The sequence below is a fragment of the Lepidochelys olivacea genome, assembly GCF_965140295.1.
Source record: "Lepidochelys olivacea isolate rLepOli2 genome assembly, chromosome: 24".
Classification (NCBI taxonomy): Eukaryota; Metazoa; Chordata; order Testudines; family Cheloniidae; genus Lepidochelys; species Lepidochelys olivacea.
In genome coordinates this window covers 3,993,777-4,120,040 of record NC_140434.1, presented here as the reverse complement: position 1 = coordinate 4,120,040, position 126,264 = coordinate 3,993,777, and the positions used below count along the sequence as shown (strand labels likewise).

The following is a 126,264-nucleotide window of genomic DNA, read 5'->3' as shown; positions in this document are numbered from 1 at the left end:
AACCTAGGCAAAAGCTGCCTACAGCACAAATTTTTAACCTATCCGCCTATCTCTATAACGCCTAGTTCCTGCTGAGGCACCAACTCTGGTTTAAATGTTAACTCCACCCACCTGGCTGGAAAAGGGAGGCAATGTCTTGACTTAAACTTGTTTCACAGAACACTTGAAAAATGAGTTTCTTCATTTCACTTAAGATGGTGGACTTCCCAGAGGCAGAGACGGGCATGTCTGCAAATAGTACACAGGCTAGCTATTCAGATATGTGTGTATCTGTTCATTCTTGCTGGCCTCACTTCCTAGTTCATTGTTTGCTGCTGAACTCTTATGATGCTGAAGCAAGGAGCGAGTCGGTCCAGTTCTTTAAGTTACATTCCCGACATCAAAGGTTTTATTTGTTGTACCACAACTAAAGCAGTTAATTGCGGCAATTCCATTGAGGAAAACGCCAAAAGGCACCTTGCTCCCGTCTACCCTGTTCCCCCCCCCCTCCAAAGAAAAGGACGTGGTAAATGAAGTCTGACAGTATTTTAAAATCAGATTTATAGGTTAGTTCCCTGGATGTTTTAGTACTTTGCAAAGCCCGTTTTGAGTGTTCCAATGACCAGAATAAAGTTACTGTTGAGTAATTTATTCCTATCTTATCTGTACAGTGAAATCCTCTGAAAAGAGATTTGATAAAGGAATAAAACTTTTAAACGAACCAAACCACCCCTCTGGTTGCCTCTCCAGGGGATGGGATTGTTCACACCCTCTTGTCATTCTCAGGAACTGGACTGGCACAGGAGTGATTAGATCTTACCAGTTTTAATACTGAACCCACAGGGCCTGACTCCTGTGCACCAAGGCCCGGTTGCACCCTACTGGCATGGAGCTTTACAATGGATACCGCTGTAACTTACACCCACTTTAAAGCCCCTTTCCTCTGCCAGAGCTGTGAAAAAGGACCCTTGAGGCTTGTCTACACATACAGTGCTATCATGGCACTGCCGTAATGCCTCGTGAAGATGCTACCTACACCGACAGGAGAGAGCGTCTCCTGTTGCGGTAGGTACTCCACCTCCCCGAGAGGTTTGGCTGTGTTGACGAGAGAAGCCCTCCTGTTGACATCGTGCTGTGTACAGCCGGAGTTCCGTCGGTATACCTGCGGCACTGGGGTGTAGACTTCCTACATGCCTGAGTGATGCAGTTGTACTGATGTAAGTCTATAGTGTAGACCCAGCCTTAGTCTTAATGGGAATCAAGGCCAGGACCCTGAACAGCTGGGACTACTCTAAACATATACACATATACACAGGCGACAGTTTCCACGATATGCATCTGAGGAAGTGAGCTGTAGCTCACGAAAGCTTATGCTCTAATAAATTGGTTAGTCTCTAAGGTGCCACAAGTACTCCTTTTCTTTTTGCGAATACAGACTAACACGGCTGTTACTCTGAAACAGGCGACTTTGTGCCTGAGTCTTGGCAGTCTTTCTACATCGGAGAATAGGTGACCTTGCTGGGCAAAAGGTGGAAACCAAAACTGTTCCCCCCTCCCCTGGAATTGAACAGCTGGGGTAGTCACAGGTCAGTGAGGGGCTGAAGAGGTGACTGCCTCTCAAAGTGCCAGTTGCTCAGGCCTTTCTCCTGCAGGTGATGTGTGAAGGGACAGCCAGAGTTTAAAGGGAGACTTCAGGGCTAGGGAACATTCAAATGGCTTCTTCCGGTGGAGCTGAATCATGCAGGGGCCTATTGGCCCAGATGCTGACTCATGAGCCTGGCAGTTGCTTTTATGCTGGTCTGTTTGGTGGTGGGGTTTGTGGCTGCCCTTCCCACAAAGAAGTGGTAGGTCTTGGGGTGGAGAAGGGGGAAGAATTAGGCAGACACCAGAAGCTCTCTGGCTGCCTGCTGCTTAGTAACCATGTTGCCAGGTGCACACTTTTGAGTCAGGTTACCTCCAGGAGAGGGGGCTGTGTTGGGGAAGAGGTGTTGGGGGTCTTAGGGACCTTTCACATGTTTAGGATTTCTGGTAAGTTTCACCTTCACTCTGAATTTATTTTTTTGTTCCTAACTGCAGCGTTCCCTAGGCCTTTCCTCCGTATGTTACCTAGTGGAACCCTCAGTCGTTCTCCCCAGGCGATGAGACTTCTTGCAAACCATCCTTGTAGCGTGCAGCATTTCCAGCCTACCACCTTCCACAATCCATCTGTTTCGTTGCCCTGCCACTCTCTTCCCACATCCCCCAGTACCTCCACCCTCTGTGCCCCTTCCCGCTGCCACGTGCTGCTCCTAACTGGCAGCTGTTCCTTGCAGCAGCGATGACACGAGGGGGCGGGGAATCCTGTCTCTGCTACTGGGCCTGAGCCTAAAGACCATCCTTCCTCTCTGAACATGCTGCCTTCGAACCTGCCTGGCGACCCATCGGGGGGGGGGGGGGGAGGGAATTATCGCTGTGCTTGGGCCGAGCAGCATCCAGATCAAATACTTCTCCTTCTATTTGTTTTCTCTGAGGATGCTAAGACACCATAAGGGCAGTTCATGGCTCACTGAAGGCCCATCACTTTTATTTACAGACAGCACGTGGCAGTGATAAATTCTTGCCCTGAGAAGTGGGAACGAAAAACAGCCCATCGTGGTTACAGATCAAGCAGCAGAGGGTCCATAGGACTTAACATGGAATTTAAACCCTGAAGCTGCCCCTTATGTAAACAGGATTTAAATGCCACCCGCCCTGCATGCAAGTCGATTTCATCCCATTTGCTTCTGTTTATTCCCCTGATTTAAAAATAAAAATCCTTCTTATCTGAACAGCTCTGCGGTGTCAAGTCAGTGGGTATCTCCGTCGACGCCAGAGGGTGTTTGTCATCCCATTTGGGCTTGGTAGTTCCACCCCATGAAGCAGCTTCTATGACTGCCCAATGACACCAAGAAGCAAAGACCCCCTCCGGGTTGGGGGGAAGGAGATAACATCAAGGGTCCAAAAAAGCCATGAGTCTTGAGTATCAAGCAACTGAGAGCAGGAGGGATGGGAAAACCGACAAAGCTGGTGTCGTAGCTGTGAGGAAGAGACTTTGTGAGCCAAAGACCTCACTGGGTTTTTTATTGGCGTTGGATCTCATTGTCCTTTCCATGGAAAGATCTTCCCTGCTTCCTGAAACTCCCACCCTTGGAAGGGGGGGAGAGCATGTGATCCTTGAATTCACGGAGGAGGCTGCTCCATGCGCAAACGTGAGAGAGGTGGTCAGAGCAGCAGTGTCTTGAGGGCTTATGTCTGCAGCAACTCTGTGTCCTAGCCCTGGTCTACACTAGTGTAGACATATCCTTAGAGAGCAGCTGATGGGGAAGAAGTCTTTTCCGGCAGCTCTCAAGCCCAGGAACCCTTGGCAGGGGGTGTCCTGCCGGCTTGCCTTGAATGCGGGAGGGCTCTGAAAAGAGTGAAAATGCTTGTGTCAAGCCTCCCAAAGGGTCGGGTGTTTGCCATTTTCCTCTTCCCAGCTCAGGGAAGGGTGGGGAAGGTAGGCACTGCAGGAGCTGGGCGTCAGGGCTCGCTTGGGGGATATGAGGGACTGCAGGCAGCTTTTGTTGGCGGGTGTAATGACACAAGTTATGGAGCATATGACTTCTTGCTATTTAGGTGGCAGAAAACTTAAATCCCTTTGAGAAAATCTAGCAACTTCCTAAGAGGTTAAGGCCCCCCCCCCCCCCCCCGTGTCCCTTCCATCTCATAGTTCTCTGTCTCTTCTCTTTCTTCACTCTGTTGAGGGTGGCTGTGGCTGGCTATTTTCACTGCACCAATGTTAATTTTGTGCCACTTGCTTACAGATAAACTAACTAGCAAACAGGCCGGGCCAGTGTCTTTTAAGAATTATAGAATTTAGATACTGCAATGACTATAAAGATGCAGCTCTATGGGCCTGGTTCTCAGTAACTCTGACCTACAGATGCTGGCCTGGAGTGCAAAGGGGCCGCAGAGCGGATGGAAATGGCTGGCTGAAGATCCCCTAGCTCTCTGGGTAGTGTGGAGCTGGTGAAAGGAACCTGCTCCCATCTGTTGGGGTAGGAGGTGAATTGAGGGCATGACCAGAGAACCATAGAGGGTCCAGCACCTGCTTATGGGGAGTGCAAAGATGGGTGAAAATCCATCCCAGCCCCAAGCCTAGTAACGGGGCAACTGGTAATATATCACCCTCCGGCTCTTATCCGCCGTCCATCTCAACGAGGGTAAATATCATTATCTCCATTTGACTGATGGGGAAACTGAGGCACAGAGTGGCAAAGTGACTTGTACAACAGCAGGCTAGTGGCAGAGTTGCGCACAGAGCTGATGTTCCTTGACTCTGTCCTATGTACTAGCCCCTAGACCAAACTGCCTCCCTTTTGTGTTCAAGTCGGTGTTAAAATTTTAACCCGCCTTTGAAGGGAGGCTCCTGTCAGTTTAGCCTACAAATGGGGTTTGTTTGTTTTTTAATTAAAAAGCAAATTTTCCCCTCAAAAGGCTACTACAAGAAATGCCTTTCCCCCTTCTTCGAGATTAATTCAATCCTGTCCTGTCCTCCCCAACTTCAATCCCTTGAGGGTTTGTGAGCCGGAGCAGGGCTGCAGGCTGGAGTGTGAGAACCTGAAAGTGATACTCGCCCAGGGGTAGGTTCCGCACTGCAGTGGTGCATGGGCCTCGTGCTCTGTCTCTCTCTGTACAGTGGGAAATTTCAGCCACTGATGGCCTGATCCTACCCCTGATGAAATCCAGGCTCATTGCAATGGAGACTGGATCTGATCCATGGGCCCGAGTCCCCCTGCGCTTTGCGGTGTCATTTGTCCCAGTGGGTGTGAACACTAGCTGTGGGCTGACATGATGCATAAGGGCTGACTTTCCCCTTCTGCCTACGTAATTTCTTCTGGATTTTCCCTAATACCTACCTATGAGTTACTGCTCCCCGATGCGTGCGGGCTAGGATGGTCTCCAGAAATCAGCTCGTAAATGTTTTCTAGACCTTCCTGTCCCCTGGTGGCCGTCGGTCTGGTCAGGGTGGCTGCCTTCCTGCCGTAAACCGGGTCGTCAAACTCCAGCGGGTTCTGAGGGGAAGGAGAGAGGGAGAAAGTGAAAGGAACGCAGAATTGCTCTGCGCCATTCCTATTCACGCCGTGTGGTGCTGGGGAGAGGCATGGGACGGGCAGCACGGGGGACAGGGATTCCTGGTGCACCCCCAGAGCAAGAACAGCATAAATCACGGCCCCCCACTCCATGCATCATCCCCCACCGATATGCCTCAGCCCTAACTTCAGCGGCAGCGTGGGTCTGTGGGTAGGGCACTGACATGTGACTCAGGGAAGCTGTGTTCTGTTCCTAGCTCTGCCACTGCTCCACTGGGTGAGCTTGGTCATGTCCTGCTCTGTGCCTCAGTTCCCCCTCCCACCCTCTGTCTTTGCTGCATAGATTGTAAGACAGAGACAGGCTTTTGCTATGTATCTGCATCACCCAGCACAATGGGGCTCTGATCTCAGGTGCAGCCTCTAGGCATTACCATAATACTTCAGAATAGTGGAAGGTTTAGGGGAAATCAGTCTCCTTGGCCCATTAAGTCCGCGGTCTCTTTACCAGCAGAGGTGGAAAATAGCATTGGTGGGTTCTGTGGGAGAGACCTCCACCCACTAGGATTGGGACTGAGCCCCACCAAACTCATTGCACACAGGCCCCCAAACAGCCAGCAAGCGTGAATAACCAGTGGGATGTGAACCGGCGCCCCGAGTGTGTTTCAGGGCCCATCAGACTCAACTTATCCTGCCCCCTTGTGGCCATTTAAAGTGCTGCTCCCCACTTGTCCTTCCACGTGGCACCCACCTCCGAGGATTGCCCAGATGGCCTCCCCTGGGCCCCCTTGATGGCGAGAGCTGCAGGCAACCGCCTCCTCCGGGACCCCTGCCCCGACGTGCTCCGGAGGAGCCTGCGGTGTCCTGGGGACGGCTCGGCGGGAGGTCTGGATGAGCCCCGAGGCAAGGTGGACGCCGTGTCCTGCAGCACTCTGGGTAGAGCCTGGGGCCGGGACCGGCACGCCAGCTCTACCTCCGCGTAGATGTTCTCGGGGTCGGGGCTGGGCAGCGAGCCTCGTCCCATGGCGTAGAAGGGGATGGGCTCGTCGGGTTCACAGTAGATGCGGCGTTCAGGGGGCGGGAAGCCCTCGCAGGGCTCGGCGTAGGTGTGGAAGCGCATTAGCTGCTGGTACTTGGCCTCTGCGGGCTGGGCCGGTGTGGGCTGCTCAGCGGGGACGGGCGCTTTGCTGATGTGGGCGTAGGGCTCCACAGAGGCCCCTGCCTCTTGCACAGGGCTGCTCGGCCTCGGAGTGGGGCCAGCCTTGGCGGGGAGCAGGGGAATGGCACAGGGAGCCTAAGGGAGGAATGAAATGAAGTCAGCTTCCGTCTAAGCAGCCCTGCTCCTCCCCTCTTTGTCTGTGTCCACGTTTACCTCCTTGGAAGGGCTTCCCTCGTTCCTTTGCTCTGCAGCCAGCGGGCAGGGATGGCTCTGTTGGCCGGGGGCCTGGGGCTGTCTGAGAACCAGGCTGTATGCTTGGCCGCCTGCTGCTGGGGGGACATTTGCTGGCTCGAGTGGGGCACCAGACCCTGCTTCAGCTCCAGCCGGGATCCCACCACTCTCTCGGCTCTTGTCGCCCTGTGGCAAAGGGAAAAGCTCCTGAGCGATAGACGTGGCATTAGGTCTGGGGTTCCATGACTGGGACTCCTAGGTGCTACGGCAATAAAAATTACAAACTGCAACAGAGCACAGGGCTGGGTGTCAGGACACCTGGGTTCTCTTCCTAGGATGCAGGGCGTAATGGGGACAACAGAGCACAGGGTAGCTGGACTCCCAGCTTCTATGTCACTGATTCACTGTGCCACCTGGACCAACTTGCCTTTCAATTGCCTCATGGTGGGGAAATACTCCCAGTGCACCGGGGATAGTTCTGCACTGCTGCATGTCTGGGGCGAGGGGGGGACAATTCATTCAGGTGCTAATTACTGTAACATCTGTGACTGCCTCGCATTCCACGGCTGTCATGGTGCTGACCTCAGCCCCTCCTGTTGCACAAGCCCAGACCCATGCTGCTTGGCCTGGGGAATCCCCATCAACAGTACAGGGCCTATGACACACAGCGGAACAATTCTGATCCCCTCCAGCAGAGGGCAGTGGTGACACCAGCCAGCCAGCACATCCCCATGCCTTTCTTATGACGGCAGTTGCGGCATTCCAGCGATCCCTGGGCGCGCAGTGGGATGTCAGGCGCTCTGGGCGAGTCGCTCTCTTACCCTGGGGCATGGTGCTGTCAGGAACTCATCGTAGGGGGTGACGGGGGCGGTGGTGTAGTGCAGAAGCAGACCCTGAAGCTCGATGTGGGCGCTGTTCTCTCCTAGGATCACGTAGCACTCGTCTTCCAGCTGATCTAGGATGAAGTGCCGGCAGCGATCTCTGCCCCTGGAGCCCGGAGAGAAATCAACACAGGGGGTGAAATTCCATCCACACCGGAGTGACTGGGAATTGCGCTACTTCCACCCAGTGGCTCTGGCTCGGTGGCGTCCAGGTCTTCAAGGAACCGGGGAGGCCAGCGGGGTTGGAAGAGGCGCTCCCACGTTCACGATACCCACAACACCAGCATTGTGTGGCTCCTTGTCCCCCACCACCCCCCAGGCAGCTGGGCCATGTAACAACAACGATCCCCAGCTCTGAGAGACCGACTGGCCCTACACAGCGCGGCGCTCAGCAACCAGCATCGATGGGGGCCTGGCGAAGCACAGAGAGCAGCGAGTGGGGCTGGGGCAGCTTGGAGATCTCACCTGCGGGGCTGGCTTAGGAGCAAGGGGCGGCCAGGTGACCTCACCTGTACGACAAGACAAATCCCACGGTGCTTTCACTGAAGCGAATCAGGAAAGAGCCCAGCGGCTTCTCCTGCAGCAGCTGCTCCGTGTCCCTGTGTGGGAAGGACAAACGAGGTCAGAAATAATCCAGGTGGGAAGCCAAGCGAGGGGGCAGCAGCTCCTGGGTAAGAGATGTGGCTTGGTAGGGCTGGGGTAGGAGCTGCTGGTAGTTCGGGAACAATATCTCAGCCCCCCCCAGCCCCCCGCCAGGCTTGGAAAGGGGCAGTCTAGGCATGGGGACTCCTGCAGGCTCGCAGCCTCCTGTGTTCTGGCATGCAGCGAGTGGGGGCAAATCCAGCTTGTTAGGAGAGGAGCTGGGGAAAGAACCCAGGAGTCCTGGCTCCCTGGCCTTCCCCACTGCCGCTCCCTTCATTTAGGTAGGAGGGTGAAACTCCTTCCTTAGCCCTATTTGTGGCAGCAGGGCGTGGCGCTGCCTGTGGGAACAGCCCCAGGGTCCAGGGGATGCTGCTGTGGGGCCGAGCCACGTACCTCCCACCGCCGGCGCCGGGTACCTGCCAGGCGCCCCCAGCCCCTCACCTCCTGCTGATGAAGCCGTGAAACCAGGGCGGCAGCTGCCCCTGCTGGCAGATCCGGCTCGCCTGCGTGCGCTCGAACCATGCCCGGGTCCGGGCCTGCAGCGCCGACGGGGCCTCGGGAGGGTCCAGCCTGGGCCCCAGCCTCGCCTGCGTCTCTGCTCCCTGCACGGGGTCCCTGAGAAGAGACCAGCTCAGCTTGGCACTGGCCGCCGGCCATGAGCTGAGAGGGTCCTAAGGGAGGGAGAGCAACAGAGGCCTAGATGGGGGGTGGTGGTGGAGATGGGGGCCATGTCCTTCCACACACCCCCCTTAGTGCCAAGCTGGGGCAAGCAGTGACTGAGGGGAGCCCCCCCCCCAACCCTGCCGTATGGTGGATGTGACAGGCGGCACACCGAGCCCTAAGCCTAGGCCGAGCGAGGGCAGGAGGGGCCTCGCACCCTTTGCCAAGGCCCTTCTTTCTGGCAGTCCCTTGGGGTTCCCTTTGGGCTGACACCTCTGGGGAGCTAATCTCTGGCTTATCAAGTAGAGGCTTCTGCTTCCAGAGACCTGGAGAGGATCCTCTGGGGGTTTCTGTCCTTCTAGAACCAAAGGCCCTGGCCTCTCTGATAAGGACCTGAGCGAGATGCCATGAGCGGGCCACTGGGCCAGGCAGGTGTCCCAGGCCGATTAAAAATACTCCCCCTCCAGGAGCCAGGACGGACGGACGGATGGAAAGATACTGTAGGGTTCTCGGGTGAATAGACTAGTGGATGGATGGATAGATACAGGAGGGGGGAGACAGAAGGATGGACGGATGGATGAGTACTATAGAGTGGACAGATGGATGAATGGATACTCTAGAGTGGATTGATGATGGACAGATACTGTAGGGTTGTTGGATGGATAGACAGGGTAGGATGGATGGATGGATGGATGGATAGACTGATGGACAGATACTGTAAAGGTGGATGGATGGACAACTAGTGAAGGATGGATGGATGGATTGACGGACAGATCCTGTACAGTGAATAGACATATGGACTGGTGGACAGAAGGTGGATGGTTGGACAGATACGGTAGAGCAGACAGACAGACGAATGAATGGACGGGTAGACGGGCAGTACGGAGTAGACGGATGGATACTGTGGAGTGGGTGGGTGAGTGGATGGATGCTGTAGGGTGAGTGCCTCGTTACAGATGGGTGGCTGGACAGACGGCTGGACAGAAAAGTGGGCTGAATACAGTACCCGATGCATTTCCCCCCCAGCACACACTTTTGTTCCATTATTTAACCCGCTCTAGCAGACAGGCACCCAGGGCACCCTCCCCCAGCTCCCCTCATTCTGCACCCGCCAGACGCTCCCCCCACACCGCAGAGCCCTGCACAGTCCCGAGCAACTGGAGAATGGCCAGTCCGACACCTCTCGGGACTGTGGTGCCGTGACCCGGAGCCGCAAGGTGCTGGATCGAGAGCTGCTGATTCCTACCCTGGTATAGGTGCCCTGGTCCCTCTGAGAGCCAGGAGGCTGCTTCTCTTTCTGGGCCCCGGCTGGCGCCCTGCTGAGCCCAGCACTGGTACCATCCAGCTGGGCCAGCTCGTCCGCGTTGTTGTCTTTGCTGAGACCGTTGGGTTTAAATGTGCTGAAGAGGAGGGGTCCCTGATTATCCCAGACGTCAGCCCCTGGGGATGGAAACAAACAGGGCTCGATCCTCCAGCAAGGCCCCCCTGTAGGCTCAGAAACCTTCCCATCCCCCTGCACTCCTGCGGGTGCAAGAGTCTTCTCTGCAGCTCTCGTCCCCATCCCGGGTCTCTTTCCTGCCTGGCCTTTGGCCCCATTATGCAAGCCCCCTCAGGGGACTGCACTGAGCGGGGAAAAGGAGGTGGAGCTGGCCTGCAATGTAGATCGGCATCCACTGCCCTGCTTCCCATAGACCTTCCGAGCCATAAGAATATCTGTTGATGGGGAAACTGAGGCACAGAGCAGGGATGTACCTTGCCACACCTAGCAAGCCAGAGCTAGGATTAGAACCAAGATCTCCAGCCAGCCCTGTTCCATTAGCCTGGCCTTGTTACACCTGACCCCAGAGGTGGAGAGCCCAGCAGCTGGTGCTGATTGCGGCTGCTTTGTTCTGTTCCTATGGAGGTGAGGTGGGGCTAGCCTGAGCCCTTGCAGATGGGAACAGCCTGGCAGGAAAGAAGTTTGTTTTGGGCTCTGGTCAGCCTAAGTCTAAAGGATGCTGTTACTCCAGAAGAGGTTGAACTCATTACCTGCCGAGTCCAATCTGCAGCTGGAGCAGGCTGGGGAAACTGAGCCAGGGTGGCTGCAATGCTGTGCTCTGCTGCAAGGGGGCACTCTGATGTCTTGCACCCTTCCGTAAAGCCTTGCGGTGCTGGATTCTCCACGCATCTGCCAATGCTTGGGCCTTTATCGCTACTCTCATGATACGGGTTGTTTTTCACCAAGCCGCAGCTCCTGGAGTCCTGTGATGAGGTGAGACTCCCAGCTCCCTCTCTCTTTGTTAAAATACATTTCTAGCTTGGGATGTGTGTATATTTTTTTTCAAAATATGAGCCCTGGTTTAATCCTAAAGGCCCAGAAAACTAGAAGGCAAATAAAAAGCTCCCCAAATGTCTTATTGTTTTAAACAAAATCTCATGATTTTCTGGGCTCTGAATCACGACTTTTGAATTCTTGGAGTAGGCAGAAGTGCACCCTGCAGGTAGCCCTTGGTGCCTGCTTTCCCCAGGTGCCCATGATGCCGTGGGGGTTGAGGGGGAGAGAATTAATCCCCCAGGGTGCAGTTTCCAAATGCAGCCACCTTGCTCTAGAGGCGTGAGGAAGGGTAGAAAGAACATGGAGCATCTTCCTCGCCCTAGCAAAAAGATGCAAAATAAATGCCCCTGCTTTGCTGAATCTTCGCTGAGGAAGCAATAAGACAGCTGCTATGCCGGGATTGCAGCTAGGTCAGCTCAGCCACCCTCTCCTCTGTGTCCTTGCTCTGGATGGCACCGGGAGCAAAGCCTAAAGCTGCGCGGGGCGCGCTTTCCCTTCTAACATGCTGGTTGGGGTTGCTTTTAAACTTTGCCCAACTTCCACTGTTCGGCTGATGTTTCCCATGCTGGGTATCTGAATTTTGGGGGAAAGTTGCTGCTAAAAACTTTCCGCTGTTTCAGAGAAAGAGGGTAGGGAAAAATCCGTCCTTCTGCCCATGCAGAAAAAATGCTTCCTATCCCGTATGGGACTGTGCAATCAAAGACTGCCCCAGAATTCAGCCCCCTTGCAGCAAGATTCACAGGAAGCCTTAACTGGGCACTTCTTACCTTTGGAGGGTTTGGTTTTTTACTAGCTTAATGTTCTTTTAATGGGTTTAACATAATCACAACCTCTTCGGGGGCAGGGACTCTCTCCCAGTGTGTATATCTAGCACCTTGTGGCCCTAATCTTCGATTGAGACCTTGAAGGCTACTGTAATAATCCCAGGAAATACAATTGTTCTGTTGTGTTCTAATCCTGATGTAATTACAGGGGACCTCTCAATAGTGTTTCATAAGGGTTAATTAAAACAGGAAGTAATTATTTAAATCGGTTGATCCATCCCACCTTCTTAGCATCCCGGAGATGTCTGCCAGCGATTGCCATGGCACGTTTCGGAGTCCTATTAATAATAGCCCATCTCCTGCCACTCAAATGGAGAGCAGGGTTTCAAGGCCCCAATCCTGCAATGTGATCAATATTTGTTTGTGCCCACAAGGACATCAGTTGATCTCCTTGGAGCTCTGCCCAGGGACAGGGTTGCATGCTCAGGGATCTGACTCTGGGATCAGGGCCTACCCTTGTGCAAAGGAGAGACACCTCTCTCGAAAGTGACCTAACTGTCTTTTCCTGTTGCTGCAGCCGAGTTTGTCCCAGGATATCAGAGAGACGAGGTGGGGGAGGCAATATCTCCTCTTGGACTTTTGACTTCTGTTGGCGAAAGAGACAAGCTTTCGAGCTACACAGAGCTCTTCTTCGGGGCCCGGAAATGTCTCTCTTTTACCAGCCGTATTGGTTCCCATAAAAGAGATCCCCTCCCGCTCTTGTCTCTCATTTCCCCTCCCTTTTGTTCCTTTAAGAAAGAAAAGGCACCAAGTCATGCCCTCAGCCCCCCCAGTCAGCATGAGCACCGTGGGAGTGCGGGCTGCTGCCCATTCCGCTCAGGCAGCGTTTGACATCTGCTTTGCACTGGGGCAAACAGCCAGCCCGAGGCTCAGGGTGCAGGAGTATTGGGCCTCCGCCTTCGAAAGCGTTTAGGCTAGGAAAGATGCCATGCGCTCACCGCTCCCCTCGGAGAATGCATTGCAGGGGTGGCTCTGGAGCAGGGCATAACTGGCCCATCAAACCGTCTGGCCCAGGTCAGCAGCTTAGGGCATGGATGTCGTCTGGAGGCTGGCATGAAACGAGCTGTGTGGGTCTCGGTGCGACCTCTGCCAGGAAGGGCTCTGCATTCCCCCAACCCAGCCCCCACAGCTGGGCAACCTCCGTAATGAGCTCCGCTCCAAGCTTGGCTCGTGGGAGGGGACCCGGGGCTCCATTGCCCGAGGGGACATGCCCTCCGGGTCACACCCGGGTCTGAACAGCTGCAGGACTCATGCACTGGATCAACCCAATGCTTGGTGGGCAGTTGCCCCTCTGTGGCATGGGGCGTAGATTCCCCACTCCTGCCTGCAGGACTCCGATCTCCCTGGCTCTCGCCCACGTCCCTCTTCACTGGACTCCCCTTAAGGGAACAGATCTGATCCTGTGAAGAGCGGTCGAGGTTGCTCCCGTCTCCCCCCGAGCCCCAGCGGCTCCTACCTGTCCTAAGGCTCTCCTTGACCTGGGAGTCCATGCCCTGCAGCAGCCCCTGCGGGGAGCTGCACTCCGAGGCCCTGGCAGCGATGTCTGCTGGAGGCAGGGGAACTTGCAAGTCCTCCTCGTGTGCTCTCTGCATGCAAAGGGCAGGAAGCAGCTACCGAAGCCACAAGATGCTGCTTGTTCACGGGCGAGCAAAGGAGCGCCGCCGGCGACGTCATGGAAAAGGAAAGTGCCGTGGCAGAGTTCTGGGGCTAGGTGCTGGGGCTGGAGATGAGGGGGTGGGGTCACCGCAGCGCTGGGCAGGACAGGGCCTGTGCCTAGGCTAAATCCCTCTGTGCCAGTCTGGGGGGCTGAAAAACCAGCCAGCTCGCGGCAGCTGGAGCTGGTCAGAAAGGCCTGCTGAGTACTAGCCCATGAGACCTGGGTTCGAGTCCAGACGCTGCCCTAGCCTCCCTGAGTGACCTTAGACAAATCACTTGAACTCAGTTTCCCCCTTGTATAACGGAGAATCATCTTTCCTTCGTCTCGTTAGACTATCACTGAGCCCCCCGAGGGAACTGTCCGTGGCTCTGGGTCTGTGAAGGGCCTGGTGCAAGGGGGCCCTGATCTCAGTTGGGGTGTCTGGGTGCTGATGCTAGACAAACAAGTACTGTTAAACATGAGACCCCCTCGGTATTATCCTGCCAGGGTGTTTGAGATAAGGTGCTTTTGCTATTTGGAGGCCTGACCTGGGCGAGATCACCGGGGAAGCTGTCTGGGGCCAGGCTAGTCCTTGGACGGGGGACCTCGAAAGCGTTCCAGGGCGCAGTGGGGAGAGCAGCGTACCCTCTGCTGCAGGGGTGTGGGGTGGGTGACCCAGCAGGGGGCGCTCTCCTACCAGGCGGGGCTGCCCCAGGGTAGCAGGGCTGTGCCACTGAGCGGGTGACCTAATTCTCTTCCCGAGTAAGGAGGAGGCAGTGCTGAGGCAGGGCCATGGGTTCGAGGCTTCGAGCTTCCGCCACCGTTCTGTGTGCCCAGAGTCTGTCCCAGATTTCCCAAGGGACTGGGTATTTTGTGATCCCGGCGGAAGGCTTGTCAATTAAACAATTAATGTTTGAACAGGGCTTTGGAAACTTAAAGAGCTCTAAAAGAGCCGGGTCTTGTTTATCGGACCCAGCCAACAGATGGGCAAGGGATTCCTAGATCCCAAGACTAGCGGGACCACTGTGATCACCTAGTCTGACCTCCAGGCCAGAGAACGGCCCCAGAACAATCCCTAGAGCAGAGCTTCTAGCAAAACATCTCATCTTGATTTTAAAATGATCAGAGATGGGTGATTTTAAAATGATCAGAGATGGGTTAAGGAAGCGACTTGGGAGCCAGGACTCCTGGGTTCCTTTCCATGCTCTGACAGGGGAGACCTTAGTGGTTAGAGCAGAAGGCTGGCAGGCAGGATTCCTGGGTTTAAACCCCTCTGCCAGTGATCCTGGGTGAGTGTCTTCCCTTCTCTGTGCCTGATTCCCCTCAGCAAAATGGGGTAAAATATTTGTCCCCCTAGGCTGTGAGTAGAAACTCCCTCTCTCAGTGGAGTTGGGGGGAAGCTAAATTTAGAAGAGCACCTAAAGCCGGTGGGGGGGTTGGTCAAAGGTTATGGCCCCACCCACCAGCTGATCTTCATACAAATATTCTCCCTCCCCCACACCCAGGCCAATCCAACCGGGTGTTTTACTATGATCCTGTCTGTGAAAAGTCGTCTTCAATCAGTCCAGCCAGGAGGGAAGAACAGTCCCCTGGGGTGGGGGAGGCCGCCAATCACACTTCGCCAGTGGCTCCCATAAGCTGGAAACTTTGTCTAAACAGCTCATACTTGGCAGGAAAAGGGGGTTGAGTCGCAAGCCACCGGGAAGCAGAAAAAGGGCAAAATCCTGTAATTTACTTATAAGGAAAAATATAGCCAACTCGCTGCAGGCAACTGCACTCGCTCCCTCTAGTGGGCCAAAGTCTCCCTGCAGCCTCATTAGTCCCTGTGTGTTGCAAATTTAACATTAGCGCCATGGGAGGATGGTAAGGATGATGATTGATGATTGATGATTGATTACAGCCGCTACTAAAGCGCCAGCTGAGATCAGGGTGCTGCTGTGGTGGGCGCTGCACAGAGTAGGAGACAGGCCCTGCAGAGAGCTTGTCGGTCTCAGTATACAAGAGACAAAGGTACTTTTGTAGCCCCAGGAGGATCAGGGAAGAGTTCCGCGCTGTGTGAATCTGCAGTGAGATTCAGGGGTGGCTGGGCCCGGAAAGCAGTCGCAGAGCGAGTGTTTGGGACGGCCGGGATTCGTGCTCCCTGGCTGGCTATAATGCGAAGAGAAAGAGCTCTTACTTGCATCTCTCGGGCCTGTGGTAACGAAGGGCACATCAAGTATAGTTGTTTAAACAGATCAGCCATGGCAGCTGAGACTAGGACACCTGCCCATTGGCTTCAGGCATCAACTGGCTCGGGGTGATTCCAGGTGCTTCCGTGGATGCATTACTGTTTATAGGGCAATTGTTCCCCGAGATCTGGGTTCTAATCCCAGGCACTTTGCTTCGCTCTCAGTTTCCCCTCTGTGAAATGGGGGTAATGCTACTGACCTTCCTTTGTGAAGCCCTACAAGTTCTATGAATCTGGACAGCCAGGCTGGGTATCTGGGGTAACACAAGCTTAATTTCTTTTTTGTTTTTTTCCCGTTTCCCTGACTTGCTGCGGTTACCCAGCTGGGCATTTCAGGGCCCCTCTGCACAGAAATGCTTTCGTTAAATCTGTCCAGTGAAATCAGTGGAAGCCCTGTGTTGATTACTTTGGTATAACACCTTGTCGACATGAGAAAATTTGACCAGTTACCCCAGCGTAACCCCTCATGTGCACACACTGTTTCACCTACCAAAGTATTTGTGTGTGTTTAGTTTAAACCTCTTCTTAAGCAACACAAATTAATCTGGGGAAAAAATAATAATAGCCCCTGGCTCTTATAACCCATTGCTCTCAGCCTGCTTTACAAAGGATCTCCGTGTCGGTATTGCCATTGTACAGGTGGGGAAACTGAGGCACCGAGAGGCAAGGTGACTTGCTCAAGGCCATCCAGCAGCAGAGCCAGGAATAGAATGCTGTTCACCTGAGTCCCGGTCCAGTGTGCTATCCACTAGGCCACACTACCTCCCCCTGCCAGATACCCTTATCCCAGAATCAGGGTGGCTTATACCAGTGTTACAATTTCAGTTTAAATTCTCTCTGTTGGTTAACTGGGTGCAATCATCGCAGGTGGACAAGACTGCAAGCTCTGTCCCTCATCAATGCCTGGACAGCACCTAGCACTTCATGGATGGGCCTGCAAATGCACAATCACGCTGTTGTGGCATGTCTGTGTTGGTGGAATCCCTGCAGTTCCAATGTCCTTTAACCGGCTGGGGTTAAAATCCCCCCACATGTGACATGCAGTTTTATTCTACCTTAAGAGATCTGTTCCTCCTCTTTCTTTTCACACCTCAGCAGCCTCCCAGCCTTACCCTGGTTCCCCTCTGGGCATTTTGGTTAGAATGTTTTTATCTGTCAAACAGGTTTCCTGTTTGCAATCCCCCAGCTTCTGAGCCACAGAGCAAAGCAGAGAAAGGGGAAGAGAAGTCTTTTTTTACAGCTGATTTGCCCTGCTCTCTGAGTTCAGCGAGGGCTAAGCAGAAGGCAGGAGATCCTGTGGTTCTGGGAACTGCTGGACTCAAATACCCTTGGATTTACTGTTCCAACTCTGGGAGAAATCAAGGCACCGGGCAATGCTGCTTCGAGTGACCTTAAGAAACCTGTCCTAGCTTCTGTTTGCTGTTGGCCATGATTTTTGGGAAGGCCTATCTCAGGGCTTTCTCAAGAGAACTTGATGGAAGGATCATATTTTTTTAACAGGTTTTCTCAGGGTCTTGCTCATTTCAGCGTTTGCTGCCTTTTTTTTTTTTTTAAATCCCATAAAAATCTAGGGACTCTGAGTCACTTTATTTGGAGCCTGCTTTGCTGAGTCTGGGGGTGGTAGTTAAATAAAGAGGAGGAGGAGGAACGAAACAGCTGGGATTGGTCAATATCAGAGGAAACTGGCCAGAATTCCCCACCAGGAGAGGTGTCATAGACGATCTGAGCTCTTTCATATATCGCCTCTCAACAGAAAACTAACCAGAGCTGGTTCATCTGAGCTGCCTACACGCTGGGGAGACCAGACGTCTTGCTGTCCAGGAAAATTCTGGAGTGACTCTCCTGTATTGGTTCTGTGTGCGGTGGGATTTCTGGAAAGGAAGCAGTCACAAGCCACCAGGAGGCTAGTTCCAAAGAAACACAAGAGGAGCACAATTACTGTGAGCCGAGAACTTGGTGAGTAAGGATGGATGCAACACAGAGTTTGTTCTCATCCACCCAAAGCAAACAGGTGGTTGTCTTTGTAATCAGCAGACCCCAGCCGGTGTAATTCAGCGGGGCTGCAGCCAAGTCAGTGGAGTGATGCGAACTTACAGGAGCGGGGGATCTGGCCTTGCATGGTTTTGCTGCAGTGGGGAAGATCTCAGGGGATGTTCTGGTCAGTGATAAGGTGTGGGAGGTGACCTACCATCTTGTTGTGATCCTTTTAATCTGGCAAGTTTCAGAACAGGGTCTGCAAAATAGTCATAGAAATAAAATCAGGGAAATACAGGGCTGGACGGACCCCAAGAGGTCCATATCTTCCCCGGCTGAGGCACGAGCATTTACCATTCCATGTACCGAAACTATTTGTCCATTCCAGAGAAAAAACAAAGGATGTTTTTACTTGCCTGAATGGAGCAGAATTTTGCAAAGCTGTTGTTTGTTCTCACTCATGGGCTGCTTTCCCTGCTGTTTGCTAGTGGGACGGGGGAGAGAGGCATGTCTGTATCAAAGGGTTGAGTCATCTCTTTCTCCACGGCTCCTATCAGTTTTGTCAGTCCCCCTCATTCCCCCCCATTTGGACACCGAGGTATTTTGAAAGTGAGATTCCATATTTGGAAATTTACATGGCAAATCTGGCCGGCTTATTTTCCTCTTTATTGAATGATGCAAATAATATTTATTTTGGGCAGCTGCTTAGTGGAGATGAGGCTGACTTCAGTAAACAGCTCCTGTGGGCAACAGCAGGGTGTGCTGATTTATTTTTGGATCAGGTACCAGAAGGGGATTCTTATCAATGGGAGCAGATAGGTAGCTGTCACTGGGAACAGTGGCAGATGCTGCAGAAACCTCCTGAGCTTTGCTGGTGGGGTCTGTCTGGAGCAGACCGCTTTGATTGCTAGCACTGTTGAGTTAAATTCACAATTCCCTGGCTTGACAGTGATGTGGGTTTTACCCAGCTGAAAACAACGCAGCCCCGGGTGGTGACTGGTTTTAAATCCCGTTTGAAGCCTTCTGGAAATCAATGTCTGTGTAGGTTATGGAGCCTTTTCCCTTGTAGGTTGCTGTTACTGTTATAGCTCAGTGGTTTGAGCATTGGCCTGCTAAACCCAGGGTTGTGAGTTCAATCCTTGAGGGGGCCATTTAGGGATCTGGGGCAAAAATTGGGGATTGGTCCTGCTTTGAGCAGGGGGTTGGACTAGATGACCTCCTGAGGTCCCTTCCAACCCTGATATTCTATGATTCTACTGTTATACCAGGATATGTTAATGGCCAACAAGCAGGCCTTTAATCTAAGACAAAGCTAAGCAGCCTTCTTCCAGGCTAAAGGGAAGGAGTAACTAAGCTCCTTTTACACAGTGAGAGCTGGAAACAATAGAAGCCACCGCCCAAGGCAACGATTGACGTCTAAGTTGTGTGGGCTGAAGGGTTCCCTGACTGCAAAGGCTGGGGCAAGGTGAGTGTTAGACAAGCTGGGTGTGTGAACAAGAGAAGCAGTGCTGCGAATGGCACTGAGAGAGAGCAGAGACAGAGCTTCTTGGGCACAGAACGCACTGGAGGGTCAGGCGTGGGGATTACTGAACAAGGAAATTGACGGCTGTTGTTTGTTCCTACTGTGTTCAGGGACACGAGACTTTGTGCTCATTCTTTGTAAATAAACAGGATTGCCTCGTATCATCGGTTTCTGAATGACCCAGCAAGGCCCTGAATATTGGATAAATGCTTGGGATGAAAGAGCAACAGAACCACCTAACATATGTCCAGTGCCTTCTCTGAAATGGGTCAGTCTCAGACTGCGTTCCAGCAGGCCAGGTGCCAACGTGGCACATAACTGACCGGCTCTGGCTGGTGATCTTCTTGGGTCACGGAGACCAAACTCCCCGTTAGCCCTTCGAGGGGATCCCAACAAGGACAGAGCTGAGGAACATTGGCTGCACAGCTGAAGACCTGGCCCTGCAGGTTTTCAAAGTCTCCTGCTGCTCCAGTGATAGCTAAGAAGCGGTGTAGTGGGCTTCCGGATAGCTGACCTGGCTCTGAAATTGCATCAGATCTGGGTGCTTCCTATTTGGTGGACAGTGCACTGGACTGGGATTCTGTTCTTGGCCCTGCTGCTGGCCTGCTGGATAACCGTGGGCAAGTCACATCTCCTCTCAGTGCTTCAGTTTCCCCATCTGGAAAATGGGGATAAAGATCGTGACTTCCTTGGAAAGCACTTTGAGATCTGCTGACAAACCCTGCCCGATGAGGAGTAGGTGGTCAGGATGATGATGCTGTTAAATGTACTTGGCTCTGGATGGGTTGGAAGGTCTGTTTGTATTTTTTGCTCCTGGGTAACAGCTGCACTATCTCAAGCTTAACGGTGGGCTCAGGCTCTTAGTCACTTAGCATGCCTCCCCTCCCTTCTGACTGGTTCCCGAATGGAATTCCTGTGGATTGTAACAGCAACACCGCACGCCATCCGCAAAACACTGTCAGCCCAGGCAGTGAAAAAACTGCCAGCTCCCTCCCCTCCTCCTTCTGCAAGCATCATGAACCCACTGCAGTTATCTGGAGCTTGCCCCTGGATCATAAGAATGGCCATGCTTGGTCAGACCAAAGGTCCATCTAGCCCAGTGTCCTGTCTTCTGACAGTGCAGATGCTTCCAAGGGAATGAACGGAACAGGGCAATTAGCGAGTGATCCATCCCCTGTCGTCCAGTCCCACCTTCTGACAGTCAGAGGCTTAGGGCTACCCAGAGCATGGGGTTGCGTCCCTGACTGTCTTGTTCCTCAGTTTCCCTAACGTTAGCATGGGGACAGTAACACTCCCCTAGCTCTGTCATTTAATTCATGCTCCATTCTAGAGCAGGTTGAAGGTGCAGGGACAGAGTGGAGGCTGGGATGAATGAGGGTAGATATTTATGATTAAAGGCAGCAAGGCTGTGCCAGATTTGGTGATCTGGTTTCGGGGGGGAGAAGAGAGGAGAACCCCTTTGGTTTTAGGTTCAAAGCTCCCACTCGTGCCTCAGAAACAAGCCTGCTGAAAGTTCACATTCAAGTGGCGCAGGTTTCCTTTCTGCCTCGATACCTTGCCAGCCCCTATGGCTGTGGTCTCTGAGCCCCCATTCATGCCCTGAACCCCCCCAGGAGTGTTATTAACCCCCTTTTATATATGGGGAAACTGAGCCCAGAGAGGGCAAGTGACTTGGTCCGGGTCAAACGGAGCCAGGAATAGAACCCAGATGTCTTGACTCCCAGTCCAGTCCAGCTCTGCTCCGACCCTGAGCTGAGACTATAACCCAGAAGTCTGCCAGTCCCCTGCTCTAACCACTGGAGGACATGCCCCTCCTCCCACAGTCGAGTTTAGGAATCAGCATGCCTGGGTTCTGATCTGTTGCCCTAACCATATTGTCTCCCTTCTGGGCAGGACACCAACACCAGTCTGGGGCCAGTCAGGGAACTGGACAGTGCCGCATGTCCTATGCCAACCAGTCGGGATAAAAGCGCCTAGCCTGATGTCAGATAACTGGAGTATATTATCTGTTTCCATTTGGCCCCTGGCAGAGGGAGCAGCAGCCTGGCCCACTGTTGCCAAGATCTTCCCATCAAAGTTTCATCCCACTTAGAACACAAACAATGTCTGGAATTTAGCAACTGCAACATATGTTCATGTCCGTAAATATAGCCTAGGGCCACCTCCCCACTCCCTTAATCAAGGGACTGTCCATTGTGTTCATATTTAAAGGGACAGTTCTGAAAAATCTGGATGCTTTCAGCAGCTCTGCTAATGCTTCTCAATGCTGATCCGCAGCCCCCTGCTAGCCCACCCTAGGCTCCCCTCCACCACTCTGCCCATGCCCCTCAGTCCTGACTCCCAGCTGCTATTCCAGGCTTCTCCTGGCCAGCCTGCGCCCCCTCATTCCTGCATCCCCTGCTTTGGGAGAATCAGGTCCCGGGATCAAAGCTCTCCTCATTCTGTCATATCTGCTTCTGCTAAGCCCCCTGCGGCAGAATGAGCATCTTCTCTTTAGTCTTTCGTTCCGCTCTGGGCAGGGGCTGGGAGCCTGGGCTGGGGGATGCAGCTGATCAGAGAATGGAGGAAACATGGCCCACTGGCCCGATTTGCGACCTTGGGCAAGTCCCTTCCCTGCTCTGTGCCTCGGTTTCTCCCTTCTGGAAAAATGAGGCTGGACCCCAAAAGGACTTGGTGTTTGGGAAACCCTGCGAGAGTCACAGGGCAAAGCAGCATTTGCGATAGCAACCAGCAGCTCCTGCTGCTAAAGCCCTGGGATTTTGGCTGCCTCTAGCACCTAGTCCTTTGTCAGAGACCTGTTTTCCCTCCCCGTTGAGTTTCTGGCATGTTTCCTCCTCCCTGCACCCAAAGATTCCCCTTTTCATCTCTTCTTCCTCCAGCCACTTGAGTCATGGGGCTGGATCCCCAGCTAGTGCAAATAACGCAGCTCCTCAAGCCCTGATTCTGATTTGCACTGGGGCCCCTTTGCCCCTCTCTGGCAGAGCAAGGTGGTCTTGAAGTGAGTGTCCCTGGAATTCATGCCGCCAGCTGACAAATGAACGTACAGATGAGAATCGGGCCCTTTGACGTCAATAGAGCGATGCTGATTTGCGCCAGTTGTGGATTCGGGCCACCGTGTCCTTTTCACTTGAGATAAAACTAGCCATCAATCCTGCCTGGAGGAAAGGCCAGGGCTGCGTTCTTAGCATTTAGCAGCTCAGCGCCTCCCAACAAGGGCCGCGTGCTACCCAGGCTCTCGGGGCTTTTGCTGAGCTCCATGCGCTGGGAATTCTGTGGGCAATCAGCCAGGTGTTTTTTTTCCTGTTGGGGGAAGACCCTGCCCTTGAACAGGCAGCTGAACTAGCTTGAACTTGCTGTTTACGCAGGGCCTTGTGTGTGCTCAGCAGGGCAGGGGTGTTTAGCAGCGTGGCCTAGGGGACAGAGCCCTGGGTGAGCTCTCTAGGTGCTTCTGGGACAGAAACAATCGTTTTGGCCCAGGGGCATACAGCAACTCGGGGGTAGGGCCGGGAACAGACCCCAGGAATCGTCTGCTCTACCCACTAGCCCATGCTGTCTCATGTAGACAAGAGCCAGACCCAGCAGAATGGCGGGGGAAGGAGACACTTTAAAAAAGATCATTCTCCATTTTCCTTTTGTGGGTGAAATCTTTCCTCTTTTCTTTCGGAGCTCGGGAGGAACCAAGAATGGAGGCGGGGGAAAGTTGGATCGAATGTGGTAAATAGTTTCGGCTGGGGGATGGGGTGGGAAATGAGCAAGGTCGACATGGGTTCACTTTGTGTCAGAAAGACAGTTAGGAATTTACCTTCGCTTTGATTTTAAAAACCATTAAACCTATTAAAAAAAAAACAATAACCCCTCCCCTAAAGTAAACAAAAATTATTCTGTTTGGGTGGTTCAAAATCAGGCTTTTCCGAATTGGCCACTGAACTGAAGACTTGATGATCACCTGGCCCCAGCCAAGCATCAGAAATGGTTGTGGGGGTGGTGAGATGGAGCCTGATGCTCTGTTATCTCGGAGTCTCTCGTAGTAACTTGCTAGTCGTTGGTTCTTGCCTTGTTGTTTCCCTGAGCCTCAGATACGTCCCCTAGACTGCACGTGTGTTGCTCGTTGCAGAACAGGGCAGTCCAAACTAAAAACCTGCTGCAGTCCCTGGCTGGGTCAGTAGGGGGTGTGTATGCCGGAGGGGGTATTACAGGCAGCTGGCTGCATTAGGGTTACTCCAAATTGCCCTAATCTAATCTCAAACCGGTTTTGCAGCCTCCCCCCCATGCCACGGGAGCCAGGCAAGGGAAGGGCGAGCAGGAACCAATTACGCGAGAATACAGAAGTCCCGCCGGTCACCTCCAGCCCTCGGAAGGGGAAGTGAGCGCTGCGGCCCGGGTGGGGGAGCTGTGCTGGGACGTTCGTCAGGCTACTGTGTACAGAGAAGGCTAAGGCTGCCGGGGCCCCTGCTAGCGTCTCGCCCCTGCCTCTGAGAGAGGGCCCTAAATCGGCATCCAGACCCTCCATCTGTAACATGGACCTCGGCCTAAGCACCTCACCCCTCGAACTCAGCTCTCCCTGCAGGACCTCTGACCCTGGCCCGAGTTCCCTCTCCCTTCATCAGCCCCGGCCTTTCTCCAGTCGTCGGGTGCTCCCCGCTCCCCAGAAGCTTTGGACAGGATCCTGATCAATGCAAGGGCCCTGCCTCTTGTCCACTCCCCCTGCAAGGTGGGGGCCTCTCTCCATAGGGGGCTGGCAGCCAGCAGGCCAGACAGCTGCCCCATGGATCCCAAAGCGTCTGTGTTTGTCTTGTGGAGGGCTGACCCCAGGTGTGGTGAGGGACGTTGTTGAGGAGGGGAGTTGGGGATGGTGGGGTTGTGTAAGGGAGAGCAGGTAGGGATCCAGGGAGGTTTTTGGGGGTCTCCTGCTCTTCCCATCTTCCCCCCTGCCATGGTTGAACAGCTGGGCCATGATCCAGCATCGGGGCTCCCTGCCCTCCTGGGACCAGTTCCTGGAGAGGGCAGAGGATCAGAGCAACCCCAAGCTGCCCACAATCCCTGGCTTTAAATAACTCTCCACTCCCACCAGCCCCCTCCCCAAGCTCTTAGAGCTGGGCCTCGAGGCTTCTCTCCAACCAGCCCCCAAGGCCCAGTGGGTTTCAGGAGTGGGGTGGGGTTGGGGGGAATCTCCTGGTTGCGGTCAAATTATCCCCCCCCCCATCTTCCCCACACTGGTCATTTCCTGCTTTAAGCCTCCAGGTGAAATCCTCTCTTCCTTTTCCCACAAGCAGGAGCTGTTCCCCCCCACCCCAGAGTGAGGCAGTGGGGCTGCCCCATGGTGCAAGCAGTCGGCTGTCACTGGCTCTGCAGTGGTCCTAGGAGAGGGGTCTGCTTTGTAGCTTGGGGAGTGGGGCGAAAGAATCTTAAGGGCTCTTCCTGCCCCAGTCCAGCCCCCACCCAAATTTAACCCTAACTTCACTCTCCCCTCCCCCCAACGGGCGCTAGGTGCTGTACAAACACAGAACAGACAAGCAGCTTCCAGGCTGAGCCCTCTTTGGGCATGCTGTGCTTGGAACTGGGGTTGGGGAGGATCTGAGAGTCATTCCCATTTCTGGCCCTGGGTCACAGTAAGGGAGAGGTAGTGGGGACTAGTGGCTAGGGTCCCCCTCCCCCCATGACCCTCAGGAGAGCTGGAGTGACCTGACCTTGGGGCTGTACCTTCCCCTGAGTTTACCCCTCCCACGTGTTCTCTGTCAGTCTTGCCTGGAAGCTCTTGGGGCCAGGAGTGTGTCACCCCAACTGTCCGTACAGCCCCAAGCACAGCAGGGCTGCCATGGTGTGTGTGTGTGTGTGTGTGTGTGTGTGTCTGGTTGCTATTGTACTAGGACTGGAACCTACCCAGCATCAGCCCTTCCCTCCAGCCGCAGCCAGTCCTGGGCAGATCAGCTGCCTCACTGATCATTTTTTAAAAATCCTGTTTTAAAAACCAGGGGCACAATTTACCCTCCCAGTGGCCAGCCGGCCTCCTTCCCCCCGGGGCCAATGGGCACTGGCTGAGGCCCTGGCAGCAGGGCCAGGGGGTGTGAGCTCCCCTAGAAGTGTGGGTGTGGGGGTGTCCCCCGGGGGCAGGCCGAGGGGGGGGGCTGCCCTTGTGCAGCGGGGGCAGGCCAGCCAGAGCCCCACCACCCTCCCGGGCAGGATTTTCACCCTCCAGGCTGGGAGTTAAAATTTTCAGAGGATCCCTCGCTGCGGCCCCACCTCCCTCTTTGGGACTTTACTCCCCCGCAAGGCGGCAGGTGAGCGGCAGCCTGGGGCTGCAGGTGCGTTGGGACCCGGGGAGGGAGGGGGCAGCCAACCAACCCTCCCCCCCCCGGGGGAGTTTTACGCCTCGTTGCGCGGGGAGCACTTTCTCCAGGCTCCCTGCCCGGCCATGGCATGGCTTTAAGGGGGCCCCTCTGGGGTCCTGCCCCGGACAGGTGGGTGGGGGGCCCCAGTGCCTGGCTGGGACGACGGGGGTCCTGGCTCTGGAGCAGCCAGGCTGTGGGGGCGGCTCAGTGGGTCCTGCAAATGTCTGTCTGTCTGTCTGTCGGTCTGTCCGTCCGATCCAGCCGCAGGCGCGCAAAGGGGCGGAGTGTGTGTGTGGGTCGGTTGCAGCGTAGCCCGTGTTGCGTAAATGTGTGTGTCCGTCCCCGCGCCCTGCACAATGTGTGTAGCGCGGGGTCCTGAGAGCCATGGACCCAAACTGCAAACCCTGCCTAGGATGGAAACCACCTCTAGCCAGGGGGGTGGCAGCTCCCCCCTGCGCCCCTACTTCCAGCAGCTGTGTACGTGTGTCTGTGTTGTGCAGCGCTGCAGTGGTGTGTGCTGCGATTCGCAGTGGGGCGCGCGGGGGCACAGTGGCAGGGGTGTGTAGATGGAAGGGTTTGTAGCGTTGTGTGTTGGAGGGTGGTGTGCATGATGCGGAAGGGGGTGTGTGTGAGATCTTTGCAGCGTTGTGTGCATGATGCGGAAGGGGGAGGGGGTGTTGTTGTTGTTGTGTCTATAGAATTGGCCGGGGTGGGCGCATGCTGGGAAGCGGGTTGTATATAATCTATGGTGTTGTGTGTTTGCTGGGGAAGGGGGTGTGTGTTGTGTTGTGTGTATATGAGCTTACGGCGTGTGTGAGTGTGTGCTCGGAAAGGGTGGGTGTATGTAACCCTTTGTGCTGTTGTGCGCAGGGAGCGTTGTGTGTTGCCTGGGAAAGTTGTCTCCAATCTTTGCAGCGGCCTGGAGGTGCAGGGGAAGGAGGAGTGTGTGTTGCACAGGGGCACACGCAGAGGTGGGGCGGGGGGGTGGCTTGGGGAAAGTGTGTATATAGATCAGCGCTGGGTTGTGTATGATCCAGTGATACTGGGTGTGTGTGTGTGTGTGTGTTACGGGGGTGGGGATGTCAGAGGATTCCACAATTCGTTCAAGTCCATTGATCCAAGACCCTGCCACCCCGTGCCCCCTTTAACCACAGCTCTGCTGTCCGACAGATTCCCCATGCAGAAGTATCCCTGCTTGGCATCTTCCCGCTGAAGCATCACCCTGTGCTGTTCCCACCCCGCAGTGCTGGGGTACAGGGCAGTTGCACATGGTCCCATTGGGTAGGAAGAGAAGCTCTGAGTGAGGCAGCAGAAGGGGGGGCTCCAGGGAGCAGGGTCTAAAGCCACGCCAGACTGGGAATCTCCCACCCCTTGGAGCTGTGACATAACTGATCCCAGGGCATCCGTTTTTGGGCGAGGCACCTCCCCAGTGCAAGGACAGAGCCGGGCTGAGAGGCAGAGCAAAGCAGAGGAATTATGGCCTAGCGGTTAGTGTGTGTGTGTGGGCTGGGGCTTTGGCATTAGAGGGTCAATTTCCACCTCTGCCACAGACTCTGTGTGCGACCTGGGACATGTCACTTAGCTTCTCAGTGCCTTGGTTTCCCTGTCTGTGACATGGCCCTGCCTTGCAGCAGTGCTGGGGGGATAGATATGCTAACGATTGTTTTTTGTTTTTGTCAAAAAACTGAGCAAATGTTTGTTTTTTCAACAATTGTAAAATTTCCGCCCATAATCCACCATTTTTGTGGGTTTGGCTGGAAATTATATTGGTTTTTCAACTAACCTGTGCACTCGGGATGCTCGGATGTGCTGCCTAGCCTTGTGTCTCCTCTCCAGAAGTGAGTGGGTGCCCCAGGGGCAGGTGTAACTCTCTGCAGATGGTGCGAGATTGTGCAGTGCTGTGTTGTAAAAATAGAGATTTCTTCCTGACCTCACCTGGTGGCTCATGCCCCGAAGCATCTGTATTGTTGAGATCTGGTGGTTCTTTTTAATATGAAACAAAACTCTGCTGGGTTGTCCCTTTATAATGCTGCTAGCAGTGATCCGGAGTGCTGGCCTCTTGGCTTTTGTCACTTTTCACCATGACCTCAGAGAGGGTCCATCTATACCCTAGGTGCAACAGTGCCAGGAGAACTAATTTTGTTTTGCAGTGTAGATTGGCTCTTGCCGTGTCATATAAATTGCATTAAGACCTTGGACTCCTCCCCTCCCGTGCCAGGTGGAGACCTCTGTTTTATGCTGCAAGGTCAGTCTTTGTTCCAAGTCCTCTGGGTTTGTAATGTACACAGGGCAGCAGTGAGATGTTGGCATAGTTACCCAGCCACTCGCTGCCTGGAGCCATCCATAACTGCGTGGTCACCCCGTCCCACTGGTGATTATAGAACTTTTCTGCAGCCCCTAGAGCAATTGCCAGCCTAAGTATTGAACATAAAATAACTTGGGCACTTTTGAATGTTGCTTAGAAGGTGGAGACAAGGACAAAGAACTGAAACTGGCTTCCCCTGGGTCACACACTGGCCTGGACTCGGGAGGCTTGAGCTTTATCCCAGCTCTGCCACTGGTCTGCTGGATGACCAGTCGCTTGCCTGCTCTGTGCCTCAGTTTCCCCATCTATAAACTGGGGATAGTTGATGCTGCCGTCCTTTGTAAAGCGCTGTGAGATCTGCTGATGAGGAATGCTGGCGTAAGAGCTGGATATTATGATGATTGTTCTTTGACTAGGCTCCTAGAAAGCATTTGGGCAATCCTCCGTAGGAAAAACCTGACACCGCCTGTCCCCAGAGAGGAAGCAGGCAGATGCCAATTAAGCAGAGGCTGCAGAACAGACAAATGTGTCACCCTCTCAGAGCATTTGCGCAACGTGCAGCTGTGTGTGAGAGCCAAGGGGACTGGCACTACACAATGGAGATGCTGATCTGCCAGCACAGGGTAGCACCTTTTGTTCTTGCATCTGTCCTGTCTCTGGATGTGGTCATCTCAGGACTATCAAGCTAAGCAGGTGCTGGCTGGCGAGGTCTTGGATGGAGACTGCTGTGAATATCACCACGTGGTATATGTGCATTCTCCCCTCTGAATCAGTGCTAGAGGGTGCCATGGAGTGGGGTGGGTGACCCCCTCTGAGCTACTATTGAGCTTTCTGCCCTCTACTGGATGGCATCTGAACTGCTCAGCGGCGTGTCATAAGCACTATACAGCTAGCAGGGATCCTCCTTTAATGCTGTGTCCCATGCTTTTGGATCAGGAGGATCCAAGTTCTGTCCGCAGCATTACCAGGAAGCTCTGGTGGACAACAGTGGATGGAATCACATATATGACAGATGCAGGGATTATTTTCTCCATAAATCATTGGGGTCTTTTGTCCATTATTCTTTCCATGATGTCATAGGTGCCTATCCATCTGCTGAAGTAGATTTAGGAGGCAGATGCTGCTGTTGGTGATGCCGATAAGGCCTGAACTTATCAGACCCAGGAGAACAATGAGAATCTAACCTTTTCATTTCACTCTGCCTGGCCAGCACCGGTCAGTTTCACTTCCTCTGTAGTCATTTTCACTTTCTGGATTGGCCAATGCTAGCCACAAAGCACTTGTGTTCCAGGGTTATGAGAATTATAACCTTTTGATATCACATGCTTTTTTTGGTGGTGCGGGGGTGGGCTCTCTGTCGGGGAACCCCCTTGCTCAAACGACACCACGTTTGGGCCACTGATCCTTCCCCAGACCCCTATGAGGTACAGTGATGTTGAAGACCATTCAAGTCAGTATGTGAATTTAAGAGCACTTAGAAAAACCGACCGTCGACTGGTAACTGATTCTCAGCCTTACCTACAGCAGAGCTGCTCCTCCGCTATTGTCAGGAAGGTTCTCGCTGCTTGGGTCCGAACACTTTTGAGTAACTGGGCCCAGGTTTGGATAGGAGACCCGGTGGACGATCGGCGTCTGGTGCCAAAAAGCTTTTGCAGCTAGGCTGAGGCTTGGCTAGAACCTGCCCTTCCTCACGCTGTCTTAACCCCAGTTAATTTCAGGGGAACTAATCCTGGTTTACCCCCGTATAAGAAAAGGGATGCTCCAATCCAAGTGCCTGGGGTTGCTGAACAAGCAGCTGAACTGCTGCAGTGGGTAGAGAACATTTGGCTCTGTATAGCAGCTTTGTTTGCATAGATCTCCAAAGCACCAAGCTGGTCTCGTCACCCTGTTCTCCAGATCGGGGGGAACAAGGCACAGAGATGGCAAGTGACTTGCCTGAGGTCACCCAGGAGGTCAGTGTCAGAGATGAGTCCCAGCCTATTGTCCACTCCACTGGATGAAGGGGAGGGCACCCTTGGGTTTGCTCAGCGGTATTTCATTGTTCCCGTCCTCCAGGGGTGGTGGGAGGGGGTGTTGGAAAGAGTCCATAGCTGCCAGACTTGGCTGTGAGGCTGTCTGTTGTCTGGTTCCTGATTGGGGCCTGGGAAACACAGACACTGGTGAGGTGTTTGGAGAAGCAGAAGTAAATGAAACCTTCGGGCGGTTTGACGGGTCACTGGGAGGGTTGTGTCACCAGTGTCAATGGAGTGAGGGCTGGGTGTGCGGCCGCAGGGCTCAGCTGACTGACGGTGTTGTTGACACACCAGATTTATGGGCCTGTCACCAGAGCGCCCAAGCCCTGTTAACATCAGTGAGCTTAGCTTCACAACCCCTTATAGAGATGGGGAAACTGAGCAAGGAGGGAAAGGGACTCCCCCCAAATTGTCACCAGTAGAGTTGGGAATAAAACCTAGGAGTCCTGACTCCCAGCCCCCGCCCATCTCTAACTGCTAGACCTCACTCCCCTTCCAGAGCTGGGAATGGAATCCAGGAGTCCTATCTGTTGCCTTAGGCACTTTGCCATTCCCGAGAGAAAGGTTGGCCATCAGCTGGTTAGAGGTCCCAATACCAGGCGGTAGCAGGTCACGTGGGAAAGGTGCCTGAGTGGCCTGGATGTGGGGGCTGTAATTAGCATGAGGGGCATGTGGGGGGGTGGCAGGACATTGTAGCATTGTGATCTCTGGGGCATGGGCAAGCAGGCCGTTGTCTGTTTCCTCCCAAACATCCCTGGTTCCCTGTGTCTCTGTCCTATCTCCCTGGTTCTGGGATTCAGGATGCATTAGGGATGGGATCCTCTGGCAGGCCCCGCTGAGGAGTGGAGCTTGGATACTTGGCAGGCTGTGGTCTCTGGTGTTTGGTTCGAGTTTATTGTCCAGCTGATCTGGAAGATCTTTGAAGCCTGCTGGCTTGTAATTTCAGGGGAAGAAATCTATTTAAAAATCAATCCAGAGCCAATGGCTCGTCCCATTTCCAAACCTTTCCCCCCAGGCCCTCCCCCAGCAGGAGCCGTGATTCACCTCACATGGGGCCCTTCGCCAGAGGGATTCAAAACAAGAGGGTAATTGCTGTCGCAAAAACTGCACAGGGGGTGACTTCTCTGGGGTCGGTGCTGCAGGTACCCTGGGCAGGGGGTGAGCAGGGGGTGGGGATTAAGGACTTAGTGCTCTCTGTAGTCTCAGACTATGTGGGCCCTTCCCAGTTCCTGGGGCCATTTAGCGCAGCCTCAGGGCTGCTCTAGCTTATGCCCTGTTCTGTATGGGTCCTGGGAAGCATAGGATACCCATAGTGCAGTGCAGTGGGGCTGGGAGCAGCATCCTTCAGCCAGCTCCCTGCTGCCTGGGGAGCCCCTGCACAGGAGGATTCTCAGTCCCCCTTCTGCTGCCTGGGGGGAGCCTTGGTGAAACTGAGGCTCAGGCCCTAGGGGTGTAGCGATGAAGGCCGATCCTGCAAGCTGATCCGCAAAGCCCCACTGATGTCGTTTGGGCCTTTGTCCAGGCTGCATGGACCAGCTAAGGGCCAAAAAGTGGCTGTGTGCTACCCCCTTCTCCCCCTGCCCCCTCCCCGCCCTGCCCGATGAACCTTAGCAGCTCCAACACACCTTGGGTTGATTCCTTCCCCTACGTCAGCGCCCCCATTCAGTCAGGCCCCTCCAGCAGCTTCACTGGGCCTTAAAGCTGGTGACTTCACCTCCGGGAAGTTGTAAAAGGGGTTTTAATGCAACTGAGACTCCGGCCCCACTGAGCTCAGAGCAGCGATCAGTCAGAGGAGAAGTGGTCCCATTGGAAGATCCGAGGGTGGACAAATGGAGCTGCCCCCCCTGCCCCCCAGGGATTTTAATTCCTTCTCCCCCACTGACTAAATTCCTCAGCAGCTCAGCTGTGACCCGACAGAGTAATCTCCCTTGTAATCGCTCTCCAGAGTCTCCCGGGCTTTGCTTTCCGGCCGTCTTGTTGCGCATCGAGTCTCTGTCTCATCTCCACTTCTGATTTCGTTTCACGCGGGCCCCCTCCATAGCCTGGGGGGCTGGAGAGGAGCAGGGGGAGCGAAGGGTTAAAGGGCACCCGGCCCTCTGGAGTGGGAGTGAAGGTCACCGGCGAAATGAGTTTCCGTGGCCTCGGCTGGAGATGTGGATGCAGGCGGCAGGTTATTTGGTGGTGTGTGTTCAGGGCTGGGATCGCAGGGTTGGGATTGAGGGGCATCAGCAGAGGGGTGTGTGTGTGTGTGTGTGTTCAGAGTTTGGATAGAAGAGGGGGCTGCAGGTTGGGATTAAGGGGCATTAGAAAAGCTGGGGGGACCTCAGGGCTGAATGGGCGGGGGGGGGTGCTGTGAGTCAGGCTTGAGGGGTATTCGCATCCCCACGTTCTGCTTTTCTCTGGCAGGTGACCCTAAGCGCCACTGCTCACAGCCAGGCTCAGTCCATGCCGGCAGGGCTGGGCCCCGCCCTCAGCACCACGTCTCTTCCCAGCTAAGCCGTGCCCTTCGTTTGTCTTTGCAGCTGATGGCTGAGGATGGCGGGGTCGTGGGCCTTGCCAATGGGGGGGCCGGGAGCCCCTTTGACACCATCAAGGTGAGAGTTGACCCTGGTGATTGGTGGCTGGGATCTGCTCTCTCCTTGGGTTATTGAGGGGCCGGGGGTCCTTGCTTGGGTGCATGATGCTCCGCAAACCTGTTCTGGCTGTTCCAGCTGAGCTTTCTCCCCCTCTGTTTTCGCATCTGGGGATGGCAGGGTAGTGGTGGGGTCTCTTTTGTTCTCACCTCCTGAAACAGCCCCCTTCCAGAAACCATTCAGTCCTGCAGAGCTCTGGGACCCAGTAATCTCCTGTGGCAGCAAGTTCCACCAGTTAATTTTGCATTTTTTAAAAAGTTTACTTTTAAATGTATCTGACGTGCTTATCTGGGCCCTATTACTGCAGCATCTGAGCAGCTCCCAATCATTAATGTATATAGTCTTGAGGCAGAGCAACTATACCCAGTGTATAGGTGGGGAAACTGAGGCCCAGCAGCTAAGTGACTCAGCCAAGGTCACACACAGAGTCTGTGGCAGAGTAAGGAGTTGAACCCAGGTCTCCCAAGCCCCTGCTTAGTTGCCTAGCCACTGGACTAACCTCTTGGCTGCCTTTCGCCTCTATCAACTTTTCTTCAGTCCCTGCAGCCCAGCTCCCGGCTCACCCCTCTGTGGACCAGCTCGTTGGCTCTAATGAGGCTCACCAGGGAGGCTGCTAAGGGGCAGGGTCTGGTGAATAGTGCTGCGCTGTTCTATAAACAGGGATTAACGGTGCATGGCTTTGTATCCAGGTGAGAGCTGGGTGGTCCAGAGCCTTGAACCCAGGCAGGGGAGAAGGCAGCTGGTAGCAGAAGGTTCTCTTATCTGCCAGGTGGTGGCAGAACAAGTGGCTGGAAATTGACCCAAAGTGGAAGTAAGGGGCAAGTTTCTAATGCTGGTTCAGGCTCCTCCCGGACGTGGCGGGTTCTCCGTCATGAGGAGTCGGTGGCTTCCAAGCCTTGCCCATCTGAGGGCAGCAGGGTGGCCTGGGCTGCTCTTCTCTGCGCGGTGGCGCCCCATGCAATGGGCAGGAGCTCACTGGCTCCTGGCTGGCAGCCTCGACAGAAGTACCCCAGAAGTAGCTGCACTGCAAACATCCCATATACTGGTTACCGCTGAAGAGCTGATATTTGCCAGTAGAGACCACAGTGCTGCCCTATCCTAAGTCCTGGGGGGAGCGTAGCATGGAGGTACCCGTGTGGGCTAACTGTCAGCGCTCTCCAACGTCAGTCACTGTCTGAGGAATTCTTCCAGCTCCTCAGAGCTCTCCGTCTTTGAGGCCCCGTTTGGATGGAAGACGCTGCATAGCGGCAGCCTGCTAGAGTGGACAGAGGCCTGCCGGCTGAGGATGGCGTGTGGGAATGCGGGCCTGCCAGAGGAGTCTCCCCTCGGGGATCCCAGCTGGGTCCCTCTCCCCAGCTCTGTTAGTCCCCAGGCGTGACCCGTGTGATGAAGTGACCCCTCCTGTGAACCTGTTGTGTTACTGTAGCAATGCAGGGCGGGAAACCCCTGCTGTTCCTCAGTGTACCTTAAAGGTGCGGCACCCCCAGGGTGACTGTGGCAGGGCTGATGTTAATCTCGGTAATGGAGGCTTTGCCCCCTCTCATCCAAGGGTCCCAAAGAGCTCTACAAACGTTCACTCGGTTTCAGCCAGGAGACCACCCCCCCCCCCCGCTGCCAGTATCCCCCTCCCCATGGGGAAGTGGGGTAGGGAAGTGATTTGCCCAGTGGCATGCAGGGAGTCAGTAGCAGAGCCAGGAAAGAACCCAGGAGTCCTGGCTCCTGGTTCTGAGCCTGTTCAGCCTTAAACACACAGCCAGGGTAAGAGAGCTGCCCCTGGGGTCTCCTGCTGAATTTCTGTACCCACTTGTGGCTGGCTCAGCGTGGATTGAACCGGTGACCTTCTGCAGCAAGGACAGGGCTCTCTGAGCTAAAGGAAGGGCTCCTCCTGCAGTGAGCAGCTGCCTCAGCCACCCCCAGGGGAGCCATGGTCCTGCTGGCTAAGCCGGGGTGCTGGGGGGGGGTTGCATTCAGCCTCTTCTCTGCTGCCTTCTGCAGGAGACCAGCTGGCCAGAGGACGATGAGGTCTTTGTGCCGGAGCTGCTGAGCCCCACCGTCATGGCCACGTTCAGGCCTGGCAGCGTGGAGGAGCTGTACGAGCTGCTGGAGAAGCTGGGCAGGTGAGGCTCCGCAGGCCAGGCCGTCCCGGGGGAGGGCGTCACCAGGGTGGCTGCGTTGCATCCATGCCGGTTCCTGGTCCGGCACCCTTTGCACACGCGCCCTGTTGCGGGGTGGTGGGAGGTGCCGCCGGAAACCTGGACGGGGCTCTGCGGGTGAGGGGGGAGAGCTCGGGTCGCTCCGGCTTCCTTCCTGCGGACGTGTCTCTCGCGTGCACGCAGACTGAGGGTGCTAAGGACGGGGTCTCTCCCCCCAGCTTGGAGCGGAACCACCACAGCAGGAAACTCCCCTCCCGCCCTTGTCAGATCCGCCCCCACAGGAAAGCCGCCCCCCCCTCCCCCCCAGCCCCCCCCTCCCCCCCAGCTCAGGGCCTGTTGGCTCCCAGGCTCAGACTTTCCCTTCGGACCTTCTCCAGACAGGTTCCTCTGTGACCCGAGCAGCTAAAAGGGTCAAATGGCCTCACAAGGGTTTGCTCGAGTTGAGCCAGCATCAGCGATTGCCTAAAGCACCTTCTCTAGCCACTAGGCTCTCCTTCCGTCCCACGGCTGCAAGTAGAACCCAGGAGTCCTGGCCCCTTCCCTTCCCTCACTGGGGATAGATCCCAGGAGTCTCATAGACTTTAAGGTCAGAAGGGACCATTATGATCATCTAGTCTGACCTCCTGCACAACGCAGGCCACAGAATCTCACCCACCCACTCCTGTAACAAACTCCTGACCTATGTCTGATCAATTGAAGTCCTCAAATCGTGGTTTAAAGACTTCGAGGTGCAGAGAATCCTCCAGCAAGTGACCCGTGCCCCATGCTACAGAGGAAGGCGAAAACCCCCCAGGGCCTCTTCCAATCTGCCCTGGAGGAAAATTCCTTCCCGACCCCAAATATGGCGATCAGCTAAACCCTGAGCATGTGGGCAAGAGTCCTGGCTCCTCCCCTTCCCTCCCCTCCCTGGGAATAGAACCCAGGAGTCCTGGCTCCCACTTCTCTGTGCTAGACCCACTGCACTCCCGCCTAAAGCTGCGGGGGAGGGGAAAAAATCCCAGGAGGTCTGCCTTCCCCGCACCACTCCTTTCCCTAACTGGGACTAGAACCCAGGAGTTCTGCCACCCGTTCCTGGGTGTGGGTCACGCTACCTCCGATAGACCATGTCAGAGCTTGCATGTGGCTCCCCCCGACACCTGGATGGCATTAGCGTGCGGCAGGGAGCGCGTGTCGTTGGCCAAGCCCCGGAGGAATTGTTAGCATGGCTGGTGCAGCGAAGGGAAATGTAGCGATGTGATACACCAGGACGGCCGGGGGTTTATGGAGCTGTATGTTTCCCAGTTTGCTGTGTGCGCGGCCATGCTCGGGGCAGGCCAGTGCTCTCCGGACGCTGAACGTACATTCCACTCGGGAGGGAGTTTTATGGCTCACGCCTTGCAGAGGTCCCATGCCACGGAGCCGGAGCCAGATCTCGCCCCCGGCATGGCTGTGCAGGGCGTCAGCCGGTGTCCGGACTGGCCCCTGCTCTGTCAGGCCAGGCTGTTCCCATCACACACTCTGATTTGGCTTCTTCCCCCTTGCGATGTTTTTCCATCACTAAGGACACTTTCGTGAAAACACGATCGCTGACATCTCAATAGTTCATTGGCTGCTGCTTCTGAGAGAGTGGGGTCTAGGAGTTAGAACAAGGGACTGGGGATCAGGACTCCTGGGTTCTGCTCCCAGCTCTGAGGGGAGTGGGGTCTGGTGGCTGCGGGGAGGGGGCTAGGAGTCAGGACTCTTGGGTTCTGTTCCCAGCTCTGGGAAGGGAGTGGGGGGAGGGGGCACTGCTTACCCATTCTGATGTCCACTGCCCAACTCCTGCCCCCCACACCCCACTCTGACTGCTCCAGCCCCCCCACCAGGGTGTCTCTTCACCTTGTCCCTGCAGCGGGCACTTCGGGGTGGTGAAGCGCTGCCGGAAGCGGAGCTCGGGGACTTTATACGCCGCCAAGTTCGTGAAGATGCGCAAGTGCAAGGGCAGCCGGCTGGGGCTGGACCGCGAGTGGGTGGAGCGGGAGGTCAGCATCCTGCAGCAGCTGGAGCACCCCAACATCCTGCGTTTGTACGACCTCTTCGCCAGCAAGGCCGAGATGGTGCTGATCCTGGAGCTGTGAGTGGGTGGGGTGGGGGACAGGGCACGGGGGCTCCCTCTCACCCTACTGTAATAACGCTCCGTGTTTATAGCGTGCCTCGCCCGCTCCCTGCTGGGGGATCGTCCCCATTGCACCCATGGGGAAACTGAGGCACAGAGACACTGACAAGACTTTCACCGAGGTCATTCAGTGACACAACTGGGAAAGAACCCAGGAGTCCTGGCTGCCAGTCCCCACTGCTCTAACCACCAGCTCTCACTCTTTGCCTGCCTGGAAACAGCTGCTTCAGGCTTCAGGCTTGACAAAGCCCTGGCTGGGATGATTTAACTGGGAATTGGTCCTGCTTTGAGCAGGGGGTTGGACTAGATGACCTTCTGGGGTCCCTTCCAACCCTGATATTCTATGATTCTATGCTCCAGTCCCCAAGCGTGTCGTACCTGGGCTCTGAGCTCTGTGCCAGCTCCCCGTGGGTGAGTCAAGGTGTCTGTGATGAGTTTCGAAGCCACAGATGGCACGAGATTGCCTTGATCCGCCCTGCACGCAGCAGCTACAGTCCCCTGGCACGGTGGAGCCATGGGTTCCTGGCCGTGAGTGCTCTGGGATGGGCAGCTGAGGGTTTGAAATCCTGAGCTCTCCCCTGTGGATGGCACCTCTCTGGTGTGAGGACCATGGATTTGGCTTCGGGTCTGCTTAGCGCTTTGAGCTTGGGTGGATGAAATATATATTTTTTTCATCCAGGCAAATCTCGTTTAGATCCTGCAGTTAATGGGCCTGATTCTCCACTGGCCTGCACCTTGTGCTGGCAAAGTGGGTGCCATGGTAACCTTTCACCATCCTCCTCCCCCCGTAACTGCACAAGGCAACCAGTACCCTACGTGATCTATGCTTGTATATGTGTCTGTACGCCCACCTCTGTCTGCCTCGTGCGTATGAGATGATGATCTGTCTGGATAGTGCCTCCTGTCTATAGGCTTCTACACGATGGCTGTACAGGGGGTCGCTTTCCTGCCCTCACTGAAATGCAGCCACTTCTTAGGTGGAACACTGCAGCTGATTAACAGCAGCATTGAGCAGGGAGCACACGTCCCGCTCTGAAACTCAGCCACCTCTGAGGAGGAATGTGGTGGCTGTAATGGACAGGAACTGCAGAATGGAATTGGGGCAGAGTGGTCAAGTGGGTCGCGCACAGGTCTGTAAGTCAGAACTCCTGGGTTCTAGTCCCCACACTGCCCTATCCTGCTCTGTGACTCCAGGACAAATCACTCCCCCCTTTGTGCCTCAGTTTCCCGAGGGGGGATGTGGTACTGACCCCACCGATGCCAGGGTCCAATGGAGTGCCAGGTATTTACACCACACCTGTTCTAGCATGAGCTTGCTGCTGTCCCTGCCCCTCAGTACAGCGTGGCTCCGGCCACTCCCCAGGCCCTGCCAAAAATGGGAGCAGGATTGGGCTCTCTGATGTCTCTCTGCCTCACCCGCTCTCCCTCTCTGCTCTCAGGATCCGCGGTGGGGAGCTCTTTGACTTCATTGCCGAGAAGGAGATGCTGATGGAGGCGGAGGCCATCGAGTTCCTGCAGCAGATCCTGCAGGCTGTTGCCTACATGCATGGGCGGCACATTGCCCACTTCGACCTCAAGGTGCCCAGCCCCCTCCCTTCCCAGCACAGGAACTGCCTTTGGCCCCTTAGCTGTTGATTCTCAGTCCCTCCTGGCTCTTGCCCTGCATGTGGGAGCGGGTTGGAGACGGGCAGGAGGGGGCTAAATGCCCTTTGTAGCTTTGCAAGGCCTTGCCTGGTTCTCAATGTAAATCAGAGCAGCCTCAAGGCTGCTCTAACTCACACTCTCCTCCCTACGGAGCAGCGAATTCCCATAATGCAGCTTGCTCCAGCCATGCCTCCAATCCAACCCCATTCTGGGGACTGGGCCAGTGCAGGGCCCGTTACACCAGCTCCACCCCAGCCAGGGAAGCCCCGTTCATGGGGGCGGGGAGGGGTTGTCAGGGGGCTACTTCCACCCACTTCAAGGCCTCAGAGCAGCCTCAGAGACCCAGGCCCATGGTGCACAGCCTGTGGCTTTTCCCATCTCCAAGGGGGTCCGGGATGGAGCCACGCATGTGGGTTGGACCCATTGCAGAGCCCGCTCTCCTCTCAGGCTGCCTCCTGCCCGTCCCATCTCCTCTCCCCTCTCTCCGCTCTCTTCTCACCGAACTCCTAGCACGGCCACTGAGGTTACACTGACACCTGCTGGCCAGCAGTAACTCTGCAGGCTCAGCACAGTTTCTTACACCTGCCGTCCCGTTCCCCCCCCAGCTGGAAAGCAGCTGTAGAAATTAGATAACCCCTATGCTCCGGGGCAGGGAGATGGGGCCAGGGCTGTGGGCTAAAATGCAGCCCAGACAGTGGGGCTGTTCTCCCTGGCTGCATGGATCTCCCACTTCCATGCTCGGATCTCAGCCTCGCCTGGCGGGAGTCTCGGAAAGAACTCACCTAGGAAACCCTGCGGCCTTCTGCGTTCCCATCTTGATCCCTGCTGGCTCCCCTCCAGTCACAAGCCTCCAATCACCACACAACTATTCCAACCTCCCCTACCGCCGCAACCCAGCAGTGGGCAAGGGGGAGGCCGTGGGGCATGAGGCCTGCTGTGCAAGTCGACCCTGTAAGCCCCGATGCCCCTTATGTCTGTCTGCACCAGTGCAAAGTGGGTGTGAGATGCTGCCCATCCCGATCTGATCGTGTTCCCGCGCTTGTTTTGCACTGGTGTCAGTGACCACGTGGGGTGAGGGAGAACTGGGCTCATGGTGTCTCCCACCCCTCCCCCACAGCCGGAGAATATCATGCTGCTGGAGAAAGATGTCCCCAACCCGAAAATCAAGATAATCGATTTTGGTCTGGCCCAAAAGCTGGAAGACGGAGTAACCTTCAAAAGCCTTTGTGGGACTCCGCAGTACGTAGGTAAACAGCTGAACATGAATGGTCTGCTGGGACAGTTGCCAGGAGCCTGTGGGACTCCTTGGCATAGTAGTCTATTGGGGTTAACCTGTGGAACTCTCTGCCACAGGATATTGTTGAGTCTCATGGTGAGGGCCCTACCAAATTCACAGTTCATTATGGTCAATTTCATGGTTATAGGATTTTTAAAAAATCCGAAATTTCATGATTTCAGCTATTTAAATCTGAAATTTCATGGTGTTGTAATTGTAGGGGTCCTGACCCAAAAAGGAGTTGTGGGGGGGGTCACAAGCTTATTGTAGGTGGGGGGGGGAGGTTGTGTTACTGCTACCCTTACTTCTGCGTGGCATCTGTCTTCGGAGCGGGGCAGCTGAAGAGTGGCGGCTGCAGGCCGGGAGCCCAGCTCTGAAGGCAGCCCCATCGCCAGCCGCAGCGCAGAAGTAAGATGGCTTGGTAGGGCATTGCCCCCCTTCCTTCAGTGCTGCTGCTGGCGGGGTACTGCCTTCAGAGCTGGGTGTCCAGGCAACGGTCGCTGCTCTTCGGCTACCCAGCTCTGAAGGCAGAGCAGAAGTAAACCTGGCAATACCACGACCCCCTCCCCCGGAAATAGCCTTGCGACCCTCTTGCAACTCCCTTTTGGGTCAGGACCCCCAGTTTGAGAAACGCTGGTCTCCCCCCGTGAAATCTGTATAGTCTAGGGTAAAAGCACACAAAAGACCAGATTTCATGGGGGGGGGGGGGAACCAGATTTCACGGTGCGTGACGCATTTTTCATGGCTGTGAATTTGGTAGGGCCCTACGCATTCTGTAGCAAGATTCCTGAAAGCCTGAGGTGGGGACCTGAAGAATAATCTCGTGTGTTTCTGCAGCGCCTTTCATCCCCAAGCGCTTGGGAATACTCGATAGCAAGGAATTGCCCCCGCATCTAAAATGGAGCCACCTCTGGGGCAGAACACAGTAGCTACTTCGAGGAACGTACAGACACTTTAGGACGGGAAGTGAAGGAGACTGTTGTTTCCTGCCAACCTGCGGGGGGGGGGGGTGGACTGTAAGGAGGCAGAAGGCAGTAACCAGAGTTTTGGGGGCAGGGGAGATGTGGCTCTGAATGGCCCTTCCCTCCCCAAAGAACCAGGGGATCTTAATGACCGCCCATGGCTTGGACTCTGGGTTCCTGGCCTGTCTGAAAGAGCAGCCCAGTACCCCTAGCACCACTCAGAAGCAGTGGGAATGGCTGGATTTTAGAGATGGAAACTCAGCGGGGTGAGGGTCGTCCAGGCTGACCCTGCGGTTGTATATAGAGAGGTCATTTCTGCTTTGACTTGCTGTACATCTCGTGTCCCATGGGGGCGAAAGGAGTCGAGCAGTGGACACAAAGTGACTATTCTGTATTTCTATTTTTTTTTCTCCTCCAAGCTCCCGAAGTGATTAACTATGAGCCCCTGAGCTCGGCGACAGACATGTGGTAAGGACGGGGAGCCTGCGTGGTGCCCCTCATTAAAGTCGTGGCTCGGGCTCCGGGTATAACGTGAGCTGTGGTCAGCTCGGCCAAGTTCTCAGCCTCACCCAGGCAGTATTCCAGGGTCCGTTGGCTTTGTTTTGAACACGCCGCGTGCCGCTGGGGGACGATTCCCCGGCCTCTTGCATCCGACTGAAGAGCCACAAAAATGATCTGACCGTGAGCGTCTTAAGGAGCTCAGTCCGCTCAGCTCTTCAGAGCGATGATTGCGAGGTGACTGGTGTTTGAAGTACCGTCGGGGGGAGAAAACACCAGCACCTCTTTGCTTTCTGACTTTCCTCCCATTTGTCGTCCTGCTTAAGAAAGAGTTTCTGTTGTCCTGTCCAGGAGCACGTGGGCCATGCAATCCGGGGTGCCAGGAATAGTGGAAGCGAGCAATGGGCTAACACGTCATAGAGTGGAAAACTGCTCAGTGAAAGGGAGGGAGTGACGCTGGATCAGCAGGATTTGGGATAAGGGTCGAGAGCAGAAAAAGGGTGAAATTTACCCCGCTCTGCTATTTATTACCAGGATCCCCTCCTTGATTTCTACAAATGTAACCTGTGCGTACTGATTGTCCGCAGGCCTCGGGCCAGCTAACCTAGAACGTGTCTTTGTTTATTTCAGGAGCATCGGCGTTATTACCTATATCTTGTAAGTACCCGATGTCTTGGGTGTCTCTTCTTGTCCGACCCTCCTGTCTTTAGCCCTTGCTTTGGGTTTTTAATCCAGAGACCACCCCCAAGTGCATCACTGGAGGTCAATATCATTGTACAGAATGGGGAAACTGAGGCACAGAGCAGGGTCACAGCTTCCCCAGGGGCTCTGCAGCAGGGCCAGGAAGAGAACCCAGGTTTCCGAAGAGCCAGGCCTGCACCCTAACCACTGGACCCTACTACCTGCCCCACAATTGCTCACAACACAGCAAGCTGAGCTCCAATCGTGGGAGCACGCCCCTTCTCTGAGTGATGGGATTGGGATGCTCAGCTGCTCAGCACTTGGATACCTCTGCCTGGGACGTGTACTTAGGTTAATTGGGCTTGACTCTTGTTGACATTACGGCCCCTTTACACCGCGCTGGCCTGGAAGTGACAGTAACTACCTCCCCCCCGCTTTCAAAGTACTTCACCTGCTGCCATGGTGCAAAGGAAAATCAGGCCCTTGGATTACAAACACCTTTGGGACATGGAGCATGTCTGCCTCTGTTTGTGCAGCACCTTGCACGCAGGGGCCCTGATCCTGGCCAGGGCTGGCTCCGGTCCTTGGCTGGTATCAGTCTGGGTCAGAGGACAGGTAGAAGGGGCCCTAAGCCAACCATTTGGGCAAGAACTCAGCAGTGAGGAGTGGACTGTAGGGGTGGGGAGGGTTTCATACCAGCTGAGGAGCGGGCTGGCTGTATGGTCCCTGTTGCCTGGCTCTCAATGTCCTCTGGCTGCAGTAGTCCATGCTCTCTGGACAAAGAGGCCGGGCTCCCGGCAGATGGGTGGACGTCACGGCCTTTGTAGGATGGGTGGGTCTCTCACCCTTCTCTGGCATGCCTCCGTGCATCAGAAAGGTCACATTGGGAGCCTGGAGCTGTCCCTGGTGGCTCCCCGTGGGGGTCAGGGGCCCATTGGACTCAGCGAGCTCTCAACGGATCCTTGTCTTCTGCAGGCTGAGCGGGATGTCCCCGTTCCAGGGCGAGACGGATGCCGAGACCCTCTCCAACGTCGTTGCTGGCAACTACGAGTTTGAGGAAAAATACTTCAGCGAGACCACCGATATGGCTAAGGACTTTATCCAGCAGCTGCTGGTGAAGGAGCCCGGGTAATGCCTGGCACCCGTCGCAGCCCGCTGGGCAGCAAGACCCTGAGGCTGGCACCTGCCAACCGTGGGCAGGGGGTTACCCTGGCAGAGTAGCTCAGAAAGCAGGAGCCCCTTAATCCCTCTGCTGGAGCAGGCCATGCAGGGGTGACATTAACCTCTGGGTACAGCCAGCATAAAGCACCTGGCAGAGGGCTCAGGTGGGGGCCTCGTTCTGTCACATGGCACAGGGTGATTTCCACCCCTAAGGATCTAGGCAAGGTGTGATCCCAGCTGCGGGGGGAGGTTTGTTCAAGCCAATGTACCCCCATAACTCCAGCTGGAAAGGCTGGCACAGAGGGTGCAGGCTGGCCTGTGATTGGGTCCGTCCTGCATGGCACAGGCCAGCCGGACCGCGGCAGGACCACAACCTGTTAGCCACTGGGGGCCGGTCTGATAATCTGGGTGCCCTGGTGGCCCCAGAGAGGGGCTGGCATGCAAAGAGGGGACGATTGAATCCTTTGCACTGCATGGGACATGGGTGGGCTGGGGAGATGGCTCTGGGGGGCGGGGAGCAGATTCCTGACATAGGAGGTTCTCGGCAGGGCAGGGAGCACTTAGCGGGTAAGCACCAGGAGGGGAAAGGGCCCGGGTTTCCCGGAGAGAAGGAGTGGGGAAAGGTTTTTCTTTTCTGGTGGGAAAGCAGCAAACGGGTCCCGTTCTCCCCGCTGCAGGAGTCGCATGAGCGCGGCCGAGAGCCTCGTCCACCCATGGATCAAGGTGAGGGGGCTGCTTGCGTTTCCAGATGGACCCAGGGGTGCGTGGGGAGGCGGGGACCGCCAGGCTAGCAAGCAGGGGGATGCCCACGGCGGCGTCCGGTGGGTCCTGCTGCAGCCTTGGGGGTCAGGGCAGCCACTCCTGGTAGCTTCGTTCTTCCCTGAGGGCCCAGGCTGGGGGGACGGCATGGAGCCTGGTGCAAAGCCAAAGACCGAGGGCAGGCTGCAGAGGCAACAGGCAGGTGCCTGGCAGGTGGAGAATTGCCCCTGGGCCATCGAATACGGGATGAGCCCTTAGTGGCAGGGAAGCCTTTGGACAGGGCTGTTTTCTGCACCATCAGGAGTCAGATCCCTGCGGGAAACGGGCTCCTATAGACGAATAATGACCTTCCAGGGCAGCTGGTGAAGAGAGAAGCTCCCTCTTTCCTCCCAGGCCCCTGCAGCTGCCAGGAGACCCCAGGGGTATGGGGAACCCTGGGCTCAGTTCCCTAGAGGAGCAGGAGGTGGCGACTGAGCTGAGCAGTGGAGCCCAGGGCCGGTTCTCAACTCCGCTGGGTGTTTGTGGGTGCAGGGGATTCTCCCTCTAAGGGTACCGTGGTCTGCCTGTGGGCACGAGCTGGGGCTTGGGGTGGCATGCTGGGGGTGACGGCTCACGTTTTTGCCCCCTGGCAGCCCCTGAGCCGGAAGCAGGCCACCAACCGCAGCCGCTCCTCCATCAACATAAAGAACTTCCGCAAGTTCAACGCCCGCAGGAAATGGAAGGTAAATTTGCCACGGCTCCTCTGGGGCACATCCACGGGGGCAGCAGGGGGTGCTCTCCCTTCCCAGGCAGGGCTAGCCCCAGTGCGGCTCTAGGGGGCGCTGTGCTGCAGGGAGCGGGGCGGGTGCCTCATGGGGGGTGCTCTCCCCTTGCAGTCAGTGCTGACCCCAATACCCCAGGGAGCCCTTGGGGGCACTTGCCCCTTGCAGGTGCGACACTGGGGGAAGACCATTTGTTGTTCCATGGCCCTCTTTGAAACAACAGAGGCATCAAGCCCCAGGCTCTGGCTACATCTCCCCGACCTAAAATCCCCTGGTTCATTTCAGCTGCGTGCAGGATCCCTCTTTGCTTCCTATCCTAAACTTTTGAACGGCTGCCCCATTCCACCCCAGAGGTGGCTGCATTTTAGTGGCCGGGAAGAAATCCTTCAATGTGAAAGAGGCTGCATAACAGCAGGCTCGTTAATAGGGACCATCGCTCCTGTATATGTGTGTGTGTGTGTGTGAGACCCCCCCCTAATATGTGGGTGTGGGGGCTCAAAAGGTCCTTAGCCTTAAGCTGCCCCATTGCATGTGTTTTTCCCTCCCGCAGCTCTCCTACAACATGGTGTCTGCCTGCAACCGGCTTGGCCACCTGAAGCTCTTGTGTGGCCAGAGGAAGGAGGATGAGACTCTGGTGAGGCCTTGTTGATTAGCTTGAGCACTCGCTCCCTGGGCAGGCAGCTCTTGGGGGAGAGTGCTGGGGACCTTTTGCTCCGGACTCGCTGCTTAGGGGTTGGGGGAGTGATGGATGAATGGGCAGGGATGGGCTCTGGGCTGGGATTGGTGGGATGGGTTACAAGTTGGGGTTAGCATCAGGGGTCACATGTTGAAGGGTTTGGGGTGGGGTTAGATGCTGGGGTGAGTGTTGGGGTGGGGTGAGGGGCCTGGGTAGCATTAATCATCTGGGTACCGAACCGCCAACCCCACCTTCCTGGAGCTCTGGACACCCCTGGGGGTTTAGAGTCAGGGCTGATGCTGGCCGGCCAGCTGGCTAGTTAATGAAACACTTCGTGCCAGCCTTTCTGCTGCTTCTGGGTGCCCAGGGCTGGCATAGACCTTGCCTGCCGTGCGCAGGATCTGCCTGGGGGCAGGCAGGGCAGGGCCGGGGTGTGTGTGTGAGAGCACACCAGGGGGCCCGTGTGTGTGCGTGGGGGACCTGGGTGTGCATGGGGGGGGGTCTGTGTGCATGGGAGCCTGGGTGTGCACCTGTATGCAGGTGTGTACACTTATATCACGTGCCCTCCATCCTATCCACCTCCCTGACCCTCTCTGGTGCTCCCCCCTTTTCCAGCGCGGCTGCGAGAGCGACCAGGAGGATGAGATCACCTGCCCGGTGACACTGTTGCGCCGGCAGAGAAGCAGCTGCTCTTGAGACCTGGCCCCGCAACCACAGACTCCAGCATGCTCCCACCGCCCCCTCCCCACCCTCTGCATCAGCTGGGGAGGGGCAGCTGCAGCCCCCAGAGGTGGGGAAGGGGGGATCTGTGCTCACGGCCCTGTGAGATCAGACCCCCCGGCAGCTGGGCTCCATCCGCCGAGACCCGAACAGCAGGAAGGGGCATTGACTTTGGTTGGAGGGGAGTGGGAGGGGGCTGGAAATGGGATCCTGCCTCTTCACCCCCCCCACCCCCGCCCCATGTCCCTCTCTAGCCGGACACCCGAGGACGGGGAGTGGGCTGCAGACAGAGCTGGTGAAAGGGGAGCACGTGACAGTGGGTGAAGCTCGGGCGATGCCCGCAGCATCTTGGCACCCGGTCACCGTGCCTGTGGGGTGAGGTATTGGGGGGTGGGAGAAGAGAGCCCTGCTATTAACCCTTTCATTACCCCATCCTTATTCAAACAGAGCCCCCCCCACCCCCAGCATTAGGGCCTTTCAGGGTGCATTTTCTGCACCCCTCTTATGCTTTCCAATAGGACGCCCCCTGGTGTGGCTGTTCTATCTGGCACTCGTGGGGTTAATTGGAATCTTCCCCCCCCCCCCATCCCACTCACTTTCAGACGGTGTGTTCCGGAACTCATGGGGTTAATCCAAGTGTACCCCCCCCCACCCCACACTTGCCCCCAAAGCACTAGGGCCTCTGTTTATTCCAGCCCTCGTGGGGTTAATATGAGTCTCTTTCCATCCCCTGCACCTCGTTTTCTCCTCCCCACTCCGCTCCGCCTACTGACCCCCAGCAGTACTCTGGGTGGGGATGGACGGCGGCTCCGCATGCGAACGGCTGCCACGCGGTGCCAGGTGCCTTTACCCAGCTGTTGAGGGGCACCAGGGAGCCAGCTGGATGCCCCTTCCCCAGCACCCCACAAACACTTGCATGCTGGCCTAAGGCGCATGGCGGGCCAGACCCCCTCCCTCCCTGCCGGCTGTCCGGGGAAGAACTGCCTAGGTCATTCTCCCTCTGCCTGGTTTATTTTTAAAGAAATAAATGTGCCAAGCGTCTCCCCCTGGCTCCTGCCTGCTCCGGGCGCCTTTGCAATGCGGGTCTGACCCCCAAGGGGAAGCCGGCTCAGGAACCAGCCTGGCCTACCCACGCTCCACAGCCGTGGCTCGAATCATCCAAGCAGAGCCAGCTCCAGCCCCTGGGTGGCACTAAAGCTCAGCTCATGGCGCTGAGCATCTCCGCAGCTGGATCTCTCGGGCAGGTCGGTAACTGGGCCCTCTGGGGTGCTGGCCCTGTGCTTGGTGCTGTTGAGGACCGAGCCCCACGGCTCTCCCTGCCCTAGGGCGCTGGCAGGCTAATGGCCTGCCAGGGTAGGAAGGAGTAGCGGTCAGACAACACCTGGCCAGGGCGTGTCCCTTAAAGGGACGTAACAGGTGCTGACTAAGCACCCTGAAGGCAGGGGCAGTCAATGCTTTTTGGTCAAGGTCCAGACTCCCGAGACCGCGGGAACAATAGGGAGGATAAGAGGCACCTATGGCCTCCCCGTGCCTATGGCCTCCCCGTGCCTTACAGGGACAGTTGGGGGATGAAACCGAACCGTTGGCTGGGGAGCAGCGAACTGGTGTGGGTGAGCGCTCCGCCCTCTGTGGCTGCCCACACGGGAACGGGTGCAGAACTAGAAGGGGGACGGGGATGCAGCTGCTGGCGAAGGTAGCGGCCACCGTTGCCAAGCCGGCCGCTCAGGTTTCTGATTGACTGCGCAGCGCCCAGCGCAATGGGCACTGGTCCTATACTGCACAATAATCTCAGGGGGGCCTTGGGAATTTAGAGCATGTCAGTGCAGCACTTCGCTCATGCAGGGAGGTTTTAACCCCCCCCCCTTCTTCATCACCTGCGGCAAATCCGCAGCCTGCAGGACCGGAGCGCACAGGGGTGTGGATCTGCCTGCTCTCGCCTGGGAGAAAGGTGACCGGTGGAAAAGCCCATTCCGTGAAACCACTGGCTCAGAAAAGCAGTTGAGTTTGCCAAAAACCCTAGGTTGCTATGCTCCAGGAGAAAGGCAGGCCTGGGAGCTGGGGCTCTTTCTCCTTGCAAAGCAGCTGATCGGAGCAGCGGGGGTTTGTTTCGTTAAGCTGAAAGCCAGAGTCCCTATTTGTGCAGATCAAATGTGCCCAAAATTTGCGGCCAGGTATTTACTGCCCGTGCCATTAAAAGTGCCTTTAACAAAAGAGAGGTCGAAGCTGGGTCTATGGTAGACAGTTCCCCTGCTTGATCCATGCTGGAGGGATTCTCCACCCCCGCCCTGATCCACGGTGAGGCTGCAGGAATATGTTACTCCACTGTGGCTAAATCCCACAGCGTGGGGTGACTGACCGGGTGCAAAGAGATCACCCCAAATTACAGCAGCCACCCACCAGGCCAGCTTTTCTACCACTCCACTGCCCTTCCAGAACCCCTGCCCCAGCCTGAGAGCTCACTGTACCCCCACCCTGCATCCCAGAAAGAAGAGGACGGGGATAAGTGCTGCATTGCAAAGGGCCTGTCACCTCCGCTGCTTAGGAAGGGGACAAGGAGGCAGGAAGGAGCCATTGCTCCTGATCAGGCGGCTGCTCTTCACAGAGGTGAGGGGAGAGGAGCCAGTCTAGCTGGCTGGGGCAGGAGAAGATCTGGCCATTGCAGGCCCTGCTAGGGTCCAATACAACAGGAGTGGTTCAAAGGACCCCTGGTCCAGTTGTACCAAGCTGTTTGCTGGTTGTGTGGGCTATTTGGCTAAGACTCTCTGCAGGTACTTTCACCCAGGAGAGGGGGATTCTCTGCAAGAAGTTTGAAATGAGAGGCAGAAAAAAAAATCCCATTTGGCTTGAAATTTTCCCCCGAAATTTTGTGATTTTTGAAAAAATGTCCAGTGGCCTCTCTGCAATTGTGCCCACCCTGTGGCATTTGGGCGCTGATCCATAATGAAAGGTCACACCACGTTCCCCCCAGCAACAGCACCCCAATCCTCCACCTGCTATCATGAAGCTCATGTTACAGCTGAGGAAACTGAGGCCCAGAGACTTGCTGGGGGGTTGTGCAGTTGATGGGTGGTGACTCCCAGGCTGCAACCCCGGCCTCGCAGTTAGCTGGAGCGTTTGGGGGAATCTCTCTTGCCTGGTCAATCTCTGGCTCCTTATTTCCCAAACAAGCTCCCCCCTCCTGGCCCCTCGCCCAACTCCATCTCGGTTCAGTTTTCAGGCTAAATATTTTGAATGTAGCAATCGAAAACAAAAGTGAACCTGGCCCAAAGCCCCTCGCGCCTGCTCGGAGCCTGGCAGCTCCCCCATGCCATCACCCTGCCTGCAACCCAGCCAGGGCAGCGGTGAAAGGAGGCAGGGCCCCTAGGCGAAGGTGGGACTGCTTTGGCCCTGCCCCTTGGCTGGAGTTTCACCTGGCTGCACTTGGGGAGGGTAGGAGGCAGCTTCGCCCAGCTGTCTGCGCCCAGGTGTGCTGCCTGGCTCCTCGCCCAGTCCTACGCACGCAGCATGGAAATCGGGGAGCCCGGAAGCCAGGGGCTTTCTCCTTGAAGCCTGGAGTGAGGTGGATGGAGGCGAGTTGCGGTGGAGGCCAAGGAGTGACGCTGTCCCTGCCGGTCCCCTGGGAATGAAGTGGGAGGCGCTGGGGTCCCTCTGTTCCCAAGCTCCGTGATCTGCGTGGCGTCTGCTTCCCGCCTCATAAGAGGAGCTGCCGGGGGCGAAGGGGGGGGGGTGCCTTCTGCCTTGCTTTGGAGAGCGGCCGGGGGATTTTCTGTTTATGGACCATGGGGGCGAAGAAGGAGACAGCGGCATCGTCATCCCTCTGCCACCTGCCACTCGGGATAGCTTTGCTGGTGCTCAGCCTCGTCCCGCTTGTGCCCGCACTGGCCACCACTGGCAGTAAGTTTCCCCAGCCTGGCCAGCAGGCCTCGAAAGTCCGCGCCTGGGTTGCCGAGAGAGGCGAGACTGGCTGGCGGGGGGTGCGCAGCCTCAGCAGAGTCTCTCCCGGTGGAGGCTGTGCGGGATGGGACAGGTGGGTGACCCAGAGGCGAGGCTTAAGGCAGCGGGCTGGGACTGCAGACGCAGTGAGGGGCTAGTGGATGGAGCACGAGGCTGGTGGCCAAGAGATTCTGGCTCCTGTTCTCCGATCTGCACCTAGCCTGCTCCATGACCTTGGGCAAGTCACATAAGAGCGGCCATGCTGGGTCAACCCAATGGTCCATCTAGCCACTAGTCTGTCTTCGGTGCTTCAGAGGGAATGAACAGAACAGGGCAATTAGCGAGTGATCCATCCCCTATCGTCTGGTCCCAGCTTCTGGCAGTCTGAGGTTTAGGGACACCCAGAGCGTGGGGCTGCGCCCCTGACCATCTTGGCTAATAGCCATTGATGGACCTATCCTCCAGGTACTTATCTAATTCTTTTTTTAACCCAGTTATGCTCCGGGCTTTCACAACATCCCCCGACAATGAGTTCCACAGGTTGTACATGTTGGGTGAAGAAGTACTTCCTTCTGATAGTTTTTAAACCTGCTGCCTAGTAATTTCATTGGGTGACCCCGAGTTCTTGTGTTCTCTGTGCCTGTTTCCCGTCTCACATGTGTCTTTTGAGGTTGTAAGCTTTCCTGGAGGAGGGATGGCCTCTTGCTATGTGTCCGGGCCGGACCCAGCACAACGGGGCTCTAATTCTAGGTGTGACTGTAATACAAATAGCAAAATAATAATGGGACTCAGGAGAGTGGGGGCCAGTTCCCAGCTCTGCCACTGACTCTGTGTGACCTTGGTTAAGTCACTGTGTTGCTCCGTGCCTCAGTTTCCCCATCTGTAAAGTGGGGACAACCATTGTCCATTTGCTGGTCTCTACTTGGATTGTGAACTCTCAGAGGCAGGGATCATCTCTAACAATTGTGTCTGTGCAGCCTCTAATAAAATGGGGCCTCCAGGTCAGCACAGTGAGTTGGATCTGGGACCTCAGGATCGAAAGATGTGTGACCTGCTACAGCCTGAGCTAAAAGAACTCCTGCTGCAGCAGGCTCATCACGCTCCCTCTGTGGTCCAGCCACCACTAGGAGGGAACAAAGTGGCCCACTGACTGAGTGTGAGCTACATTATCCCAAAACCACAGGGCTTTCTGCACCTTCCTTTGAAGGAGCTTGTGCTGGGCACAGTAGGAGACGGGATACCGGGGTAGATGGGCCCCCTGCTCTGAAACAGCTTAGTAATTTCCAGGGTCCTTTGTTGCTAAACACACTGGACTTTCCCCATCAATAAATGCTGATTCCCTCATTTTTCAGGGTAAGGCTGGAGAGGGCAATGGAACAAAGTGTCCCTGAGAAACTGGCCATTTGACTTCAAAACACAGAGACCTCCAGGCTCTGGAGCAAAAAAGGAACAAGCAGGAGCTTTTTGGGCAGGGTTGGGGGCGGGTAGCTGCTTATTTGGTTTCTTAATGGGCTTTTGACTGGTGATGAGAAGTTGATCCTGAGGGGTGGGGAAAACAGGAGTTCAGGCAATAAATAATTCAGATTTGCAGAGAGTCATGGAAAGAGACGTGAAAGTGGAAAATTGTAGCTAAGGGGGCTGGAGGAATTAAAACAAATACATCAGTGGGGCTGCGATCAAAGGCAATCATTTAACCCCTGCTCTTCACGCTAAGCCCGATGCAATGAAATGGCTCGTGAAGTGAGGCTGCTCAGAGAAAATCCAAAAATGTCCCATGGAGATGTGGGGAGCAAGCGGGTATGAGAATGGCTATTTCTGGGCATAGGGACTGGAAAGAGAAGCCAATGCAATCTGGGAAAGACCCCTGAGCTCTGCTAGAGTGTGGCCTGCAGGCTGAGATCAGGGCAGTGGGAATCTAGACACCTGGCTTCTAGGTCCGGCTTTTCTGTGCCCTCTCTGGCAAGTCCCATCCCCTCCCAGTGCCTCAGTTTCCCCATCTGTGTAACGGGAATAACGATGATAACGGGGAATGCTACTGACCCATCTTGCAGTGGGGGGAGGTTGAACTAATAATGAGAGGGTGGGAAGCCCTTTGAGAGCCTCAGGGGGATGAGGGTAGAATAGGAATAAACAGTGTTACTGTAAAGGATGTATGTGTGTGTCACTAGTCCAGAGGGGATGCTGTGTCGGAGCAGTGGCCTAGGAACACGGAATGCCGGGCTGGGGGCTGCTGGGTAATAGAGAACGTGGCTTTGGGGGCTGGGGCTTTTTATAACCTACATATTTACTGGGAGCCCGTCTGCCTAAAAGGCCAGCGCCTGAGTCGAGACCACGGCTGGTGTGACTATTGGGAAGATGCCGGTGCCCCGCCAGGGGGAACGCCACTTCTCGGTGACCCTGCACGGGAGCCGTGTTTTTTCCCAACTCCAGCCCCACGGGAAGGCTGCTGGGTTCTGAGCATCTCTCCCCAGGTCCTCTGCCCCCTTGGTGGGAGTGAGGAGGCAGGATCGGGGCCTTAGAGGAGTGAATCAGGTGTGGCTGCATGTGCTGCCTTTCCAGCTGGCTGTGGTTTGTGGCGGGGGGAGCAAGGCAGGGACGGCTGCCCAGACTCGGCAAGGGGGCATCTGGCCTCACCAGTGCAGAGGGGTGTGGGAATTTTGGCCATTCATGTCAAGAGGCCCAGGATCTCACCTCTGGGGCTCGACCCACTCTGAGCAGCTGGCTGGTGCTGGTGTGAACAGACCTGCTGCGGCGCCATAAACAGGGAGAGCATCTGATGGAATCGCTCCTGGTTTATGTCAGTGTAAATAGGAGGAGACTTGGACCCTGTTGGGCCGAATGGATTAGTCAGTGGAGCTGGGGATCTGACCCATTGACTCCAGCTGGGGATCTGGCCACTTGATTTTGTGGCTTGATAAAGCACTGTGTGATCTGGGTGACCCCTAGGGGAAAAAAAGATGGACCAAAATCCTGCATCTCCACGCTGGCTCCAGATCCAAACTTCTCGTGGCCCGTTCCCTGCGTTCATTACCCTGAGACTGACCACTGTAAAAGGCCCGCTACAAACCCTGGATGGGAAGTAGCCCCAGTTTGGGGGTTTGAAACCCCATCTTTCCCACAGTGTCTAGGCCACTATAAGAATGGCCTAAAGGTCCATCAAGCCCAGTGTCCTGTCTTCTGACAGCGGCCAATGTCAGGTGCTTCAGAGAGGATGAACAGACAGGTAAACATTAAGTGAGCCATCCCCTTTTGCTCATATATAATAAAGATTATTATAATTGATATCCTGACAGCCCTAGCTGAGATCACTGCCCATTGCAGTCGAGGCTGTACGTTTCCACTGTAAGAGATAGTCCCTGCCCTGAAGAGAGTATAGTCTAAAAGCCCAGACAGACAAAGGAATGATTGTCCTCTGGAGTTACGTGTGGGGAAACTGAAGGTCTGATTCTCTATCACTCTGCATTTTGTGGAGCTTGCTTTGCTAACTCTGTACACAGCTGTAGGATAACGGGTAATTTTAGAGACTAGGTATACAGGGAGTTAGGAGCAGAGTAAGGAATTGAATCTAGACCTCTTGACGCGTCAGCCAGCATTTTAACCGCTAGATCACCCTGGCCCCTCTTTAGTGTCAAGCTGTAATCTTCCCTCTGGAGTTTCGGTTCAGGCTCCGTCTCTAATGTCCTTGGCGAGTTTCACAGCGATACGATAGAGACGTGGGTTACTCTGGGAGTTAGCTTGGTGACCCTGGAACATTTATATGTCATCCTACTAATGCGATTCCCTGGGGGATGGTGTTGGGTGGGAGTTCCTGGAACGGAGATGCAATCAGTGGCAATGTTGCAGTCACCTGGCCCTAATTTACAGTATATAAAAATATCTGGTGCTCACAACCTTCAGGGACAATTCGCCTGCTGCCTGGCACGTGTTGTCTGGATTTATAGTCCGGGAATAAAAGGACCTGAAACCCCTTTGTATTTACAAACAGAGAGGAATCAGATAGAAGCACCTGGCATCTCTTTTCAAAGCTGCGCAGGGCACAATCGGTGTTGGCGGGATGAAAAGCAAAGTGTCAATTAAAAGAATAAAGGAAATTTAGTCAAAACACGGCATGCTGGCTGGCAAGCGGGGGGGTGAGAACTCGAGCATCTCGCCTGCCCTGGCAGAGGGCAAGGGGGTTAATGAATGACCACAGTAATAACAGAGCTGCCATTGAAAAGCGTGTTTGCTCTAAACAGAGCTGGGAGGTGGGAAAACTACTGGCCGTGACATGCGCCACCGGCGATGCCCGCTGAAGTCGGCTGGCGGAGCGCCCGAAGTGCAAGGCAGAAATAGCCCGGTGCTGCAAACTGGGGCAAAGGTGAAAAGAAACGTGAGCTCCGGCAGCTTTGCGCCATTGCTCCGCACCTCGGGTTGGCGCCTCCATCTGTGCAAACTGGGCCCAGCGATGCCACCCGCCCGGCGCATGGGCTCAGCGCCCCTGCTGGCGTGAATGGCCAAGGCTCCATTGCGGCGCTGCTGGTTGCCGCCGGCAGAGGAGCAGGCCTGGAAGGTTTTTGCACAGGTGCAAATGACATCCCGATACGCAAGGCAGGGGAGAAACGAAGAACCATCAGCCAGGAGGCGGCTCCCTTCCAGGAGCTGGCAGAGCATAGGACTCAGGGCATGCACGGGTAATAAAGCCCTTCTTAAGTTGTTGCAAAGTTCCCAACTCCCTGAGCCATCCTCTCCCCCGAACGGCTCCCTGGCGAAGCTTCGGCTGCTGCTACTTCCCCCTGGAAGAGTTTTCCTGTTTAGGGTTGAAGCCAAGTTCACTGTGTTTGATTTTTGGTGTTGACAGTAAATTTTGTGCTGGAAAGCAGGCTGCCTTGAAAACTGTTCTCTTGATCATAACTCAGCATCAGGTTTCACTTGCGGTGTGAACGGGGAGCGGCTTAGGTTTCTGCGGCCAGAAGGGTGCTCGAGGAGTTTGACCTCCTGAGTAACTCAGGAGGGACCGGTTGGCCATGGGGACGACGCAGCCCATCGTGCAGTGCTGTCTCCTGACAGCCCCCCAGCCATTGCTACTGCCCTGCAGCTTGGTTCTTGATGGAGCATTGCATGTTGGGAGGTGTGGTCTCCATATGCCCCCGCAGCTCTGTCAAGCTGGCGACCCAGCGCTGGGCAGCAGGGCGCTTGTGCTGGGAGCCTGGGTGGCTCTATGTCAAGCTGCAGGGTGGGAAGACATGGGGTGGGTGGCATGCAGCTCCCTGCCCACTGGCCTCTAATATCAGACCCTCAGCGAATTTCCTGGCCAGCAGCCGGACACGCTTAGGGGCCTGCAGAGTTGGATGTTGGCCTGTTCTGAGCAGGAGAGGCTTCAGGCAGCTTCTTTCAGCAAAGGAACATCTACGGGAGATGGCAGTATTACAGTCGGGTAGGGCTTAGGGGACCCCCAGCTCCGGTCCCGGGGCCAGTCCTCACTAGCAGCTGGGCTCAGTCCTTGATGTCCACGGGCAACTGCCAGGCTGGTGTCTACAGGCATCTCAGCCGGGGGAGGAGGGCAGGCTATTGCACAAGAACTGATGGCCTCTGCTATTGGCACCTAGTGCCCTCGGTCATCTATTGTCCCCTCTGAGCAGACAGGGCATCGGTGCTGAAGGCTCTGTCGAAAGACACAGTAAACTGAGTGGGCCTCCATGACAGGTCTCAGAAGGGTAAAGGACATGGGGAAGTTGTCTGGAATAACTGTGGTGGGCTAGCTCCCTGGTGGACGCTAGTCGGGAATAAATGTATTTCTGGTCTGTTTGGGTTTGTTGCTCTTCAATCTTTTTAATGTACATAATTCTCATAATCCATAACTGTGTCATAATGTGTTAACCTGACCTTAACATACTTCAAACATCTGACTCTCTATAAGGTGAATGGTTAAACTCTAAATAAATCATTTGCATTGAACAGTTTGCAGACCAGCAAAACCTGTTCCTAAAAATCGTATTCTGTTTTACCCTTGTTTTATGTAAAAGAGCCCTGCTGGTTTATCCGTGGTGCTGGAGGCCAGCGCTTAAAGTTAATCCCAACTTGTGATTTTAATAGATGTGTTTTTTTTTAAAGTCACAAGTACAGGGCAGGCTCCAAAATCAGAGCACTAAGAGAGGCCACTGAGGCTCCAGCCGAGACCAGAGTCCTGTTGCGCTAGGGGCTGTACATAGCAAGACAAAACAGAAGTATTGTCCTAACAGGGAACTGAGGCACCAAGAACCTAGCCCAGGTTCGTGCAGGGGGAGTTGAGGTAGAGCTGGGAGTTGACTGAACTGAAATCCTCAAATTGAGGATTGCGTGATGTCCTGCTCGGGGCTTTATCCCTAAGACCATCCTTCCTCTAATTGCTTGGGAAAAGTGTATATAAAACCATCGGGCAACAAATCAGAAATACCTATGTGGGACAGAAAGTGCATGTTCTCTGGGCATGGGGTGTTGAGAACATGCTGTGTTTGTGTGTGTCCTGGTGTCACACACACCTATTTAGCAATGCTGGCTTGGAAGAGGAGGGTTAATGAGAATAACCTCTCAGGAGGTTACCTAACCCCCTCGGTAAATATCAGCCACGGGAGAGAGATTAGAGGTGCTTGGGGATGAGACAGTCAGATGCCAGGGAGCTAGGATGGTTGCTACCAGCCAGATGAGGCAGTTTCCAGCCTGTGTGGTTGGAACAGTGTGCTAACTAAAGATGGAGCTGCGCTGTGAAAGGCAGGTCATCGGGGGTGCTGGAACTAGGGGGGCTGTCGCACCCCCTGGCTGGAAGTGGTTTCCCTCCTATGCAGGGTTTACAGTTTGGTTCAGTGGCTCTCAGCCCCCCCACTGTACACAGCAGCCCCAGCAGAGAGGGTGGTTTGTAGGGGAGTAGAACCCACTGAAATGTTTCCACAACATTTTTCTCCTGATGGAAAAATCTCTTCGGTGGGTGGTGTCAAAACTGAAGTTTTTCCACTGGGAAACGTCCCCCCCCCCCATGGAAGTTTTGATTATTCCCATGGGGAGATTTTGAAACGAAACAAAAGGAAAATGCTCATTTGGTTTACATTCAAGATGACTTGTTTTTTTGCCAACGCTGGAATGAAAGGACCATTTTGTGCTGGAAAGCAGGCTGCCTTAAAAACTGTTCTCTTGATCATAACTCAGCCTCAGGTTTCACTTGCGGTGTGAACAGGGAGCGGCTTAGGTTTCTGCGGCCAGAAGGGTGCTCGAGGAGTTTGACCTCCTGAGTAACTCAGAAGGGACCGGTTGGCCATGGGGACGACGCAGCCCATCGTGCAGTGCTGTCTCCTGACAAAAAACAAATATGACTAAAATTTTAATTGGAATCAAACTGAAAAGAAAAAGTTTTGTTTCAAAATTTGGAAAAATTTCATTTTCATTCCAAACATTTCCCTGGGGGCAGGGACAGGGTGGGGGAAATAAACCAAAGCACTTTTTCACTCTGATCCAACATGGAGCTTTGGTTCTGCCCATTGTACAGGTATAGGCCACCACCACAAAATTCAGATCTTTATTTCAAACCACTCCCACCTATCTCCAAAATTCAGGTGGCTTTGGACCTGGGCCTTTGGTTCAGCATATAATGATAATATTGCCATATTGTTCTTTATCAGTAGATCGCAAAGCGTTTTACAATGAAGGTCAGTATCATTATCCCCATTTGACAGGTGGGGAAACTGAGGCAGAGAGGGTGACTTGTCTAAAATCACCCAGCATTAGAATTGGGAATAGAATCCAGGTCTCCAGTGTCCTAGCTGAGTGCTCTAACCACCGATCCACACTGTCTTATATGTTACCACCATGCTGTGCAGTCATATTTTACAACCATCTGCACCCATCAAGGTTTGGGTGGCGGGAAATGTGGGGCTGGATTATAGAGGTGTGCCAACAGCAGACTCTAGGGAAGAAGGTTGGTCTTTGGTTAGAGCACTGGCCTAAGGCCCAGGAGAGCTGAGTTCCATTCCTTCTGCCACCGGCTGCTTGGCTGATCTTGGGCAAATCACTTAAATGGGTGTTCCCCCATTTGTAACCCAGAGATAATCACCCTTCCTTTGCCTGTCTTGTATCTTTAGATTGTAAGCTCTCTGAGGACAGGAACGTCCCGTATGACACATATGCACAGCACCTTGCACAATGGGGCTCTGGTCTTGGTGGATCAGAGCCCCATAGGGCTGGATCATCTACATGCTACCGCGATACAAAGAGGAGGGAGCTGGTGCACAAATCTTCCACTATCCAGGGGGTTTGGGCTCATCTTGACCTGGCTGGAGCTCCCAATGCACCTCGGCCTGCAGAAGGAACACATAGGGGTCATCTCTCTCCCCGGGAGTCTGTCCTTCTGGCTGATCCAGCTGCCATCACATGTGGACATGGTTCCCCTGGGCAGGAGTGTCCCAGTGTGTGCTAGGGTGGCCCAGTCCCTCTCTCCTTGCAGGTTTGTCTGCCTGAAGGAAAGTTACAAAGGGCACCTGCCTTTGGTCGCTGTGATTTTCCATCCCTCCCTCCCAGAGGTACCAGCCCTTCCCCACTGTGTGGAGTGCTAGGTGAGGCAATCAGTGGAAGCCCAGCAGAAGCTGGAAACCTCCATTGAGAAACTATGGGGAAGTAACTAACAGGCAACCCATCTAATCTAGCAACCCATTAAGAATCAATGTAGATGTTCAAGCCCTGGGTTCTCTAATACGGGCCAGCTGCCTTGAGTCCCCCTAACCCTGGGCTTACATTGCAGTGTAGACATACCCTCTGCCACCATGTGTATCTATCTGTCTACTTTTCTGTTGACATGCCTATCTATCTATCTCACTTTATCTGTCTCCATCTGTATGTATGTATCTGTCTACACATCTATCTATCCATCATTCTCATTGCGACTGCATTCAGTTATTTGCTGGGTTGGACTAAATCGATTTTAAAACGGTCCCTGTTTTGCTTTCCTAGCACACATCGGAGTGCTGCATCGGAGAGTAAAACAGAATTTCCATCCTGTTAGAAATTCTGGGATTTTGACTGGTTTTTTTTCATGCTGAATCAGGACAAAAAGTGAAAATATCAAAACTTTGTAGAAAAGAGAGTTGTGTTCATTTGGAAATGTCTAAATGTTTTCTTTTGGGTCAACATGAATTGCTACGGCCACCAGAGCCACTGCAGTGCTTCATGGGTGCTGTAGTTCTGCGCCCTTCATGCCCTCATGTTCCTTTATGGGTCCTGCTCCCTAGCTGTACTGCATCTCCCATGACACACTGTGGCAATTCAGCCACAGCTGGAAACTGTGGTGCATCATGGGAGATGCAGTCCTGTCAGGGAGCAGTGTCCCTTGGGGAGAATGGAAGCATGAGAGATCTAGAACTACATCTTCCATGTGGCACCGCAGTGGCTCAGAAGGACGTAGTAACTATTGTTGACCCAACCTGAAATGAAAGGGTGAGAAGCTGGGTCTAAGTGAGCAGGGAATTGAAGGCAGGTTCCCCAAAATCTAGGCCAAGGCCCTAACCCCTGGGCTGGCTAGGAGGGCTCATGCCTTGTGTTACTCTCTTCCAGTCTGCGGCAGCATGGACATCCGCAACGATGTCTCCCAGCTGCAGAAGCTGGAGAACTGCACCATCATCGAGGGCAACCTGCAGATCCTCCTCATGTTCACCACCGCCGCCGAGGACTTCCGCGGCCTCAGTTTCCCCCGCCTCATCATGATCACCGAGTACCTGCTCCTCTTCCGGGTCTACGGGCTGGAGAGCCTGCGTGACCTCTTCCCCAACCTGTCCGTGATCCGGGGCACCAGCCTCTTCTTCAACTATGCCCTGGTCATCTTCGAGATGCCCCACCTTAGGGACATCGGCCTGCACAGCCTGACTGATATCCTGCGGGGCTTGGTGCGCATTGAGCGCAACCAGGAGCTCTGCCACATCTCCACCATCGACTGGGGGCTGCTCCTGCTCGACTCGGTGGAGAACAACTACATTGTGGGCAACAAGCAGGTGGAGGAGTGTGCCGACGTGTGCCCAGGCATCCTGGACGTGGAGAAGCCCTGTGTCCAGACCAGCGTCAGTGGGCAGCTGGAGTACCGCTGCTGGACATCCAGCTACTGCCAGAAAGGTAGGTGGCCCCCCTGCTCTAGCTCTGAGGTGCTTGTCAGGCTTTCATTCATAGTATAGGAGAGAAACTGAGCTTGTCTACACACAGCAGTTGTGCTGTTTTAACTACACCGGTGTAGTTAAAATGGTACAAACACCCCTTGGGCCATGTCCGCACTACAGAGCCTATGCCCCATGGGTAGATTCAGCGTTAGCTAACAGAATGGGTTTTTCTGCTGGTGTAGGAACATCACCTCCCCAGACAGTGTTAGCTACGCCGACCAAAAGGCTCGCTTGTCTGCAAAGCTGCATTTAGGGGGTTTTTCGACAGAGCTACATCTCTGGGGTGGGCATGTTTTTTCACACCCCTGACCGGTGTAAATTGTAAGTGTAGACCTGGCTGTCGTGTGGATTATCCAGGTGTGAAGGTGCTTGCATGCAGCTTATAGCTATTCCTGTTGAGGAAGGGAAATAAACTACCCTAGCCACCTTTATCCTGGTATAACTGTGTTCATTCTAAGGCTTGTGCTGGTATAACTTGATCAGTAAAAAAATCACACCTCTAACTCACACAGCGATATCAGGACAAAATCTGCGTGTAGAGGGTGAGGGTGTGGTGCAGCCTCAAGATTTTATTTGCAAGAATTCGGTATAGCCATTGAGTGCCAAAGTCAGGCGTAGGTTGTGCCTGTCATCCCAGGGGTGCTCAATGAAATTAAAAGGCAACCGCTATAAAACTGATCCCAGGAAATGCTGCACAAAGTGTAATTAGCCTGTGGAACTCCCTGCTACTAGATGTCATCAAGGCTGAGAGCTTAGCAGGATTCAGAATAGGGACTGGACATTTGCACATGGTTAATGGATGTTTTCATGGTTATACGAGAGAGGATAAAAATGCACGAGGGATGTAAACCATCATGTTAGCCAAATGCTAGTTGAGAGGGTTAAGAAGAAAAATTCCCATGTGAACGGGTTCTCCCTCTGTTGTCCATTAGGGGGTTTCTTGGACCTTCAAGCATCTGGTGCTGACCACTGGGAAAGACAGGACACTGGGTTAGGTGGACTCTAGTCTTAATATCTAGGACTTGCTAGACTACTATGAGCATCTAGTTTGACTTCTGCATAACATAGGCCAGAGACCTTCACCCAGTGATTCCTACATGAATGAGCCTCTTTACACATCCTGCACTGACCACATCTTCATGCATTCTGTTGGTGTGACACCTTTTAGAGGACATCTATTTTTAGAAAATGGTTAGTTTGTTTATTTAAATTTCACTGGCACTATTATTGATAATCCTTCCAGCATGTGTCGTCTGCTGACCACCTGAGTTGACAGGTGGCAGGATCGGGGGAACAAATAAATCAGAGTCACTGAGATAAATAGGGAAGATGGCATGCCAGCGTTTAGTGGACTAGCTTTGGAGAGCAGCTCACAGAAGTGCCCTGCTCTGACACAGTTTGCAGAAACAGAGAGGGAAAAGTATTAACTTTTAGCTTCAAATGACTGTTTTTAGATCAAGGGGCAAAACCAATGGCAAGAAAGAACAAAAGTAAAGTCTCTCTGGGGAGAGCACAGTGTGTGTGTGTCTCATCGGGTAACAAGCTGCAGCCACTTCCAGAACAGAATAGCTGCTGCTTAGAAATTTTAAAGGGGCAATATACAGAAAACAAAAAGCATCGCAATTTCGTAGCTGCACTGTATACCGCAAACACCTATTTCCAGGTGGTCTAAACTGCCCATAATCACTCCACGATCTACCTTGCTCCTAACCCACCTCTCCCCTCTCTGGCCCCTTCCATTTGAATGAACCATCAGCATCTAATGACCTGGGCTGGGCCCAGAGGTGAGATTTTTCCCTTTCTCATAGCTAAGCTGCCCCCTCTCCCCCACTGAAGTGTTAAACTAGACAGGGACTCACGTCACAGAATTTGGGCCTGGATTTCGAACAATCCAAAACTGGAATCCAGGAGTTGGGTTTTGGCACATTATAAGTGTGTGTTTGTGTGTGTGGTGGTGGGGGTGGGGGGTCGTGGTGAATCACTGGCAAAATGTGGATCCAGATTCAATTCCGGATCCAGGTTCTGAGGTTGAATACCTGTCAAAGTTCTGATTGGGGTTTGAGGTTCACGAGGATTCAGTTTTTCCATTGTGCCTAAGGGAGCTGAAAGTCAATGGGCATTAGAAACCTAAGGGAGTTAGGTGCCTATGAAAAACATCCCAACCTGTAATGACCTAGCAGGTCCGGTTTAACCAGCTGGCTTGAGTCAGACAGAGCAGGGACGCTGTCTGCTCTGATCCTTTTCTTGGGGGCTGCCTACACTGGAGGTCTCTGTACCAGGGCAGCTCTCCTGGTGTATATAGCGGCACTGGTCCAAACCCCACTTGAGACCCCCTGCCCTGGTGTTGCTGCTGTAGCGTGTCCCTCTTTGAAACCCGGTAGACAGACCCCGAGACTTCCCGTGAAATCCCTGTGGCAAGGGGCGTCGGATGGCTGCTGTGCGCTAGCAGGCAGAGCGCCGCATCTCCACGCAGCTGGGGCGCTTCTCAACGGGCGCACAATAGGGAGTAATAGGATCTGCTTTGTATCATCCTGTTGAGAAGAGGCCAGCTCCCAGCTGCCGTGTTTCCCCAGCCGTGGGGTAAATACGGGACCCACCCGGGCTCGTTTGCTGTAAACAGGAGGCCTCGTAATGAAATATACACTGTAAACACAGATCCGATCCTTATCAGCCCTGTAACCTCCTGCGGCTGTTGCATCCCGGGGACAGGGCTGCATCTCCAGCTGACCCGTTCCCACCGCAAGCCTCGCCAGCGAACCGCTGGGCTCAGCTCGGTGTAGGGATTGCCATACCAGCTTGGAGTGATCCGTTTATCCGTCCGTCCATCCCCCCGCATACCCAGCCATCATTTCCTCTCTCTCTCTTCCTTCCTTTTCCTGTGCACCCCTCCATCCATCCCCATACACACCCCTCCATTCATCCATTCCCCCACCCCTCCCTTCCTCCGTCCATCCCCACATGCCCCATCCAGCCATCCATCCCTTCTCTCTTCCTTCTGTCCTTCCTATATGCACCCCTCCATCCATCCCCATACACCACCCCTCCATTCATCCATTCCCCCTTACACTCCTCCATTCATCCATCCATCCATCCATCCTCATATGAACCCCTCCATCCATCCATCCATCCCCCTCTCTCTTCCTTCTGTCCTTCCTATATGCACCCCTCTATCCACCCCCCCACAAACCCATCCATCCATCCCTTCCTTCCTTCACTCCCATACGCATCCCTCCATCCGTCCTCATATGAACCCCTCCATCTGTCCATCCCCATGCAAACCCTTCCTTCCTTCTCATATGCATCCCTCCATCCCCCCAACACCTCTCCATTCATCCATCCCCAGAGACACCTCTTTATCCATCTGTCCCCATGAACCCCCCCACCCCGCAACCCCATCACTCAGATATCTGCTGCTTTAAAAATTGAGTCCCACTGTGGTACCTTTGCCCAACCACACCCTGTAGCCATCCCTCCTTGTGCCCAGGCCGGGAAGCTTGGGCGTTTCATCCAAACCCAGGGACGCCTTGTTTTAGCAGCACAAGGGTAATGGCCTGAGCCAGGCATGAGCAGCCCTGTTTTCCAGTGCGGGAGACTGAGGCGGGGAGAGGGCAAAATGACTTGCCCAGGACCCACTTAGTGGGAGAACAGAGACTAGAACCCAGGCCCCACCTGGCAGCGGTACGAGAACGCTGCGCCCCTGAGGGGTTTGAACCCACATGCATCCAGCAGCTCCAGCACTTGACCCCCCTAAGGGTATGCAGCTTTCCAATGGTGACCTATCCCTACCTGTCCATAGCAGCAAAGTCTCCCTCCGTCTGTCTCATTCTCTTTTCCTGGCCCTCCCACCCCCGCCATATCCAGCACCAGCCGATTTGCGTAACCGCCCAGCTGTGGCTTTTCCGACAGGCGAACGTCCCTTTTCCTTTTAGATCCAAATTTCCCCTTTGTCCCAGTTTGACCCCACTGGTGTTTTTCCACTCTGGATTGCAGCCAACTCGCTGGCCCTTCCGAGACACTGAGTAATCACGCAAATGAGATGACGGAAAAGTTGGCCACTGGAGGAAGTTATTCCCTTGGAAACGGAACTTTAGAGCACACACGGTGCCTTTCATGAAAGGCAAAGGCCCTCGGCCGATAGGCTCTTTGCCTCAGTTTCCCTTTGTGATTTGCTTGTGAAGCTGGTGGCTAGGGCAGGTTGAAAATTTTGCATCAAGACTTTTTCAGTGAAAAATTGGGCTTTCAACTACAGTTTTTTGTTGTTGTCTGCTTCTGGTGGAAATCTTTAATTTTTAATTGACAAACCGAACACACAAAACCAGACATTTCAGTGGGAAATTGAAATATTTTGGCCAAGAATGAAATATTTTGGCTGAAAATCTAAATATTTTGCTGCAGTGGCACCTCATGGGAGTTGTAGTTTGGGTGCCTTGTGCCCCCAATCTCCTCTATGGGCTGGGCACCCCAGGTGGACTTCATCTCCCATGATGCACTGCAGTCATGCTGCTACCATGATGCACTGCCTTGCCTCATTAAAAGGGAGCATCATGGGAGATGTAGTCTGCCCAGGAAGACTGGCCTAGGGAGGGAAATGGGAACTACTGCCAGCCATCCTTAGGGGCAGCCATGTAGCGAGAGGAATTCGTCCCCATGGAATGGGTGCTGTGAGGCACCCTGTGGAAGGAAACCGGGGTTGGGGTGAGGACTGGATTGAGACATATCGTGGCCCCGCCCTGCGCTGTGGTTCTGCCCCTTTGGAGTGGCAGGGGAATCGCCTGTCTTCTGCAGCAGGGCCCCGCGCTACTGACCCAAGCGGCTAGGTGAGAATGTGGAGGGGCGGGGGCAGGCCTGCTGCACTCCTCCTCTCCTGTCCCACACAGACCCCCTTGCTGTGGTGGGTTTGGCAGGGCCCGTCAGAGCAGAGGGGCTTGGAGCTGGTGCTCTATTGAAAGAAAAGGGGCAGCTCCACCCCTCTCACAGTTACTGGCTCAGGCTCTCTGCAGACTCAGGCAAGCGTCTCAGTTTCACTCGAGCAAGGGTCTCAGGCTCTCCGCATAGTCAGGGCAGCATCCTCACGCTGGTTACGCAACCTGCACTCCGGCCCCATTTTTGGGCTGCCCTCAAAAGGACGACGGTGACAAATTTGTTGTCTGTGAAGGCTGAGGTGGTGATGTGATCGCACGGCTCCAGGGGCTGGGCACAGACCCAGGGTGCCGAGACCTTGGTCCGGCTCTCATGGGGCAGGGAGGCCCGCGGGGGCGGGGGAGAAATGGACTAGCCTCGCGTCGCTCTCTGTCTCGTGACCCCAGTGTGTCCCTGCGGAGGCAGAATCGCGTGCACCACCGCCGGGGAATGCTGCCACCCGGAGTGCCTGGGAGGCTGCAGCCGGCCGTGGGACAGCAGGGCCTGCGTGGCCTGCCGCCACTTCCACTTCAACGGGCACTGCCTGGCCTCCTGCCCGGCCCGCACCTACCGGTACGAAGGCTGGCGCTGCGTGACGGCCGAGTACTGCGCCAGCCTGCGCAAGGTGTCCGAGAACCCCCGCGAGGCCTCTGAGTTCGTCATCCACCACGAGGGGTGCCTGTCCGAGTGCCCCTCGGGGTACACACGCAACGACAGCAGGTGAGCGGCTCTCCGTGGGGGCTGAGGCCGAGCTGTGCCCGCCCCCCCCCCGCAGCCCTGCATCCTGCCTGCCCCCGCAGTAATCCCCCCTGCATCCCACCTGGCTCCGCAGTGACCCCCCATCGCCTGCAGTGACCCCCCTTCGCCCGCAGTGACCCCCCTGCATCCCGCCTGCCTCCGCAGTGACCCCCCTGCATCCCACCTGGCTCCGCAGTGATCTCCCTGCATCCCACCTGGCTCCACAGTGAACCCCCATCGCCTGCAGTGACCCCCCTGCATCCCGCCTGCCTCCGCAGTGACCCCCCTGCATCCCACCTGGCTCCACAGTGATCCCCCTGCATCCCACCTGGCTCCACAGTGACCCCCCATCGCCCGCAGTGACCCCCTTGCATCGCGCCTGCCTCCGCAGTGACCCCCCTGCATCCCACCTGGCTCCACAGTGACCCCCCATCGACCGCAGTGACCCACCTGCATCCCGCCTGCCTCTGCAGTGATCCCCCTGCATCCCACCTGGCTCCGCAGTGACCCCCCATCGCCCGCAGTGACCCCCCATCGCCCGCAGTGACCCCCCTGCATCCCGCCTGCCTCCGCAGTGACCCCCCTGCATCCCGCCTGCCTCCACAGTGACCCCCCATACCCTGCAGTGACCCCTCCTGCATTCTGCTTGCCCCCGCAGTGACCCTCTATCCCCCGCAGTGACCCTCCACATCCCACCTGCCCCTGCAGCTTTCCCCTACCCCCACAGTGATCCCCCGCATCCGGCCTGTCCCCACAGTGACCCCCCATCCTCGCCAGTGACCCCCCCCGCATCCTGCGTGCCCACGCAGTGATCCCCTTGCATCCCGCCTGCCCCCGCACGCACAGTGACCCCCATGCCCTGCAGGGACCCCTGTATCCCGCCTGCCCCCACAGTGACCCCTCATCCCCCGCTGTGATCCCCCCACATCCCGCCTGCCCCCACAGTGATCCCATATGCCCTGCAGTGACCCCCCCGCATCCCACCTGTCCCCGCAGTGGCCCTCCCCACATGGAATTGCATGGGGGGGGGTTCTCAGGGCAATGGGGCACTAACAAATCTGCCCCTGCCTCTTTCCCCCTCCTGCTCCTTCCTTTCCTCTCCAGCATCTTCTGCCACAAGTGTGAGGGGCTGTGCCCCAAGGAGTGCAAGGTGGGCACCAAGACCATCGACTCGACCCGCGCGGCGCAGGAGCTGGCCGGCTGCACCTACATCGAGGGCAACCTGATCGTTAACATCCGCAGGGGCTGTGAGTGTTTGCCCCCCATCCCCCCACGCCAGATGTGCCAGCCCCCACGCAAACACCCCCACCTGCCTCGAACCTCCTTCCCCTCCCCCACGTGTTAGCGCACGGCCGTGAGCAGCACCAGCCGGGTTTCCAAATCGATCCTGCCATTCAGTATCCGACCCACCGCATCTCCAGTTGTGGGGTAGCCGGGTGGCTCGGGGGTGACTGGGCAGGCTCTGGGGGACCCGTCCCCTACAGGTCCCCTTTAGACCCAGCCTTCGACCACCAGCTGATGCCCGGGTCCCATGCCACTTCCCAGCACATCCATCCCACCAGGAAATGCCCCTCTGACCACGCTGGCAGCCTCTGCAGGGGGGCCAAGGGGCAAGCGGTGGAACTGGGAACAGAACTCAGGATGCTCGGCGCACCGGCCCGTGCTCCCTCCTTTGCAGTCCGACCAACGGACCAGACCTGGTAATGGGGCTCGTTTGTGAATTGCCCGCCACGGTCCGAGTGCAGGGCTGGCATCGGGGTGGCTGAAGCACACCGGGGGACATAGATGTCTGTGATAGACACCCAGATCTGTGTGTGTGTCCCATTCAGCCCCCTATCCCTCCAGCCTCTCCATCTGGCCTTTGAGGTGGGGAATCTCCATTGGCCGCCGCCCGTGCCTTAGGAGCTCTTTCTCCCTGTCCCCTTCCAGATAACCTGGCCTCGGAGCTGCAGAGCAGTCTGGGCCTCATTGAGACCATCACGGGCTTCCTGAAGATCAAGCACTCCTTTGCCCTCGTCTCCTTGTCCTTCTTCAAGAACCTCAAGCTCATCCGGGGGGACTCCATGGTGGATGGGTGAGAGGCCTGGGTGATGATGCCTCCAGCCAGGGTGTAGCCACTGGTCCTATCTCAACCCCTTCAGCCACTCACATGGTCAGGGTCAGGATCATGCCCCTCATTTTGCAGACAGGGGAAACTGAGGCACAAAGAGGGTAGAGGCGACTTGCCTAGGATTGCACAGCAAGTCAGTGGCAGAGCTAGGAAAAGACCCAGCAGTTCTGACACCCAGCCTTTGTCCTATCACATTGCCTCATGAAAAGAAATAATCAATAGTTAAGGATGCCGAGATGTTCTCGCTTGCAAAGCCCAGCCAGACATCAAGCTTTTACCAGATGCTCAATGTAACTTTGCTTGTGGCTACTGGGACAGGCCCCTGCAGAGCAACCTCGGCGAAGCAAAAGGTACTGGGGAAATAGATCTGTAGGCATCCCGGGCTGCAGATCCCCCAGAGGCTGCCTTCATGTCATACCGCCTGGGCTCTTTGGATACCTCCCTTGCAGCTGCCCTTCCAGCCATGGGCTGCTGTTGCCACGGGGACGGAGGGGAAAGTTGCCTGCATTCCGCCCCAGAGGTGGCCGCATTTCCACGCTGGGTGAGCGATCGCTGTGCAGTGTCGCCGCGGTGCACGGCATCAGCTGCTCTGCTCCCCCTGAGAGTGACTTCATTTCAACAATATGTTCCTTGCAATCGGTTTCTCCACTTTGCTTTGGCCTGTTTGGCTACTAATAAATAACCCTTAGCACTTCTACAGAGCTTTTTGTCCATCGGGCTCAACGTGCATGGTGGATTCCTGGTCCAGCTGGGCTTCCAAAGTCTCCCACGTCTGGTGGCCTCCATCCCACCACTGGTGCCAGTCCCCCTGCGTCTCCAGCTATGGGGTAGAGGCCCCTTCCTCTTGCATAGCAGAGGGCAGGACATGTAGTGTTAGGGAAGCAGCTACAGAGCCTTGCCCAGGGCACTAGGAGATCCCTTGCTTGGAAAACGTGGCTTGCATTCAGGTCTAGCATGGAGGGGTGAGAAAGAGAGAGATCTGTCTGGGTGCGTGCACCCGTGTATGTGTGAGAGACCTTGGCAGGGGTGTGTGTGTGTGGCTTTGTGTCGTGTTCACGTGCTTCTGTGCTAGGAGACCTCAACGTGTGTGTGTGCACGGACGCACGTTTGTGCGAGCGTGTGTGTCTGGTTTAGGGGTGCTGTGAGTGCGGGTGCTGAAGCTTGTCAGAGAGCTCTGGGCGGGTGGGTGGGAGTGTGCGTCGTCTGTCTGTATGTCCGTTCAATTCTGTGCGCTGTGAGTGCACCTCTGGGGGTGTGTGTGCCTGTGTGAATCTGTCTTGTGTGGGTGTGAGCGAGCTGAGTGTGTGTTTGGGTGTGTGTGCACACTTGTGTGTGGGTGTGTGCATCTGTCTCGTGGGTGTGAGAGAGCTGTGTGTGCGTCTGGGCATGTGTGCACGCTTGTGTGGGTGTGAGCGAGCTGAGTGTGTGTTTGGGTGTGTGTGCACACTTGTGTGTGGGTGTGTGCATCTGTCTCGTGGGTGTGAGAGAGAGCTGTGTGTGCGTCTGGGCATGTGTGCACGCTTGTGGGTGTGAGCGAGCTGAGTGTGTGTTTGGGCGTGTGTGCACGCTTGTGGGTGTGAGCGAGCTGTGTGTGCGTCTGGGCATGTGTGCACGCTTGTGGGTGTGAGCGAGCTGAGTGTGTGTTTGGGCGTGTGTGCACGCTTGTGGGTGTGAGCGAGCTGAGTGTGTGTTTGGGTGTGTGTGCACGCTTGTGGGTGTGTGTTTGAACCCCCTTGTTTGAGGAGTCAATCCCAGCCCCATGGTTCCAGCCGCCTCTCCCTTCGCCCTCAGGAATTACACCCTCTACGTCCTGGACAACCAGAACCTGCAGCAGCTCTGGGACTGGAGCCACCACGCGCTCTCCATCCCCGTGGGGAAGGTGTACTTCGCGTTCAACCCCAAGCTCTGCCTGTCCGAGATCTACCGCATGGAGGAGGTGACGGGCACCAAGGGCCGGCAGAACAAGGCCGAGATCAATCCCCGCACCAACGGGGACAGAGCCTCCTGTGAGTCACGGGGGCCCGGCTGGGGCTCCTAACACCCCTGCAGCCCTGGGAGCAGGGAGGGAGCGGGGAAGTCCAACAGCGTCTGCTGGGGTGGCTGCTGAGAGCCCCGTGCTGCCATCTGGGGGGCCTGGAGCCACCGGGCAGCAAGGTACCTCCAGCCCCTGGCTGTTGCAGAGAGACATTAAGGGATGGGCTCAGAGAAGAGCCACCCCCTCCCTTTCAGTAAACCCTAATCGGGGGCTTCGGGGGGCGATTGGGTGGGTGCCTGTCTTAGATCCAGACCAGCACACCCATGGGTGACACGAGTTGGGTGAGTCTCAGTGTCCCCCCAGCTCCTCTCTCCTTGGCAGTCTCAGCAGAGAGGCCTCTGCAGGCCCCCACCCCTCTGGGGACCCCCACCCCTGAGTCCCCCGAGCATTCCCCAGAAGTGCCCAGCCCTGCCCCTGATCCACTGGACGCTCCCAGACCCTCTGCTCCCAAGGCACCGTACACACCAACTTCCCCGTTATGCCTCAGACCACAGCCCCGCTTAATGCCCAGCGCTACGCTGTGTTTCGAGGACAAACAAGAAGAAGTTGATTTAACAAAGGACCGTGCGTCAAGGGGTAGCAAGTTGCACTGCTGGGAACAAAGGGTTACATGGCAAACAAAATCATAACCTGCGTCCTCGAGCCCCGTCTTCATTTACAAGACACTACCTGGCCCCCCAAAGGGTAGCTCGCCCCAAAGCCTTTCCAGTGTCTCCCAGCCAGGGCCGCCGCAGTCCGTGGGAGCCTTTCCCGCTGCTGCTCTGGGCTTTGGGGCGGACCCTAGCGGGGGCTGCGATTACCCCTATAAGCGGGCAGCACAGAACTGTTGGGACCTGGGCCTCACACCTCATAGCCTCTCCCCAGACGCCACGCAGCACAGCCCCCCTTCCGGAGCTCTCCCCTCAGGCCCCATTCCCTGCAGCCCCCCCCACCAGTTCCCTACAGGCCTGTTCCCCAACCCACCCCCCACCGCGAGCTCCCCTCAGGCCCTGTTCCCTGCAGTCCCCCTGAGCGACCCGCAGCCCCCGCAAGCTTTTCTGAGGCCCTATTCCACGCAGCCCCCCCCCCCATGCTCTCTGCTTCCATCACAGGCAAGACCCAGACTCTGCGCTTCGTTTCCAACCTCACCGAGTCCGACCGCATCTTCCTGAAGTGGGAGCGCTACCGGCCCCCCGAATACCGCGATCTGCTCAGCTTCATCGTCTACTACAGGGAATCGTAAGTGTCCTCCCTTCCTCCGGCCGCCCAGCTCCTGGCCGTGCTGCGCCCCCTTAGCATGTGCCACACCGCCCCCTCATGTGGCTGGAAGCCAAGCAGGTAACAACCTACTACTGCCGCTGGTGGGTGACGTGACTCCTTTAGCTCAAGTGCTGCAGCGTTGACGGTTCTGGTCCTGCCAAGCACCCGGGCCAGCGGCTGATGCATTGGCAGACTTGGCTCTTCCGTGATATCCCTTGGGATTTGAGGGAGGTTGGGAGGGGGTGGACAGGGTCAGGGGCAGCTCACTTAGGGCTATGCTGCTGACCCTCTGGCTGCACAAATCGGAGCCTTGCTTTGCATGTTTGGGGCTGGGAAACCTGGCTCTGCTTTGGGCTAGCTCAGCTGACAGGGGGACAGAGTTCCAGTTTGGGTCAATCCAGTCCATCTCCTGCCCTGCTTCTTTGTGTGTGGTTCCAGACTGCTGTGTAGCATTGCTGTGAGGCTGTAAACAGCTGCCGTGCTCCACCCCAGAGGTGGTTGCATGCATTTCAGAGGCAGGGGAAATAATTCCTGCAAGGGGCCACAATAGCCAGTGGCATAAGGAGGCAGGGCTCCACTCCACCCATCTGGTGTGTAACCGCACTCTGAGCTCCTTGGTGCTTCAGGAATGTCCCTAATCATTGGGAAACTCAGCGGGTGTGTGGGAGGGGAGAGGGGCTGGGTTCACTGAGGTGGCCTGTGCACTGACCCCTGGGGGTGGCATATCTTCCGGGCCAGGCCCTTTCAGAACGTGACCGAGTACGTGGGGCAGGATGCCTGCGGGGCCAACAGCTGGAACGTGGTCGACGTGGAGCTGCCGCTGAACAACGACCAGGATCCGGGGGTGGCCCTGCTGAACCTCAAGCCCTGGACACAGTATGCCATCTTTGTCCGCGCCATCACCCTGACCACGGCCGAGGAGGGGCGCAACTACGGGGCGCAGAGCGAGGTGGTGTACGTCCGCACCATGCCAGCAGGTAGGAGGGTGGCCATGGGGGGGGCATTGGAGTGGGCTGCTGCTTAGAAAACATGCACAGCCCTTCTAGGGGCTGGTGCATAGTGAGGGTAACAGCCTAATACTGCTACCAGCTAACAGAGCTGCTCCTTTCACTTAACTGGGGGAGGTCTGGGCTTTGGTGCTGATGATCCTAGATTTGAATCCCCCGTAAATAGCCCCATAGCCTGAATAGCTACTAGAGCACTTTACAAACATGGGCCTCCCCCACCTTGAAGGGGGCTTTTTTCCCTGCCAGGGCCTGAGCAGGCTCCTCTGCCAGGAGTGGGGGTGCTGAGATGGACCCTGCCCAGCAGGATCCAGCCCCTGGGGTGCCACGGTGGTTGCGGGGAGGTCAGTGCAGGCGGCTCCATAACAGACAAGGGTGCAAAGTGGGGGGGTGTGTGGGTGGGTGGGTGGAGCCGGGAGAGGGAGCAGGGGGGCTCCACATCCCTCCCACGCCACACACACCCTGGATCCAGGGGGTGTGTGTGTGGATCCAGCCCTGGATCTCTGGGGCTTAACGTAGCTGTCTCTGCAATGCCGGTGTCCAGCCCCCACAGTGCCCCGGGACGTCCTCTCCATGTCTAACTCCTCCTCCCACCTCATTGTGCGCTGGAAGCCGCCCAGCCAGCGCAATGGGAACATCACCTACTACCTGGTGCTGTGGCAGCAGCTGGCCGAGGACCTGGAGCTCTACGTCAATGACTATTGCCACAAAGGTAAGGCCTGAGGCCGGGGAGAGGGGCTACGGCCGAGCCACAGGCGAGAGCAGCGGCGGGAGGTGCCCTGGAGGTAGATCAGGGACGGGGAGCGCTGTCTCGGGGAGCTGGAGCCTCGGTTAGCGCCCCGTGGCGAGGGGGCCGAAAGGCTGGGATGCGGGACGCGCCCCCTGGGGCCTCGGCTGCTGTTTCCCTTCGGGCTCCCTGGGCTGGAGCCGACACCCCGTCACCCCGCGGGGAGGGCGTCAGGGGCGATGCAGGAGGGGCTGTGTCTCACCCCTTGCTCCTGGCCCCACTCTCTCTCTCTCTCTCTCTGCCCCCCAGGCCTCAAACTGCCCACCAGCAGTGCGGACACCCGCTTCAACGTGGACGACAGCGAGGGCCCCGAGCTGGAGCAGGACACGGAGGAGCGGTGCTGCCCCTGCCATCGGGACAGCGGGCAGCTGCCGATGGAGGGCGAGGCTGTCTCCTTCCAGAAGAAGTTTGAGAACTTCCTACACAATTCCATCATAATCCCCAGGTGCCAGGGGCGGGGCTTAGTGGGGGGGGGTGAGGTTCCAGGGGCGGGGCTTAGTGGCAGGGATGAGGTTCCAGGGGCGGGGCTTAGTGGGGGAGGAGGTTCCAGGGGCGGGGCTTAGTGGGGGGAGGAGGTTCCAGGGGCGGGGCTTATTTGCAGGAGGGGATGCCAGAGGGCAGGGCCTAGCCGGGAGGAGAAGGGATTCATAGCCACCTGCCAGGGGGATGATTCAGCCAGAGGTGGGGGATTCCTGGCTCAGCCTCTCCACTCCATCTTGTCTCCACATGCTGCAGGGTAAGGCTTAGCCAGGTTTCAGGAACAAGGGGGACTGCTGACCCATAGCAGCAGCTCCATCATCATCCACATGGTCTGGGGGCGGGTGGCTTAGTTAGGGCATGGGGGATCCCTTCCCAATCTTGCCGGGAAAGACAGGGACGGGAAGGGAAGTGTAGGCTGGTGATTAGAGAAGGGGACTTCTGGGATCTACTCCTGTCTCTGTGGGAGGAGTGGCGTCTGGTGGTTCCAGCATTCAGGACTCCTGGGTTCTCTCCCGAGCTCTGGGAGGGAGTGCCATCCAGCGGCTGGAGTAGAGGTGCTGGGAGCCAGGACTCCTAGGTTCTATCCTTGCTGTAGCCCTGGTATAAACTTGCATTGTGACCTGGGGCCAGTCTTTTTTGCCTTTCTGTGCCTCAGTTTCCCATGTGTAAAATGTGGATGATGATGGACAGGACAGGGGTTCCTGGGGATGAGGTTTGCTTAGCTGATGTTTGCAAAGGGCTTTGCTGATCTCTGTGCTGACCCTGGCCCCAGGGTGGGGTTTGCACGAAATTCCACATGAGGTAAATTTGACCTGTTTGTTAAGAGTAATTTTCCTCCACTCTGATTTTTAGGTCTAGGGTTTTGGCCAGCCAGAGAGAGTCACTCCTTTGCCTCTGGGGTCCCTGCCCTCCCTGACTCGGGTTCAGCACTGTCCACTAACTAGTCCCCTTTCATTTGTGTCTTTGCAGACCCCCTTGGAAGGTGACATCTGTCAAAAAAACCCCTCAGAGGTAAGTGAGGCTCAGTACATCATGGACACACACAGGATAGGGTTAAGAACAGCTGTGAAGAGAACCCAGGAGTCCTGACTCCGAGCCCCCTGCTTTAACCACTCGACCCCTCTCCCCTTCTAGAGCAGGGAATGGAGCCCAGGAGTCCTGATTCCCAGACCCCTCTGCTCTAACTCACTAGTCCCTACTTTACCCCAGAGCCATGGATAGTCCTGCCTCCCTGCTCTAACCACTAGACATCACTCCCCACTTATCTCCCGCAGGACTCGGAAGAGGCGCAGAGGCATCTTGGCCCTGACCAGCTCTGGCCACCCCCTCTCCAACGCCTTCTCTCTGGAGCCCCCAGGGAACCCGCCCCCGCTGCACCGCCCAGGCGCCGCCCCCAAAGCCCAAACGGATTTCCGGATCTTTGAGGACAAAGTGGTGCGGGACCGGACGGTCATCTCCCAGCTGCGCCACTTCACCGAGTACCGCATCGACATCCACGCCTGCAACCACGCCGCCCACACCGTGGGCTGCAGCGCGGCCACCTTTGTCTTTGCCCGGACTATGCCTGAGAGTACGTACTGGCCCCGAGGAAGGGGGGCGGGACACAGGAACCCTCCATCTTGTGCTGGCGGGGGCTGAGGCAGAGCAAGGCATGGCCCACTCCCCTCTTTGGACACTTGGTTGAGATCCAGGCTTCCAGGATACCACAAGTTCAATGAGTTTCCTGGTCTCAACCCAGAACCCCTGGGGATCGCAGTTCGGATCCACCAGCCTGATCTCAAGTGTGGCCCAGGGCTGGGGTGGCTGGGGGGCTGCGGGTCGGGATTGAGGGGCACTGACAGAGTTGTGGGTCGAGGTTTACTTGGTTCTGCCACAGGATCTGGTGCCCTTCTCAAGGCCCCTTCCAGCCCAGGATTTCTGTGATTCTATGGGGGTCCCAGAGCTGGGGTAGCGGGGGGAGCTGTGGGTCAGAGGGCAAGGCGTGGAGCAGTGTGTTTCCTGGGTTAGTGCATTTCAGCCTGGCCCAGCCCCTCCGTTCCCCACCTGCCGCGGGCCCCTGCCGGGGTGAACTGGGAGATCTCTGCTTTTCTCTTCCTCGTTCTGGTGGGTTTGGTGGCGAGGTGGGGGGCCAGGGCTGAGCTGCACTGGGGACCCGCACACGCTGCAGCGCTCAGATCCCCCCCACCCCACACTGCTCCCTACACTGAGTGAACCTCTCGGCCTCTCCTGCTTTGCCCCCTAGCGGAAGCGGATAACATCCCCGGCAACGTCACCTGGGAGCCGGCCAGCAAGAACAGCGTCTTGCTGCGCTGGCAGGAACCCAAGAACCCCAACGGGCTCATCCTCAAATACGAGATCAAGTACAGCCGGGAAAACGAGGTGACGAGACCAGTCCCCCTGTCCCCCAAGCCTGCTTGGCCCACGGCACCTGCCTGCCCTGCCCTGGGATAGGAGCCTCCGCCCACACCAGCATCCATGCATGTTCCTGTCCCCGCCACAGCCTGCTGTAGCCCCAGCCACAGCGACGTGTGCAGGCAGCTCTGGGGGTGCCCGGTTTGAGCCCTGGGGCTGGCTGAGCTGGCAGCCGGTGCCTGGGCACAGCCCAGCCACGGCTCGGTTCCAGCCCATCCTCTGGCTAGCAGCTCTGTCGCTGGAGTGTGCTGGGTGTCTCCAGAGCTGAGCAGAGAAGGGCAGTGTGGGGTAGTGGACTAGGCCCTCAGTGGGGGCTCAGGACACCTGGGTTCCATTCAGGGCAACTGCACTTGCATGCCCCCTCGGTGCTCCAGCGAGGGCTCCCACTTCAGGCTCCCAGCTGTGGCCTCTCTTGGCTGGAGACTGAACGGGGCATTTCCGGGCTGTGGAATCCCCTGTCTATCCTGCGATATTCCCTGCAAGAGACAGACGGCCGGAGACAGCCTGCTCCATGTCTCTCCTCATGCACGGTGCCCGGCGTCCTCGCCGCCCGTCGGCTGCCACCCGGCCCTTTCTGAACAAGCACGTTTACCTGTAAGGGGGAAAGCGTTACAAAGCAAACATTTAAAGATCCTAGGCGCACGATAACCAGCTCACCCCCACGCCTCTCCCTTCCGGTGGAGTTACAGACAGACCCACAGGAATACAGAAACATTTGCCTTTTTAATACAAGGCACTCATCAAACACTTAAACTCTGCATGGGGCTCAGGACACCTGGGTTCTTTCCTTTCTACCCTTGTGCAAGTCCCTCGCCCTCCCTGAACTTTCTCCCTCTCCTCCCAACGGTTTCTTTTCAGCCTTTGAGCTCTCAGAGGCAGGCCCTGGCTTGCGCGGTGTGTCTGAGCTGCACGTCTGGGCCCTGCTCTAGGTGCTACTGTAATATACCTAAATATAAACCCAGGGCTATTCAGCACAGATGTCCTGGCAAATGGCCCCGAGTCCGCAGGAACATCCGTGTCTCTCTCTCTCCCCGTCCCAGGAGGTCCCCACCGTGGTTTGTGTCTCTCGCCACCGCTACGCCAAATACGGGGGTGTCCACCTCGCCCTCCTGCAGCCGGGGAATTACTCTGCCAAGGTCCGGGCCACCTCGCTGGCCGGGAATGGGTCGTGGACTGGACTCATCAAATTTTACATCCTTGGCCCGGGTACGTATCTGGGGTATTGCAGTTCCAGCTCTCCCCAGCAGGGGGCTGGCTGGGGCGGGAGGGGGATGCGGGGGGGGGGGGGGATTGCTGGTTACTCCTCTCCCTAGACTCTGCTGCCCGAGGGGCAGGGGTAGGTCTGCTGGCTTGGGAGAGCCACAGTCCGTACGGAAACCCTGCCTGTGCAGGAGACCACAGTTCCTTCCTGTCAGAGGTGGATTAAGAACGTAAGAACGGCCAGACTGGGACAGACCAAAGGTCCATCTTCCGACAGCGGCCAGTGCCAGGTGCCCCAGAGGGCATGAACAGAACAAGTAATCCTCAAGGGATCCATCCCCTGTCGTCCATTCCCAGCTTCTGGCAAACAGAGGCTAGGGACACTATCCCTGCCCATCCTGGCTAATAGCCACCGATGGACCTATCCTCCATGAACTTACCTAGTTCTTTTTTGAACCCTGTTCTAGTCTTGGCCTTCACAACGTCCTCTGGCAAGGAGTTCCACAGGTTGACTGTGCGTTGGGTGAAGAAATACTTCCTTTTGTTTGTTTTTAAACCTGCTGCCTATTCATTTCATTGGGTGACCCCTAGTTCTTGTGTGAGGAGAAGGAGTAAATAACACTTCCTGATTTACTTTTGCCACACCAGTCATGGCCACTGGCGTAGGAGAGGGCCCACCGGGCCATGCTCTCTGTGCCCACGTCCCAGCAGGAGAGGGGTAGCTTTGTTGCTAGAGTCTCAGTGACGGGCCTGTTTATTCCTCCCCTTCTCCCCCATGCAGCCGAGGAGGAGTCCGGCGGCTTCTACGTGCTGCTGACCGTCATGCCCATCGTCCTCATGGTGGTGATCAGCTGCCTGGTTGTCTTAGTCTTCTTCTACTATAAGAGAAGGTAGGTAAAGCTGCTTGGTGCGGGGGAAGGCTGGGAGTGTGGGACCCACTGGCTCTGGGCTTGGAGCCAGTCATCTCCGGGACCTGGCTATGGAATCCCATTGGCTGTTGCCACTTCCCCAGTTCTAAGTCCCAGGGAGGAGCAGTGCAAAGGAGCCGGGACCCAGCCGGGAGAGATTCCCCCACCCAGTGTCATCCCACCCCCTGGGTGCAGGGGGGACATGGTGGGAAGGGGCTGCGCCCCAGCTGTGGGATGCTCCTTTGTATTTAGGGCAGACCCTGAGTCCCTTGGACCGGCTCAGGATTCAGGGGGCACAAAGCCACCTCTATTCCCATCTCCTGCCAGGCTGGGCCTCCAGACAGGGGACGCCCAGCAAGACCTGAGCCTCTGTTTCCAGCGTGTGGCGAATACTTGCCGGCATTTTGCACAGCGGCCTGCAGTGAGGTTTCTTGAGCTGTCCAGGGCGAGATGTTCCATTCCCTGGAATACGGGGAGAGCAAACGGGACCCCCCCCACACACACACCTTCATCCCCCTGCCCAAGTGCAGGACTGGAGGCACTGAGATTCCAGGGCCCCAGTGTTTGAAAACCTTACGGTCGTGTCTAGGACTAGGGTAATGTGCCTGGAAACAGGCTTTGTTCTGTGCTTCAGAAGCTGCCAGAACCCAACCAGACCAGCCATGTATCTAGTAACTCAGCCTGGTGTGTTATGTATATTCACTAAATAACAATGGCTCTTTACGGATGGGGTCAGTTTTGCATAAAAGACATGGCGTTTTTTGGTGGGGGGTGACGGGAATTGGGGGGGATGGCAGCAGACAGAGAAACCAGAATTAGAGGACCCCGTTTGCAATCTTGGGCTTTCATTTCCCCCCCTTTCCCCATCTGCCCTCTGCAGAGGTGACCAGCACTGATTCTCCCCCTCCAAATCTTTCATACACCCAGGGCCCGGGAGTACGTGACAGCAACTCTCAGATCCCAGCCCAGATAGGGCGCCGTCTCCCTTGAGTTTATTTGCTTGCCCAAGTCAGAACAGGAAAACACCAGCTGCTGAGCCCTAGATTGCATCAGGTTTCAGAAAATAACCACCCCGCAGATTCAGAGGAACCCTCAGCCATCCAGACACGGCTGGCATGGCCCCTGCCATGGCTGGTGGGAGTGGACAGCAGCCTGGCTTGAATAGACCAGGCTGCTCCATGTTTGTGCTGCAAATCAGAGGCATCTCTGCCTATGAATGGGAGAGCTGAGATCTGGTTGTATATTTTGATGGCCCTGGGTCTCTATGTAGCCCAAAGGGGCCAGATCCCTTCCTGTCTTTGGTCTTGATTCTTATCTACACAAAGGCCCCTGCAGTGTAAAAGGGGTGTCAAGTATAACTGAATTCTGCTTCCAGAGCCCTGTGTGCTACCAAAATGGGGCATGCAGGGGCCTTGGTGTCAATGAGAATTGGGATCTTCCGGCTGCATTTTGACTGGGTTTGAATTTTCAGTGTTTGCATTTTCCCTGGTAGCTGCAGCTTCCCCTTCTGAACTTGCAGGAGCGTTTTACAAACTGCTCCGAAATTCAGTCCTGTTGGAACACAGGCCCGGCCCCTGCTGGGGTTCCTTGCATCCTGAACAGGGCCTTCTGGTGCCTGGAAGGACCAGATCCCCCTTGTGCAGTCACTTGCACCAGTGCATCACCTTCTGGATGTTGTAGCTCTGTATACCGTCGCTGTCCTGGGGTAAACGACTGTGCCAGGCACAAAGCAATGGAGAATCGGCCCCTCGTGCACATCCGCTGAGAACAGTAGTTCCAGAATTGCCAGCCCTGGGCCGTATCTTAAGAGGAGCAGAGCTGCTGGGGCTTGGGATGTGGATGAGTTGTGGCAGGCCCCTTTGTGCTGGGGAATTCTCCGGGAGCTTGCTTGGCTTGGAATGACTTGCTGCCCTTGCTGGACATTGTTGGAGTGCGGCACTCATTTTTGTCCTGCTTTTTCCCCCCTCGTAGGAACAATGATGGATACCCCAGCGGCACGCTCTATGCTTCGGTCAATCCAGAATACTTCAGCACCTCAGACAGTACGTACGGCGCTCTCCAGAGAGGTGCTGGGACGTGGGCAGCTTCCAAGCAATAGCCATTGCTGGTTCCAGCATCGAAGGGCCTCTAAATGATATAGCCACTTTATGGATGGGGGAAATTGAGGCACAGAAAGGAATAGGGTCGCACAGGCAGTTTGTGTCAGTGTTTGACCCACTGGACCCTGGGGCCTTGCTTAATCTCTCAGCACAAGATAGGAGTCTTATTGTCAAGGCCTCTGGGGCTGCTTCTTTGGCCCCAATCCTGCACTTGGATGCATTCTTGGAGTAGCTAGAGCCAGGCTGTAACGAGTCCGCTCCGCAGAGGAGCTGAGCACCTGCTGCTCCTAGCCATTTTGGTGGCAGCTGTGGGTGGCCAGGATCAGGCTGTCAGTGAGTCACTCCCACCGCAGGACACATGGCTGGGTAGTTGTATATATAGGGTTCCCGTGGGCACGTGAATGTAGCCTTTTAAACCACCAGCCATTTGTCTTGTCTCAGAGTCACCTAAAGGGTTAATCCCATCCCCATAACCATTAACTTGGCCCGTGAAGCAAAACCCCACACTGGGGGTCCCAGCCAGGATGGAACCTGCAGCACTTACAGATCGAGCTAAAGGAGCAGCTCCCTCAGCTTGTAGCAGTAGTAGACTTTGATTTTCTTCTGTGGCTCAGCCACTAGAGGGAGCCATGAAGCACTCTGCGATAGCATTGGCATAATCCTGGCCTGTGTCTTCCTTGTCAGTGTACATCCCGGATGAGTGGGAGGTGTCGCGGGATAAGATCACGGTGATCCGGGAGCTCGGGCAGGGATCCTTTGGGATGGTCTACGAAGGGATTGCCCAGGGCATCGAGAAAGAGGACGAGGAGACGAAGGTGGCCTTGAAGACCGTCAACGAGCTGGCCACCATGAGGGAGCGGATTGAATTCCTGAATGAGGCCTCGGTCATGAAGGCGTTTAAGTGTCACCACGTGGTATGTGTGGATCCGGTGGGGAGGGGACAGGGGGGATGGATTCTAACAAGGGCTGGTCGTGGTGGAGTCTCTATCTCAGACCAAGACTGGATGCCTTTCTACAGGACATATGCTAGTTCAGCCACAAACTATGGGCTTGGTGTAGGAATCACTGGGTGAGGGTCTCTGGCCTGTGCTAAGCAGGAGATCAGATGATCAGAATGCAAACTATTAATTAAAAATATTGTGGCCATTTTTGGACCCTTTCCCTGTTGGTTTTTGTTTTTCTTTCATCAAAATTTAACATTTTGATATCTTGAAAAGAATTTGACCAGCTCCTTGAAAAACAGGGGAATTCCCTGAAATGGTGTCTCACATCTTCCCCCTCAAAATTCAAATTTTCAAGCAAAATGTTTACATGAAATTTGAAAAATTTGGACCAGCTCCCATTTTAACTTAATGTGAGAGTTGGGTGAGAAATATTCTTTTCCCCCCATGAAAAATGTTAACTCAAATGAAACTGTTTTGATTGAAGATTTTCTTGAATTTTCCCCCCCTTTCTTTTAGGTTTTCATCAAAAAGCTCAAAACTGAAAAGTTTCAGCTGAAAACAGGAAAATTTATGATTTTCAAGGTTTTTTTTTTTTAATGAAAACCTGAAAAATCTAGTTGAAAATAGACATTTTCCTGCAGAAATTTCTATTTAAACAAAAAAAAAAGCCATTTTCTCTTGATTATGGAATATTTTCAACCAACTCCACTCTCCTGTTTAGCTCCCATCCCAGACAGACACCATCACTTCCCTTACGGGAGCTTTGGTGGAGCTAATGTTTGTTTGCCATGCCCGGCCAGATCACTGGGCCATCTCTTCTGCTGCCTTATCTGCTGATATATCCGGCCAGACCATTTAGCTTGATATCCTGACCCTTGTCCTTGTGGAACAAAGCAGTCGTCCATCCAATGGGGGTCCTGCCCCACAAGACAGCCCAATGGTCTATCCAATCAGGTATCCAGCCCCACAGAATAGCCCCATGGTTTGTCCAGTCAGGGGTCTTGCTCCACAAGACAAACCAGGGGCCCATGTGCTGCACTATCGCACCAGCTGCTGGATGAGAGCAGATTCTTGGCCCATCTAGTTCGGTAACGGGTCTGCTGCCGAACGGGACCAGGGCAGGGATCTGGCTAGCATCAGATCTTGCCTCCTGGCCAGGTGGGATCAGACCAGTGGCCCCTCTAGTCTGGTTGCCCTTCCGGCTTTGGAGCTGCTTTTCTAACTCCTGTCTGGCCTTGGCCGTAGGTCCGTCTCCTCGGTGTGGTGTCCCAGGGCCAGCCAGCTCTGGTCATTATGGAGCTGATGACCCGAGGGGACTTGAAGAGTTACCTCCGCTCTCTCAGACCGGACGCAGAGGTGGGTGGCTCGCTGGGGCCGGGCCTTGTGCTGTTCTGCTGCCCGGGGCCTGGAAGGCAGGAGCTGGCCGGGGTGGGAGGAGATGAGACCCAAACTCAGGTTGACGCCCTGTCTCTCCTGGGAAGTGGCCAGTCAGCCTATTGATGGGTGGGGAGGGAATGTTAGGGCAGGAGGAAGGTGCTTGTTCTCCGGGAACCCAGGGGGGTTGGCTGGGTGGAGCTGACATCCCTGGATACAGATGTTCTCCATGCACAGAGCGGGGACTGCCTGGGCAGCCGTTCCCCCCTTTACCACTGCTCAGAGCCCCCCAGGCCTGATATGGAGGGGCCACGTCCGGACTTCATGGCCCACTGATTCTCTGTCATCATCCATCCCTTACTGTCTGTCTGTCCATCCATCCCCATATACTCTATATCTATATCCCTCCATCCATCCCCATACTGTCCATTCATCCATCCACCCCTACACATTCTATATGTCTATCTATGCCCGTACCTGCCCTGCTGCCAGACTCCTTAGCTATCCTGTAGGTGATTTAGAATTAGCTTGGAAGAAGATACGCCTCACATTTGGGAGAGGGGGTTGGAAGCTCTCTGGGGCAGGGAACATCTCTTTGCACTGTGTTTGTACAGCATCTCGAACCCCGGGCCCTATGCCATAGCTGGCTGCTCACCACTCCCACAGTACAGATAATACAAAAATAATTTAGGTCCCAGCTAGGTTGGGTCTCCCGAGCCCATGAAATCCAGACATGGAACTGCCAGGACTCTGGTCCCGTGGTTCCTTCCACAGAAAGTATCCACGGATGTTGATGGAGGGACTTGCGTACCTACCCCTGGGCCCACCCCTCAGTAGCCACATGCCCTTCATCCCCCTCCATTTTGATGTGTCACTCAGAACAACCCTGGCCTGCCCCCCCCATCACTCAAGGACATGATCCAGATGGCAGGGGAGATTGCCGACGGCATGGCCTACCTCAACGCCAAGAAATTTGTGCACCGGGACCTCGCCGCCCGCAACTGCATGGTGTCAGAGGACTTCACGGTGAAGATTGGAGGTGGGTGATGGACATCTCAGTCCTGGGCTGGTCTGGATTCTATCAGCCCCCGCTGACCTTGCAGGGTCAGCCCCTCACTTTATAAACGCCTCTGCAGGTGGACATTGCATGTAAATTTTTCTGGCCCAAAAGGCTTGGAGTCAGGCCATCACTGAGCAGCGTCCATCTCTGCTTCGGGACACTTGGCACCTGGCTTGCAAAGGGGCTGTGTCCCACTGGAGATGTGGGTGAACACTCAGCATTTCTGAGCATCAGCCCCTGTGTTGTTTTCTCCTCCATGCATAGAAGACAGAGCTTTTTCTGGTGCTCAGCACACAGGACAAGGGGCCCGGACTCTTGGGTTCTTTTCCTAGCATGACTGCTGACTTGGGCAAGTTGCAAAACAGAGCGGGCTGTTGGGGTGTCAGTCCCCTGTCTCCTCGTGCCACAGGGGTGGAAGGCGCCATGTAGATGCCAGTGTTACTAGCAGATAGCTCAGCGCTAGCCAGGACGGATGGTCCTGGTGAGTGACCTCTTTTCTCCTTGGCTCCTCCTTCCTTGAAAGATTTCGGCATGACCAGAGACATCTATGAGACAGATTATTACCGGAAAGGAGGCAAGGGGCTGCTTCCTGTCCGCTGGATGTCACCGGAAGCCCTGAAAGACGGGATCTTCAACACCCACTCTGATGTCTGGTAGGTGTTCGAGGACCATCGGGACCGATCTGGCCTGTCCAGTATCCTGCTCCCAATAGCAGTGTCACGGAGTCCCCGGGCGATGCTCTGGAACTGTTCCCCATGAAGCCAGGCAGGACTCTGGGGGAGTCTCCTTTCTGTGAGCAGACTGTCTTCAGGACACACAGCTCACACAACTTCCACCTTCCTGGGCCTGACCTCGGAGCATTCGGCATCCTCTGCCCCTCCGTGCGCTTCCCACAGCGAGTCCGCCCAGGCGGGGTCCTGGGTAAGCCAGAGGGTCCTGCCCCCCAACTCCGCAGTCAGACATGACTCTCAGCCAGCCAGTAAAACAGAAGGTTTATTAGACGACAGGAACACGGTCTAACACAGAGCTTGTAGGTACAGAGAACAGGACCCCTCAGATGGGTCCATTTTGGGGGGCAGTGAGCCAGACAACCCAGTCTGCACTTCACTCCATGTCCCAGCCAGCCCCAAACTGAAACCCTCTCCAGCCCCTCCTCCTCTGGGCTTTGTCCCTTTCCCGGGCCAGGAGGTCACCTGATTCCTTTGTTCTCCAACCCTTTAGCTCTCACCTTGCAGGGGGGGAGGGCCCAGGCCATCAGTTGCCAGGAAACAGGGCGTTGGCCATCCTCTGTGTCCAGACCCCTGCACACACCTGCCCTCTAGGGTTCTGCAGTGATCATACACCCTTACCCCACCACCTAGATACTTAAGAACTGCCTAGGGGAAACTGAGGCACCCCCACACTATTCAGAGGAAACATTAAGAACAGTCCTGCTTTGTCACAAACAGACAGTACCTGATGCATCGGAGGAAGATGAGATCCTCCCATAATGCACCTGGCTGACTGAGCAATGCTGGATGGGACATAATAATGATGTGACCGGCATATGAGGGCTCTGGTTTGGTGATTTCTGGTGAGGGTGCGGGGAACCCCACCTCGATGGGTACGCTGCTGCTGCGGCTCTCGGGGGGAGGCAGGAGGCTGATCCAAGCTGTCCCTGTGTCTCGGCAGGTCGTTTGGGGTGGTGCTCTGGGAAATCGCCACGCTGGCTGAGCAGCCCTACCAGGGCTTGTCCAACGAGCAGGTGCTGCGCTTTGTGATGGACAATGGCATCCTGGAGAGGCCTGAGAACTGCCCGGAGAAACTGTAAGTCACTCCCATGCCCCTGAACTCGCTGCCTAGGGAAGGAGGCCAGGGAAGAGCCCCCTCCATGGATGCGTCTGCGTCTGGGGGGCCTTGGCTCAGTTTCCCCTGCCTGTCCTACCCTGGGCTTTAAGTGTAAGGACTGGGTCCAGACATCATTCCACTCCGTCTGGGTCTAACGCCGGTGGCCAGCTCGCGTGAATAGTGCCCATCACCATCACCACTGGCCTGGATGGTGACCTTCCCAAGAGTCTCTAGATAAGACCCAAAGCCGGGGGAGAGCACAGTACTGTGGGCCTCAATTGGCCTTCACCCTGCTCAGTGGAGAACGTGAGTCAGGCCTGGCCCTGCTTCCTAGCAGGGCGGACGCCGCGAGCATGGGCTGGTCCCCCGGCCAGCAGCCTCAGCAGAGAGGCCAAGGGCTGAATGGGAGACCCAGCTCGCCCCTGGGGCACGCCTACAGGGGACACAAGCAGGGCAGTGCGTGGGGACTATTCTGGGGGTGGATGCCCTTAGCCCCTAGGGCACTAAGTCGGGTTCCTGTCCCCGGCTTGAATGCCGGGCGAGGAAGGGCTGCTCCTCCGGCTGGCTGGATCCAACTGAAACCCATCTGTCTCCTCTCTCCCTCCCCCCAGCCGCGAGCTGATGAGCTGGTGCTGGCAGCAGAATCCCCGCCAGCGCCCCTGCTTCACCCAGCTTCTGGAGAGCATCAAGGACGACATGACCCCCAGCTTCCGCAACCTCTCCTTCTTCTACAGCGCTGAGAACAAGCGCCGGGGCTCCTGCCAGCCCTCGGATGTGGAGATGGACAACCTGCTGGAGGAGGAGCCGCCCTCCACCCTGGCTGCCCTGCACCTCCCGCTTGCCACCGACGACTGCCCCGGGCCTGCCCTCGCCCCACAGAAAGACCAGGGCTATCCCAGGAACTGCTGTCACTTGAATGGGGCGCCGTGCCTCTGAGAGCCGGGGAGCGCCAGGCCGCGGCTGCTTCCAAAGCCTTCATTGCAGAGAAGACCCCGTAGCTATTTTCCGTTCCATAAGGACCATGCAATGGACCGTCTGGTTCCGCCACTGACCTCTCTGGAGGTCCAGGTTCCCAGGGATCCCCAGCACTGATACCCCTTCCACTCATCGCAGCACTGGGATTGGATCTGATCCGCGTGAGCAGCTGGTTGTCATCCCTCCTGGCGGGGGAAAGACCCCGACTGCATCCTAGGAGTCCCTTTGGGTCCCCTGCCTCCTGGATGCCAGGGCTTCTTGCAGGCTTTGAGAGGGACGGCAGAGCAAGAAGCTGATTAACGATTTGGGGGAGATGGTGACTGGGCCTTTGAATTGCAGCCGAGAGTGTCTGGGCAAAGGGGAAACCCGGGGCGCTCCGCGAGCACAGAGCCTGCTCCGTCAGCGACGCTTTCGAGGTGCGGTGCAGGGTGACGGATGCCTAAAACGGACACTCCTGTCGCTGACGGGCAAAGCCATTGGGACGAGCAACGTACTGAGACAGCTCCTTGGCTAGAAAACAATGTCCCACTTCTTGGGGCCCGGACAGTGGAGGGCTGGGCTGTTCCCTGGACACAGGGGTCTTTTCCCCTTCGGTGGGAAATGCAGGCGAGCGGCTGCTCTTGTGGGGTGTGTGGGGCATGGGGACCCTCACCTCTTGTCCTTTGTTTTTTTCTCTTGGTTCTTGTTCGAGTTGTTCGGGGGTGGGGGGGGGTTGAAGGCACTTTGGGATGTTTTCTCCCCTTCCAGCCAAGGCACAGACAGATCCTTAGCTGGGTGGAATCGTCGGTGCCCCGCTGCACTTGACAATTCCAGCTGGGGGGGTGAGGGGTGCTGGGCGCTCCAGGTCTCTACCAGCTCCATAGCTGCCAGCTGCTGGGAGCGATGGCCTCCGGCTTGGAGCCGGCAAGGGCTGGAGGTGGATCCCTGAGACTCGGGCAAGGCTGCGGTTGTGTGGCCTGGCATGCTCAGACACTAACGATGCTTCCAGCCCCTGGGACGCACACACCGAGCCAGGCCTCAGCTGGCGTAACCGGACACAGCTCCGTTGCCTTCGGGGCAGCCGCGGCTGCGGGGGCTCCCAACGGTGACCTGTTTGCTGTTGAATCCCTCCTCCCTTTTTGCCAGGGGAGGAGAAGTTGCATCTCCTGGCTCCCAAGGATGCACGTTCATTCTCTGGGCCGGTCCTAGTTGGGGGTTGGGGGCACTCTCAGTCTCATCACCAGGTGTCTTTCTGAAACCCACCTTGGGACGGTCTATGTTGCAGCCAAGCTTGAGCGAAGGTCCGTAGCTGCTGGCTCCCCCAGATAGAGATCTGCATGGGCAGCAGTGTTCTCTGGGCCAGTGGGGGTTGGCAGGTAGATGGGCTGAAAGCCTCCAGATGTTGTTGTTATTATTTATTATCTGTTGTGAGTGGCGCCTGGGAGCCTCAGTTGCAGCCCAGGACCCCGTGGTGCTAGGTGCTGTACAAACACACACCAAAAAGGTGGTCCCTGCCCTCCGAAGCGGGAAATTTAGATGGCTAGAGAAAATTTTTCCTCTCCAGGCTGCTGATGAAGGGTAAGATCTTCCCAGTCCCACTGAGTCCATTCCCTTTGGAGGCCGGTGGTGCGGTGACTTTAAGGATGGGAAGGGAAAGGCTCCTTGGACCACCCTAGTGTGAAGCAATTCCTCTCCCTCCTTGTCCAATCCTTGTGCTTGGTTGCTGGAAGTCACCCCTACCGCCACCCAGTTCCACGGGAGTTTTGCCTGTGGGATGGCTGGGAGGACTAGCCCCTGAGGTTCAGATGTTCAAGTCCTTCATTCCCCTAATCTCCCCCCCTCCATAACCTGTCTCACCAGCCCTAAGGTGTCTGTTGCTTTTCACCAACCTCCCTGCACGCGCCTTGACATCTTTTTTGTATCAAGGAGATGAAAACTCGGCACCTTGTCCTGGCTGGCTACCTACCAGTGCCAGGTAATTGGGGCTTTGTTCCCCTGGGGACATCAGCGAGGGCTTTGTACGGGACATGGGCAGTATCATTCCTGGTTTCAGCATGAGTCCCATGAGATTTGGTGTTTCTCCTAAAGCTCCAGCTGCTGGAGTCATGTGATGATGTGAGAATCTCTGGTTTAATTTTTTTTTTAAAAAAAAGAAGTTTCTGTCTCTCATGGTTGTGAAGAAAATCTTGGAAACTTGACCCTAAAGGCTTAGAAAGCAGACGGCAAAGGAAAAGAACCCAAGATTTATTTTAAAAAAATCTCATGATTCCCAAGCCAGCCTCAGGAATTTTTGGGGCCTCCCTCATGCTGTCTGAACCCCTGAAGTGGGGGCGTTGTGCCACAGGGCCGGGAAGTCGGACGCTCATTTTGCCATGAAAACTTCACTGCTGAGAGGCTTGAGGCTTCTCCAGCCGTTGTATTTCATGCCATGAAAGTGTCTGTTAATGACAGAGCCTTCCTCCACAGTGGCCCCGGTTGCTGAATAAACTCCGGTCCCCCGATCGTGGTTCCACCACCCTCTTTCAGATCCCCAGCGGGAGATCTGCGAGGACAGAGGTTTACTGATCTTTTTTTTTTTTTTTAAACATACAAAGGTGATTCTCCCCCCCCGCCCCCTTTTTGTTTCCTGGAGGGAAAGGAAAAAGAAGAAAATGGAAGGCTTTAAACCTGTGTTGGGGGTTGCGGCTGCGGGCGGAAAAGCCCCAGCCGAAGCAGGAATGAAAGCAGGATTGGTCTGGTGAAGAGTTGAAGCCGAGTGGTTATGGAACGCCGAACATCTCCCTCGCCCTTTTCATCAGTAGATCTCAAAGCTCTTTACAAAGGAGAGGGCAGCCCCATTAGCCCCATTGTAGAGATGGGGAAACTGAGGCACAGTGAGGCCAAAGGTCACCCAGCAGAGCCAGGAATTGAGCCCTGATCTCCTGCCCCCTCCATCTGCTTGGCTGCACTGCTTAAAACCTTCAAGCTCTGGACCAAGCCATGTTTTCAGTGACACACCTGCAAACTCAGCGACTTCGGTGGGCGTGACCACAACGCGTTTGGTGTGTTATTTGTTGGAGCTGGCTTCTACAAGGGACTTCGGAGAAGCCGGCTGCAGCGACGGCACAGAGAAGTCCAAATAAAGGAGACCGTAAAGCTCAATGGTTTCTTTTCGTCATTGCTCATGCGCATCTGGGTGCCATTGGTGGCAACTTGGTTCCTGCCATGTAGCCGGCCCCCAGCAGGGCTCGTGCGAGGGTCCGTTGACAATGTTCTGTCACAAGTATGCGTGGACCTCATTTGCCAGGCGTTGTCTTAGCCAGCCTAGGACGTAAAGCCAGGGACGCTCCAGGATTAAAAGCAGCCAGCTGTCCAGCTTGAGCTACTGGCTCTGTAGCTGGGGCTCTGACAGTCCCACATCTGTGGATGGGGCAGGGGTGTGTGTAACACATGCTGGCCAGTGGGTTACACAAGCGGTGGTAGTAGGCTGTTATCCTCTGTATGGACTAGCCACTGAAGTTTGAGGTGACATACACCTTTGTTTTTGCTGATACAGACTAACACGGCTACCGTTCTGAAACCTGTCAACGTGCAAGCAGGTTCCTTGGGTTTTATTTTCAGAGCCTGGGGTCAAAGCTGGATTGGTTTGTGGACTGGACTGATTCCGTGACTGGCTCTGATGGGTGACAATCAAAACACACACCGGGTTGAGGAGCGACACAAAGTGACAAGGCTGGGGCGTTGAGGCCTGGGTTATCAGCACCACAATCTTCACTGGGGTAACCTACAGTGTGTGTGTCATGCCCCTGCTCTACCCACTGGCCTGCTCGAGGAGAACAGTCTACTACTGCTGCCAGCGAGGGGTATCCTTCCTTTAGCTCAAGAGGTAGAGAACTGTGTGCGGGTACCACAGGTTGCCTGGCAACCCAGCCCTGCTGTTGGAAGAGGAGAGAGAGGGAGCGAGCCGAGCCGAACGCTGTCCCTGAGCATTAATCCCTTGGGCCTGTGTAGCCCGGTTCACCAGAGGGACAGGGAGGATAAGGGACCTACTACTGGTTGTGGCAGAGAGCTGCGGTGGTGCTAGGCAGAAGCAGACGAAGCAATTGCTTAGGGCCCCAGGCAGCTCCAGGGTGGGGTGGGGGGGCCGATTTAGTGTTACCCCCCAAAACACTGTTCATTTGATTTAACACTGCCTTTTTCACAGGGGGGGGCAGCGTGCACGGTGTTGCTCTGGTTTGTGGAAATAGTGCAGTTCGTATTTTTAGGGGATGAGTGAGACATAATATGGGGGGGGGGCAAAATATTCCTGTTTAGGGCACCCAGGGGGCTAGTTCCACGTCTGGCAGCACGTTGGGTTCGCAGAGCTGGGCCAGTCGGGGACTGCAACACTTGGATTCCTTCCCTGTCCCTCCCCGCAGCTTCCAGCCCTCGTCCACCACTCTCAGCCCACGGCCAGTCCTCGCCTGAGTCCCCCCTTGTATGGGGGCGGATGGATGGAAACCGCGATGGGGGCCACGGAGCAGAGAGATGGGAGTCCGTGGCCAGCAAGCAGCAGAGGGCGTGAGACGGACACGCAGCGACTGAGCACGGCCCGGGAACCAGCACCGCATGCGTCCCCAGGCCTCTGATCAGCTCTCTGGGAAGCAGCTTAGCTGGGGCTAAATTGGTTTCTTAGCTGGGGCTAAACTGGTTTCATGCTGGCTCCAGAGATCAGCTCCTGGACACGAGGCAACCAGCTCCCTCTTGGGGCTGCAGCCCCGGATGGCAAAGTCAGAGCCACAAGAGGCTGCAGTGTTGTCCATGGGCTCCTGCCTTGAGCCTGGCATCAGGCTTCATTTTGCAGGGAGGGAAGGAGGGAGGGGAGAGCTCAGTGGTTTGAGCATTGGCCTGCTAAACCCAGGGTTGTGAGTTCAATCCTTGAGGGGGCCATTTGGGATCTGGGGCAAAAATTGGGGGTTGGTCCTGCTTTGAGCAGGGGGTTGGACTAGGTGACCTCCTGAGGTCCCTTCCAACCCTGGTATTCTATGATTCTATGAAGGACAAAGACCAATTGAACCAACTCTACTGGAAATATCCCTTGCTGCCTATGAAAAGCCTCCAGCTTCTGGCAGGGCTTGAACAGGGGGAACTTCAGCACCAGAGCACAGACCTCTGGGCCATTGCGGAGCAGCTCCGGCAGCTAGCAGCAGTAGTAGGCTGTTGTTGCCTAGCCAGCAGGCCAGCCAGCAAGAGGAGCCATGATGCACTCAGCGAAGGGGTTATGGTAGCAGAGCGTGAGGTTTTTGCAGATGCTAGTCTGGCTCTGAAACTGAACGTTGGGAGAAGGTCTGGCCATCTCCAGGCGGAGCGAGGATGGGAGCAAAGGATGTGGGCGGCGCGGCATTCGCTCTGGGATTGTCTGCCAAGCAGATAACAGTGATCAGCGTCTCCCCCAGCAGCATGGTCCCCAGCAGTAGGCTGGGCGGGTGTTCCCTGCCCCACTCCTGGGCTAAGGTTTGGGTGGCACTTGGGAGTTGCCAGGCTCTGTGGGACAAACCCTGATCCCCACCCGCAGTCCACTGCAACCCCAGTGCCTCCAAAAGTTGGTGGATCTGCACAGCCATGGACCCACCCCAGCCCTGACCCAGCTCCCCAACTCCCTGCAGCTGCTGTGCCCCATTGCCGCAGCCCTGACCTAGCTCCCAGCACAGAAAGGCAGCTGCCTCTGGGGTGGGGCATGGCAGCTGTTTACCAGCCGTGCAGTGGCGCTTTAGGAGAGGAAGTGAAGAATGCTGTATCTGTTTGAAAAGGGAGCAATGGGATGCTTTCTGAGCTGAGGAGGAGGCAAATCTGGGTTTGGCAAACTTGGGGACAGGGTGACAGTGGGAGGAGCCTGGGATGGGTAGGCGGAGCATCTGACAGAGAGAGAAAATTACTGGGGCTGTTGAAGAGGGGGAGCGGGACAGACACTGTTCACTGAAGGCCGGAACTCAGCCCTCTGATGGATCCAAGGGTCTGGGTGCAATGCCAGTAGCCAGCCAGGGCTCAAGGTCACACAGTCAGGCTTGGAACGGAACCCAGGTGTCCTGCCTCCCAGTCCCTTTCTCCAGCCACTAAGCCACCTTCCCCTCTCAGAGCTGCGAGTGGAACCCAGGAGTCCTGACTAGTGCAGTTGGTCACCATGAGTGTCTGAAAAGGCTGTGCTATTCCTCCGTAGCAGTGCCCAGGGCGGCATGAGGAGAGCCAAGCTGTCCCACAGGGACCAGCCATGTCTGCAGGCCCCCGGCCGGGTTAGTGGCTGAGCTGGGGCTGGACGCCGGCTCCACTCTTCACTCTGCTGCCCTTAGGGTCACAGAGATGCGCTGCACCTGCATGCCCCGGGGTGGGGGCAGAAGCTGCCAGCCTGGGCAGCTGCAAGGAGCTGGGAGCATCCTTTTGGCCCAGGGCAGCCCCAGCCCAGCCTCCCACCTCCCCCTGCACTGGCTGGCCTGGCAGGCTGGGAGCATGTGTACAGGGATTGCCTGGCTTAAAGGCAGGGAGGAGCCTGCGTCTCCCCAGCAGGACCCCCTCCTGGGATGCAGTGTAACGGATCCCCTGGCACTGCCCCCTGGATGGGAGCTGCCATGCCTTGGAAGAGACGTAAAACCCCGCCCCGGCCCCCTGGGCATTGCATCCCAGCACTCTCTGCGGCAGAGCGAGCCTGGTGTTCTGGGTAAATGCCAACGTGAGGATTTGACACTGTGATTCTCTTCAGTCCCCTCTACAGCACTGTCAGGATGCAGGGTCTTCCTCCACCTGCTGCCCTAAATGGCTGGGCAGCATTGCTGGGAGATGGTAATCAGCTGCCACCTTCCATGCCAGAGGGGGCTGCCCCTCAGTGGTGGATGGACTGATTTCTCTGTGCATTGCAAAGACGTCTAATCTCTGCCTCATCATGGGGCCTCCAGCAGACCCTGGTACCGCAGTCCCTGGCGGTGCGTACCCAGGGCACCACGGCTCAGCGAGTGGAGAACCGCAGCAGAACTGCTGTCCGTGGATGGACCGAGCTGCCTGTCCTTGTCCCATCCCATGATGTAGCATGGGGAAAGAACATGGGCCAGTAGCCAGGGTACTGGAATGCCAGTTAGGAGACCCCCTCCTGTCTCAGTTTTCTGAGCTGTACAATGGGGGCAGTGATATGCAACCACTTCTGTGCAGGACTGGGCTCTGGACCTGGCTCGCAGGGGGCCTTGAGCTCACCAATCAATGATCTGACACTCCAAATAGCACGAGCGCAGGTGGGCGAAGGCAGCCGGTTCCCAAGCTTAGTAGCCGATCGATAATTTGCAGAGGTGGGTTGGGGGTACAACTGTGTGCTCAGCAGGCTCAAGGCCCCTGCTGTGTGGGCTGGGGAGGCCGGGACTCTCAGCAACAGTCCCAGCTGGCAGCATCTCATCCCCTTAGAGATCAGTGACCCAGAAATTACCCATGAACCCGTATGGCCCTGCAGGAGCAGAGGGCTGGGATCTCATTGCCCTGTGGGAAAGGACAGGTAGGCCTACCCGCTAGACTAGGCCACCCTGCTTTCCCCAAGCTGGGCACAGAACCCAGGAGTCCTGACTCCTTCCTGTCTTTAGCCACCCACCGCTTGCTCTTTGTAAGCACCGTCCCCTCTGCTGCAGATGGTGCCTCGCTTCCCATTCGGGCTCGGTGTGCGGCTGCCAGGGGGTGGCGGGGAGCCTGGTTACCCCACCAGGGAATCCTGGGCATTTCCATGATGGGGTGGGGTGGGGTCAGCTTTTGATCTTTGAACACTTGGGGGTGGCCGCAGGGGGGGAACCCTCAAATCCAGAGGTGATGGATTTGAGGGAGGAAACACCCAGTTTGGGTGCCCTAACGGCCTTAACTCTGCCCCATGGCAGACCCTCTGCATCCCTCACTGGCATACCACGAATGAAGCTGCATGGGAATGACGCCTCTGGCAGTACGAGGGGAGGCGGTGCTGCCTAGTGGCGACAGCAGTGGCCTGGCAGCGGGGAGACCTGCGTTCTATTCCCAGCTCTGGCCCGCTGGCCCAGCTCCGTGCCTCAGTTTCCCCACCCGTAAAACGGCCTCCCTCCGTCTAGCACGTTGAGATCCACCGATGAATCGTGCCAGGGCCGGTTATTAATGGCCGCGCTTTCCTGGAATTCTCCCTCAGCGAGGGATTCATCACTTCGCATCAGGCAAGAACACGATCTGAGACGCAGGCGGGCCCTGCCCCCTCCCTCCCGCCCCCACTTCCAAGAAGGTGGGAAGGGGGAGAGAGGCTCTGACAGGCTCCCGAAGGACGGGAGGGAGGAAGAGACGCACCGACCCGGGAGTCACATCTCTAAAATGCAGCCACCTCTGGTGCGCAGCCGGAAGACGCTGGGTGTGCGGGGCGGGGCGGGCTCGGGCTGCAAGGCCCCTCCTCAGCCCTGTTCCTTGCCGCCCGCTGCCTGCGCCCCCGGGGGGCTGGGGATCAAGGGGCGGGATTTGCAGAAACCCCTTTTCCATCCAGGGGTCCCAGGCTCGGCCAAGCCCGTGTGAAGTGAAGGAGGGGGGGGGATCCAGAGCCTTTGTGTGGCGGTGTGATGGGGGGGAGCTGTAGGGAGGGGGTGTGTGATGGGGGTGTGCAGGGAGCGTGTGTGTGTGTGTGTGGGGGGCGTGTGTGTCAGGTATGTGAGACTCGTGTCTGCGTTGCGCGAGTTGTGGGTGGGGCGGGGGGGTGCAGGCGTGTGTTGGGGCGAGGGGACAGCGCCCCTCACTGAGCCCCTCCCGCCCCACGGGGGCCAGGGGGTTATGGGCCGTGTCGGGGTCACTGAGCTCTAAGGCCGGAGGCGCTGCCAGCTGAAGAAAGGCTCGGGGGGGGGCGTGACCCCCTGAACCCCCTGGCTCTAGGGCAGGGCCAGGGCCTGGGGCTGAGCCCGACCCAGCACCAGGAGGGCAGGAGGGTCTCCCGGGTCGGGGCAGGCGCCCCACGCGTCTTAGCTGAGGACTTCCACGGAACCTGACTCACGGGCCGCCTCCCGCGCCCACGGTGTGCCAGGCTCCTGGAAATCCCGCCCCGCCCCGGCTGCAACGCAGCTGGGGATCCTGGGGGCCCAGCCCGAGCCCCGGAGCCGCCTGCCCCACGGCTGACGGCACCACCGGTGCCCCCTGGTATTCCAGCCCCGCTCTGCCATCACCCCTCAGCCCTGCCCCGCTGCCCCGCCCCTGCTAGCCCAGCCCTGGGCTCCCCCCAGCTCTGCCGGTGCCCCTCACTCCCGACCCGCAGCCCCAGGGTATCCCAGCCCTGCCCCCCCAGCTCTGCCGGTGCCCCTCACTCCTGACCCGCAGCCCCCTGCTGTCCCAGCCTTGGGATCCCCCCCAGCTCAGCTGATACCCCTCAATACTGACCCACAGCCCCTCCCCCCCGCTATCCCCTCCTGGGCTCCCCCTCTCCACAGCTCTGCGGGTGCTCCTCACTCCCGACCCGCAGCCCCCTACTGTCCCAGCCTTGGGATCCCCCCCAGCTCAGCTGATACCCCTCAATACTGACCCACAGCCCCCTCCCCCCCGCTATCCCCTCCTGGGCTCCCCCTCTCCACAGCTCTGCGGGTGCTCCTCACTCCTGACCCGCAGCCTCCTGCTGTCCCAGCCTTGGGATCCCCCCCAGCTCAGCTGATACCCCTCAATACTGACCCACAGCCCCTCCCCCCCCCGCTATCCCCTCCTGGGCTCCCCCTCTCCACAGCTCTGCCGGTGCCCCTCACTCCCGACCCGCAGCCCCCTGCTGTCCCAGCCTTGGGATCCCCCCCAGCTCAGCTGATACCCCTCAATACTGACCCACAGCCCCTTCCCCCCCCCCGCTATCCCCTCCTGGGCTCCCCCTCTCCACAGCTCTGCCGGTGCCCCTCACTCCCGACCCGCAGCCCCCTGCTGTCCCAGCCTTGGGATCCCCCCCAGCTCAGCTGATACCCCTCAATACTGACCCACAGCCCCCTCCCCCCCGCTATCCCCTCCTGGGCTCCCCCTCTCCACAGCTCTGCGGGTGCTCCTCACTCCCGACTTGCAGCCCCAGGGTATCCCAGCCCTGCCCCCCCCAGCTCTGCCGGTGCCCCTCACTCCCGACCCGCAGCCCCACGGTATCCCAGCCCTGCCCCCCCCAGCTCTGCCGGTGCCCCTCACTGCCGACCCGCAGCCCCCCTTCCTCTCCCACCCTTGGCTGTCCGGCCGGGTTGCAGATCGGGCTGTTTGGCGCTGGCTGCTGGCGGATCCCCATCCCCGCTCTCCCCGGAGCGGTGCCCCCCCGGGGGGTTTGCAGAGCCAGCGCCGGGCTCCCTGGCCAGCCCCAGCCCTCAGCCTCCCACCGCCCGGCGGCTCCCGGGGGGCGTGTTGGGGAGACGCAGGCTCCGCCCCGCCCAGCCCGGTCCTGCCTCTGCCTTTAAGCCGGGCGCCCCCCCCCCAGCACACACGCTCCCAGCCGGTGCCGGGCGAGGTGGGGAGCGAGAGGCGCCGGGCAGCGCGATGCCGGTTCCCCGCAGGATGCCCCCGGCTCCGGGCTGCTGCCCCGCCTGGCTGCTGCTGGCCTGGCTGCTGCTGGCCCTGGGCTGGGCGGCCCCCTGCCCCGGGGCGTGCAGGTGTTACGGGGCCACCTCGCTCCAGTGCCTGGAGCCCAACCGCGTCCGCGGGCTGGGCGAGCTGGTGGGGACGGAGAACTTCACCGAAGTGTGAGTGGGGCGGGAGCGGGAGCTGGCAGCGACCCCCCAGTGACCGTGGTGGGGAGGGGGCAGGAGCTGGCAGCGACCCCCCCCCCCAGTGGCAGGGCGGGGTGGTGGTGGTGGAAGATGCCAGCGCACCCCCCCCACCCACCCAGTGACCGGGGTGGGGCCAGTGTGGGGGAGCCATAACTCGTGGGGGGCACCTTGGCAGGTGGACGTGGGGCACGGGGCTGTCGTGGAGGGGCGGGGAGGTGGTATCGGGGTCGGGGACCCAGGAGATCGGGGTGCAGGGAGCAGGGATGTTTTTGGAGAGGGGACATTAGGGGGATGTTATGTGGGGGAGGCTCAGAGATGTAAAGGGTGGAGACCCCCCCAATCCAACCCCCAGGGCTCCCCCAAGCTGGCCATAAGTGGGTGCCCAGGGCTCTGAACTGACCCGTCCCATGCCCCTGCTCCAGGCTGGGTGCTGGGGGGATGGATGGGCGACAGACCCCATGTGTAGCCTGTGTCCGCCCCAGTTAGGATCGGAGCAGACTGGGGAGACCCCACCCCCTGGGACCAGGCGGGGAACCGCTCTCCTTCTCAGGTCCCCTAGCTGCACCCCTGTCCATCCCACGCAGGCTCAGGCCCCCCATGCAGGGGTGGATTTAGAACAGCCCCTGTGCTGGGGCATGGGGCAGCCAGCCCCACAGCCTGGCACAGCCCAGAAGGGGGAGGGGAGCCAGCAGCGCTCTGGGTGGGTAGGACAATGCCCTGGCTGGCTCTGTGGGTGTGGCAATGGGGATGTGATGCTGCCCCCTACACAGGCTGCCCCACAGAAGGGAGAAGCAGGGGCTGGGGAACAGGGGTCCAGCCCCAGGTGCTCTTTGCAGGGCGTATGGGCGTTATGGGGGGACAGGAGCCCAGCGTGGGCTTTGCATTGAGCTCTCCCTGCCCAGCTCGCTGGGGAGTTTGGGGGCAGGGGGAGCCTGATCCTCCCTCTGGTGCGGGATGCCACCAGCTCAGGCCGGCCGTGCTTTGTGCCCAACGACAGCTGGGGCCCTTGGCAAACAGAGTGTGGGGCGGAGGGCTGGGTAGGGGCAGGGTGAGCACCGGACGCTGGTATTTCTGTGGGGAGCAGGATGTTCTCGATTTTAGATCTACCCCCGAAGTGCGGGATGGGGGTGGTTTATGCCCAGCTAGTCCGGCTGTTACAATATGGATCGTCCCATGCCCAAGGTTCCCCTTCTCCATGACACCCCCTGGACCTTATTGGTTGCCCCCAAGCGACTTCCCCCCCATTAGGGGCTCACAAGACCCCACCCCACCCCCATTTCCCTACAGGGTGGATCATGAGGAGAAGCTGCTCTCTGGGAGAAGCGTGTTGGCTGTACTAGGTAGGGTCTAGTGGGTTGGGGGTGTGTGTGTGGGGGGGGAGGGGGCTGGGAGCCAGGACTCCTGGGTCCTGTCCCTGGCTCTGGGAGGGGAGCAGAGTCTGGTCACAGCAGGGCCACATTCCTGGTGCGGGGAAGGAGTGGGGGCTGGGGGTTAGTGTAGACCATGGGGCAGCAGGACTCCTGGGTTCAGTTCCTGGCTCTGACCCTCCCCTGCTGTGTCATCTCCAGCTGCTCCCCTCCCCGCCCCTCTGGTCCCTGCTTGTGAATGGGGCTGGCCCTGCCCTGCTGGGGGATCCTTCCTGAGAGCAGCGGCTGTGGCCTCCAGCTACTGACTGTCTCTGTGAGAAGCCCTTGCCACCCCTGGCTGATGCTGTAGCATGCACGGCCTGTCATCCTCTTCCCTCCCCCGTGTCTGCTCCCCTCACCCCCATAGCAGGGTGGGGGCTGTGCTCCTGGGAGGGGCCCCCCGGCCCTGCTTGAACAGGGGGCACCAGGCTCGATCCCCATCTGGTGTAAATGGGTCTCGCTCCAGGGGAGTCAGTGGGGCCAGGGCCCCAGCCACGGTCAGTCCCTGAAACCTGCTGAGGATCAGGGCAGCTCTTGCTTTAGGCCCATGCTGCTGTATCTGGGCGGGATTCCCGGCTTTGGGGCCAACTGTTACTCGCCCCCAACCCCCTGGTGCACTGAGGAGCCAGGCGGTCAGACCCTCCCATGCTGGGTGTTTGCCGCAGGGCCCGGCAGGCTGCCCCGGGGCTCTGTCTACACTGGGCTCTGGCAGGCTTCGGTGGCTCTGCCGAGGCTGCTCCCAGTTTGTTGTGAGCAGCATGGGACGAGGCGGGAGGCAGAATCCCTTGTGCTTAAAGCCCATTACGAGGCATCAAAAGAGCCAGGTGGTGCGGGCAGGTCAGCCCCTGTGGAGCCTTGCAGAAGGTCCTGCCCTTCTCCTGCCTCAGTTTCCCAGTCTGTACAGTGGGAAGGATGCTGACCCTAGCTTGGGGGGTGGGCGCTGCTGGCGTGAATGGGTTAACGTATGCATTGGGTGCTGAAGGGCAGGGGTCAGAGGCCAGCTTTGTGGCAGGGAGTTGGACGGGGACCCACTAAACTCACTGCAGCCTGGAGATGCTGGGTCACAAGCTTTTCCCACAGTGCTGCATGGAGAACATGCGGGTTCATTTCCAGTTCGCTGGCCCAGCTGGGAATCAGGCCCTGGTATTCACCTTGCTTGTGCACATCCATGGGCGTTTGACGAATGCATCCATTTCCCCCTGGGTGGCTCTGGCATCCCTTCCCACCCCAGCTGAGCTCCATGCTCTGCTGGACCTTTCCAGCCTCCAGGAGAGCCGTGGATCCTGCGTTTATCTGCGCCTTGTCCAATCCTGCCACAGGGGGGGTGTAAGTCAGCATAGCTTCTGGGGCAGACCCACGGGCGGCGGGTTGGGCCGGTCTGCTCCAAGTGCCAATGCCATCTGCCCGTGCACGGCTGGGGGTGGCCGGGGCGAGCCTGCATGGCTCCCGGGGCTGTGGTAGGGGGTTGAGAAACCTGGTTTGTGGAGCACCGTCTAGTTTGCAGCCGGTGACTCTCTGGGCTCAGTTCGTTGCATTTCCTTTGTGTTCCCCTTCACAAAGAGCCTGGCGGGAGCCACGCAATGCAGCGCTCCTGGGGCCCTGTCGTGTCACTGGGGGTCAGTTTCAGGGGGGACTCCTGCCTGCAAATCCACACCCCGACATCCCCTCCAGTTCTGGCTTGCCCTAGAAGGGTCCACCCTAGAAGGGTCCGGTCTCCCCCAGACGTTCCTGCCCCCAGCCCATTTGTGGTGGACCCTCCCACCCCCAGCGCTCCCAGGGTCCCGCCTGGCTCTGATCCTGGCCTGTGCTCCAGCCCTGCTCCTGTGTGGGGCGGAGGGCCCCAGCCCCCATCCTGCAAAGCACTTAAGTGCCTGCTTCAATTGAAGCTCTTGGGAAGGAGCCCCATGGAAATCAAGCGGCCTCTCCCCGGGCTGACAGTTAAGCATGGCACTGGAGCTGAGCCAGAGCGCTGGGCACTGCGTGGAGGAGAGATTTACCTGCTGCTGGGGTGGGCGGTGGGTCCTGGCAGTGCCAGCGATGGGGCACTTTGGATGCCAGCTCAGTGAAGGTTTAGAGGAAAGGGCCGATCCGCTGGGGTGTGTGGCATGGGAGTGAGGCTAGAAAGGAGTGAGGGCGTGGAGTGGCATTTAAATTCTGACCATTGGGCCGTGGTCAGAATAGACCTGCATCCTTTTATGGATCATTTATTGATCAGAAGCAAATTCCCATCATAACAAAAGCTAATTATTACGGCCATGCTAGGGGTACCTTAGCTAAGTGACTTAGGAACCTAAACCCTTTTCAAACCCCATTTTCAAAAGGCCTGGCTCATCAAAGCTGTGTCTACACCCGTGGTTCTCAACCAGGCGTACACGTACCCCTGGGGCTACGCAGAGGTCTACCAGGGGGTACATCAGCTCCTCTAGATCTTTGCCTAGTTTTACAAGGGGCTACATGAAAAGCCCTAGCGAAGTCAGTACCAACGGACATTTCATACAGCCAATGACTTGTTTATACCGCTCTATGCACTGAAATGTAAGTACAAGCTTTATATTCCAATTGATTTATCTTACAATTACATGGTCAACGTGAGAAAGTCGGCAATTTGTCAGTACCAATGAGCTGTGACACTGTTGTGTTTTTATGTCTGGTTTTGTAAGCAAGTCGCTTTTAAGTGAGGTGAGACCTGGGGGTACGCAGGACAAATCAGCCTCCTGAAAGGGGGACAGTCGTCCGAGGTTTTGAAAATGTTTCTCTGCTTCTTCACGAGAGATTCTCCCCTCCGCCGGATCCCTGTGCCAGGCTCCCTGGGTCATTAGTTTTCCATCCCCCTCGGCTATACCAGGCCCTGGAGAGCAGAATGGGCCCAGCATGGGAGCTCGGCCCAGACCCCTTCCCTATGGGGCAATGCTTTTAGTTCATGCCCCAGCGGCTTGATTCAGTCTCAGGGGCTGGAGTTAGTGGAGGCAAGGGGGGCCTTTCTGAGGGCAGTGACCCGCAGCTGGGTCTCAGGGCTCATGTGAGACAGCCAGGAGCTAAGCTGTGGCCCGCGGGGAGTGACACTGCTTCCTGGGCCAGCAGGACCGAGAAATAGCGAGGGCAGCGATGGCAGGATTCAGTGCGGCTTTTGCACCTGCTGGAGGGCGGGTCTCAGCCTCCCTGATTGTTTAGATCAGAGCAAGACCCAAAGGGCAAAAAACCCGCAGGTCTCCCGTTCTCTGAGTCTCCTCTTCCTTTCCCCTTCGCATCTCCAGGCAGGGTTTGCAGCAGGGCCGTGTGTGGGGCTCGCCCGACGTTCAGCGACTCTGTGCAGGGAACGGGACGGGGAGCGATTTTTGTAACCACTCGACGTCACCTGACTCGGGGTGCGGGGGAAACACTTCGGTTGGGAAATGGAAATAACGAGCCAGTAACTAGAGTCGCTCTTGAAGGCAAAGCTCCCTGGGGCGGGGAGTGGAATCCAGCCCCAGGAACAGCCTCCAGTGGCTTCCACCCATCAATCTCAAAGCACAGGAAAGGTTGTGACATGGCCCCCTATTTTACAGCTGTGGAAACTGAGGCACAGAGAGGTGAACACTCAGGAATAGGACCCAGGCATCCTGAGCCCCACACCAGCACCCTCTGGCCCGCCCCGGTGGGAAAATGGCTGAGTGCCGAGGCCTGGTAGCTCCGCGGCTGGGGACAGATGCCGGGAGCTTCGCGCGGGTCGCTGTGGAGATGGCAGTGCCGCAGGGCGATGACATAAAGCAGCAGGAGAGCGGGTGATAATGATGAAATAAGGCCCCTTGATGGCCAAAGGGAGCCGGGGCTGTAAATCAGGCCCAGCGGCTCTCAGCTCCTGCCGCTGTGGGGGAGGTGTGTGTGGGGCGGGCCATTGTCCCGTGCTAATGACCCTGCAGCAGCCTGGCTGTAGGGACTGTGGCTGCTGTAGGAGGCTGAATTTAGGGCTGGAGGGCTGGGTGCTGGGGGCTTGGGTGGGGGATGAGCTGAGGATGGGGGCTTAGTTCTCAGTGACACCCAGGCTCCCCAGGCTGCTCCGACAGCATAAAGGGCCCTTAAAGGAAGGGGAAAACAGTCCCCTGGGAATCCCACCCAGCACAAGGGGCCTCCTGGCCAAGGTGAACCTGGCACAAGGGCTCTGCACACCCCCCAGCCCCTGGCAGAGGGGGGTGGATCGAGGCCATGGCTGCAGCGCACTGCCCTTTGTGGGTATTCCCTGTCCCCCTGGGGCCATGAGGAGCAGAGTGAGAGTTAGAGTAGCCTAGAGGCTGCTCTGAGTGACTCCAGGGGCCTGGCAGGGCCCAGAATACGTGGTGCACAAAAATGGCTCAAGCCCCAGTTTCCTGCTCTATCTGCTCCCTGAGCTTTGTAAATGCGAGTTGGAGGAGCCCAGGGCTGGGATAGCAGGGGACTGCAGGTCGGGATCGAGGGGCACTGGCAGAGCTGGGCCCCTGCCCCATTACGCCTGGGTCTAGCCGGTGCTCCTAGCCGCTCCCTGGGTGTTCCACGGATGTAGCGTGTGTCAAGTAACTCCATGCGTCAGCCTGTGGGCCTGACCCAGAGCCCTGGGGTGGGGTTCACGAGGGGGACACAGCGCTGCCCCCTAGGCCAATCTGCTCATCCCCTAGACTGCCCTTCCTCTGGCACCCCTCTTAACAGGCACGTGTGTTCAGCCCCCTCCCGCTCGGTGGGAACCTGTCGGTTCTCCCCTGTACCATCGGGAAGGCGTCCCGGCAGAGCGACGGGGACTGACGTCACCCCCCTGGGGGCAGTGGCGATTGCTGGTCTGTGCCCCTTCGATTTGCGGGGGGCTGGCGTGGGGCGCAGACAGGCAGGAGGAATATTCTGTAGCCCTCGTGCTGATGTGGTGGTGCGCTGGCTGGGGGTCTGTCTGTCTGAGCATGTGCCACTGCCCCCCCTGCTGGCTAGAATCAGCACTGCTCCCCTGTGTGTCATTGTCTCTGTAATGCTAAGAGCTGATGGGGATTCTCCTTCCGCTCAGACGTGGACTTTTGGAGCTGGGGATGGGAGCCCAGCCCACGCTGCAGGCATGATGTGCAGCTGGCTGGCTGGGATTTGCTGCAGTGTGCCGGCCACTGTTTTCCTGTGTTGCACGGCTGGCTGGCTGCTGGGCTCCCAGGCCCCCGGGCACGGTGCAGGGAAGCAGACTGCGGGAACATGGGCTGACTGATCGAGGGGGATGGGATCGAAGGGGGTTCAGTGCCAGTGATAGGCGCTCTGGAGAGCAAACCCCTCTTTTCATTCTTGTACCACAGAGCCCCTGAACCCTGATCCAGGACCTAGCTACGGCAATGGGCCCAGGGGATGGTGGGGGGCCCCGAGCCAACCTGACCTTGTTGCCAGTGCACGTGTGCTATGAGTTTGTGGAGGGGTCTCAGCGGCAATCAGATTCTCCAAACCAGGGAACATGACACACCATGGAGTGGGGGATCCCTCCAGCATAGGGGACGAGTCCCATGGACAGAGGAGGAGGGAGGGGAGCTCTTCCTGCTTGTGGATACCCCGAGGCCTCTGGCACTGTTTTCCGTCCCCTCGACATGCTGAAGGGGGAGTTGTTTAGGGGACCGCAGGGGTGGGGGGAACGGCTGGAAGAGCTGGGTTTGACCCTGAATCAGCCCAAGATCATAAAGCACGGCAGGCGAGACATGTCTCACCGTCCATCCCCTGCCCCTATGCCCATCCATCGCCGTCCTGTCTGGGGCCAGTGGGCTTAAAGGGACCCTGCCCCTAGCGATCCATTGCACTGTCCCATCTTGGTCACTCTCTGGGCATCCCCCCTTCCTCTTCATCACTGGTGCAAGGGGCCCCGATCCTGTCAGGTGCTCCTGGGCTTGATTCGCCATCGCCTAGCAGGGTCACTGCAAGTGGGGGACGTGACCGCGTAAGGGGTGGGGCAGGGCCAGGTGCTGGGGGATCTGGTAGGTTGGCCCAGAGGGATGGGGCTGGTTTTGTTGGGGGTTTGTACCGGGGTCTCTACCTGTAGGCAGGATGCAGGGGGTGGTTTCTGTATTGGGGCAGTCTGTGCCCTGAGCCCAATCGGACACTTGACCATTAATTTCAACAGGGGCAGGATCGGGGCCTTAAGATGCATTGGAAACTCATCTCTTCCCCCCTCCCCCCGAATCAACCCTTTTTCCTCCCACCCCCTGCTTCCTGCCTCAGTTGTCTCCAGCTGATTGCCACGGGGGCCGGGCCCTGCAGCTCCCATCTGGGTCACGGCTGCTGAGCCCCGTCTGAGGATCGGGACCCATAGGGCTCCCCGGAAACAGCCACCCCCAAAATTCAAGGCCACTTCGGTCCTGAATACGAGTGGGAAGTGGGGAAGGGGCAGGGGGGAGGTCAAGGAGGTGCAGAAATAAAAGCAGCCTCCGGAGGCTCCTGGAATTTGCGTGAGGGGGTTGAGTGGAGGGGCCCAGGGCTGGAGCAGCGGGGTCGGGGGGCTGCAGATCGGGGTTGAGGGGCTTTGGCAGAGCCGTCAGGGTTGAGGGGTGTCGTTAGCCCTGCGGGAGGGAGACCCAGGCTGGGCTAGCAGGGTGTTCTATGGACCAGGACTGCAGCATTGGCTAAACTGAGCAGTGCCTGGCGTCGGCCGGGGCCCTCTGGCTCTGGCTTGCGTGAGCAGCCTGGGTCCGATCCCTGGCTGTCCCGCGGGAGCCACTTTGGGGTTAATCAGCTCCGGCCCAGCCGCCATGGGTTGGACTCAGGAGACCGGGGCTCCTGGCCTGACTCTGACACTGCTCCCTGTGTGACCTGGGGCCGACAGTCCCCAGAGGGCAGCATGAAAATCCTGCTGTACACACCCCAGCGGGGCAGGCTCCAAGCACTTCACCGTGTCTGAGCAGCATCGACCAGGGCAAGGGCCCTGATCTCGACTCCTATCATACAGTCTGGCCTGAAGGGGAGCTGAGCCCCGGGAAATCAAGCCCTGAGCATGGGCGCTGAGAGCACCTGTCTATCTGGCCTTTAATCGTGGTATGCCTCAGTTTTCCCATCTATAAAGTGCGGCTAATGAGCCTTCCCTGCCTGCAGATACATTCATTTCCCCCTTTTAATAACAATCCCTAGCTCTTTGCAAAGGAAGTCAGTGTCATTATCACCACTGTACAGGTGGGGAAACTGAGGCACAGAGGAGGGAAGTGACTTGCCCAAGGTCACCTGGGAGCAGAGCCGGGAACAGAACTGAAGTCTCTCGAGTCACAATCCTGTGCACTATCCACTAGGCCACGCTGCCCCAAGGCCCTGGGGGGCTGCAGTGAAAGCAGGGGGGCTGCGTAGGCTGCTAGACAGGGTGCGCCCCAGAGTGAGGGCTCAGCGGCTCTTTGCAGTGGCGACTCTGGATGGGGCCGCCTGGCGCAGGAGTCCCTGAGATGTCGGCTTTCACCGTGCACCCACGGCTCCGTTGACAGCATCTCTTCCTGGCCCCCTCCCTTGGGCTCTCTGCCAGCGCCACCCCACGGCCCCAGCGCGGGCAGCCCAGTGAGCCACAGCCTCATTGCCCCGGGGATAATGGCAAAGGGGGGGCAGAGCTTTGGAGTGGGGGGGTGGGGAAGAGGGATGAGACCCTCCAGCCGGCGGGACAGCCCCCTTGTTCTGAGCAGAAACTTGCTTTAAAAAGTCATTTGCTTCCCTCGGAATTTGACAGCCTGCCCCGCCTGAGCACCCCACGAACCCCCTGTCTCCCTTCCCATCGCCCCTTGCCTCTTAGGCCAGGTGCTAAAACCTCCCCCTTCCCCACTCTCTCAGCCCCGGTGCCCCCTCAGGACAGGGCAGGATTGGAGCCGGCTGACGCTCAACCTGGTGCAGAGAGAGAGCCTGGCTTTGAGGGGCAGGGGGAAGGCCCTGGGGGACTGACGGGCCCCATGCCAGGTTGTGTCTCCCCTGCAGGGTCATCGAGAACCAGAAGGATGTGACGAGCTTGACTCAGGCCGACACCAAGTCCCTGCGGGAGCTGAAGAACCTGTGAGTAGCCCCAGCCTTGCATAGGCATGGTGTGTGTGGGGGTGGATGGGGGGCATGCAAGGGGTGTATAATAGGGGGCAAAAGCCCACTTCAGCTGAGGATGCCCCTGGGATGGGGCTTGGGGCAAGGATATAGGGATTTAAGGTAGCTTTAACTATCCCCTTTGCACTCCCCAGACTTTGGTGTCACTTAGAGCAGCCTTCAGGTTGCTCTAACCAGTGCTGGGCTGCCTGGGGGAATCAGAGAACCAGGCAGGGGATGCCCGGCGGGGACGGGGGGGGGGCGCGTTCACACCCACGCTGGGACAGTGCAGACCAGGCATTGCGGGGAGTGGGAGTTGGGCTGCGGCTCAGAAGAAAAGCGACTGAGCCCTGTTCCCTCGAAGCTGGGTGCGTGGCCGCGTGCGTGCATGGACCCGAAACCCCGCGCACACAATTTGCACAGAAGCAATTTTTTGCACACACAACCTGTCAAAAATTAGAGGGAGCATTGCTGCTGGGCCAAGTTCAGCCCTGGCACAACCATGCGGGCGCGAGGGTTGCTGTGGCGTCGGCCCTGGGCACCTGGAAATTCGCGGCGTGTCTTTGCTCTTCCCTTCCAGCACCATCGCCGCCTCCGGGCTGCGGTACATCGCTGCCGACGCTTTCCGCGCCAACCCCAAGCTGACCCATTTGTGAGTAGCGCCCCCTGCAGGGCCCTTGTTGCGTCGCTCTGTGCCATGGGGCCTGCCTTTTCCCCAGTGAAGGGGGACCTCGTCTTTTCAGTGTAATGGGCAACCTGTAGCCGTATTGAGATGGGGCCCTGCTGCGCCAGGCGCTGTACATAGGCATCCCGAGAGACAGCCCTCACACTGAAGTGCTTGCGGTTGAAAGAGACAAAAGGTGGGAGGGAAAACTGAGGCACAAAGAGAGGATGTGACTTGCCCAAGGTCACCCAGCAGGCTAGTGGCAGAGCTGAACCCAGGTCTCCGAAATCTTGGATTGTGCCCTCCCGAATGGGCCAGGTTGCCATGTTAGCCAGCCCCTGGCTTCAGCAGCTGATACACATCTATCTATCTATCTGTCCATCTGTCCGTCCATCAGTGTCAGGCACCTGCTAACTCCTGCCCTTGCTGGGTGGCTTTGTTTCCTGCTGCCTAGAGGCCAGGGGGATTGATTGGGCACAGCTGTCTCTCCGACTGAAATCGACCTGAGGAGCAGAACTCGATCCCTCCGCCACTGGGGCACGGGGTTGTGGGGAGCAGGGCCCTGGTGGAGGGGTGGGGGGGGGTGACATGGGCCGCAGGGCCTTGCTGCTGAGTGAGAAATCATCGATCTGAGCAGGAGGGAGGCCCATTCCCAGCGCACCCCGTGGGGAAGCCGCACTGCCCCCAGGCGACTGCATTGGGGCGGGAGTCCCTGTCCCCCGCCCATGTGCATGCAGCAACCCCCTGGCCTGCCCCCATTCCCAGGACAGGTGTCTCTCTCGCCTGCTCTCCAGGGATCGGCGTCACTCCTCAACCCCTCCATCCCTTCCCACCAACCCTGGGAAGGCGTCCCCTCCCTCCGGGTGTTTGCAGCTGTTTTGATCCTGCCGTTGGATTGAAGGGGGTAGATCAATAACACGACGCTGAGGAAGGGCGGGGGCAGAACGGGTGTCTCAGCTGCAGTGCGGGGGGCTCCCCTTGATCCCAAGGGGGTTTTAACTTGGTGGGGAGGACGGCTTGGTTCTCTCCTCCAACGCATGATGGAGGGGCCCTGATTCACCCCTCTCTGCCCACAAGGCCATGCTTTGGGGGACAGCAAATGCTTTGCTCCTATAACGCACCTCTCAGGTGCCCCCAGATCCGAACGGCAGCGCTTTCCGCTCCCAAGTGAAAGTGACTGTGCCCAGTACAGGGGCCTGGGTTGACCAAGGTATTTAGGCGCTTAGGAATGCAGAGGAGCAACTTGGGGGGATTTACAAACATGCCTAAGTGAGTTAGACACCTGAGTACCTTCTTCAAACGTCTTTTTGGCCTGATAGCCACAAAACGCACCACAACGGGTAGGCAGCCGGTGAGCTGGGGCCGCTCACGGCCCGTCATGGTGCCCTGCCTTGTCTGCTGGTTTCCTTGTGCTCTGTCTGTCCCCCACCACCTTCTCTCATCTCTTATCAACTCTTTGAATCAGGCACCCTGTCTTCACTGTGTGTCTGTACAGCGCCTTGCACCACGGGGCCCTGCTCCATGACTGGGACTCTCTGGCGCTCCCACAGGCCCTGCCCTGAGGAGCTGACGATCTGGGCAGGGGGGCACCAGGGATGATCATTTGGAGCAGTTGGGCTCAAGAGCAACCCAGGCAAATTAGGACAGAGAGAAAGGGGGGGGACCTGCATTCAGCCTCTAACTCCCTGGGTGACCTTGGCCAAGGTGACTTAGTGTCTCTGGGTCTCAGTTTCCCTCCTGCCCTTGGAGGGGATAAATACCACCGCAATTGTGCAAAGCAAAGCCACTGTGGTTATAGGACCCTGTTGGCGCCTGATAGATGGGTAAGGCTGAGCCCCTGCCTGAGAGCCCGGAGGTTGTGGAATTGTCTCCGCCGAGGGCAGGGTGGGGGATATTTCTAACCAGGCTGGGGGAAGGGAATGACCCAGTCAGGGTGGACTGGGTCTTTTCAACCTCCCATGAGCTGCCGTATGCTCAGTGGGAGCTGGAGGGCACTTTCCACTGGGTAGGCTTGGGCCAGTTCATTGCAGCCCGGGGAGGAGCGCGGCTTTCTCCGCGTCGCAGTGGGAGGGGGCCCAGGACCGCAGCTCAGCGGGGGTCTCTCTTCCTGCCGGCAGGAACCTCTCCTCCAACTACCTGCAGTCGCTCTCCTGGCGGACGTTCCACCCCCTGGCCCTGCAGGAACTGTAAGTAAACCCGGACGGGGGCCTTTCCCCAAACTGTCGCCTGCCAGGGCAACACTCAGAGCCTGGTGCCCCAGGGTTGCTGCACCGGAATCACTCCAGATTGACACCAGCTGGAGGATCGAGCCCCTCCCCAAAGGTGGGGCCATTGTCGTGGGTGGGCCAACCCCAGAACTGGTGTATGCAGGTGCCACCAGCTAACAATTGCTCTGGATCCGTCCTTCCTTGCCCAAGCATAGGGACAGGGGGATCTGGGGGTGTCGGTTAGTTAGTGAATGCGCCGGGTCTCTATTCAACCCTCTGAATCCACAGACCGGTTTCTGTTTAAATGCCGGGGTGCTGCGCTCTTCTAAATCTGCTCCAGAACTCTGATAGAAACCTCTTTCCAGTTCAGTTCTAGACTCGCGTTCCAGGATCAGGTTTCCGTGTCTGGTCAAGAGCTCGACTAGAAACCCTTTCCTAATTCAGTCCTAGCCTGCTGTTCCAGGAGCCCATTTGCAGATCGGTTCTAGACCTCTTCTAGGAACCTCTTTCCAGTTCAGTTCTAGACTCGTGTTCTAGGGGCCGGGTTCTAGATCTGCTCTAGAAGGCCATGACCGAGCGGGTTCTATGTTAGGAGAAGGGAACTCTCTTGCCCCTTGAACCGTGCCACTCGTTCTAGACCAGGGATTCTCTTCCTGGGTTTGACAGCCCTGTGTTGGCCCATTAGCTGAATGTTTTGAGGGTCCCTGTCCTCTGCTGGCTCTGCCTCTTCTGGAGCCGAATGAGCTCAGTTCCCATTGTACCCTCTCAATCCCAGATTGCCTGGGACCTGTAGTCCAGGGATGGGGTCGGCTCAGGGGTGAGAGCTTTGTCACCCCGCCAAACTCCAACGGGACCCAAATTTCCCCCAGCTCTGACACAGAGCCCTTAGCACCCCCTCCCTCGTTCCACCTGACCAGCCTCCCGTCCTTCTCCCCCGCCCAGGGTCCTCGTGGGGAACCCCTTCCTGTGCTCGTGTGGGATCCGCTGGCTGCAGCTGTGGCAGGGGAGCGGCCGGGCTGACTTGGGGAACCAGTCCCTGAGTTGCTGGCTGGAGAGAGAGGAAATCCCCCTGGAGGACCTACACATCAAGGGCTGCGGTAGGTCTCCTCCGGGAGAAATGGAGCAGGGTGGAGCTGGGCATGTGAGCGGGGCAGGCTACTGTGCAGGGGAACACGCAGCCTCTCGTGCACTGGCTGTGCCCCATGCGCGCCCCATGGGGACTGGGGCTCTGCTGTGTCTCACGCCGATTCTGCGCCATGTTTGCAGCAGGGTAAATCTGGAGACAATGGGGTGATACTGGGGCACGGGTGTGTGTGGGGGGCAGCAGGGCGTTTTGGTGGGGCGGTACTGGGGAGGGGCAGCAGGATCTTCCCGTGGGGCAGTACTGGGGAGGGGCAGCAGGACCTTCCCGTGGGGCAGTACTGGGGGGGGGGAGCAGGGCATTCCCCTGGGGCAGTACTGGGGGAGGCAGCAGGCAGAATCCACGTGGGTTCGGCGTTGGCTTGGATGGGTGAACAGGGAGAGCAGAGAAAAAGGAAGCCAAAGGACAGTGAGGGAGGGCCTGGCTTAGGATCCCCCCCCTCCCTCCCGCCAGGCTCCTGGCATGGCTGAGACGCCTGTGGGCGCTGTCTCCTCATGATGTCCAGTGATCAGAGGCACGGGCATCACAGCCGGCACGTGTCTCAGCCCGTGTGGTGCCAGTTGACTCCGGCCAAGGACCCAACCTGCTCTCCCTTCTTGCCTGTCTAACTGCCTGCTGATGGCGCTTCCCCGCCCCACCCAGGGCCCTGATCTCCTCAGGGGTCCCAGAAGCAAGGGGAAATCAAATGACCCGCTGGGGTCACGGAGAGTGAGTCGAGTTTCCAACAGGGGCCGGGCCCCAGGGTTCCCTCTGGAGCCCACTGTGGTGCTTTGGGGTTTGCTAATTCAAGGCACCCCATGAAGCCCCTGAGCTTCGGCACCCATGTGAGCACCGCCCCCCACGGTGCTGGCCGAACCCGCAGCGTTCTGTCCCAGCAGGTACCAGGTTCGGAGACACCCGGGCTGGATTCTCCAGAGGTCCGGCTGGGATCGGCTCCCGGGTCCTTCCAGTCTCTGGCCATTGGCTCTCCCTGGCCCCTCTCCCCCGAAAGGCAGCGCCTGGGGGTCAGAGCAGCGCCAACGTCTCGTTCTCCTCCCCTCTCTTTGGCAGACCCGCCAGAGATCTGGATTGAGTACCAGGGCGTGCCGGTGCAGCAGGGCGAGAGCGTGAACCTAACGTGCCACTTCACGGGCGAGCCGCGGGCACACGGGCGCTGGATCGTCCCCGACTTGGGACCCGAGCCCCCCGTCATCACCAAGGCAAAGACAATACGGGCGCTATGGTTTGGGGCTCAGAGGGACAACGGCCGGCCCTGGGTGGTCCCCGCTGAGGCTGGTTGAAAACTTTCTGTCAAAACGGTCCACAGCCCAGGGAAAATTGTGATTTCCCTCCCCACCCCCTATCTAAAATTTCCAATTTTAGGGAGAAAATTTGAAACAGCCACATTTTTCAAGGAAGAAAGTTGCACTGAAAAAATGTCCACCCCTCATGGCCCCAGAGACCGGGGGTGCCCCACGGAAACCCTTTGGGAGGCCTGAAGCTGAGCCCCATTTAAATGTAGCTCCCTGCTTGCCAGCTCGCTGTGTATTGCCGGACAAAACTGCCCCTTCGCTGCAGCAGCACGGCCCAGCGGCTGGAAGCCACGTCCCCAGCAAACCAGTGCGGTGTAGTGGCAGGTGCCTATGGTGCAGAGCCTTGCACTGGCTGACTTCTAATCTTGGCCCTGCCAGTGATGGACTGTAGGACTGCTCTGTGCCTCAGTTTCCCCCATAGGGGATTGTTATCCTTTGTTAATGAAGGATTCCTTAGCTGGGTGGTGCCTGCTAAGTACTCTAGGGCCTCAGTATTTTGAATGCCAGCCACCCCCACCCCCAAACTGCCTCTCCGCAAATATTGAACAGCAGGGATCCTGTGAGGGGAGCTCCCATGGTACATTTCTACTTAGAAGGGTGCCAAGCACTTAAGACACTGGGGTCTGACTCCATGCCTTTGGGTGCTAGTACACCACAAATAACAGTTATAGGGTCAGTATAGCAGTAGCACACAGTGACCCAGATCAGGGCCCGGTTGCGCCAGGTGCTGTACGTACATGTTGTGAAGGAGAGCGCCAGTCCTGCAGAGGTTGCAGGCTAGACAAGGGGCAGGAGGCGAATCAGCGGCAGGGGTGGGAGAGTGATTTGCTCATGGTCATGCAGCAGGCAGTGAACAGAACCCAAGTGTCCTGAGCCCCAGGCCGATTCTCCAACCACTAGACCCTGCTGCCTTGTCCTTTTTATGAGCGAGGACAGGCCATGGGGTGTTTAGTACAAGCGATTGGCCTAAATCCTGCAGAAAGAGGGATATTTGCACCCAGTTCACTTGTGCTGCCCTTGCCCTCTGCAGGCTGGTGTCAGAATAACATGGCAGCATGTCCAAGTCCCTACACTGGTGGCAGCAAATGGAGATTCTCCCATAGTTCAGGCTTTTCCCTGTCAGGCATGAGCTTTTGAATGGCCCTTCCATGCAGGGGGCTACAGATCAGAGTGCGTCACGGCTCTGGTGTCATAGCAGGCTGAGCGCTCTCTCTTGCTCTCTCTGTCCCCACAGAAATCGGACTCGGAAATCACCCTGCAGATCTTCAACGTCTCCTCCGGCTTTAACCGAAAAGACATCACCTGCTGGGCTGAGAACGAGGCAGGCCCCAGCGAGGAAGCTGTGCAGCTGAATGTCACTTGTAAGCGGGACGCGGATCTGACTGGGTAGCTGGAGGCAGGGTTTACGAGAGCGAGGACGGCCCGGTGGCTAGGGAGACCTGGGTTCAAGTCTGTACTCTGCCACAGGCTCCCGGAATGACCTTGGGCGAGTCACTTAGGGTCTGTCAGCACTGCAGCCTGTGGAGACATACCTGAGGTCGTTTGGATCTAGCTAGCTCCAGGAACATCGGCTATGAAGCTGTCATGGCCTCTCAGCCATTGTTGTTCGATGTGGCTAAATCAAAGCTTCGTCTGCGTGGGCTGCAATCACCCCTTCGTCGCTCTGTGCCTCAATTTCCCATGTTTGACATGAAGCTGATAGCTCTGCCTCACAGGGGTGCTGTCTGGATAAGTACGACCGAGATCGGGGAGGGGCTAAGATGCGACAATGGCGGTTGAACCTAAGAGTGAGACGTTTGCCCTGTTCACGGCTGAGAAGCCAGTTTTCCCAGCAGCCAAGTCAGTTTCTGGGGCTCTGTCCCGAGACCAACAGGGCCAAGGGGGCTTGGACCCAGCAGCTCTTTCCTTCCAAGCCCCCACGCCACTGCACGAGGTGCACGTAGATTGCGAGGCAGAGGCTGTAAACTCTGGCTGAGGCTTTTAGCATTGCCTAGGGGATCGGGATGTGTCTAAATCCCTTAGGCGGCTTTGAAAATCTCCGAGAGCGAGAGAGAATGTGAGTGTGTGTGTGTGTACACACACGCGCCACACTTTTGTGGCTACCCACAGAGGATGTAAGAGATCAGGGGGCAGGAGAGGGCTCCTTTAGCTTAAATGCTAGTGGTTTGTGCTTTGGAGCTACAGGTCGCAGGTTCTAATCCTGGGTGGCAGGGGGGCCATCTGGTTGCTTCCTGCAGAGACTCTGCATCTGGCTACTTTGCAGCTGCAAGCGAGCCCCACGGCCTAGGCAGGCGGTCTTGTGCTAACAAGGCTGAGGCTAGTGCACTAAAATTAGCAGGCTGGATGTTCTAGCCCTGACTCAGGAGGGCTTGGGCACCCAAGCTGGAATATCCAGGCTGCTACTTTTAGCACGTGAGCTCGAGCCCCTCTAGCACCCGTCTGGGAGGCTCGTTCCCAGCGGCAGCGTGGACGATCTCTAAGGGGAGCTCCCCTTTGGGAATCCGTAACCCCGGCTGCCCGGCGGGCGTGTGGTTGGGTTAGTGACTGTGCCCCCTGCCTTTGGGCCCTGGGCCAAGGTGCCGGCCTGAGGCCCTGTTTGTCGTCTCTGCTCGCAGTCCCCGCCGTGATCCTGGACCTGCAGGAAGCCATTCCCCAGCACTACTGGTGCATCCCCTTCTCGGTGGATGGCAACCCGAGCCCGGCCCTCCGGTGGCTGTTCAACGGCTCCGCCCTGGTGGAAGGGCAGTACATCCATACCAAGATCGTGGAGTATGAGCACAACTCCACTGTGGCGCATGGCTGCCTGCAGCTAAACCGGCCCACGCACGTCAACAATGGGAACTACACGCTGCTGGCCCGCAACTCGCTGGGCGTCGACGCCCGCACCGTCCCCGGACGCTTCATGGACAACCCCTTCAGCTTCAACCCCGAGGAGCCGATTGTTGGTACAGCTCCCCTTCCCCGCCCTGGGTCCTAATAACCCTGCTGGGCTGGGAACAGAGCCTTCCCCCCACCCCAGGGCGAGTACTAAGGATGGGGAGGAATAGCAGGAACAGGTTTCTGGCTCCGCCGCTGCCCTGCCCTGTGACCTTGGGCAAGTCCCTGCTCTGTGCCTCAGTTTCCCCTCCCACCCATTTCAGACCGTGTCTGTGCCGTGCCCGGCACGACGGGGCCCTGATCTCCTCCATGCTCTAGCAATGCCCCCTAATAATAATACTCCATTACGGGGTTGCTCTTGCCCTCCGCAAGGCTCCATAAAAGATCTTGAAGGTTATTTGTCGAGATGGGTCAAGACTGAAGCTAGAGGGGCCAAATCTGGCCCCTCCCTGGAGCAGCCAATAGCACCGGGGCCACGTGGGTGTTTAATGCCACCGCTCCCCCCGGCACTCGCTTCTCACCAACGAGTTCATGAGGGGCAGGGCAGCCTTGGGATTGGAGCGCTATGTCCGACTCCCCCACCCCACTCTGCTTCCGGGCTGGGGCGTGATTCAGCTGGGGTCTTGGTGTGTCTGAGTCTTCTCCTGTTCACACTGGTTTTACACCAGAGTCACTCCATTGGGTGTCGCTCCAGACTTACACCGGAGTGGAAGGACATTCAGGCCCTGGGTTTGGGCTGAACAAAAAGCCAGCAGAGGGGTACTCTGATCCGGATTGGATCCAGGCTGAGGGGCTGCCGGCACTGGATTTGGCCTGCTTAGGGCAGAGGGTGGGGTGGCCAGGGCAGGGGTCCAGGGAACTGGTGCTGATGCTGTACAGAGAGTAACAATACTTTTCCTCCCTGTTTGCCCCGCTGCCGCAGTGTCCCTGCCTCCGGTGGGTGAGTATTTCCTAGGGGGCAGCTGCTTCTTTGTCAGAGATGCCTGAGTGGCTCTGTCCACCCTGGGCGTTGGGAGCCCCAGAACCCTACACACCCCAGCAGGGCTGCATCGCGCCTGCCTGCTCTAGACCCTTCCCTTTGCCCCATTACCAACCCCTCTTTCGGTAGGAGAAGCCGGAGGATCTATGGTGTGAGAGGCTGAATTAATTCAACCAGGGCCTTGGGTAGCTTGTCCTCCATGCCAGGGCTGCCTTCCGGTGAAACTGACAGGATCTTTAGGGCATAACCTGGGGGGGGGGGGTCTTACCTGGATGCACCTGGGAGGTTCTGCAGCAGCCAGGTGCACAGAGGGGTGTGTGACTAGTGCCGTCTCCCATCCTGGCACTGGCTGGCCCTGTGATCTGGCTCCGTGGTTCAAGTGGAAGCAGGCATCTTGCAGATCATCCTCCAGCATTGCACAGGAGAGAGGATGGGCCTTTGGGGAAGTTCTGTGTGGCCCATACCCCGTATCCCTGCCCCCTGAAAGGGGTGCTTAACGTCTGAACCCCCAGATTTTGCAACTAGCCCCACTCCAAATTCCACACTCATCACTGCTACCCCAAAATAAAACTCTGGAAGCTTTGAGATCCAGCCCTGAATTTTGCAGTTTGCTTCTGTCTCTCAGACTAAGCTAACACTGCTGCCTTTCTCCCTGCTGCAGGCAAGGGGAACAGCACGCTGGACGGGCCGGTGGAAACATCAGAAGAGCACATGTTTGGGGTGAGCTCTGGGAAAGCGGATTTGGGGGACGGGGGAGGGACAGAGGTAACCAAGAATATTCCTGCCTTTGTTGCAGCATGAGGACGGGGCACACATCACCGTAGGGTCTATTGCACCTTTCTGGAAGAAGCTCACTGCCCTTGGCAAACATGAACCAATAAAGCCCCCTATGAGGTGGGTCAGTATCATTACCCCCACTTCACAGGTGGGGAAACTGAGGCACAGAGAGACAAGACCCAGGACTCCTGGGTTCTCTTCTGACCTCCGCTATCAATACCCTGGATGAGCTTGGGCAAGTCACTTCCCCTCTCTGTGCCTCAGTTTCCCACTCTGAGAAATGGGGGTTGTGACATTGACTCACCTTCCAGGTGGCTTGCGGGGCTTAGTTAATAACTGTCAAGGGCTCTGAGGCCCTCAGGTGGCAGCTGCTGGGGCAGGGCAGAGGCCTTCAGTGGCTTATGCCACGTGGCATGTTCTCCGCCCTGCTGGTGGCCATAATGATTTTGCATCACCAAAGCCCTGGGTCCAACCTCCCCTGAGGTGGATGGGGGGGCCCATAAATGGCAGCTGGGCCTTTACCTCTGCGATGGGCCAGTTCGTGCCCCGGGATCCCAGCCCTCGGGCACCAGGAGTCTGGGTCCGAAGCCAAGCCCGGATCGCCCTCCGGCCCCGTGGACTGAGCCGTGTCTCCCCCCTCTCTCCAGGTCTCTGTGGCGGTGGCGCTGGCTGTCTTCGCCTGCCTCTTCCTCTCCATCATGCTGATGGTGCTCAACAAATGCGGGCGGCATTCCAAGTTCGGCATGAACCGTAAGTCCCCGTGGCCACTGCAACCCCCTCCTCCTGGCCCACCAACGCTGTGAACGTCAGGGCTGGCGTCACAGGCCTCTGCCGCTTGAGCCGAAGGACTAACTCCGCGGAGTGGTAGCAGTAGTAGGCTGTTATCCCTAAGTGGGTCGGCCACAGGGCCCTTACTGAGCTTGTTGCCACACCGGGCACCGGGCTGTGTGGTGCGTGTACCATGTCCCTGTAAGTGAGGGTGCCGGATTCTCAGACCAAATCCGGGTTCCTGCTTGGCGAGCCGAGATCCCTTCCCGCGGGCCCCTCTCTGCCGCTCAGGCCCCACAGCACAGATTTGGTCCTGCTCGTCGTAGTGTGAGTCGGGCCGGGCCCTCAACTAGGGTAATCAAGAGCAAGCCCAGGGGAGCCCCGTCTACACTAGGTGTGGCAACAGCCGAGGCTGCTTTAACCCATGCCTGGAACAGCTCTGGGAGCATTGCCTTCCCCTGTCGCTCCTTGCACTGGGGCCAGGATCAATTCCCCTGCAGGGGCTAAAATGGGGTCAGAGGCTGCCACAGAGTGACCCTCACTCACTTTGCAGAGGGCTCCCCAAAGGTAGGCTCGGGGGACCCAAGGAGAGACCGGCTGGGAGGGTTTTCATCTTCCCCTAGGCTGGAGCCAGGCGGGCACCCCCACCTGCGACCCCAGGGCACCCGGGCATTGATGGGCAACTGCTTTCAGCAGCTCCAGGAGGAGCAGGATTTTAGCACCCCAGTGCCCGGCCCTCCCCATCCCTGTCTGTGCCCCGTTGGGCTGGGAGCCATCAGATCTCTCGGCCCTGCTGCTGGATCTTTGATGAAGATGCCTGCTGGGGTGGGGAGCGCAGGGACAGCCCCCTTGGTAATTACTGCAAAGCTACTCGCTCTGCTCACTGCTCCCCGCTGTCCACCCCCCAGCGGTGGCGGGGGGTGGGGGGGCAGCTAGAGCAGGGGGCTGCTGGAGACTGACATCTCTCCTCTGTCCCACGCAGGGGCGGCCGTGCTGGCCCAGGACGATGACCTGGCCATGTCCTTGCACTTCATGAACTTGAGCAGCAGCCCCCAGTCTTCAGCTGAGAGCAAGCTGGAGGGGCTGAAAACCAACTTCATTGAGAACCCGCAGTACTTCTGCGACACGTGTAAGGGCCGGAGGGGGGTAGGGCGGGTCCGGAGGGGCAGAGTGGGTGCTGGGGAGGATTAAGGGAGGACTGGGGGGGCTCCCAGAGGGCTAAGGAGGGGCAGGGCGGGTCCCAGGGGTGGAGGGGCTGGAAAGGACGTGGGTACCCAGGGGTGTAAATGGGTGCAGTGACGCGGGACTCACTGGCATTCCCTGCCCCGTGCGTGGGGCCCCTCTGGGTTCTTAACAGGGGAAAGGTGCACACACGCCCACGCACGGATGTCCAGCCCCTGGTTGGCCATGGGTCGGGGTGTTGACAGCCAGTCCAGGACTCCCTGTCGAAGAAAAAGCAAAGGAAGGGGGCAGGGGAATCTAGGGGTTCAGAGCTGCTTCCTCCCACCTGGATCCCTTGGCCCCTCCCACCTGGACCTTCTTCTTGGCCCCTCCAGTTCTCCTAACCAGATCCCTCACTACTCTCCCCGGAAGAGCCCCAGACCCCACCCCACCTCTCATGCAGCCAGATCCCTCTGACTTCTCTCCTCCTCCTGACTGGAGCCCCCAGCTCCCCCTTTTTCCAAATTCAACCCTCCCCCAGCCTGCCCTGCCTCCCTGGCCCTCTTTCCCTTCCAGATCCCCGCCCCAAGAGACAGCCGCTCCCCGCCCAGCTCCGCCCCGCCCCTACGTGGGGTGTGTGTGTGTGTGTGTGTGTGGGGTGGGGGGGACGCTTAGCTCAGCCCTTACTCCTTGCAGGCGTCCACCACATCAAGCGCAGGGACATCGTGCTGAAGTGGGAGCTGGGGGAAGGGGCCTTCGGGAAGGTCTTCCTGGCTGAGTGCTACAACCTCATCCCCGAGCAGGAGAAGATGCTTGTGGCCGTCAAGGTAACCCCGTCCCCTCCTCCCAGGGAAACCTCCACGGGGGTGGGGGGGATCCCAGGATCCACCTGGGGGCCTCATGGCTGTCAACATGCTGCAAGCGGCAGCCACTCATGACAGGCAGGGTGGGGCTAGAACCCAGATCCTCCTGAGCTATGGGAGAATCGCCATTTGCTGTCAGCAGTATAGGCCATATGACACACTTTTGAGGAGTTCTGATTCCATCCAGTAGGGGGCACTGGTGAGTGTATAGCCGCATGCCAATGTATTGATTGGGGGCCCAGTCCAGACCCCTTTGAAGATCAGATCCAAATTCGCCCCGGTGGTTCTAGCTCTAGGTGAGACCCAAATGGGCCCCGGTTCTTTCCCAGCTGTGATGGGGACAGTCCCACACGAACGGCGACTGGCCCACTCAGTCCTCCTGGCAGTTAGAGGGGATGGAGCCAGAGGCAGCTCTCTGAGTGCTGCAGTACTGCAGCACATGGCTGAAATCAGGGCCCCGTTGTGCCAGGCGCTGCACGGACGCTAGGGGAGAGAAAATCCCTGCCCTGCAGCGTTTACAGTCTAACTAGGCAGGTTCGTTCCCCGTGTCACACCTGGGGACTGGGGCCCAGAAAGATGAAACGACTTGCCCAGGGTCAGCAGCAGCAGGAAGCCCGGCCACCGCCATGCCCCCGGGGATCCCAGCCCCGGTGCTCACCCTGCCCTCTCTGAGCCCGTCTCCCCGCCTGCAGGCCCTGAAGGAGGCGACGGAGAGCGCCCGGCTGGATTTCCAGCGGGAAGCGGAGCTGCTGACGGTGCTGCAGCATGAGCACATTGTCCGGTTCTATGGGGTGTGCACGGACGGCGAACCCCTTGTCATGGTCTTCGAATACATGAAACACGGAGACCTCAACCGCTTCCTCAGGTGGGGCCCGGCCGGCAGCCAGCACGGGGCAGGGGATGGGGTGGCTCTGGGCTGCTTCTGCCCCTGGCGTAGATTAGAGCAGCCAGTCGGGCTGCTCTAACTTCCCTCCAGTCTGAGGTACCATCCAGCAGCCCAGAATAGCCAGAGTACGGTATCCTTCCCCCAGCACACCCCTCCCCATCCTTGGCCCCCTCTGGCACGGCCCCTGCATGCAGCCCCAAAAGTCTGTTGTGTCAGCCCCACATGCGGTGAACAAGGTGCCCCGTCGCGCTCCAGCACCAGAGGGAGGCCGAGGAGCGAAGGGTCAGTTGTGAGAGGTGGTTTTCACCCAGGATTCAGGAATTGCTGCGGGTGGGGCGACCCAGGCTGCAAGGGGGAAGGATCTTGCGCCCAGTGTGGGGAGAGAAGCCGGGGCGAGAGCGCGGAGAGACGTGGCCCATTGGGTCAGCTGAGATGCAGCTGGGGCGATATATGGAGCCTGAAATGAGCTGGGGGGCTGGAGGTTCGGGAGGGTGGATGAAGCTGTGGGGGGAGCCAGGATGTGGAGAATGGGAGTGGCAAGGTGATGGGAGGCAGAAGCCAGGGAGGGGCGGGGAGGCCAAAGTGGGGGGACAGCCCTGACAGTCCGCCATGGGGTGGGGAACACATGCCCCATCCGCCCTTTAAATAATACACTGTCCCCCCCCCACACACACCTTGATCCTCACAAGGGCTCTTGGTTGTCTCCCCTCGAAGCCCTGCTCCCCTTCCCCTGAAGCGTTGGGGGCTGTTTGGTGACCCCCAGGGGCCGGGGTGCCAAGCATGGCATCACAACACACGCAAGTCGGCCTGCGCCACACACGCACTCCACACTCGGAGACAGGCCGAGCGACACACCGCCACTTCTCCAGGCTCCCACCGAGCCCTGCCTGGCCCGTGACTCGGGATTATTCGCCCCATTATGGCGGTCCCTGCCTTGGAGTCCCCCCGCCCCCCTGCTCCATTACCGCGGCAGCTCAGACAGCGGGCCCTGCTAATGCGGCCTCCTTGCAATATTGATTAGATTAGCTGTCTGAGAGGCTGAAATAGAGGGAGATTGGCCATCAGCTGGAATAAGCAGAGACTTTTCGATTGGCCCCCGAGGTATTGGCACTAGACGGGGCCCTGCCAGCGGCATCGCTTAGCGTCCGCGGGATGAGCTCTGAGACCTGCCTTTGATGATTATTGTTATGGGACTTGGCATTAATGGTTCTGCTTCCCCGGAGCCGCGCGGGCCTGTCCCCGGCCTCCTTGCCCAGGCTGTCAGCAGCACTTGGCATCAAACGAGCCCCGTGAGTGCGGGCACCTGGCTGGGAGAGGGGGAAGGTATCCCCCGTGCCCCACCCCACCCCCCCACCCTGCCGGCTGGGTCTGCACCTCAAATCCCAGCCCCACAGGCTTGTGTGGGGGGCAGGGAGCTGGGCTAGCCCCACATCCTCAGACATGCAAACACCCCCCCTCTCGCCCAAACACACACCCCATAACCCCCTCCCCCATACACACCCTCACATGGATACATTCATAGACACGCCAATACACACATCAACACACAGACATGCCCTCAAGCTTACACATGCTCACACCTGCCCTCGGGAAGGAATTTCCCCCCCCCCAGGTCATATTGGCAGGACTCTTGGGGGCTGGAGGGGGTTCCCTTTTCTCTGCCGTGCAGTGCGTGGGTCGCCTGCTGGGATCACCTGGGCACGTCCCTCCTCGTCAGTTCCCTGCTGGTGCCCGGGCCTCGGGCCTTGGTGGCACCTCGGTCTGGCCGCACCCAGGACCGCTTGCACTTCCGCCGTGGCCTAGAGTGATTCAGAGCCCGACTCTGAAGAATCGGGTCGGTTCCGGTCCACTTGAGCCTGGTCTCACCACAGCCCGCCCTTGCCCTGCCCAGATCCCACGGGCCAGATGCCAAGATCCTGGATAATGGGAACGGCCAGTCTTTCGGGCAGCTGACCCTGAGCCAGATGTTGCAGATCGCCACCCAGATCGCCTCGGGCATGGTCTACCTGGCCTCGCTCCACTTCGTCCACCGCGACCTGGCCACGCGCAACTGTCTGGTGGGCCGCAGCCTGGTGGTGAAGATTGGGGACTTCGGCATGTCCCGGGACATCTACAGCACGGACTACTACCGGGTGAGCTCCCGGGGCGGGGCAAGGGCCTGATTCTGCTGCCCAGGGCCCAATCCACAGCCTCGCAGAGTCAATCAGGGCCTTTCCGTCGGTGCCAGTGGGCGCAGCAGGAGTGGATGCTACTGGCCTGGGCTGGCAGAGCGCTCTCAGAGAGCTGTGTCTGTCCCTCCCTTGACAAGGGTGGCCATGTCCCTGGTCTCCAAACTCCTACCGCTGTCACAGTCTCCCAGTGTCTCCTCTGCCCGCCCCTCCTCAGTGCCTGTCTCCCTTCCGATTAGGCCCCATCAGGTTTGGGGTCAAGGCTCAGGCCTCAACACTTGGGAGAAAACGCAAGTTGCCTCGTAACTCACTGTCAATGTCTGTGTCTCATCCCCCTCACTGCCACTTAGAGGATAACAGCCTACTGCTGCTGCCAGCTAGTGGAGCTCAGAGGCTGGTCCATATAGAGGATAACAGCCTACAATTACTGCCAGCTAATGGAGTTCAGTGGCTGGTCTGTATAGATGACAGCCTAATGCTACCAGCTAATGGAATTCAGTGGCTGGGCCATATAAAGGATAACAGCCTACTACTGCTGCCAGCTATCAGAGTTACTCTGATAGAAATCTGTGCTTTGTAGGTCCTGTGTTTGAACCCCATTAGGGATCCCATCAGCCAATTCTTTGCCCCCCGTTTCCCAAGCACCCCTCTGCCCAGGTCCGTGAGGCTATGTTCAGTGCCAGTGGAGGGCTTTCCCCTCCTGTGCTTCGTTAACTAGAGACAGTGCTTCCCTTGAAGACCCCAGCCCACTCTCCCCCGTTGCTTGAAAGTGCAGTGTCAGTCGCTAGCTGCCCCGGCGTAACCAATGCACGGGAAGAGTGAGGCTTCTCAGAGCAAACGCATCGCAAGCCATGTGCCCGGCCTGCTGGAGGAGAGACCCATCCATCTCCTCGAGAGCTCTGCTGGGATCGGGCTCTGGGGCAGGCAGGGGGCTCCGAGGGGCCTCTTCCAATTTTCCCTTTTAGCTCCTGCCCCACCTCAGTCCCCCTATGCATATTTAATGGGGCCTGCGATGGAAAAGGGAGCGCAGAGCACTTAGCGAGTGGAAAGGCAGCGCTGCCAGGAGGGGGGGAGGGGCCCCCGATGGGCTGCTGTGAAAGGATTAATAAAAGGAGAGAGAGAGAGATGGCATGAAAGGAGCCCCTTTCTGGGCCCGATTCTGTTCTGCCGGTGTAAATCAGGAGTGACTCTGGTCTCACGCTGGTGTGAGCAAATGGAGAATCCAGCCCCGCCCCTTTCATCTCTCTCCCCTCTCTTTTTTCTTTCTGTCCTGCTCCTTCCCTCTGTCATTCTTCCTGCTTGGTTTTTTCTTTTCTTTCTTTTCCCACTTTTTCCTTGTTTTACATTCTTCCTTCTCCTTCTTTCCTCTTTCATTCTTTCTCTCAACTTTTCTCTTTAATTTTCTGTGTCTCAAACCTTTTCTTTCTCATCTCGTTCTCTCTCATCTTTCTTTGGCTTTTTCAAACGACTTCCTTCCATCTCTTTCTTTTCTCTCTTTTTTTTCTTTTTCTCTCTCTTCCTTTCTGTTTTTCTGCCTGCTGCAATATCCTGGCTCCGCCCGCCTCCCCACCCCTCTGGCTAACCCATCCTCCCCTGGTCTCTCTGGCAGGTGGGCGGACGCACCATGCTGCCCATCCGCTGGATGCCCCCGGAGAGCATCCTCTACAGGAAGTTCACCGCCGAAAGTGACATCTGGAGCTTTGGGGTGGTTCTCTGGGAGATCTTCACCTACGGGAAGCAGCCCTGGTACCAGCTGTCCAACACTGAGGTGAAGGGTGGCTCGGCGAGTGTGGGGTGGGTGGCAATACCGCGGCTGGGGTCAGGGAGAACGGCTGGGTTAGTTCCAGGGAGCAGGGTCTTTGAGCTGCTGATTTTCTGATGGCCAAGAAGTCAGCTAGGGGGAAAGGAGATGGGCTAAGAAATAAGGGGGGACCCCACTGAGGACCCCATCCCCCATGGCTTAAAGCAGGAAGCCCATAGCATGCTGTCCCTCATGTGGCAGTACAGTCTAGAGGTTACAGCCGGGAGCTGGGAGTTGTGACTCCTGGGTTCTGTCGACAGCTCTGGGAGGAGGCGGAACGGGAGTCAGGATGCCTGGGTTCCACTGTGCAGTCTAGGGGCCTGAGCAAGGGACTGGGGATCAGGACTTCAGGGTCCTATCCCCAGCTCTTCCACTGGCTTGCGTGTCCTCAGCTTCCGTCCCCTGCGTCCATCGGGGCTAAGAACCTTCACTGGGTGGGGATCAGTTTGCAGGATCCTCACACGACGAGATGCCAGGGAATATGGGCAAAATACCCTCCGCCTCTAACATGGCCCTGCCGGTCCGGCTCTCCGGGATGTCTTGGGCTGAGCAGAGAGGGGCCAGCCTGGCTCTGGGGCTTATGGGAGTGGGGGTATGAGGGGGGCAATATTTCAGTTCTCTGAAGCGTGAAAGATCTGATTCAATTTGCCGGCCCGGGGTGAAACCTGACCTGCCCCTAACGAACTCACTGCGTGGCCTAAGAGCTTCCTTGCCCATCCCTTAGTCTAATGTTCCCCAGAGCAGATGGGGAGTCCCTGGGAGCCGACTGATGGTTCTTTCTCTCCCTTCTGCTGAGCCCAGGAGGATTCTGGGGGCGGGAGCCCGGTGTGCAAGGGAGATTGTCGCAGTGTCTCTTGGTTTCGTGTCGATGACACTGTTCACCTCAGGACGACAAAGCACCCCAGTCTGCTGGCCTCAGTGGACAGACTCCCATGGCCCCCAGATCAGAACAGTTAAGGGCCGGTTGGAATTGGGCAGGGAGTGGGTCATCACCAATTTATAGATGGGGAAACCGAAGCACAGAGCAGCGAAGTGACAAGGGACTCAGCAGCAGAGCTGGGAAAGGACCTGGGAGTCCTGACTCCCCTTCCTGTGCCTTACCCCCAGCACCATCCTGTGCCCCCAGAGGGAATGGTATAGCTAAGCTCATTACTGGGCAGAGAGAGCGCATCGGCCCTGTCCTCCGCTCAGGGCAAGTCGTTGCGGGGTTGAAACCCAGACACTTCATCTCCTCTTCCGCTTCTCCGCAGGCCATTGAGTGCATCACGCAGGGCCGGGAGCTGGAGCGGCCCCGAACCTGCCCCTCGGAGGTGTACGACATAATGCAGGGTTGCTGGCAGCGGGAACCCCAGCAACGGCAGAACATTAAGGAGATTCACAGCCGGCTCCAGGCCCTGGTCAAGGCCCCTCCAGTCTACCTGGACGTCCTGGGCTAAGGACGGGGATAGAGAGGGGCAAGGAAACCGGCTCTTCCTTCGGGACAACCCCACCGGGATCCTCCTCCCACCTCCTTGCCTGCCCCTCGCCCCATCGACGCAACGGCCAGGATCCCACCCCCATCCTGGGGACAGAGGTGGTGGGACCACAGAGAGGTTCCCTGCCTCTGGCCTCGGCGGTACTGTTCCCTCGGGCAAGGGCGTCAGGATGGGACCGGGTTCCCCAAGACCCTGTCAACGTCACACGAAAGTCGCTCCCTTCAGCCTCCCTTCAGCTCTGGCTGGCGGCCCGGGCCGCTGCCCTTTGCCCCCCGAGAGCAATGGCAGGAGGGCACGCATGGCCCTCAATTCAGACTCAGCCTCCCCAGAAGCCTCCTCACCCGCCAAAGACAGACGGACGCTAAAGGGCCTGATGGAGGACACCCTCCACCTCAGCGGATGGGGGGCCCCTGCCCCATGTCTCTTCCTACAGCAGACTCCACCCAGGCACTGCGACCCTCCTTCTGCTCCCTGCTAGGTGACGTGGACACATCAGTTATTAGTTACCCGCTGGCCGAAGGACTGATGGCAGCAGTGTCTATTTCAGGGGGAGGATGCTTCATGGGCTCAGGCCCCCCAGGTTTGGGGGAAGGCCAGCGGGAGGGGTGGGGAAGTGCTGTTGAATGGTATGAACGTGTTTAACGCTATTTATCACTATACACGCTAGCTCTTCACTGTACTGGCTTATCTGGGGTGGGGTGGGGTGTGGGGGGGGAGTGGGGCCAAGTCCTGGGGCTAATTGATTGTAAGTAACGGGACGTTTGTCCGCCACAGGGCTGGCTGTGAAATCCCTTCGCAGCTTTTGGGCCTGGAACTCGTTTGCTGAGGCTGCGTTAACGACACCCACCTCTAAGCGTCCAGACGTCCACACTGCAGTCCTGGGCTGTGATTGCAGCTCGCCACGATCTAGCCGGCTCTGGGACAGAAAGCAGCGAAGCCCAAGCAGCACCGGCTTGAGTGTGAGCTGTACCGGCCTGCCCGGGACCCTGGGGGATTACTCGGGTGGGGCAGGCCCTTGCCCACACTGGGGCTGTCCTGACTTCACAGCTCTGGTACCCGCACTAGCTAGATTAAGTTGCATCCCATGATTGCAGTGTGTAGCCACACCCTGAG

General features: G+C 57.3%; 3 protein-coding genes across 16 annotated transcripts; all 3 read left to right on the top strand.

Annotated features, from left to right (window-relative positions):
- The first annotated feature begins 17,331 nt into the window (after nt 1-17,331).
- Nucleotides 17,332-46,881, top strand: LOC311512058 (death-associated protein kinase 2-like). Of its 14 annotated transcripts, none has more exons than XM_084613089.1 (13): nt 17,332-17,596; nt 32,305-32,376; nt 34,411-34,532; nt 36,439-36,660; nt 38,142-38,280; nt 39,464-39,593; nt 41,004-41,052; nt 41,713-41,739; nt 42,739-42,891; nt 43,602-43,647; nt 44,316-44,405; nt 44,995-45,078; nt 45,736-46,881. In XM_084613089.1, the coding sequence occupies exons 2-13, from the start codon at nt 32,308-32,310 to the stop codon at nt 45,814-45,816; spliced, it is 1,212 nt and encodes a 403-aa protein (XP_084469215.1). In that variant the 5' UTR covers nt 17,332-17,596; nt 32,305-32,307; the 3' UTR covers nt 45,817-46,881. The 14 variants fall into 14 exon arrangements, with proteins under 14 accessions (XP_084469215.1, XP_084469211.1, XP_084469204.1 ...); XM_084613085.1 differs by having other exon boundaries at nt 17,333-17,596; nt 32,189-32,376; XM_084613088.1 differs by lacking the exon at nt 17,332-17,596 and adding an exon at nt 25,356-25,414 and having other exon boundaries at nt 32,189-32,376.
- A 2,643-nt stretch (nt 46,882-49,524) lies between these two features.
- On the top strand, nt 49,525-89,113 carry INSRR (insulin receptor related receptor). Its single transcript, XM_084613495.1, has 22 exons — nt 49,525-49,734; nt 59,326-59,877; nt 65,225-65,537; nt 66,660-66,802; nt 67,485-67,629; nt 69,457-69,671; nt 70,792-70,918; nt 71,678-71,916; nt 72,488-72,655; nt 72,980-73,175; nt 74,180-74,221; nt 74,485-74,780; nt 75,453-75,589; nt 76,663-76,828; nt 77,604-77,712; nt 79,702-79,772; nt 80,514-80,743; nt 82,019-82,129; nt 83,027-83,186; nt 83,731-83,860; nt 84,879-85,013; nt 85,646-89,113. Exons 1-22 carry the CDS (start codon nt 49,620-49,622, stop codon nt 85,968-85,970), a joined length of 4,125 nt encoding a protein of 1,374 aa, XP_084469621.1. The 5' UTR covers nt 49,525-49,619; the 3' UTR covers nt 85,971-89,113.
- A 1,343-nt stretch (nt 89,114-90,456) lies between these two features.
- Nucleotides 90,457-125,782, top strand: NTRK1 (neurotrophic receptor tyrosine kinase 1; the record flags this gene model as incomplete). The annotated part of the gene is given in 19 exon segments (XM_084613609.1): nt 90,457-90,527; nt 96,397-96,484; nt 96,486-96,658; nt 105,997-106,071; nt 106,673-106,744; nt 108,874-108,942; nt 109,906-110,060; nt 111,155-111,303; nt 112,631-112,757; nt 114,012-114,341; nt 115,196-115,213; nt 115,914-115,972; nt 116,677-116,779; nt 117,780-117,926; nt 118,655-118,785; nt 119,514-119,686; nt 121,599-121,839; nt 123,485-123,643; nt 124,927-125,782. Coding segments are annotated over 19 exon segments (2,526 nt in total). The 3' UTR covers nt 125,113-125,782.
- Nucleotides 125,783-126,264: the final 482 nt, after the last annotated feature.

Coding starts and splice junctions, on each gene's coding strand:
- LOC311512058 (XM_084613077.1), top strand. CDS start 25,822: ATGTGTGTAGCGCGGGGTCCTGAGAGCCATGGACCCAAACTGCAAACC. Junction 36,661..38,141: donor ATGGTGCTGATCCTGGAGCT/GTGAGTGGGTGG, acceptor CTCTGCTCTCAG/GATCCGCGGTGGGGAGCTCT. Junction 39,594..41,003: donor TGGGACTCCGCAGTACGTAG/GTAAACAGCTGA, acceptor TTCTCCTCCAAG/CTCCCGAAGTGATTAACTAT.
- INSRR (XM_084613495.1), top strand. CDS start 49,620: ATGGGGGCGAAGAAGGAGACAGCGGCATCGTCATCCCTCTGCCACCTG. Junction 71,917..72,487: donor CGTCCGCACCATGCCAGCAG/GTAGGAGGGTGG, acceptor GCCGGTGTCCAG/CCCCCACAGTGCCCCGGGAC. Junction 76,829..77,603: donor ATTTTACATCCTTGGCCCGG/GTACGTATCTGG, acceptor TCCCCCATGCAG/CCGAGGAGGAGTCCGGCGGC.